Here is a 122,732-nt window from a genome sequence, read left to right on the forward strand (position 1 = left end):
TTTGGAATCATGGTATTGTATTACTATTTTGATTCCACATAAGTTCTATATAGGCCTTATTGACTTTAACATATGAAAAATGTATTTAGTTGAATAGATTCTAACTTTCAATGGTAAAACCACCTTTTATATTGAGTTATGTGCATGGGGGCATTGGGGAAAATGTCTCCATATTTGGGGTTGGGGGTGTTTCCACTTTGGTATCGGCATTGGTGATGCAGTTTTAGCCCTCATAGGGGCCGAGTGTTATATCTTAATGCAAATAGATCAGAATATATTTGAATTAGGGTACATTCAAATTCGAATCAATAGTATATATTTGAAATTCGATCCGATCTTATAAATGTTAATTTGAACCCGAATCTGTTAAGGATGCCAGAATTTTCAATTTCTGAAAATTTTAATAAATTATTAAAAAAACATAACAATTTATATAAAAAACAAAAAATATAAATATTTTTTTCAATTATTACGTGGAGAATCTGTTTGAAGCCATGTCATGGACATAAGACGGATCTGTGCAAAACCACATGGGAAAAGTACCAATCAGCCCAGATCAGAATTTACTAGGCCCAAAGTACAGGATGAATGCATCCTGACCGTGAATTGATGTCAAATTTACAGGCAGGATGTGGTTTATAAGGGGGAGAGGACTAATTATAGGAGGGCTGGAATTCAGAATTCTGCATCGTGTGTATCCATACTTTTCCGATTTTTATTTATTTTTTTTTTCTGGGATTCTAGAAATCAATTGCAAGAATTTGCAGTGTTTGGCAGGGAATGCAATAATGTTCACGTGGCCTAGCCTTGACTGATAGACGGGACGAGTTCAGTCCAGATATTATAAACAGCTTTTAACCAAAGATCCTGGTTAGGGTTGACACATCTGTTGCGGCTTCTGCGTACAGGATCGCTCATGGCTGGACCACTGGTTGACATTTTCAACCCAATTAATAAATGGGTTGAGCTTGAGTTTACCTACCCAACAACCATCTTTCCTATTATTTTATATAAAGCCAATTCATACAAAAAATGTACAAAAGTAGTTGAGTCTGCAAACTTGCAAAGTATTTTTTTAAACCCCAAATTTTACTGGCGGTGGAGGGGGATCGTTTTAAAATTAAATTAATCATTGTTAAAATTAAGAGAAAATCTATAATGTGAGAAACATATGATATAGTAAGAGTTTTGACGAATCAAAATCTACTCATGAATTTTGATAAATAATACCTAATTCACTATTATATTTATGATTCCAGTTGATTGGCCAGATGTTTTTCGGATATTATATCTTTTTCATATCATATTAATTAAAGAATGTGAAATAATACAGGAGAGGATATAACATAACCCACATTGCTACAAATCATTGAACAATAAGTTCTTCTTAAATCATGGTTTTCAAAATCGGACCAGACCAGGCGGTCGGATTGGAAAACCGGACCGGTTCCGTTTTTCCCAAAAATTGGATTTTCCCCAAAAATCATTAATTTTGGTCAGCGAACCACTGAAGCAGGCGGTTAATCATTCGAACCGTTTAAATGGTTTTGACCATTTTTTATTTTTTAAATTGTTTGTTTTTTTGTTAGAATGGGCCAACCGTTCAACCCAGTAACCGGATCCCTAATCGATTCAGTCTCCGAATCAATTTTAAAAACCATGCCCTAAAATCACTAAACCCAACCCAAAAAAACAACACTAGAATATAGACATTACATAAATCTTGGCATGGGGATACTGATGAAATTTTATTTGAGGAATTTTTCGTCTGATTTGGACACACTCTAATAACATGAAATCGAATTTGGTGCTCATCAAATTTTTGCTCACATTGTTCTCACAACCCTTTTCAGCCATGCATATGAGAACATCTCCCCCATAAATAAAAGATACTATTATGAAGATATTCCCAATGCACAATTGAGAAGAGATGTAAGAACGGTATAATTACAATTTTGTAAGCACTGAATCCACCCTCAAATAACATATTTATGTACTAATTTGGTATGTAAGAACGGTGTAATTACAATTTTGTAAGCACTGAATCCACCCTCAAATAACATATTTATGTACTAATTTGGTCACACCAGTTTTTGATAAGAACCGTTTTCTGCCTCACGACACATGACATAAGACAAATGGTTGCATTATGGCCGTCTGGGTGGTCTGGTGCCCACAAGTAGGGTATTGTTTATCCTCCCACGGGTGATGTACTTGGTTTATCAAAAATGGGAAAAGGAAACTCTAACATCTGAGGGCTCTTTATATTATGTGACTTAAGTTCATGATGGTGGTCCTCATTTTGAGGGTCTTCCATGGTAGTAGTAGTGTATGAAGAAGCAAAGCTTTGATTTTAATCTATTCTTCTTCTTCCTTTTATATATTTTTTTCTTTCTTTTGGGCAATAAAACTAAACAGTGTTCTTCTGTAAGGTCTTTTCTTCTCTTTTACTAGGGATATTGATTTCAGTCCAGAGACATTCAAAACAAACAAACAAATAGAAGAGTATCAGTTGAAAATCCCACCATATTTCTGATTGTCCTTCACAAAAGAACAGAGGGAAAATGGATCCCACACTTTGAATTCTATGTGCAAAACTGCAAAAGGAATCATGAACCGACCATAAATCCCTAGTCCCTGTCTCAGGGGCAATATGACAAAGACATTCTTCACCGTCTCCTGATATCAGGAACCCCAAAAAAATATTAATAAATGTACATCTTCTTACACATATGAGAAACTTTCAACTTAACTCAATAAATGCAATGCCTTGAATCTTGTTTCACCATTATTAAATTGTGAGCCCTCATATAACAGTTTTTACTTCCCCTGTCTCTTCATGTTAGATAAATGGGTATCTACAACACCTACTAGAAAAAGTGATTTATTACAAGTCAAAGAGTCTAGAAGAGTCGAATAGATGGAAAATGACCGAGGTGAAAATGATAAGAAATGATTTAAGTACCAATACTTCAATGGTGGATATGACACTGAATTGAATGAAAAAGAAAAATAAGATTCATGTAGGGAAAGCTTAAATGATGATGTATTTCCATGTTAGACATGGTTCTCATTTGCATAAACCACCCTTCGTAGTAACCCCATGGTTCAAAGTATCAAAATATATTGTATGACACAATTTTTTTTTAAGTCGAGCAACAAACTAAATATTAGAAATTTGGGATATTTTTGTTAGGTTTAAACAAGGGGCAATCTGATGGGTGTTCATTGAAACTAAAAACCAGAGTCTCAATGCTTTGAATTGCTTGATAGGTGATTTCTAGATATCAAGTGTATTGATTGAACCACCTATGGGGCATTTTTTTTTTCGGATTTTGAGAGGGGAAAAGTTGGTCAATGGGATTTTGATTCCTATTGACCAAGAATCCTATGTTCGTTTTTCAGATTTATGTGGGGATTAGAGAAAGTTTATTTTTCTGGGTATCACTTACCCGGCCCATCTCCTAGGTGGGTAAATAATTTTCACACCTAGGGGGAAGTTACCAACACTTGAATTGGATAAAAATGCCCCTTTTAATAATAGATTTTTATGGCTAAAATGCTCATTGCCTTATTTACATGATAAATAAAGAACATGGGTAAAAATGCACTTACGCGGGTAAGTGTTTCTCAGGAAAAACTTATCCAGGTAACTACATTTACCCGGATAAGTAACTTACCAAAAAATAAAAAGGGCCCTAGTGTAAAAGCACATACATAAAGTATTAACCATATATGATATATAATATATGAAATCCAAAGAAAATACACTCTTTATATAGTACTAGTGTAAGAGCACTAGAGCACTTTCTATTCATATGTGTAAGTAAGTATTATTATATTTGGATTTAACCTTTTATTTTATATCTTCTAAATGGCTACACAATGGGAGTAGCCCATCCCCCAATCCAGGTGTAGATGGGATTCAATCCCAAGTCTCCGCTGCAACTAATAGGAGACCTCACCAACCAGATGGTTGGCACCATACATATTTGGATTTCTCTTATGTCCTACAAGGAATCCAAGACAAGTATGGGCTTTATATAGGGATAGATAGATGAATTACCCAATGATGTCCAGCTGTCTGGACCACTATGACAATGATTCAATCAAAATACAAATTAGTTAATAAATATGGTAGCTTTAATTATATTTCTACTTTTGGTTTTGTAATTTAAGCATGGTTTTGTAGATAATCTGGTATTAAGTATCAACCCTTCAACCTCATGACTGTGATGCACCAGCTAAACTTGAGGCTTGAACCAAACGCATTCATCTCTGGCCACATAAATTTGCTACATATTCTATTTGCTAGAGCAATCCAAGCGCAAGACATCCAATCAAGAAATCAAAAGAATGGCTAGGCCAGGCAGATAATTATTTCCAGCCACACCCATCAACTGAAATGGTCCCATCATCCCATACCCATCAAACTAAACGATTCATAGACCGGCCATTGCTTGAATCTTGATCGATCGGTCACAGCCAGAAGCTGGAATCAAGTGGATAATTCATGAATAATTAAACGGAACCCCTCATAATTTAGTGGCAATAATCTACTAAAACACAATCAAGTGCATTAATTCGACATCCAGGAGACCTGATCAGTGTAAAAGAAATACGTCCCAGAAGTAGGTTTCCTTGGTGGGGTGCATGATCTGATGTTAGCTCAATCATAGTTGACATGCTAGCACCATGTGAAGTATAAATTTTTGTGAGGAAATAGCTGTCAAAATAAAGGAAAGGAACTAAGAAATTGCGACTAATATAAGTTGTTGAAGAACTAAAGACTATGTTTGAAATCCAAATTAAAGAAGAAACCCTTAACAATAATCAAGATATTATGTGATTTGAGTCACTCAAATCTGGGCCTAGCATAATCATCAAAGCTGGGCCAAAAAAGAATCCCTTGACCAAAATCAATCAAAGATGGGCCTAGCATTAGTGAGGGGCTGGTGAAAACTGAAAAGAATTCCCTTACCTGCCTTTGCCATACACAACCACAAATAGTTGTGTATGGGCTCATATATTATTTTTTTTTTCTTTTGCCCATAATTTAACTCAATGGATATGTCATTAAACAGAACAAAATGGCAAAACAGGATTCATGTAGCCAACCCCATATAGTTGGGATTAGGCTTGGATGATGATAATGATGACGAGACAACGATGACGATGATGGCTGATATTCTATTCATCTGACAAATGGACATGACACATTTTCTGTGCCTCGCATATTTCTCTAACAACCTTAAAAGATGTTATTGGGAGTAAAACTAAGATAAATCCAATCGATTTAGTTTGCCAACATCATTCCACCATTCAAGAGAAAGGCAAAGCTGTGTACATAGTTACTACCCATGCTCATCAAGTCAAATCACTCAATCAAATCCATATACATCCATTCAAAAATCTGATTGATCAGCTATTGACTAGGGTCAGCCACAGCCAAAAAAACCACATCAAGTGGATAGTCTTAACCATGTCATCAACAGTTTAGTGGTAATGGTCCACTGAACCACAATCACTTGCATTAGTTTGATGGTTAGGAGATCTGATCAACAGCAGAGAGAATGCTTACTTTTACATCACACACCAATTACAGATTCTTATAAATTTTTTCATCTTGTTCCAGAATTAACAAGTTTACCATATTCACTATTGAAATCTTCAAATTAAAGAATATTTTCTGATCATTTCCATATAAAAGGAGATAATTTCACAGCCACAGGTTGAAAGTTAAGCTGATGAAAAAGGAGCATAATCAGAGAGAACTTACAAAATCAGTGTCAAGCAGATTTGCCCCATTGAATCTGGGTCACTTGCTATCCTTTTAAGGTTTGCATAGAGGTTATTCGAAGTTGATCAATGACTTCAACACTGTGACTTGGTGCAAAAATGGTATCCAATGTTGGTGAAACTGTCCAAATCTCCCCTTTTCAGGGGGCTGTACAAAAGACTCCCTTAATTGATATAGTATGAAATGAAAAACAGAATATTTGCATCTTTAATGGACATGAAACCCTTGATCCAGTTCCCCTATGCTTGAAGTAATATTAGTTCAAGTACATAATTGATAGAGTGCAATGATAGATCAGGAATTGTGTAGCTGACCTCAATTAGTTATCTGTTGAATTTGATACATATATTTCAAGTATGTACTGTTTCTCTCTCCCGATCCTTCTTTTGCACATAGCAATCAGAAAGTAGCCCTAGAAACTGCCTCACTATTTTCAAACTTCTATTTCTAAAGTGTTGCTTTAGTGTTAATGTTATACAAAGAAAATTTATCCTAATATTAATATTATTTTTCTCATAAAAGTCATGATTTTTTTAATATTCTATACAAGGAATGGGCCCTTGCCACCCTCCTACTAGTCTTCACTTTACTAACAGGAGCTGAGCTTCCTCATTTGGTCAGAGAGGCATGATCCTTGTATAGTATAGACTCAATTCATTGTTCTACTTCAAAGTTTATCAGAAGTCCTCTCTGGGAGTTCTATTAGACAACATTGTTTCAGACCAGAAGCATCCAGAGTGTCTAGAGGAAGTCTCCCTTCTGGACCAGGCATCCTACGAGGCCAAACAGATCTTTAGAAATACGGCAGAGTGTTCTTAAGCAGTTCTTTTCAAATGTATGAAGGGTTGAAATAGATAAAATCTCTGCAGCAACTCAATTTGTTTGGCTAAATTCCAGGGATACTCTGCTAATGAGCTCAACTAAACATAAATTACCTGTGTGAACCATCTCAAAACAAATAATATCTTGAGAATTTGAAGGAAGATCTCAAGTTTTAAGGCTGAATTGAAGTTTATACTTTATACCATGACAAAGATACCAAACTAGCTCCTTACATTGAGAATCCAGCTTGCTAGCTGAACTGGAATGGAAGGACCTCCACATATCGAAACTGCTTCAGCACCACTAGAAGCAATAATGTTTGCCCAAGATTCTAATAAGGGAAAATACAGACACAGTATGCTAGCATGCCATATTTACACAGATAACACCAATTAAAGGAATAAACCCTCACCCCCATCTCTTGTAAAATAATTGTAGATTCACTGGCAACCACCTTACACTGTCAAATGAGAAATGGGAAATGTCAATTCACATAGAAAAACGTATGATCCCATACCTATACAAAGTCCAACATGAAAAATCCTGCCAAATTGGACTCTAAAAAGTAAAATACTTTGGTTGGTGCAAGAAACAATGCATCTTTCAGTTCTGAAGGTCCACTGGCCCAGCATTAGATACTGTTTTCTATAGATAGATATAGAAAACACGCTAATCTAGAAAAGGATATGCTAATTATCAGTGTAAGCCAGTAAGATGCTCTGAATCAAATTCCAATAAAATACATCTATGTTCAGCAAAAGAATTGAAACTATAGGTACAACTGAACTTTTTCCATGGTATCGGCCTCAAAAAGCATTTGTTTATTCATGAAATGGAATAAGAAATTGCAGAGTTGCCATAAGAATAAGCCCTACCCTTCTAGTGGAAGCACCAAACTCATTTTAATCTGAAATTGGAAGCACCAAAAGGATTATACAGCCAGAGAGTCAAAAGTGTAATCTTAATCTTCATTGTCTTCATGGAGAAACAAATGCAGCCATATGGACATTGTTGGCACCCACTAATTCTTCCATGGGGCATTTCCTCCATGAATTAACCATAAAGTATTATCTTGACAAATTCAAATTGTAGTTTCTCAAATTTACCAAGAATAAAAGAACTTGAACTTCACAGAAACTCAACCATAAATTATTAACTTCATAAATTATAGACTATGCTATCTAAATATGTTTTCTTTAGGAAGGAAATCACTTGGCCTTCAATTATAGATGAAATACCATTACCAAAAATTAAATTAGTTCTTTAATAATATTTGCACAGGACGAATGAAAGGTTTACGATAGGAGGATCCAATTCACCAACTATAGTTATGAGGTTGCAAACGGGGTTGCTTGATTAGAAGAATTTCAACTACATCGAGCTCAGGTTAGGGTTCAGGCCCATTGAAAATTTAACAATTCTCCAACATAATCCAACACAAGTTGCACCCCTAATAGTAATGAATACCTACCTTCTTCTTCTTCTTCTTCTTCTTATTTTTCTTTTTTTTTTTGGGCACTAAAAACTCAGGCGACATTTATATATTCTCATCTTTAGATAAATTCATTCACACAGTACAAGGTTTTTTATGTTTCTATTCATGTTTCCTTTTTACCTCTGCATTTTGGAACTGGAGTGGAATGTCAAGTCAAGGTTGACCATAAAAAAGTTAAAGCAAATAGGCTCTACAGTCACCAATTATGATACTCAGTTTGACCTTCTAATTACCTTTTTTTTCTTTTGAAAATTGAGAATTCTCAAGGAACCAAAATTTATGACTTATGGTCAACTTTTTTTTTCTCTTGTGGGGGTAGTGGTAAATGGGAACTCTGGTCTCTAGAACCTCTAACAATATTTACTCTACAGTCTTTTACCAAATAATCGGAACAAGTCTCATGAGCAAAGAATGAATTGTTGTTACAATTTCTGATTTTAATCAAACTTTACATGTAAAATGGAGGCCATCAAACAAAAGATACCCAAACAGATAATATCTTCTACGCTACCTTTCCTACCTTCACCCCCACTAGTCGTTGTTGCATTTTTTGGTCACTTAAATTCCTAACCAACAAAACAAAGCTGTAGCACGTACCTGCATTACACTTGGAAGAAATTTTCTTGAAGAAATTCTATGCCCATAATTGTCACTAAAGAAAAGGAGAGAGAGAGAGAGGAAGCTTGGTTAGTCTCACATTATCTAACCCTTGTAGCATTTTCTAGTCACTTAAATTCCTAATCAACAAAACAAAGTTGCAGTACCTGACCCTTATTGCATACCACTTGGAAGAAATTTTGTTGAAGAAATTCCATGCCCATAATTGTCACTAAATACTTGCAAAAGATCTCAAAGCTTTTTATGCGAGAACAAAGCATCTAATTGAAGCTTAAGCCATGGCTTCCACCATCATTAGCAACTTGGAGAACGTACCCTTTAGTTTATTCTCCACAATACATGTTCATATGTTTTCTTTTCTTTTCTTTTTCCTTTTTTACCCTTTTTTTTTCTGAATTGTGTAGCTCCAAGAATGTTGACTTCACTGATGACTGTTAATCACTAGTTCCCCATTATCAAGTACAGAAATGAAAACACAAATATTGTTTAATGATATATAGAATCGATTTCCCTTCATCTCCATACCTTATATATACAGTTAGTGGTTAAACCATCCAATGCCTTGCCATGCATTGTTAGTTATAGCACACAGCACAGTGCAAGTATTGTACAAAGGCTGTTGTTGAGTGGCAAGAAATGAGAGAAGAGACTGATCTAAAGGTTATCCCGGTGCACGAGGCTCCTACCAATGAGGATCCTTTCTAGAAGTTATACCATTCAAATTACGTATAGATCTTGAGTCAGCAAATGGTGAAACAGGGTTCATATAGTCGACCCCATATAGTTGGGACAAGGCTTAGATGATGATGATGATTTTGAATCCGTCCAGAGAGCATTATATATCTTTCTTAATTTTGCTCTTCTCCCCAAAAGAATGTTACTGTATGATCCACTAACTTTGCCTGGATTACATCAATTGAAAGGGATCGCCATATTTGGCAATACCAATGATATTTCATGCTAACTCTTTTATGAAAGAGTCAATGACAATTGCTTTTCCTCTTTCCCCATTGGTCCTTCTAAGCAGTTGTGATTCTACAAAAATCCACACCCACTCCCTCCTCCACTCAATCTAACTACTATTTGGATATTCGCATAGTTATAGTGTTTACCTTAATTAGGTTTCTTAAATTTTGTACCCAGCAATTGAATTTCCATCTTTAATTGCATATTTGCTTTGAGGGAGGATTCCATCTCTTCTGATAGTAGAGCAATTAGCTAATGGATTCTCTTCCTCCCTTAAGGACACTCCCATTGTTGGAGAACACTGTGGCTCTGAAAGCATTTTCACAAATTTGACTAGCATTCACCTACAAACCAATGGATAAGGATTTCAACTTATGAAGGGAGGATTTGGGATTTTGAAAGGAAGCATGGACTGAATAGTAGTTCCAATACAGACTAGGCAAGGATGAAGTCTGCAAATCATGACCAGAGGAATGCCCCCTATTATTGACCGACTTCATTAATATAATTTATCAAAAATTAAAAAAAAAAAAAACTCATTAACTTGTTCATATCGATTGTACTGGACGGCAATTAATTTCTCGAATTACCCTTTCACTTTTTCCCGGGATTTCTACTTTCAAGACCCTTCAAGTTTTACTTATTTTTAATTCATATTGATGTTTTAAAATGCGGAGACGTGACATGAGGCATTTCACCATCTTAAGGGGTGAACGCATAAGGCATAAAAGCATAAGAAATGTGAGCCTCCTAAGAATGTGTTAATAAGTTTTCACTAAAAAAAAACGAAATTAGGGATAACTGGAAAAAAGGGTTTGATTATGATGCCGGAAAGATATGATATCAGAAAAGCTTATAACCAATCAGCAAACATCATAAAAGTATGAACCAATCAGGTGGGTTTTCACCAAAATTTATGGAAGTTGTGATTGGTCAAAGCCTTTCCGGTAATGATATCTTTCCCGCATCATAGATTTTCCCCAAAAAAATTATAATTATAATTTCTAATAAAAACCATCACATTCAAATAAAATAAAACTGATATTATATTTAAGCATGACCATCATAAAGGTTGATATCAAATTGTCAAATATGAATGGTGTTGCTTTTGGAGGGGTTGTTTATAAGAGTACAACTTAGGCAGGTTCGGATTGGAATCTTGTCAAATTTTGAATGGGCTTGACCTGAAACCCGAGCCCAAATTATTGTAAAATGCTAATTCGGGCAAACCCGAGTTGCACCCCTAATTGTTTAGGCTACATTTGAAAATGATGCAAATGGAGTGTAAATCTCTATTCAGGGTAAATTTGCACTGGTTCACTTTGGCTTGTTTTTCGTAACATTACATCTATGCATTGACAAATGACAGAAAACACATTTCCAATGCATATTTACATTGATAATAAGATATAAAGGCTCAATTTGGAAGGAGTACAAATACAAATATGTAGAGTGCAAAACCTTATATTCTATATTATTTTGTATGTATTTGCACTGTACATATTTGCATTTGTACTCTTTCCAAACTGAGCCAAAAGTACATCAATAAAAAAGAAGTAAGCTTGTATTCAAGTGGGCTTTTGATTAAAAAAAAAGGGCATATGCTTTATTGGAATTCTTGTTTGCATCCATTTCAATTAAAAGTCTGTTTGGTAAGAAGATAAATTTGTCAGTACAAAAGTAACCCAACTTTACAATTTATATGGACTGTTTTACATTCTACATATTTGCATTCACACTTATTTGCATTGTTTTCAAAGGCAGCCTTAGTAACATTCGTTATGTAAGCCCTTAAGGCAATTCCATTCAACCAAAATCAGAAGATACAGGTTCTGATCTACATCAATGATAGAAGAAACACAATAAGGGGGATTGAATGCACCCCTTATTTCTATGGGATTGTTCGGTTTAATTACATTTTATGGCGCCCTTTTACCTCTTTTATTTGAGTTTTTGTGTAACCATTTTGCCCTTAACCAATGATTATTTTTATTTAATTATTTTGTTGATTGTTAATTAATTAGTATTTTTAACTAAACAATTAATTAGTTAATGCTTATTGAATGTATTAATTATTTCCTTTTTTATTTAATTATTTAATTATTTTGTTTAACTATTTAATTAAATCATTTTCTCCATTTTTAATTATCGAATCTATTTTTAATCCTTCAAGTTTATCCATAAGGGTAAAGTTATAAGACAACCATTATACTTCAACTTAGAACAACATTCTCTACATTTTAGATCAGTGAAAGAGAAGATAGGCAAAATTTTACTTTCTACTTTTCTTAGAAATTTTTTATTGTCCCAAACTCAGAATTCAATGTTACCGAATGACACTAAACCTATTCATGGGCCATGCTCGGGCTTAATTTTTGTCAAAATTTAAATGGACCCAACCCCAAGCCTGGCCGGTAAGTAGGTCTAAATGACACCCGAGACAAAAACAACCATCACATCAGAAAAAAAAATGTATTATTTTTACCGTCATGCCAATTATTTTTGTTATAAAAAACAAAACCACTCACATTGGCAGCACCCCTCCCCCCCAAATCCATTTGACAACATTGTCTTCTTGCTCAACATAAGTTAAACCATGGCTAGGTTAAGATAATTCAGATGAGCCAAAAATGGCTCCATTTAATATCCAAAAGATCTTGTTGTAGTTATGGAGAGAGAATCTTCACCAACCCAATAATAACTGGTTATTTGTTGTTTCTCAATCACAAGCACAATTATACACATCTCAACCCAACTTTACCACTCTCTCTCTCTCTCTTCTACTCTTCATTACATTCGTTACATTTCACCAGCTACTGTTCAATTGATAGATGAAGAGGTGAATCAGAATCGAGTCTGGATTTTCTATTCATGTCTATTCACATAATATCTCAGCCACACATGAAGAATATCTCATCTTCCTTCATAATATTATACAGGAGAAGATGTTCCCAATTCACGGGGGTAGTGTGTTATGGGTAAACGTGGGCAGAAAATTCGGAGTCATCAGAATCACCCGTGACAAAAACTGTTGCAGGTGTAAACGAAGGAGGAAATGCAGTGGGGAATAACGGCAGCATGGCTCCCAGGGACACGTGTTCGGCTGTGATGGTGGTTAGTTATGACCCTGATGATATGGCTTGGGTTGAAGGATTCCCCTGACACAAAAAGAAAGAGGACGAATCAAGTTCCAGAGCAAAAACTGTTCCTTTACAACACTCAACGTCGTCCACCATTCCCTCTCCTCCTCCTCCTCCTCCTTTGCTTCGCATCACACCGAAAAGACTTCTCCTTTCATTTGGCAACAATCGTACCAAAGTCTTCCTTTCTCTTTTCTAGTTCCCCAAAATGCCCTCTCCACCCACCGGTAACTACTTTTCAATTCATCATCGCCTTTTTTTTCCATGGCTTTTCAAGTTTTGACAGAGTACAATCATGGTGACCAGAGAAGAGAAGCAAAACAGCAGCCAACGGCCAAACAGATCAGAACAACCACGCCCATTGTCGTCAAGCAAGCAATGAGAAGAGCATGAGAATAAGGAGAAGCTGACAATGATGAGAAGAGGAAGCTTTGGAGTGTTTGTTTTGTTGCTCAGTAGAGACAATTCAGTAGTCGTCCCTCCTTGCACTGTTGGGTTAAAAATTAAACAAATTTGGTGACTCCAGTACTTTATGTCATGTCAGTTCTCCAACAAAGGGATGGTAGTCGATCAGTACAGATCCAATCCGACTGTGACTACTTGGGCTGCTGTACTGATCACCCAAGTGGGTCGTCACGGGTTCATTGAACTTCTCTTCAAACTTTGGCCGGTTTCCGGCCGGCAGGATCTCGTCGTACTAGGAAATCGATATGGCGCAGGTGGCCGTATGTGCATGTCTTCGACTCACCGTCCACACTCGAGACAGCAGCAGTTGGCTGAGACTGAGAAGGCCTGAAGCCTGAGTGTGTCTGGTGAGTGGTGACTGGTGCAAAGCTACTACCATCTACACGACTAGCTACGACCCTCTTTTGGGAATGATGAAGGGTATTTTGGGAACTTAAAGAAAACAAAACTACCTACTAAGCCCAACGGTCTGATTATCCGAATTTGCTTGATTTCAGAGATAGCTACGACCCATCACTCTCAAAGTCCATTTCATGTAAACTAGCTCAGGATAGTTACAGCTTGTGGGGGTGAAGTGAGAGTGAGAGTGAGAGATTCCAATGGACAATGCCAACAAGGAGTGAGCCATGCGTAGCAGTAGAATAAAGAGTACTTCTCCTCAGACCACCCAACCCACAAATGTTTGACCCCACAAGGCACAAATCTCTTTCTACAGCAGATCCATTGATTCCAATCTCCAATCCATCGATAAATCAATGACCCAATTGCCAAACCATCATTACGTGACGTTTAATCCCTCTGTGCCATTAAGGACATCTCGGGAGGCCCTCTATAAATCAGGTCAGTTCTGTTAGAAGCTCACGTCTATGAGAAATGGAAGGAGGGAAGGGTCTGGTTGTTGTAGCCGAGCCAAGAGACTCCTACAATATCGCTTATATTATTCATTTCTTTCTCGGCGCTGGGAATTTGATTCCATGGAATGCTTTGATCACAGCTGTGGATTACTTTGGCTATCTATATCCAGCCAAGCATATAGACAGGGTATTCTCCGTGGCTTACATGGGTTCATCACTGCCTGTTCTGGTCTTGATGATGAGCTGGGGGAGCTGGAATAAGAAGCCAAGCTTCAGGCTGAGGATGAACTTGGGGTTCTCTATGTTTGTTCTCTCTCTTATGACAGCTCCTGTGATGGACTGGGCACGCTGGAGCCGCAAGGCAGAGCATGGAGCTTATAGTGTGACAGTTGCAGCAGTGGCAGTCTGTGGGTTGGCCGATGGGTTGGTCGGAGGGAGCCTAATAGGATCCGCAGGGGAGCTGCCTAAGCGGTATATGCAGGCGGTTTTTGCCGGAACTGCTTCTTCAGGTACTCTCTCAGAACGATTAGTTTTTCTTACTTCTTTTCTCTTTCCTTCTCCTTGGAGTCTCAGAGTACCAATTCATAAAGCAAAAGAAACCACTCAGGGCTCACTGAGGCAATAAACGCAGAAGTGGGTTGAATTGAGCTAAGGATATAAGCAGGCTTTCTATTTCTGAGAAACCCAAGTGCTTTGCTGGACTGTTAGACGATGATGTAGTTAAGTTTAAGTTACACTATAAACGCAAAAGATATGAAAGAAAGCAATTTCTTTTTCCTTTTCCTTTTCCTTTTCCTTTTCCTTTGGATGAAAAAAGGATCAACTGATCGAAAAACTAAGGGGCACTCTTTATCAGTTCAGTTCATTCAGGGAATTGGAGATGGTTGGTCGGATCAAATGAGAAGTATGCCTTCTTCATTTGATTATTAACTGACAAAAGCTTTGGCTAAGTATGGATCTGAAGAATTTAGGATATGGAAATTGAATTGAATTCCCCTAATTCCTTGTGGCAAGTGAGTTTGGAATCTGAAATACCTCCCTGTATTCCTCTCCCCACGCTGTACTAAGGAACAAATTTCAGCCCGATGGACCTTGCTGTCCTCTGGGTAAATTTTGTATTAAAAATTATGAAACTTTGAATGGATAAGTTGCTGTATTTTTGGTTAATATTAGTTATTGCTGTGTTTGGGTGTTCATGATTTTCTTTTCATGGTTAGGAATGGTGATTTAAAATTATTCTCCTGGGAGGAATAGAAATCCATAGGGGAGGCAATCATTTTTGAAATTCTCTTTTGGGTATAAACTGGATACGCCAGATATCATTTCCATTTTACTGCTTGGTCCAAAGTACAGATAGCCTAGTTTCTGGTCAAAACATGTCTAGAAAAGAATCTTTTTTGCTTTTCTTCAGAGATATTGCAGCAGTTGGTTTTGTCCCATTAAAATTCAGAATTCTGTTCTCAGTGCCTGGACTAATACCAGTAATCTTGTACAATGGACCTGTGATGATTCAAATTCAGAAGGGTGAGCCAACCTGAGGTGTTTATCTTTTGTTGCATATTGAAACCAAGCATACCAGTAAAACTCACTTTGGGCTGGTGACATAAATTAACCAGTTAAAATTCTTTTCTATGCAAGTTTCTAGTTTAGCTCTACTGATTAAATACATCATCTTGGTACAGGTGTTCTTGTTTCCATCTTGAGAATTATAACAAAGGCATCCCTTCCCAAGACTACACAGGGTCTACAAGTGAGTGCCCATCTCTATTTTATTGTGAGCACTCTTATTGTGCTGGTTTGTATTGTCTGCAGCAACATCTTAGAGAGGTTGCCTATTGTGCAAATGTACCGGAACAAGAAAACTGTGACCCCCAGGTCCGAGGCACCCAACTTTTCAGATGATCTGCGGAGCACCATGAGCAGGCTTTGTGCTGTGAATGAACCCAATGGACAGCCAAAATTTTGGGATGTTGCCAGAAAAATTCGATGGTCGGCTTTTGGCATTCTTATAATTTACACAGTAACCCTCTCAATTTTTCCAGGTTACATATCTGAAAATGTGGAATCCAAGCTGTTTCAAGATTGGTATCCTATTTTGCTGATCACAATGTACAACATTTTAGATTTAGTGGGGAAGTCCTTGACTGCAGTATATGTTCCAAAGAGAATTGGAAAGGTCACATGGGCTTGCGTGGCCAGGCTGTTGTTCTATCCACTCTTTACAGCTTGCCTTCATGGACCCAAGTGGTTGAGAACCGAAGTCCCAGTGGTATCTTTGACTTGCATGCTTGGATTGACCAATGGTTATCTGACTAGTGTCCTAATGATACTTACTCCAAAGACAGTACCTGTTGCAGAAGCAGAAGTGGCTGGAGTTGTGATGGCTCTGTTCTTGGGAATCGGATTAGTAGGAGGTTCAGTCCTTGGGTGGTTCTGGATAATTTGAATCTAGTCACCCCATCTGGCCTATGGCCAAGTAGAAGAAAGTCAAACACCAACATGGATGAGGAGGCCCATGTGAGCCAATCGTTTATTGGTCCCTTATCTTTCCTATCTCCACATTTGAAGAGGGAAGACCAAGTAGCCCATAGATGATAAGAACAATGGGAGATCAGAAGAATGAATCCAGTCAGAGAATATATCTGTCATGTTGGCTGGGGAACTCCAAAGCTGTAATTTATTAATTGTTTATCTCCTTAATCAAATTTATCCTGGGTGGAAACTATTAATTCCTTTTGCTTACTTGGAATGAGGAACTCAATCTTTAAAACAAACGTAGAGTGCTCAAGACATGAAAAGAGCTGAAGAATGAGACTGCAATGAGTTTCAGCTTTCAACTAAAGATAATCTTTGAAGATGATGCATGCTTCCATTGCTCAATTCCAAAAAATGGAACATAAAGACACAGATCAGATAGATGTAAAAAGTGGCTAAACTGAATGAAGTATTGCTTTGTTTTTTGGCGGATAAATTATTTAATAAATATTCAGGGATATAGTAGTCAACCCAACATGTAATTCAGCCATTATCAAAAGGCTTCTAAGCTAAGGAAAAGGTCATAAACTTGACCAAACGGTATATAAATTCTTTCTTCCTATTCTTCATTTCCCTTTTCTTGTCTGAAAGACTGACACCAATTTGAAGGTTGTTAGGGGCATTTTGTTTGGGTTGAATCTGGTAAGGATATCACATGCCAGGACACATCAAATGTAAGGGTCATAAGTCCCTTGTATGTCTGTCACATATGCAACATGGGCAGGCGGAATAGTTTTATTTGCACCCTTCCATGTTCCATCCGAGCAAAAGCATTCATCAAAATTGATGAGAGCAAGAAGAAATCAGGTGATGATGAAAACAAAATTGTATTAAAAAAAATGAAATTTCTGTAATTTCCTAGTACAAAACTTGAGATTTTGAGACACTGAATCTGAACAATATACAAGTAGGGTAAATAAATAACATGTACTACAGATAATCTTGGTTCCTTTCTTGCAATCTCTGAATTTTGACTGTAGACTTGCTTTTGTAAATGGTTTCTGTTATCTTGGCCCTGATAGCCGTACAGCCGAAAGGTATGCAGAACTATTGCAATCAGATGGTCCTGATAAAGTACTTTCCTCACTTATTGACTTGAAAAAACTTGAGTAAAGGCGAAACCCCAACTGAGAGGAGGTAGGGGGTAGAGGTACAACACAGAGACCTTCAAGCATTTGGACTACCTTAGCCATGGATGGTCTTAGGTGCATATCATCCTGTATACACCACAACGCTACCTTAATTGCAGTAGGAACTCTCTCATCACCTTCCTCAACCCTTAGCTTGGAGTCTAGAATTTCTTTCAGTTTCCCTTCCTCCATCATCTTGAATGCATAGGATGGAAAATGGGATTTTTCTGAATTTTCTGCTGGATCAAAGTTTTTCCTACCCCCAATGATCTCAAGTAAGACCATTCCATAACTGTACACATCGCTCTTCTCTGATATGGCATAATTTGTGATCCACTCAGGTGCCAGGTATCCCCTGGTACCCCTCAGTGTAGTGAAAACATGACTCTGTTCCCTGGTCATCAGCTTAGCTAAACCAAAATCCGAAACCTTTGCTAAGAAGTTATCATCAAGAAGCACATTTTCAGGCTTTATATCACAATGGACAATCTTCACATCGCAATCCTCATGAAGGTAGGCCAATCCTTTTGCTGTGCCTAGAGCTATATTGAACCTTGTCTCCCAGTCCAGCATGTGTTCATCTCTGTTATTCTTAAAGATCCATCTATCCAAAGATCCCTTAGCCATGTATTCATAGGCAAGAAGCCGGTGGATCCCCTCAGCACAAAAGCCTTTGATCCTGACTAGATGGACATGGTGAATGCTTCCTATGATGCTAACTTCAGCTCGAAACTCTTTCTTCCCCTGACCAATACCCTCCAGTTTCTTCACTGCTAGCCGAGTCCCATCTGGTAGCACCCCTTGGTAGACTGAACCAAACCCACCCTGACCAAGTTTAACAGAGAAGTTATTTGTAGCCACTTGAAGATCTTTGTAACTGAAGCGGATTGGCATCCCTGATAAACCCTCCAGGAAATTATCCTCTTCTGATGATTCTTGGGGAGTTGGTTGTAATGTCTTCTTTTTCCGGATGTACCGAGACCCCAGATAAGCTAGGCCAATAATAACTAGTACTGTTGCAACAGCAATAATCACAACAATTAGAATTGTTTTTCTGCTACTGCTTCTTCCTCCCCCACTAGGGTTTTGTCCCTGGTTTCCATTTCTTGGGGCCTTGATGTAAGATATGTACCCAGTGGAGCTCTGATCAGATTGTTGCAAACTTCCTATCTGGTCAAACAAAAAGCATTTCCCTGAACTATTTTTGAAGAATAAAGCAAGACAAGAGCAATTACTAAGGCATGCATCTTTGCAGCCATTAAGATCATATCCAGAGAAGGGTGAAACAAACTGAAGTGCAAAATAATTGAGCCCTTCCCCGACTTTTATAAGCTCCACTGAATCCTCTGAGCTATTGCAAGGAGAGAAATTTCCAAGTTTGCAACCACGGGAGGAAAGAACAGCAGGGCACTGGCACCGATTACCATTGGAACATATATTATATGGATCACAGTTCCCAGGTGTGCTGCACCAACTTTGAGGTATCCTCTTTGCTGGAGTAGTTGATGATCCCTTCTGAAGAATGGAAAATAAGATTGCCCCATGGTTGTCTAGCATTGCAGCCCATGTGATGTTTGGATCAGTATTATCTGAGAAGATATATTGAGAAAGAAGGGTTCTATTTTGATCGTAGAACCTCCATGAATTGGAAATAATAGTTGCTGAGCTGACTTCACCATTTTTGTTGACAATTTTCTCCTCTGCCATAGACCAGTAAGGCTGTGGAGTCTGGAAATCCGCATAGAGAACCAAATCCCCTGAGTTGATTTCAAGATGATAACTCAAGTTATTGGAGTCTGGATTACTAATGAGTTTCATTCCTTTAGAGAAATCCTGACCCGATAAAAGTGTATCCGTTGGATGACTGAAACTCTGCCAAAGAGGATTACCATCTTTATCAAGCAAAACCAAGTTGCCCGAATCCTGCAACTCCATGGAAACAACTCCCTTGCCAGCAGTTTCTGTAGACCAAACCATGCCTCTCCCACTTTCCAAATGTGCATTGCCGTCGTCACCAAACACAAATTTATCAGAATTCCCAACCGGAGAACCTCTGTTGGCGGTCCAGACCGTTTTCAAACTAAGCGTATGTTGAATTGCTAGTAGAAACAAAGTAACATCGCTGCTAGGGATGAAACCAAAAGCAAAATTCAAGTTGTTAGACACAAGAAACAATCCGTTCTTGTCGATGAAATTCATCTGAGACCCTTGAAAGACGGGACTAATCTGGCCAACAGCCTGATTACTAGCACCAGAAGGTCTAGATAGAAGGGATAGAAGCAAAAATAGAGACACAATAGAATAAATGCAAAATCGAGTGTTCATACCCACCGCAAGAACTTGAACTTACCCAAAATCAACTCCAAAGCAATGGTCGTCAAAGAACAAAAATTGAGAGCCTCTAAAGAATATGGATTCACACTCAAAAAGGAGTAGAAGAAAACGATTTGAAGGGGAAAAAAGGAACAGAAAAGAATGAACTTTTGAACAAGTCGATTTACAAACTATAATATTCTGTAACTTAGATTAGCCTAATCCTGTTCAGAACCCAAATGGAAACCCACAATCTACGAAGAGATGCAAAAACTGACAAATTGAAATGTGGGAATTTCACACTCGAACCTATGGGTACTTACATCATTTACCTTCAAGACAACTTAGTTTCTCTTCTACCCAAGTTCTATGAAGTCCCAGAGTAAAAACGTTCCAACAGACGCTCGCCCAATTAAGCTAGAAATGAGGGAACCACGGCAGAGATCTGATGAGTTTTCAACGTCCAACCATAGAAACGGAACAAGCTTTAGAAACTCCCCGGAAAGCTCTGAAACGACTCTATACAGACAAGAATTTTTCTTCTAGACAAAGGGAAGAAGACAGCAAGAGATCTCAGGTGCATCCATCAAACCGAACATAACTCACTTCGTTTCTTGTTCTTCCACCCATAGAAACAAGTGGGTTTGAGGAGACGGGTCCTTCAGTCTCGACAGACGAAGAGAGGAACAGAGAGGATTCGATTTGTGGTGGGGTTATCCTGCTTTAGCCTCTTCTGTTGACAGGCGACGGATTTTCTGTGAATTGCGGATCCCGTTTATAATTTCTTCAGTTTTGTAATGGAAATGCACTGTTTCTGATTTGGTTTTTAAATTGTATTTGGTGATTATTTATCGAAGGTAGATGAGGTGCTGCCTCTGTGGCTCTGCCTGCAATGAATGCTTGTTCTACCTTCTACGTTGGCTGAGGGCGAGGTGCAAGAGTCAACTCAAAGCCGGTGTCACCGTGTCAGCAAGTCTGAAAAGTGCTTTTAGTGGCTCCCCTCTCACTCTCTCAGTTTTTTACCTTCTTAGTAAAATACAAAAACCTCCCTAAAGTTTCTGATAATCATAAAAATCTCTTATAGTTTTATTTTAATAAATACCTCCATGATTTTTTAAGAAATTTTACAAAAATATTCCTTCCATCACCATCTCAGACGTAAAACGTTAGATTGATGCACATTTTTTTCAAGTACCCATTCTACGTTTTTACAAATTATTTTATATACAAAACTAGTGAAATAATCCAATTTTAGTTCAACAAAAACACTAGAAAATGACTGTTAAAGGAGGTTTTTGTCAAATTAAAATAGGGTTATCCCTCTCACTCTCTCAGTTTTTTACCTTCTTGATAAAATACAAAAACCCGCCTGAAGTTTTTGATAATCATAAAAATCTCTCTTATAGTTTTATTTTAATAAATACCTCCGTGAATTTTTTAGAAATTTGACAAAATATCCCTTCCATCACCCTCTCAGACAGAAAAGTTAGATTGATGCACCATTTTTTCAAATACCCATTCTACTCTTTTATAAATTATTTTATATACAAAATTACTAAAAAAAATTCAATTTTAGTTCAACAAAAACATTAGAAAATGACTGTTAAAGGAGATTTTTGTCAAATTAAAATAGAGTTATTTCAATAATTTTGTATGTAAAATCATTTATAAAAAGGTAAAATAGGTATTTAAAAAAACTGATGCATTAGTCTGACGTTTTCCATGTGAGAATGTAACGAAATGGAGGTTTTTGTCAAATTTCTCAAAAATATAGAGGAGATATTTATTAAAATGAAGCTATAAAGAATGTTTTTATGATTGTCATAAACTTCAAGAGATGTTGTTTGTATTTTACCTTTCTTTTTTCCATCTTGCAAAGGGAGATGGAGAAAAAGATAAGATATGAAAAGAATTTTGACCACACCCTCTTGCAAAATATAACCTCGTTCTTCGGCGGGTCAACTGGTGATGCATGTTGGTCAATTATGTGACTTTTGTGTTGCTGCAAGTGGTAGGGGTGCAAATGGATCAGTTCCGATTCAATATCCGTTCCTATTTATAGGATTTAATCGAAATCATATCGGATTTAGGTCACTCTTCTATCCGATCTAAAAAGATCCTATTCGATAAATATTATATATTAATAAATATAATACACATATATATATATGTTACTTATTTATTATATAATATATATATATATTATTTATTTATTTATAAATATATATTTATATTATATATTTTTTTAAAGTTGTTATATTATTTATTTTATATATGATAAAAATAATTAAAAAATAATTGTATTTTTGTTTTTACTTTATTTAAATTAGTATATTTTATTTTTTTCTTAATAATTTATTAACCTTTAAGGACAACAAGTCATACTAGACTAGATCCGAAGATCTGACTTACCAATAGGAATCGAATTCAAATTGAGTCCTATAAGAATCGATCGAATCTTCAGATCGGATTTGATACCTTGATTCGAATCCACTGTTTGCATCCCTAGCAAGTGGTAGTATTGTTTGTGAGGTTATGGCTGAAATGGGTCGAGTAATGAGAGTATTCCGTTAAATTCTTATCCAATCCGTTTATTATATTTTGATCAATCTGAATTAGGGATGCAAATAGATTAGGTCGGATTTGAATCAAGGTATATTCAAATCCGATCTGGCACTATTCGTGTTGGATCCGATTGGAAATGATAGGACTCGATTTGAATTTGAATCCCATCAGTAAGTCGGATCTTAATCCGATTTGTTTTATTTAAAAATTAATAAATTATTAAAAGTAAAATAAAATATGCTAATTTAAATAAAGTAAAAACAAAAAAATACAAGTATTTTTTTTATTATTTCCATCATATATATACATGTTTTTATAAAAAATGAATAATATAACAAATTTATAAAAATATAATATAAAAAGCTTAATAATATATTATAATATATAATATTTCATAACTGATGGATCGGATTGATTTTTGGCATATCAGATTGGGTTATATTTGAATTCGTTCCTCCATTAATTAAACCAATCAACTTTCTGATTTGTTAAGATTAAGGCTATGTTTGGTTTGAAGGAAAAACATTTCCCTTTCTTTCCCTACACTTTCCTTCAAACCAAACACAGCGTAAGGGAGGCATTTGAATCCAGTTTTTATCGGATTGAATTGGGATTCGAATCAGATCTGATCCAATTTATTTACAGCCCTAATTAAAAATCTGAAGCTCATTCAAAATCTAAATATTCGATTCAAATGTTTATTAGATTGGATGGAGCCAAATCTAAATTCCGATCTGATTTTCTAAATGGATGTAAGCTTTAAGATTCAAATGCGAGCTTATAATTGGATATTAGATGAGTATCGAGTTTTTGTTGTCTATTGACAGCCCTAATCGGTCCATTTATTTTGGATTGGGATCCAAGCCAATATGGAACCAATAATATCCGACTTAATAATGTCTAAATATATGGGTTAATATTTACTTAAAATTAATACAACTTGTTAGTAAAACTGTTTTGAATGTGATCTGTTTATTAAAGATATTGTTGAAGTTAGGGTTGTCAATGGGTTATAAAAGTCTGAAATTCAATCCAATTAAGATATAAATTCAATTAAGACATATTATATCGTCATTTATGTCTTATCCAAATATATGGAGTTGGTTACATGAATCTTGTTTTATCAATTGATTTTATTTAAAAGCTATATTCACTGTTAAATTATTATTTGTATTAAGACTGTTTGGAATTTGTGTAAAATGTCATTGGTGTAAAAGTATATCGATTTTATTGATGTAGTATTTACATTGATAATTAATGTAAAACTTTACGTTTGATAAGAGGTTTTACATCGACTCATGACGTAAAACTCCACTCCATCGATCCAAACACCAACAAATCTAAACCAGGTGCCAAAAAACCGAACTAACGTACACTTTTACATCGCTTCCAAACACAGCCTAAATAATTTTTTATTACTTCTACCCATATCCTTTTTATTCTACTCTTAGTTCTTGTAACTCTGTTCAACTTATAATTATAATCCTACTTCTATATTTTAAATTTTGGTGGTTCCGATTCAAATCCTACTTAAAATATCATGCTAATCATTTAATTCAATATAGAATAAAAAATGAATTAAATATGTATTTATCATTTAAATTGATGGATTTGAGTTTTGGTAGATCGTATGCATTGCGTGATGCATCCTCTACACTACTTAATTATTTGGGCACCCACCCTTCAAATTAAAAACACCCAATTGAAAATACATCAGAAACATAGGTGCAGATTGAATATGATTTTTTTGTACTTTTTACGTTGGAGAAACCAAAAAACGGTCAAAGAAACCATTTGACAAAAAAGCTCAAAACGGGTTTCTTTTTCTTTTTTTTTTTTTTTTTGCATCAGAAAATCTCGTTTGAAAAAGCAGGAAAAAAAGTTCTTTTTAAAAAGCACGTTTCAAAAAGTGACTTTTTCAGAAGCCCGTTTAGACAAAAAAACACTCCCAAACATGACCTACATCTGATTGTATTTATGTTCATGTGGCGTTCAAGATGGATCGCTAGCTATCATCCTTGTCATCAATGTAATTCACGGGGCTTGTCCTTGTCATGGAAACCATCCAAGGATTGGCCGTGGAACAATGGTAGAGGAATGGGTAACTGATCTCTAAAGTTGATTATATGGGCAAGTGGTCTATGTCAATTATTTTAACAAGTTGGTACCCAATTTGAAGAATTCACACGGCATCCAGTACTTTATTCAAATTATAACAAATTCTCAATCCGAGCAAACCCAAATTAAATTGAAACTATTCCTCATGGAACGCTTCTTAAATCCATCTTAACATATAAATACAAGAGATATTTTCAATGTGAAAGTGATATATATATATCGTAAAATTGATGTAAAGAATACTTTGCAAGGAATAAGACTTAGTTTAGTTAAGCTAAATTTATTGGGACAAGGCTTAGTTTAGTTAAGCTAAATTTAATATACATTTATACAAATTCTAGGGTACCATTATGTATATTTTCATGGTACTGTATTAGAACCGTGCCAAAAGAGGTTCCCATCTTGAGACTGCGTTTGGGGGTGGGTTTTTTTCCTCTCTAAGCAGGTTTTTAATAAGCACTTTTTGAATAAGTGATTGCATTTTGAGTGTTTGATGGTAAGGGGCTTTTTCTTTAAAATGTGCTTCTCATAAATGTAAAAACTAGAAATCATTATATTTTGGCTTTTTCAACGGACATTTTGATCCAAGTGGTTATCTTCTCTTTTCTTTTCCTATTTTACACTTGGCTGAACGCAATAAGCCCAAAAAGAACTTATTAAAAGTCCCACCAAACACAACCTGATACAATATTTTAGTTCAGGCCTTCAGGGTAAGCAACATTATGAGATGAGGCAGCAAATTAGAAAATAGGCTGTTATTGTCACTCTGACACTGTCCATCGAGAAAAAGCTTTAGGTCAGGAGGCAGCCATAAGATTCATGAATCAGGCTAAGGAGCTATTAATGACTAATTACACTACACATTTATTTCAAGAGAATGGGCCCAACGTTTAATGGGTTTCAATGAACCCAAAAATGTCATTTCCACAACTTACATTTGATGGTGGAGAAGAAGCTCAAAACATCATAAATCACACATGCTGACTTTTGGTAAGTCTAGGCATATGACGGAACCTAATCAGAAGGTGACTCCAAACCCTCTAAAAATGTGACAAGTGGCAAGTTAGAGAGAGTGTGTTTGTGGGTTTTGTTAATTCATGGTTTAAATTAATGGTATTTTAATTGATTTGTTGTAATGACCTGGCCTTTATATGGGTATGTTGATAATAAATCCTATTTGATGTATGTTTCAAATTTGATATTAATTCTGATTGTTGGAATCATTTACTTGCTAGTTTCAACTTTCGACAATATTGTACAGTTCGGTCGTAGACAAACGAGCTTTTATTAATGATGTGTTGTTAGGACAAAACATGATGATAAGTAGTATGTCAAAGATAAATTATTATATAGAAAAAAAATTACGAAAGGTAAATTTTTTAATTAAAAATTTATTGAAAAAAATATTTAAAATAAAACAATAAATAAATAATCACAGCCATCTGGTAATAGATATTTCTCTGTATATTTTGCTTGGACTGACCTTAGATGTAACAGTTGCGACTCCGTCATTGAAACTTTTATCTTCACCTCTTTTAAATTTATTTAATGTAAATTTTTTCTTTAAAAAATCTGGTATTATAGAGATCTATCCTGTACTTTGCGGGTAGTAATCTTTAGGTCACCAATTTTCATTTGTGATATAGTTATTCTGTACGTTTAGATTCCAACACTGTGCGGTTGACATTTTGTTGCCCAGTTTGCCCTCTCCGTTATTATATCTCTAAAATTCAAGTTTTGAACTTCTCATTTTTTTTTTTTTTTTTTTGCAAAAGTTGAAAAAGATAGAGCATCTATCAAAGGAGAGGATAAAAAGTTTAAGACTAACAAAAATGCTAACGGAAAGAGCAAACATTGGAATCTCAATGTACAGGGCAGCTCTTTGTTGCAGATGAAAGTTTGAGGACCTAAGCGTCACCAGCCCTATGGCTGAAAGAGTTTGTGGGTAGGAAATCATGTTTTCACCATTTCCTTAATTGGAAGCAATATTATTTTATTTTATTTTTTCTTTTTCATGGCTGGTTGGTATTCTAGCATTACTTCTTAAGTTTCAATTTGCCGACTTTCTCCACCACTTGGCAAAATGGGTGCTCTCCTTCCCTCCTTTTTGTAAACTTTTCAATAAAAAGAAAAAAAAAATCAAATCTAATCACACTTACAAAGGAAAAGTCATCTACGAGACATTTTCGAGCATCCCTTCCTTAATTTGGATAGATATGTGCTGATGAAAAAATATATGATATAAAAAAGATATGGTATGGAAAGAGTTTTGACCAATCAAAACCCATTTATGAATTTTGATAAATAACACCTGATTCGCTATTAAGCTATTAAGTATGTGATTCCAGTTGATTGGTCAGGTGTTTTTTGGATGTCACATCTTTTCTATATCATAGTTGAATCCGCTGATGATATATGTCATTTGGGAGGATGAATTTTTTTTTATCACATCTTTTATATTATTAAGCTATTAACGATGTTTTCCCCTTTTTTCCCTATGTGGCACCTAATGGTGATCAAATAAGAATATGAAATATGCACATAATTTGGAGTTACTCTATCGAATTCCAAGGCATGTTGTTCTGTGATAAAATGGCAATGACACCAAACACTGCCTAAATCTGTCGGTGAACAGATTTTTGTTGATTTTGAATGGTTTCTGATGTGACCGTTTCTGGTCACATACCATTTTTTGTGATGTATAAATTTTTTGGCTAAGTACCTTGTTGTTTGACCCGGTGGTGACGTGCCTTGGTGATGAGCTACTTGGTGGCGAATTGCCCGGTGGCGAGCTCCCTGGTGGAGAGCTACTTGATGATGAACTGCCTGGTGGTGAACTCCCTGGTGGCGAACTCCCTGGTGGCGAACTGCCTGGTGGACTCGTCACTTGACTTGCTCCTAGGCAGCCTGTAACTCAGAGGATGGTGGAGCTCCCTGGTGCAGCGCAACCTGACTACCCTCCGCGTGAGGTGATTTCCTCTCCTTTGTAGGCGGCAGGAGCTGAGGGACCTGCGAGAACTGAATCAGAGGACCCGAGGGTGTTTTCCCGGCGGGGACTCTCCGATGCCTAAGTTAGCATTCTGATTACAGAGAGCTTGGAGAGAATGAGAGAGCTAGAGAGCAGGGGTTACCATCCCTCTTTCCTCCCCTTTGGCTTTGTGGGTCGGAGTCCTTATATAGTGGTGTCCTCGCGGGTTAGGTGGGTGAAAAGCCTTCAAACGGTAAGACTCGTCATATCCCGTCAGAACCGGGGTACGGCGATGAACTCCTCGAGGTTGTCAGGTTGGCGCTTGTGTCAGGCGGCCAGGTCGGCGTCTGGGCCAGGTTGTCAGGTCGGCGCCTGTGTCAATCGGCGGGTCGGTGTCCGGGCCAGGTTGCCAGGTCGGCGCCTGTGTCAGTCGGCGGGTCGGTGTCTGGGCCAGGTAGTCAGGTCGGCGCCTGTGTCCGGGTCAGGTTGCTAGGTCGGCGCCTGTGTCAGTCAGCGGGCAGTGTCTGGGCCAGGTTGTCAAGCAGGAGATCTTCCTGCGATACGCCATACTACTCTTCTGTACCGAGCTACCCTACAAGTGGCAAGAAGCCCGGGGGAGCTATGCCGAGCTGCTTGGCTCCTTGGTGGCGAGCTCCTTGGAGAGCTGCCTAGCTCCTTGGCGAGCTCTTTGGTGAGCTACCGAGCTCCTTGGCGAGCTCCTTGGTGAGCTACCGAGCTCACGGGGTATGCCGTTAATGGTTCTTGGTGGGCGTCTTATAGGTTGCCAGGTCGGCCAGGTCGGATCATGTGCCAGATTGATCCGACCAGGCCGCGCCAGGCCAGCCAGACCGGTGTGGTCAAAATCAACTAAGTGATCTAAATCGGTGTGGATAGATTTAATATTTTCCTAAATTATTTAATAATTATTTATTAAAATTATAATAATGGATTGTTATTTAAATAATAATGAAACAATTCTGATAGATTAATTTCCTAATTCAATTTTTCTAATTTTTTATTAATTATTTAGTTGAATAATAATAATAGATTATTATTTAAATAGTTTTAGAGAATATTTTTACATAGATTAATTTCTTAATTTTTTTAATTACTTATTTAAAAAGTAATTATGGATTATTAGTTAAATAGTTTTCCTAAATTATTTTATAATTGTTAACTATAATTATTGATTTGATAGAAATTAGTAAATTACGCTAATTAGTAATATCTTTTATCAATAGATTATTATTATAAAATTTTAATAAAAAATTATTAAATTACAACGATTAATGTAAATTACACTAAACGTTGAAATTTTGAACATTTATTAATAACCAAAAATTATTAAATAATGGATTGTTTATTAATTTTTGGTAGATTATTAAATTATTTAATATTTGTTAAATAATGGATTATTTCTTAAATAATTACTTCATAATTTTTGGTAGAATATTTTCCAAAATTTTTAATAATTTTCATAACTAGTGTATTATTAAACAATAGATTATTTAACAATAATGGAAGATGCCATGGATATATAGGAAACATTGAATTCCCCTTATTCCCCTCTCTTTAATTTGATTGAAATCACGTATATAGATATAAATATTGTTTGATTTGGAAAACCAAATTTTAATAAATTATTATGGCCCTATTTTTATGGGAGAGTGGAGAGAACAGAGGGAAATTAGAGATAGAAGTTTTTTCCAATTAAGAAATGTTGTGTATGTCCAACAGCCTGTGCTGTCCAAAGAATAACTTCATATTGGACACACTAGTCCATACAGCCATGCCTCCAGCACTGGTCCTACCGTTTACAAGGAGTTTTCATGGACGGAAGAGGCTATCAAAATTTCACATGTAAACACCCAAAGTTTTCATCCCTAATTAGGCTGCATTTGGCATTTCTTATTTTAAGGACTTTTTTCTTTTTTGTAGTTAAAATACCCCTATGAATATTGAGCTTTTAACTGCAAAAAGAAAATAAATCTTTAAAATAAAGATGCCAAATGCAACCTTAGTGTTCAATTACAATGTTTTCTGCAGTGTTAGAAAGTAAAACGATGGTCTTTGCAAGCACGGATCTGCTAGGCACATGATAGTTTTGTGCCACCAAACCAAAACTCAACATGCAATTCTACATGAATTTTGAAAAATTTCACGTATCTAGGATAGGGTGATACAAAACTTTGATGTGCCTAGCTACCATTGTTATTTTTTGCTTTTTAATGGTGCTAATCAAGGTTTTTAAAGCCGAATTGGAAAAAGAACCGGTCAGGGGTTCAGTTCCTGGGTCAAACGGTTTGATCATTCGAACCGAATGGATGGCCCATTCTATCACAAAAATAAAAAATAAAAATAGCCAAAACCGTTAAACGGTTTGAACGATTTGACCTCCCAAATCAAGCGGTTTATTGACTAAATCAACAGTTTTTGACGAAATAATAGTTACGGGATAAAAACGAACCTAACTAGTTCCCAGTTTTTCCAGTCTAACCATCCAATCCGGTCCAATTTTGAAAACCATGGTGCCAATACAATGGGGGTACGTAGCCCGTCCCTCAAACCCATAATCCCCAACCTTTGGCCGCGGAATTTGATCCAAGGTCTCTCTCCCATATCAACCTTTTACATGTTCCCGCCAAATATGACCCATTAATATACCCCCGTATTTTTTTTATTGGGTTTGGTTTGAGTTGAACAAAATTCATGCTCAAATCTACCCGTTAACACACAAAACATGTACAAATTAAAAGATTGAACAAATAAAACTTAAATGAAAGTTGACAGAGTAATTAGATAAAATAACTTGTCACTTTGTTAATGTTAGTTCAAGTTTCTCCTTTTTGTTTAACTTTTTGTGGTGTATTTATCTTTAACATACAAATATGAAAGATAAGAAATGTTTCTCATGTGCAGCTGCTGTAAGGTTGGTGTGGGAAGCACTCAGTGGGGAGCAGATCCGAGTTCCCCAGATGGGCACTGAGTTTTTGGGCTTATCCAACTCCATTGATGCCCTCATTGACAGCTTTATGGTAAGTACAATGTTAAGAATCAGAAACCCATATAGATATATGCTGTTAGTCTACACATTTAAAAAGAGTCGGAGCTTTCTTGGCTTCCCGTAAAAAAGAAAGGACAGCTTTTGGAACAAAGAACCACAAAATTCCAACTTTAAACACCTCAAGAAACCATAGATCACGGTAGTACTTTGTGTGACTTTTCTCAATAACATGACCAGAAGAGTCGTTGTGATGTGAACTTGTCCTCAAAGCCAATGGAAATGGTTGGCCTAGAGCTACAAGAAAAAGGAAATTCGATCTTTATTAGTTGATGAGGAATTGGGGTTGCGGGTAAAAGACTCAAAACAATCAGCTGAATCATATATGGTGACTGATCCACTAAAGAATGGATTCATGAGGAGAGAGATTTTCCTTTTAATTTACTTAGACAAAATCTTGACTCAAGAGACAAGCTGCAGGTAATAAACTAAGAAAGTATATAACAAATATTTAATACAAAGCACAGTTTCTAGATGATATGTTCTATTATTATAAGTGGAAGCAAATGAGATGTTAATGTAGAAGCATTTTTCTAAGCACTGAAAGAACTAAGAAGTGGATAAGAAAAGGAGGAGGATACTGGATACCCAGCTTTGCTTTCAAAACACTCTCTTCAAAGTGGAAATAGGAAATCACAATTACATCTAATAAATGAAAAGGAATATCTATCAACCTTTGCATAAAATAAAGATTAGGTGAGCCCAAGGGTTCCATGTTTCTACAAGGTTGGTTGAACTCCATTTTCCCCTTACAAAGTACTTTTATTATTATTTTTTATATGGGTAAGTGGTTTCTTGCTTAAGGCTACTTTGCATTTTTAATGTCTCATCTTCTATGCCTTACTGTGGTAGATAAGCTGGGATTTGAACCTCTAAAAACGATGGGTCACGGGTCAAATAGTTTGATCACTTGGTTGACCTGGTGACCCTTGATATCATATAAATTAGATATAAAATGTGCAAGTAGTGGCTAAATGGCTTGTTTATTTGCCTTCTTAATAGAAGTGCTCATGTTTTATTGAAAATATATATGTATTTAATCAATATAAATATCAAAGAGACAAAAGCAAATAATACTCATGGTCCGTTTGGTTCAAATCTTTTCATTATCTTTGCAATAGATCAATGATTCCAGTCATCGAAAACCTACAAAATTTCACTGGTTTTTGATGGATCACTCAGATTTTATGAAAATTAAAAGATTTGGGTTCTTAAAACTGAAATGGCTGTTGGTTTTTGGTTTTCATGGTCCGACCGTCCAATCTGATCCAAATATTACTGAAAATGGAGGTGCAGGATCAACCCACAGCTGAGATGGTTACTTAGCATTCTTCCCAAATGGAGGTCCAGGGTCAATCCACATCACCAAAAGCTCTTTGTGGTAAGGTCAGTGGACCTATCATCCCTTAATCCTCTGTTAATATGGGATGGAAGTCGGATGGGTAGGGTTAGGTTTATGATCAACCCAGGCCCAATCGTAAGATTTGGGCCCAAAGACCCAAGCCCGAGGTTAACCCTGATCTTTTTAACTCAAGCTCAACCTACATTATAATTTGATACACTCGGGTGGGATTTGGGCTTGGGCCAAGCTGGGGTTGATCAATGAACATACTCTAAAATTATATATGTATGTATACAAATATATATGTATATATATATATATATATATGTAAAAATACATATCTATATATATTTATTTATAGTCAGACCAGATTCGAGCTACCTAAAGCTCGACCGGGGTTTAGTCTAAAAAATAAAAAGCCCAAATTCTTGAGCTCAATCCCAATCCAAGAATTGAAAATTCAAGCCTAATCTGTATAAATTCTTGGAATGGATCAGTTCGGACTCAGGTTGGATCCGCCCAAGTTGCACCCCTATTGTGAATGTGATGTAATACCAAAAAAAGTAAAAGTTAAGTACATGTTAATAATATGCCAAAGTCTAGGTAAAAAATAATAATAATTTCTAAATAAAGACTTTGATTTTCCATGTTTCACATTTGTTGGAGAAGAGGAGGCACCTCACATGTTCTCTCAAACGCTATTTGTCTAAGAGCAAGGTTTGCATATCTCAAAAGATCTCCACAGATCACATACTTGGAATGTGAATGAGATCCATCATGGACCCTTGTAAGCATTCTTTATATAAATTCACGTGAAGTCCGAACTCGAATGAAAAAGCAAATCTTTGGAAAAGCAGTGCAGAATATCTGACCGGGGCCGGCCGGCGGGGGGACTGATGTATGGTAGGCTGGTAGCCCAGAAAACGACTCACTAGTAGTAGTTGCATTATAAGGGCTTCTTTTGAGCATGGCTGGATGGGACAACTGCACAAGCCAATGTAGGCATGCCTCTGCATGTACTTGAGTTAAGCCCAATGTATGATGATTTCATCTAGTAGTTGAGTTGGTCACTTGTCATCCTTTGGAAAAATGGAGATGTGGGATCAAATCGAAACCATACATTCTCCATGATAAGGTTGATGGACCCCACATGCACCCACCCTGCTTTGTCTCCGCCCTTGAATTTTCTTGTATTGTGTAGTATCTAATACCAAAAGTAGAAACATATGAACTCATCCCACTTGAGAATGTATGAGCAATGCATATAATGTTAGAGACTTGAGTAGTTGTGGGGCAAATGTATACAATGGCTGATATGCATAATTATTGGTCACACAGCCCCTAACACAATCATCACATTCAACTAATGTAGACTGAAACAACGAAGCCCATATTTAGTGGTGATCCAGCCGTTGAGAATGGTCATTTGGCAAGTTAGGGGTGTCAATGGACTGGTTTTGGATTGAATCTCGTCCAAACCAAAATCAATTTAGATGGATTAGAATATTGGATGGACCAATGAGACATATTGAATTGAACCAGTCCATATTTAATGATCCAAAGTATTTATTGGATTGGATTAGACATGGTCCATCTGTAATGAACTTATATTGGATTGGGTTGGATTGAGATAATATATGGTCCATTGATAGAAGATTAATTATGAATATAGGTGTCAGTGGACCAGATTTGGGTTAAAACAAATCTAAATGAAAACAAATTTGAACAGATTGGACGGTCTAGGCATTGAATTGGACCATTCTAAAATATTCATTGGATTGGATTGGACCTGGTCCATTTCTAATGGACACTCACATTGGATTGGATCGGATTGGACTGAATCCAATCCAATTGACACCCCTATTTGGCATCAATACTCCCATTATAGATAGGGATGGCAATTTTCCCCATTCCCGACAAGGACCCGACTTCCCTGACCCCAAATATATATATATATATATATATATATATATATATAATATTAAATGTTATTTATATTAAATATATATTATTTATATTATATATATATATATATATATTAAAATATATTTAAATCATTATTTAAAATTTTTATTTATTTGTCAAAAAAATATATTATTATCTAAAAAAATTTCGAAAATTCAGCTTCCCACAAAAAATTCATCCCCATCAAAGATCGGAGATGAAGAACAAATTTTATCCCCACTGAAAATCGAAAACAGGGATGAGAGTTAATATCAGAATCGAAGTCAGGAACGGGGAGTATGACCCCCACCCCGTTCCCATTCCTAATTGCAGAGGGTGCAGGATCGGCAAAGACTAACTGCAAACTTATCAATATATATATGGCCAATGGACCTTACATGCACCTTATTATTACTAACAAGTCCAGATCGCTTTGGATCCATGATCATGAGATCATAAGAGTTTAACAAGTCCAGATCACTTTGGATCCATGATCATAAGATCATAAGAACTTGTCAAAAAGTTTTAAATGCCAACTGTTAAACCTGATAATTCTCCTTTATTCAAGATTTCAGAAAGTTAGTGTATAAGACAAGCTCACACTGAGGAGTTTATGATAATGATGATGAAATAGAGTATTTTAGATGCAACCTATGACTGTGTAAATTGAGTCTCCAATCAATTCAAATGCCACGCAAAAAAGGACCAAGCTATATTGAATTATAAAGACGGCATGCTGTGCTATTTTAGGCCCAATTTAAGCTGTGCCCCTGAACCGAAAGCTTGGCCGATTATGACCAATAAATAGAAGGAGAAATGTTGCTCACTTGCGACAAACATGACCCGATGTTGATGCAGTCAGACAAATGCTTGGGCCATTTAGTGGACTTAAACTATGAGATCCCTTAGACCAAAAAAGGCCAAATCAAACTATTCAATCAGTTGCATCTTCCAACGATGAGGGTAACAAATCCAGAAATGGATTCTTTGACCCATAAGTTCACTATCTAGGTTCCTTTGGTTTATCACTAGAAAAATAACTAAATTCTTGCATGGCAACACCTACAATAATATATGAGGCTGTTACTGTTGCTCAAATTGGGCCAAGACGTTTGGCCCATGAGTTGATAATCCAGTCTGAATGGATTAACGCGGTTCCTCTCTTCTTTCATGTCTATCTTCTCCATGTTAGAGATATTAACGACTATTAGCATCTCTTCTAGAGGTTTTCCATTACCATCTCTTTCTTGTAGTACCTGTGCGAAACACTAGCATGTTCACTTGTGATAGGTTGTCCAGCCCATCCGGTACCCAAAACTAGGGCCAACATGAATACGAGTTCAGGCTTGTTACGTTGGGGCCTATATAGGTTTCTGCCTCAGAATACATTTGAGCAAACAAAAGATCGGGTCATGGGTGAATTGAGATAGGACTACAATCGAATTGAACTCTAATCAAATAGTTCGGACTCAAGTTTAATTAGGTTCAATTTGAATTCAATCTTAATTGAATTTAAATCTTGAGGTAAGCTCAATTAATTATTCGAACTCAAACTTGGCCAATAGAAATATCAACTTGAAAACTCACACGCCTGACTCATAGTCAATTAATATGAAACAAATATACATACACATATTAGAGAATATAAAATATATTTTATATTATATTATGAAAATATATTTTTGTATTCTATGATTAATTATAGGAACATCTCCCTGCGAATGACAATAAATAGTAAGAGATGTTCCCAACGTGTAGTTATTGATTCTCTGTACACACACTCTATGGTCACTAGATCCAGTTTTGGAGTTTGGGTTCCATCAGGGCAACACCCGTTCTAGCAGTTTTTACAGCCTTGCATTAGGAATATCTCCACATAGGGGTGTAAACGGATCGAATTCGAATCGGATCAGGCAATATCTAAATTCGAATCCGATCTCAAAATTTGATTCAATATCCGACGGATATTGAAAATTAATATCCGAATTTGAATTCGATTAAATATTTGAATATTTGATTTTATTCGAATTCGATTAATTAATTATTTTAGATAATTAATAAATATATAAAATAAATATTTTATTGATATAAAGTATATAAATATATAAATTATTTATATAACTTAATTATTATATATATTATATAAGAATTAAATAATCGGTCAAATTCGGATATTTATCGAATCGAATCATGTCATATTCGAATTCGAATCCGATTAACTATTCGGTAAGAATAGGATATCTGAATTTGACCGATTAGATATTCGAATTATCCAAATTCGATTCGATTATGTCGAATATCGAATTCAAAATCAGATTTTTAAATACCATTAACACCCCTATCTCCACACTCATGTGCTTTATTTCATGGGGAGATATTCCTGATGCAAGGTTGCAAGAGGCTGTTGGGACGAAGTGAGCACGGGCTTGCTCTGACCGAAGCTGATCTCCCGGTTTTGTGAAGCACTAATTTGACTCCTAGTTGGTCTGGTCATGGGCACTTCGGCCTATGTTAAACTACTCGTGCCTCCTTGTTTTATTGAACATTTTAAAAATGTTAATGACATAGCTTCCACCAGTTGACCCAAATTGGATTTCCTCCTCACAAAGCTGAAGCAAAATATTGCCCTTTGTGATAGTATATGAAAACTTTTTTTAATCAATCCAGGGCTCTATCTCTACCCTCTTTTAAGAGTCCGGATCTCCTGCCCACAGCTTCCTATCCACACCATAAATTTTGAACACATGTCCATTAACATGTGCTTCTTCTTCAGATGTGCATAATTGCATGTGAAGTCAAAAGGATGTAATGGGACGGACGTTAAGTCCATCCCGTTAGAATTCAGAATTCACCCATTACCTCAATTAACTTTTTACTTAAAAATAATTACTTTCCCCTTCCCAAAAACCCTAATAGTATTTTGTTCTCTCCATTCATTCTCTATTGTGTATTCCATCAATTAACTTTCTTCTTCTATTCTCTACAACGTCTTGTTCCAAGGGATTCCACCAACATTCGGCAACCGGCAATCGAGGACGTGCTCACCGATACACTGGTGATTAAATAACCTCAACCAAGGGAAGAGAGGATTTAATTAATTAATTAATTAATACAATTGATCAGATAGAGAGGTCAATTTATCTGCAAGGAGTTGGCATCTGGGTTCCCCAAAAGTTTGGCTGAACATTAGAACACAAGGCCAAGGGAGCCAAATCATCGGGTTTGGTGCTGTTGTATTTCAAATCGATGTCGAACAGTTGAACGTCCTCACAGGGCACCTGTTTGCTGCACATGATATTGACTGCAACCTTTGATGCCGAGGTGCCTCTGATATTCTTGAAATGAACATGCTGATATTTACACGAGATGGCTATCGGCCAGAAAATAAAACAGAACCAATCAGAGGTTCCGACTTCTGAGTGATGAGTATATATAGTAAATATTTTTTGTATTGGTTGAGGTTACTTAACCACCGGTGTATCGGTGAACACGTCCTTGATTGTCAGTTGTCGGATGTTGGTAGAATCTCTTGGAACAGGACGTTGTGGAGAAGAGAAAATTGATGGAGTACGGAGAGAATAAGATACCGGTTATCAGTTGCCTATGAAATTTTTTGGAACAGTACGTTATAAAGAATGAAACACTATTAGGGTTCTTGGGAAGGGGAAAGTAATTATTTTTAGATTAAAAATTTAATTGAGATAAAAGGTGAATTTTGAGTTCTGACGGGATAGACTTAACGTCCCTCCCATTATATCCTTTTGACTTTACATGCAATTGTTAATGAACATGTGAAGAAGAGGCATATATTAATGGACATGTGTCCAAAATTTATGACATTGGCAGGGACGTGGATAAGAAGTTGTGGACAGGAGATCCGGACTCTCCTTTTAATGCTTTTATTAGAGAAAAAAAGATGAAAAAAAAAAAAACAGCTCCGTACTGCCAATCGTGCCTTCCGTGTGCCTGTTTGCCTAATAGGTTCATGCAGCATTATTGTTAATGTATATGAACTAGATATAATAATGGATTGACGACCCTTTTCAATGTTATTTAGTATTAATTCTATTTCTAAAGAATATTCTATCAATAGCTAGTTGCATGGCATGTGCATTTACATGGCATAGAGAGAGAGAGAGTAAACAATGAGAAAAATATATGTATCAAGGTTCATACAGCATTATTGTTAATGCATATGAATGATATGTATTGGATTGACAACCCCATTTCGACCACAAAAAGATTGATAACACTTTTAAATGTTATTTAGTATTAATTCTATTCCTATTGAATGTTTTATCAATAAGTAGTTGAGTGGCATGTGCATTGATAACACTTTTAAATCTTTTTTTTTTTATGCAAGTACTAATTGGGGGGGGGGGGGGTCCTGGAATGTAAATTGATTTTTCTTATTGTTGGTTCCAGAAAACAAATTAAAACCATATTGTTTGAAAGTAGACTGTTTCTCAAGACAAAAAGGTTTGGAAATTTGTTTTTGGTTGTGTATTTGTTTATTTATTTGTTTATAGAGGGAGAATTTGTTTTTGTTTTAGAAAATATAATTTTGGTGATTTTGAGAATATGATTTGTTTTTTGGAAAGGAAATCATTGTGTTTTCACTTCTCAAAACAAAAACAAGGTTATAGCACTGAGAAGTGAGAACATGTTCTTATTTTTTTCCTGATGTGGCAACTTTGAAAACAAAAGCATTCATATTCTTGAACACCCTTTTAATGTAAAAGCTTGCCAAATTGACTATTAGAAATGACACGCCATCTATAGTTTTTCCTTTGTTTTCTCTTTACTTTTAGGCTGTGATTGTTTCACTTTTCACATAAAAGTGTGGATACAATGTGAAACTTTTTTGAAATAAAATTATCGTCTATTTCTTTGTTTGAGAAAATGTATAAAAGTCAATTATTATAGTTTTAATGCCTAATGTAATGGCTATTAAAATGTTCATATTTGTGTATTTAATCTTTATTTAATTGTAAGGGTTGAAAATGTAACTTCAATTATTACTTTCTATATCATTTAATCCCCTTTCATTAAGTCTTATACTTAATGTATTAAATCTCATTTTTCTCTTATTATAAATCCTACATTCAAGTTATTTTTCATTAATAAATGCTACTAATTAGATATATGTCAATATTTTTAACAATATAAACACATATGTTTTAAAAATGTCTTGAAAACAAAACCATTATTTATCCAAGTGGTTGTTAAGCAATTCAATCATTCAAATCAAATTGATCAATCTTTGAAGTCATACTTAGGTAATAAAATTTTTAAAATAAAAATAAATATAGAAAATTACAAAAATATAGAAAAACTAAACACATTTATGATATTTTTATTAACCAAAATAAATAAATAAATGTAATAAACAATAAATATTTTTATGGATAATGAAAATGAAATATAAAAATTAATAATAAAATAGTTCAACTTTTATGTTAAATGTGTTAACCTTTAATGTCATAAATAAATAATAAAATATAAAAATAAAACAATACATAAATTTTGCAAAAAATAAAGCATCCGGGCACATGTGTAATATCATATAGTTATCATATTAAACAAAAAGTAAGTGTGGCATATCATAGTTATTTTTATACACAAATATATGTATATATATAAAAAAAATTGAACACATCTATAATTCTATGTTTACGCTACTATTAAAAATATGAATAAGATTGCAAAACTTTATTTTAACTAAAATACTCATTTTTGAATTTAGTTCATCTATTTAAATCTTACACTTTTTTTTTCTGATAAATGAACAAAAGAAAACAAATACATACAAAAAATAAACATTGCAAAAAGAAGAGTATAACGAATTAGGTAGGCCTGTCAATAATACTTAAAAATTCACAACTCGATCTGATTATCACATATATGAATGAGATGTTTATATAATTAGATTTAGAATTTGCAATCTTCATCCAATTAATAATAAAAAACAAAAAATAAAAATACATAAAAGTTTATAAAAAATTTGGTATAATATTACTATCATTATCTTCATCTATAATTGCCACATACACACTTACTAATAAAAATGATAAGACCACTTGAACCAAAAAATAATAAGAGAAACAAGCGCAACCTAAGGAAACACCATAAAGGGTCATTTACTAAACACCCCTATAGTTTAATGAACTTACTAAAAATTATTCTATAGTTTGTATTTTACTAAAACACCCCCTATAGTTTACCATCAATTTACTTAATTGACCTTCCATCAAATCAAAGTGGAAAATAACTGTTTTAATCCTAACATCAATTCAAATAAATTTAATGAAAATAAACTAATAACAAAAATGCCATGCCCTAGTAAAACATGGACAACCACTATATTTTTCTCTATTTGGTCAATTTTGTTTTTTATTCAAAAAGTATAGGGGTACTATTAAAATAAACAACTATGGATCCATACTCTTGAAAAATTTCCCACTCAGTTTAGATATAATTTTGGAATAAACAACCATGGGTCCCGATGGAGGGTGATTTGGCCCGACCTCGCAGCACGGGTACACGTGGGTGTGACCTTGCTCAAACAATGACTCAGCATGACAGCGCAACGAGCGTGAGCACAACTCGGAGGGAAAGTCCCACCGAGTTCAGTTTGGCAACTCGGCAGGTAAACTACTCGTCGGAAGCCGCCTTGCCCACACCTCCTCCTTGGGGTTAAGGCACTTTGGGGGGTCCCGAGTTCGGGGCACCCTGACCTCTTTAAGGCCCGAGTTCCTCCCAATGGACTTCGGGCCACTCCCAGGCAAGAACGCACCGACCCTTCACTGGACGCCCCGAGGCATAGGCACCTCGGGTCAGCTAGCTCGGCATAACCAGCTACAGGCAGCCCGTCACTCAAAGGACAGCCCGGCTCGGGGTAATTCGCGGGAGGGTAGTTTGGTATACCACAGGAGGGCTTCTTGCTCGACCGCCGTACCCGACAAATCTGTGGACAGCAGACATGTCCCTCGTCAGATAGCGTCGCGCCTGCCACCTTTAGAAAGGTGTCCCGCACCTGACAGGCACGTACCCTGCAACGACGGCCCCGCGCGTGCCACCTTAGCCTTGCCTGTAACGGCTGTGGCAGACTGACAGTGGCGGTTATACCTGCCCTGTTAGAAGTCAGAGGGCCTGAAGCAACGAAATTTAGTTCTAAGAGGCTTATCCTCAAGGAACAAGGTACCTTCGAATCACCTGCGCCATCTGCACTCTTAGCCTTCATTTACCATTTGCTTATTGCACACAATACTAACTTAAGCATCGGAGCGTTCCCGCCGGGAAACTCCCCCGGGAGTTCTTCTTCTTCCTTCTTGTCTCAAGTACCTCTCAGGAGCCACGCGAGCACCAGCTAGGAGTGACCAGATCGCGCTACATCAGGTCCATTGAAGATTTTCCACTCAGTTTAGATGATCATATTACTATTTTTATATAGCAAAACAAATATTTCTTAAAGAAAGGTTGATTAAATAAATAGATTGCAAACTACAAGGAGTAGTTTAATAAAATTACATACGATAAGTTTAAATAAATCTATAAAACTAAGGGGGTATTCTAATAAATTATCCAATTATAAAAGTAGAAAAGTAGCAACTCGTCACCGGGGGAGGACCGGAGGACTCGATAAAGAAACTTTCCTCGAACTAATAAAACAAACAAACGAACAAGAAAACGATTTTCAACGTTTAAAGAGGACCGGGAAAAAGCGGAGACTAGAAAGTAGAAACGGGTTTTTGTTTTTTTTTTTCCTCTGAAAACGAAAGAGAGAAGGAGCAAAAGTTTTCTGAACAAGAAGAAAGAGACAAGAGATAAGAGAGTGTCTGTAATGGAGATTGAAGATGCACTGACGTCATTGGGGCCCAATGGGGACAACAGAGGCGCCGGCGGGAAGTTGAGGAAATCGGCACGGAAACCTCCGGCAACTCCATATGCCCGTCCCGCCAATCAAACCCAAACCGGCCGAAGCAAAGAGAGGGGTTGGTTCTCGAAGCTCCTCGACCCTGCTTCTCGCCTTGTCTCCAGTGGCGGTACCAGACTCTTCCCTTCTTTCTTCTCCAAAACAAATCAGGTGGAGACTCCCGCCGTTGAAGACCCTGGTGAGTTCTTCTCTTTCTTTTCTTCTACTTTTGATATTCTATTTTATCTTTCTTCTTTGACGTAACTATTCACCTTTCTTTCGGAATTAGGGTTTTACGATTATCGTTTTGATCAGCTAGTGTTCATATGTCGCGTAAATGTGGATTTCTCTCTGATTTACATCATACGTGGGGATTTTTTTTTAGAAGTTGGTGCATTTGGAATTGTTTCTATTAGGAATTGAAGATAATAGGAAGTTGTATAAATCAATTTTTGAACATTCAAAGTGGGATAAGTTTGTGTTTTGGTAAATAATTAGGTTGGGTTAATGAATACTGCATCCTAGGAGGATCATTTGTTTACTCATACCGGACGTAGAAGTTGCGGGCAGCAACATCATCAATGTGAACTTATTTGAAGGGTAGCTAAGAGATAATGAACCTATTACAATGAAGATGATCCTTAAAATGGTTACTCGATTTTAGCTTATAGATGCGTCACAGAAATTATATATACATTTCAATTGAATGGTTTGACATGTTGTCCGGTTGTCTATATTGACTCACTACTTAGTGAAGTAGTCTGTTGGACAACATCTATCTGTTTTTGACTTGGTTAGTGAAGTAGTCTGTTGGACAACATCTATCTGTTTTTGACTTGGTTACAGACGTGAAAGTTAGTACCTTGACAAAGTCAAGGAGAATATGGCTTCCAAGGTTTCAAGTGTTTGGAGCATTAGAGATCGCATATTTGATATTTGAATTTAAAACTTATATATAAATGTGAGTGAGTACTTCAAATGAGTTGTGATCAAGGGAGTGGGGAGTTGCTGGGTGATGTGTGATGTCTAGGAAATTAGGAACAAACCTATTGAGGAACATATATGGCAACTTGTTGCAATTCTCATCGTTGGCCACCTTAGCCATTTGGAGGTGAATAGGCAACAACTAAAGAACCTTACTATTAAAGCAATTTCCTTTATCCTGAACAAACCCCAAGATTGCCTAAGTTCAATGTGAAGTAATCTCCCATTCTTCTATTTGGGGACACAACACAGAATCTCTTCAGGGTTTTCAGGACAAAGTCAACAGAAATAGATGACATTGGAGCCTTGACCTTGGTATTGGGATGTAAGTTGGCTCTCTTCCATCTAAGCATTTTGCTTTGTCATTTGGATCAAGGTGCATCTTGAAATTCATATGAAATCTGATATTGAACACTTAGAAGATTATTCTATTGGAAAATTAGATACTCTTAAAAAGGAATGGAACTTACTTTATTCAGAACAAGGTTTGTTGTCACAATCAACTTTGAGGAGCTACAGTTGGATTTTTTTGTGTGCAAGGGTTGGTGAGATGAATTTGGATTCATTTGGTTGATTAAGAGATTACTTGCGTCACAGAAACAGTTAGTGGTTTGTGCTTGAGACATTTAAAACTTCAAATAAAGATTTATTAGGAAAGCGATTATGTAATTTTAATGAGGAGATGGGAAGCTGGTGGAAAAAATCCACTACCACCAGATATGGCACCCAAAAATTCAAATGGGCCTTTCGTGAGGAAAGAACCTGTTATGGTTTGCTGTTTGGATTGGTATTGAGAAGACTTACTTTTCTTAATTGAAAGTTATTAGATGTAAACTGGGGAATGGAGTCAAGAGTAAGGTACTAAGGTTTTGGAGGGATCTATATCTTGATGTATTTACTCTTCATGAAGATATGCCATTATTTGAGGTGGCTGAAGAAAAGGATTCCTGCTATGAATTGAATGGAGTCCAAGGCTTTTCTATGACCTAAATAATTGGGATATAGACACACTGATAAAAAAAAAAGGGATATAGACACCATAGTGTTGTTATTTGCTAAAACTACAGTAACCCAACCTCTCTTAATGAGGTTGACACTAGAGTCTCTTTATGATTCAACATGTATATTCTTAGTCCATTTGTTTTTCTAGAATGCTATTTTTTGTGGCCACTGGCTCCTATCTTTGTAAGATAGCATTCATGCCGTGCACTTCTTTCTTATGTAATTGCCTCATGAAGAATGAGTTTTTATGCAGAGGGGTAGGGGATTAGCATAGCAGCATACCGAACACCATATGCATCCTATACTTCATGATCAAGATATAGTGAACCACTTCCTACTGCATTGTTGGTTTTGCTCATTTCTTTGATTGCATTTTAGGAGTGTTTGAGGTTAAATTGCTTTCCTAGTTTAATGGTGAACACCTTTACTTTGTGGCATGTGAAGTTTTCCTAGTTTAAGCTGACCCTGTACAGTGTACAAAAAATGCATCACTCAGCCCTACCCTCTTTCTTTAAAGAACTATGTAGGCATAGAAACATCACTATACAAAGAAACCTGTTAGGGAGCCAAAGATTTTAGGCTCGGGGAGTTAAGCCCATTGTACGACAAGTATACTCCAGGTGAAGGAAGACAGTGTCACATCAACAACAACTGTCTAACAACAACCTGCCAACTTGATCAAGAGAAGTTAGAAGTTGTTATATGTTGAATTCTTGATGTATTCAGATTTCCGCCCATATAAGAGGGCAGTTGTAAGGAATAATAATCAAGGAAGAAGTCATTGATCTCTCTCTTTTTGTGTTGCTCTCTCCCCCTCATTTTTTCCTTTCAAGAGATTGCATCCTCTTGAAGTGGTGCTTGTGTTGGCCAAAGTCCAACAAAATTGGTATTAGAGCCTACGCCGGTGCCAATTCAAACAAGATAAAGAGCATGCGATCAGAATTCGTGGAAGACAGGATTGATAGTACGGCGGTCGGATTACACAAGGTCTCCAATGACACAAGAATTAAAAAGGAGGCAGTCACAGGTTAGTGTTGCATATGGGAAAGAGGCGCTATGACTAGCAATCATGATAATTAGGGAAGTCAATGGGTTAGGTTAAACGGTAAATCTGGCTTGACCCATCCCTATAGGGTTGGGATAGGGTCAGGTCTATTCAAGTGTAGGGTCGGGTTAGGGTTTTGATTATTTAACCCAAGTTGGGTTTGAGTTTTGGCTGACCCACCCCACTGGGTCATGATACCCTTATGTATATATAGGGTGTTCTTGTAATTTGCTAACTTCTAACTCCATAGCCTTAAAGCTTAGGATTTCTTTTTATATTTATTTTGGTTTTTCTTCTTTAACTAATGAAGAAAGTGACACCTTAGAACCTACAAACCAAATTCCAACTTAAATTAATGGCTTTTAGGTTTTGAAAATTGTTACAAAAATACAATTTAAGTTTGTTGGTTGGTATTGGGTTTAACCTTATAGGTTCAGGGTGTGTTTAGAAATTACATATTACTTAGTTGAGTTGATTACACTGGGTTAGGGTTGAGGTAAACTCATACTGTATCTGACTGATTGACATTCCTTTGACAATGAAATAGAAGGTATTGGGGGTGAGAATGGTTGCAATGATGGCATGGGAAGGGGCAAAACATACATCGTGAAGTTGGACTTTCCAACCTTCATTGGTGATGGCCTTGTATCATAGATCTTTAAGGCAAAAAGGTATTTTGAATTTCATGAAACCCTTAGTCACCAGAGAGTCTTGATTGCATCTTTTCACCTAGAGGGGGAAGCCATTTTATGGATTCAGTGGTTCAAGGCGAACCCACCCCCAGCTCTTGTGGGTAGACTTCACCAAAGCCCTTTGTATCCGCTTTGGACTGATGGAATTTGAAGATTTTTATGAGTTCCTCTTTAAGCTCCAATAGGTAGGTTTTGTGAGAGACTACCAAATAGAATTTGGGAAGCTGGCAATAAGGGCATAGGGGTGGCCAGAGAAGGCTCTTCTACAGTGTGCTTCATCAGAGGGATTAAAGAAGAAATTAAGGTGGAACCGAAGGTGATGCAGCCTACCACCATATTAGCCACGGTGGGCCTAACCTGTTTATAGGGGGAATGGTTAAATCAATTAAGGAGGATCAGCTGGTTATACAGAGCCAGGCTGAATAATTGATCTAGTCCCGGTTTGACTCTGCGCAGCCCAAAAGTTAAGCAAACCAAGGCCTAAACCTAGAAATCATTTGATTATGCCCCACCCCCAGGCCCTAGTGCCCTTTAAGAAGCTCTCATGGGCCGAGATACAAGCCTGTTGTTGAGCAGTTCTAAAAAGTAGGGTGGTTTGGGAATTGGTAGGATTCAAGAATAAAACATGGCTTTGTTAGGCAAGTGGTTATAGAGAGTCCCGAAGAATGAGAGGCTTTATGGCATTTGGTGATCAAAAGCATCTATGGGTTACATCCAAATAGTTGGGATTCAGGGCTTGCCAGGGGTGTGACTTTGAGAAGCCCCTGGAGGTCAATTCTGACTCCATTGCTTACTTTCATGCAAAATATATGGTATGATGTGGTTTCAGGGCAAAGTGTAAAGTTTTGGTATGATACTTGGGGTGGGGGACTCTCCTTTTTGTCAAACCTTTCCAAGACTTTATAGGCTGTCCAACTATAAAATAGTTTAATTGCGGATTTGTTTTCCTTTGGAGAGAATGGTTTAGCTTGGGATTTGGGTCTAAGAAGGCCTTTAAGGGATTTTGAAACAAATGAGCTGGTCTCTCTTGTAACCCTTCTTGAAACCTTTGTTTTGTCTTCATCAGGGAATGGTGAGAGAACTTGGACCCCTAATACAAATGTTGTTTCACGTGCGCTTCCTTTTTTCAATCTTTACTTCCCATTTCAGAAGCTCAACCTTTCCCAGTTAAAGAGGTGTGGGGGATGCCTGATTCCCCCTAAAGTAAAGGTTTTTTGTTGGGAGGTTGTTAATCAAATAAATAACACCCATGAGAGGCTCCAAAGGAAATGGAAGCACTGGGTTCTCTCTCTCCTCATGTGTGTTCTCTTTATTGGAAGAGTGGGGAAAATACAAGCCATCTACTGTTACAATGTCTGCATGCTTCTAGACTATGACAACTCTTCTTTTTGTTGTTTGGAAAAACTTGGGTGGCACAGATGTAGTAGTAGATCTTTTCAAGTCAGATGTTTTTGGTGGCTCCACTCAAAGACGAAAGGTTGTTTGGCAATTCAGTCGCGGGGCAGTGCTATGGGGTTTATGGTGTGAAAGAAATGCAAGGATTTTTGAAGAAAAGTGCAAAACTGTACAGGAAGTGTTTGAACTTACCAAAGTAAGGGTAGCACAAGGTTCAAAATATCGATACACCCCTGTGTATTGGCAGGGGCGTATCGGGACTTAAAATAACACACTTTTATATTTTTTTAGTTTTTTTTTTCAATATTTGGTTTTTGGGCCAAATTTTAACCATATTTTTCATTAAAAAGAGGCCGGTTCCCGAAACACCTGTAATAGGCATATCGTGAAGCCACCGATATGATACGATACACCCGATATGGGGCGTATCATATTGAAAATTTGAACCTTGGGGTAGCACACTGGGCTGTGATGTGTGGAGATTTTCAAGGGGTTTCTATCAATTATCTGCTTAGGGAGTGGTAGGTGGTGACTGGTGACAGAGTTTCAGCATACTTGGCAACAAAGGATGGTAGTTTGGTCCCCTCCTAATCTAGAGGTGCTCTTCCTGTTTCAAAAAAAAAAAATGACGGTTGCAGCCTTGGAAACCCAGGGCCCTCGGGGGTGGGAGGAGTAGTTAGAGACCATGAGGGCAGTATCATTCTAAGTTTCTCAGGCCCGTTGGACAGGGAAATTCCTCTATAGCTGAACTTTTGGCCTTGGTTCAGGGCTTGAAGTTGTTGGTTAGGTAGGAGCTAAGGAATGTGGAAGTTGAAGGTGGCTGTCAAATGGTTATAGGTTGGATGACAAGGCAAGACCAAACTCCTTGGAAGTTCAGACCTCTAGTCAGAATGGCTCAAGCTCTAGGTGCTGACTTGAACGCCTCATTCAAGTGGGTGCCTAGGAATGCCAATATATTGGCCGACTCTCTGGCTAAGGCTGGGATGCCCAGGACTGACTATTAATGCATATTTTGTTATCAGTGCTGTTTCTGCTTTGTTGTATTTCTTTTTCTCTGTTGCCAGATGTGGATGGCCTCTTGGGAGGCCCAGCTTTGCACGCTTCTTTGGCTGTGCTTTTTGTGTGCAGTTTGATTTTAATGAATATTCTCCATGTGTTGCTTATCAAAAATGAAAGGATCCTGTCCCTAATAGCTGTCCACACAAAGAAGATGGACTTGGATGGGGCTCTAGACTTCTAGGTCTATTACACTGATGGGGCAAGGTGAGGCACACACCTTTTCGAAGCAATGTGCAAAACTGCAAAAAATAAAAAATATTAAACATAATATTAATTAAAAATAAAACTTAAATTTTAAAATACATGTTTTAAACAAATTATTATCTCAAATTAAAATACATAAACATAACACGTAAAACATATTTAAAATGAAAACTTAAAAATAAAATCAAGCATAACATATAAAACATATTCAAGCATGTAAAACTCTCAATCTCATTATTTTTCCCCAATTGCATTACTTCAAATAGCTAATGTGATGTTAAACACAAGTTTCAAAATTTCGTCATGTATAGTCTCGTTTCGGCCAATACGTATCGTATTGGTGGGTCACCAATACGTGAAATAGAGGGAGTTTCAGGGTAAGACCTGTTTTATGGGGTAGCCAAGCCTTTTACCGACCCCCTACACACATTTGGAAAAAAAAACTATAAAAAAATATGTGTGTTAATAAAAAGTCCAATACGCTCAATTCAACGTATCAGACTGTATCAATACTTTGGACCTTGGTTAAACATTATGCATTCCTTATGGCTTATGTTACGAGCCGCCTTTGTACCAAGCCCCTTGAGGCAAGCCCAAACAAGTTCATATTAGGGTCTTAAATTCTTAATCCCTATGAAAGAAGATTATATAATTTTAATTGTCTTTTAGAATATCTTTTATTAGGATGAATGAATGAACAACACTAACAAATAGAGGGTTTTTGGAGTTCTCGACCTAGCTGTTAGGCATTAAAAAAGCGCAAATTTTCAAAAGGTGTGTGCCTAGGCTGAAGCACAATGTGCCCTAGGCACACACCTTTTGAAAGTGCTATGCTTAGGACTAGACCTCTTCATGGGCCGAGTAGCTTGACGGGCCAACCCAACTCAACCCATTCTAAGTTAGGCTTGGACATGAATTTAGGCCCATGGGCTTGGGTTCAAACATTAGGCCTGATTTTTTGTTGGGCAAGGCTCAGGCTTTCTCGAAAAAGCTTGGCCTGAGCTCGAGCTCGACATGAACATGATAATATATTATATAACAAAAAGTATATTTTACAATAAAATATATACAATATGTTTTTTTCTTTGTTCCTCTTCTCCTTTTTCAAGTCAGTCGGATCTTTCATTATTTTTGGGTTTTGAGGTCTTTTAATATAAATAAAATAGTTTTTTATTGAATAAAAAAGAAAAAAAATATTTTTCCCAAATTTCTAGCTGGGCTGTGGGCTCAAGACCTAGGCCTGATGGTTGGACTTGGCTCAGGCTCGGGCCTGAATGTGTTCTGTTAATACAGAGACAAAGCCCGGCCCGGACCCAGCCCATGAACAGGTCTGCCTTGGACCTAGGCAAGGTGCATACCCTAAAATGCACCTCACCTCTGTGCCTAGGCGTGCCTTTTAAATCACTGATTACCATGCTACTGCCAAGTTAGTAGACCCACTCAATTTAGAGAAAAAAATTTACTAAAAATGCTCTCCCTCTTTAGATGCAACTTTTCACATTTGGTCTTCAGAGTTGGGATGAACTTTAACCTGAGCGATATCATTCAGCAACCATCATCTCCTGAAGCTCCCACTCATAAGTATTTCTGTGCAAAACAGGGGCCCAGACTGCTTCTCCATCAATAGTTTCATACCAATCTTTTACTACAACATCCCTGTTCAGAGCTTTATTAAAGATGTGAGGATGGGACTGGCTGAGGGGTCTTCCTCCACCCTTCGTGTCATACAGAAAGAGATGCTTTCCACTTCCCGGCTTGGGAGCAATTAACTGAGAAAAATAATCTTTTAAGCTTCATAATGCCTCTCTAGATGCTTGCCCCAATAATAAGCCTGATGTATCAAAGGTGACCAATTGTTTACCTCACTCCCATACTTGCTTTTAATAACATCTTTCCAAAGCTTATCCTTCTCATTGGCATACCTCCATAGTCATTTCCCGAAAGTGCTCTATTCATAAGGTGAAGAGATTTAATGCCTACCATAGTTTTCAAGGTGCCAAAGCGAGGCTAGGCGACAGGGGGGGTGCCTAGTCGCCTAGGCGATGGATTTTTTTTTTTTTATGTAGAAAAAATAGATCCTAGGGTAGTTCCCTAGGTACCATAACCAGGTTTCCTTAATAATTATTCATAATTTTCATAAGAAAAGTATAGAGTTAATGTTAAAGTATAGAAAATCAACATATTAATGAGAAGAAAAAGAACATTAAAAAATAATAAGGGCTGAACCCTTATTTTTGTTATAGGAAAAGAAGAAAAAAAGTAGTAGTAGAAAATGTATTGATTAGACAAAATTTTTAAGTTCTTCCTTACATTTTGGTTCAGGTTTTAAAGTCTTTGAGGGTTCAATACAGAATTTAGCAATGTTTGTATTGATTAAGCCCTAACAAATAAGAAAATAATAAAAAAAATAGTATATAAACACACAAAATGAATATATTAGTTTAGTAGTGCCTATTTTATAATTATAATGTCAAAAGATAAAGAATAGAAGTATTTTATAGTACATAGTACAAAACTGCTTGGCGATTAGGCGAGGTGAGCCTCAAAGGGTGCCTTGTCGCCTAGGCGTTGCATTGACAACTATGATGCCTACCCCACCTTCTATCTTAGGCAGACAAACTTGAGGTCATGCTACAAGATGAAATTTCTTCTATCATTGACCCCATCCTGTAAGAAGCCCCATCTGGTTTTCTCCAAAGAATTTAGAACCGAGGCTGGTGCTTTAAATAAAGACAAGAAATATATGGGAAGATTAATCATTAGTGACTTGTGAGAGCACTCTGAATTAGTGTCCCCCTTCCCCCCTTTTAGACAAGTAGTTCTTCTTCCAACCTGCCAAATTGCAATGAAACCTTTCTAATATTTGGGTCCAATAACTTGTTGGACTTACTTTCGATGGGAGTGGACTACACTTGCTTCCTAGAATGGCAGCTATTTCTGCAATTTTTGGAACGTCATCAATAGGGAAATGTTTATTTTCAGACCACAGGTAACTTCAAAATCTGTTAGAAAACATCTTAAAAACAGAAAGTTCTTATCCTTTTTTTTGAAGATAAATAAAAATAAACTTTATTAGAGAAAAGAAAGGATAAGGAGATTATAGCAGGGTGATAAGGAATCACCCAGCAATAGCAGACCCAAAAAGCAACAGACCCACCCTAACAAAGACCCTAAAAACAGAGAAAAAACCTAAACATATCAAAGCACCTTAAGAAACAAACCTATATCCAAATACAAATATCACAACAAAATCACAAAGGTCCCTACCACCAACCCCTAAAACAACTAAAACACAATAGACTGAATATCCCAGAAACCCAAATCCTGCCAGAAGATACATATGAAAAACATCCTGAAACCAAACAATCCAACTGATGGAAAGCTGAACTTAAACTTTATCCATTTTCTCATCATGCCCACTGTCTAATATAGAAATCTCTTGTCTCATCTGGGTAACTTTCGTTATCTTTCTCCCTTTCTTTTTTAATCCCGCTCCATATACTCCTAGCTCCAATCCTTTGCTCTTGTAAAGATAATTGAGTTATCAGAAAATTGAGGAAGTGAGGTATTGTTGCTGCTTACCTTAAAGCCCTCAAGATGTCCTCCCTCAGCCTTTTTACCATCATGCTAAGAGCCTCTACTACTATTGTGAAGAGAATGGGTTATAGAGGATCGTCTTGTCTGAGACCCCTCTTTCCTTCATAATAGGTTTTAGGAGAGCCATTTATCACTAAGAAACTAGCGGAAGAGTGACAAGATTTTATCCATTGCCTTAATTTTACTTTGAAAACCATTCTCCATAAAAGATAATCCAAGAAAGCCCATTGAAAATGGTCATATACCTTTCAAATAACATAATAACGTCTCTTAAAAAACCCTTCCCCCAAAGCACCCTGAGTCAGATCAATGAGCCTCCTTTTGTTTAAGGGTGCAAAAAAATGTCAATCATCTTCCTAACTGAGGACATTCTATAGTGGGTTTGCCTTGTAATCATGATGTCTAATTAGATGACCATTGATCAAATGATCAACACCTTCATTTTTGGAATCCATCCTTCCTATAGGCTGAAAATTTCTTGGTCCAAAACAGGCATGTTGGTGGCAGGATGTGGTAAGTCTTCCTCTCCCTCCTGGCCAACCTTGCCTTCATGCATGAATATGATTTAAGATAAAGTGGTTCCATACAAGGTTCAAAATCTGACAACAAAAAGATAAGTGGAGTTTTGATCAAAGCAAAACTCTCGATACATAAATTTTGCATATTGAGAGTAGTGATACTTTGAACCATGGTTCCATATTAGAGCATTGGAAAATTTTTCATCGTTTACCTATGATGATGTTTGGAGGAATTGGGGTGAGGTGGCAAAAAGTTCTTCAAAGAAACCTGTGCATAAAGTTTGGTCACCTCCTTTAGAAGGTTTTATAAAACTAGATTTTGATGGGAGTAGCCAGGGCAATCCGGGTCCCTTTGGAGTAGGGGGAGCTTTTAGAGACAAAGATGATTTCATTGTTGCACTGTTTTTGGAACAGCTAGGGATGCAACACTCTATAAGGGTGGAGTTTCTTGCGATTATCCAAGGGATGCAGGTAGCACCATGAATATGGAAAAGTTGCTTATTGAAGGTGACTTCAATGTGGTGGTGGGTTGGTTAAGTATCTGGAAACTGTGGTATGGGCCTTTAGGGATGAAGTAAAGAAGTTCAAATGGTTATATAGTAACATGACCACAGGGATACAAAGGGTGCAAAGATCGGTAAATGGGTTGTCTGACCTTAGATAAGCAAGGGGTTAATAGGGGGCAACTATATAGGGCTCAGTTGTAACTCTGTTTGCTATGAGGTTGCAACATGCACCTCTCTAAGGGATGCTTGTATTGTATGTATATATTGCTGTTCCATATTTAATGAAATTTCAAAGTTTTAGTGGAGTGGAAACCTTCAGTAAGTCACAGTATGAAGCTGAATTTTGATGAAAGCTTGATTGGAAATCCAGGACCATCAGGGATACACGAGGCAAGGTGGTGGCTCTATTTTCAGGACTAGTTGGATTTGCTGATTCTCTAAATGCTGAAGTATTGGCACTACTGCAAGGCCTGAAGTTGACTAAGCAAATTGGACTGCAACATGCAGAGGTAGAGGGAGACTTGAAGCTGGTTATCTCTCAGATGTGTAGAAACATCTCAGGAGCTTGGATATACAACCAAACTTTGAGGGAGATTGAGAAACTAGTGAGGGACATCGGTGCCACCTTCAGATGGTTAAGAGAACTGCTAATGGGATAACAGATTCCTTAGCCAAACAAGGGATCCATAGGAAACAACATTTCTGGGCAGCACTGTAAAAGGAAATTAAAGCATTTGGGTGGTTGGGTATCCTGCCCCAGCTCTGACTGTAATTGTAATCCTTAATTCATTTATTAATAAATCTTTTCTTTGCTGACAAAAAAAAAAAAATTCAAAGTTACTTATCAAAAAAAATGATGTGAAGGAATGAGGGGAATAATTGGTTGGCACTCTCAGCACTAATTAAGCACAAGATGCAAACATGGGGAGAGGCATGCATTCCTCTACCCTTTGTGGAACATCTCCCTGTATTTGTTACTTTTAAAGCAACTTTTCAACATAAAAATGCCAAGGGTTTTCTTGAAAGCATCTTACATATGTTGATGAATGAACCACTTTTTAAAGTTATGAAGGAAGTTGTTCTTGCCTTAATTCTTAACTGATATGTATTTTTAACTTGATTTTCTCAAAGTATGCTTCACTTTGATACTTGTAATGTTTGAATTATGTGACTAATTTCTTTAAGGTCCTCTTTCCATATCAAATCTCCTTTATGTCTCATGCCATAAGTATGTTACTTTTGATGAATCTCATGCCATAAGCCTATTACTTTGATTCCTATTTTATTTGGCTAGTAAATTCTGCAATGACTTCTAACTGATTAGATTTTTTCTCTGTTTTCGTTTTTTACATACATGGTGTGCAGAGATGAAGCAAGATCCTATTGTTGAAGATCCAAAGCGCATTTGTAATGTAAGATTTTTAACTCTTTTATGTTCTTTGTATTGTATATTCATATATTTTGTGTTTTTAAATCAGTAACATTTAAGAATTTATAAATCAAAGTAAAATAATGATGTTTAATAAATCATCATCATCCATGCCTTGTCCTAACTGTACAGGGTTGACTACATGAATCCTGTTTTGCTAATCCATTCTATTTAAAACCATATCCGTTGTTAAATTATTAGTGCTTAAATCATTTCTTACTACTTCTATCCATGTCCATTTTTGGTTTACCCTGGGCTCTTCTAGGCCCCTTCAATGTGTAACAAATCACTTCTTCCAATTGGTGGTCTTCTTTTTACGTGCCTAAACCATCTTAGTCTACTCTCTCTCATCTTTGTTTGATTTTCTCATCTTTTACCAAGACTCCTTTATTTTCATCTTTAATGCACCTAACATGGTTTAACTTTCTGCCTTTCCTTTTTCTCAGCTTGCTAGTTTATACTTTACTTTTTCTCCCTCTTTAGTGCCTAATTTATGGTAACGCTCATCATAAGCCTTATATTTAATTTCATTCACTTTTTTTTTCTCTTTTTAACTTCCTTTCTTATGGTTTTGTATTTTCCTAGTTTTCTACATTTCTAGCTTTTTACCATTCTTTGTAGCATGCTTGTTTTAATCTAATTATATTTTTAACCTCTATATTCCACCACCAAGTTTCTTTAGTACTTTTTTTGATCAATAACTCAACCTTTTATTAATTAATATAATGGAAGGTACAATACATTAAATACAGTCAGACTGTGAGAGATAAAACATCTTATCTCTCCCTCTATAATCAGATCCCTTACAGTTGTGCCCAGAAAAGTGAATCTTCCTCCACCCCTTGTTTAGCTAAGGCATCTGCTACAGAATTAGCAGATCTTTTAACCCATCCAACCACTATTTCCATATTTCTGGTTAGCCACCTTATCTTCCTTTCATTGTTGAAAAGCCACAGTTCTGAGCCCTCTTTTCATAACCAGCTAATCACCAGTTTGGAGTCTCCTTCCACAAATAGCTTTTGGATGTTCATTTGTTTTGCCTTTTGAATGCCTTCCAGTACTGCCAACACTTCTGCTCTCAGGGAGTCTCCTTTTCCAACTGGCCCTGAGAACATAGCAATGAAATTACCCTCCTCATCTCTAAAAATACCTCCAATACCTGAAGGTCCAGGATTCCCCAATCTGCTACCATCAAAGTTAAGCTTGATGAAACCTCTGTTTGGAGGTGACCAAGTATGATTTATAATTGTCTTATTGCTTGTAGAATTTGCTACTTCCTTTTTTTTTGATGAATAATTTGCTACTTCCTTCCAACTTCTCATTAGATCATTTGTTGACAGTTGACACATGAGAGAAGGCTGCCAATGATTTCAGCCAATGCACCACTTTAACCTTGATTGTTTCCAAGATATCACTATTATTTCTTTCTTTATCTGTAAAGATTCTTAACTTTCTTTCTTTCCAAACAGTTCAAAGAACAATAGCTCTAATGCAGTTCCACATTAACCTCCCTCTCTTTGTTGGCCATCCAAAGGTAGTTGTGTCAAATAGGCTTTGAACATCCGCCGGAGGATTCCACCCGCACCCAAAAAGAGAAAAGCACCAATCCCAAATAGAGGTGATGAAGGAACAAGAGATAAAAAGGTGGAGGCAACTCTCACCATCAGCCTTACACAATACACACCAATGAGGGGATAAACACCAATTTGGCCGCTTTATTTGGAGTAGGTCAAGAGTCTTAATCTTTCCATGAGCCGCTTCCCAACAAAATGCAGCAACCCTTGGTGGAATAGCTTTGCACCACATCTCTTTCGTCGGAAAAGGAGGCAGGCCACTATAGGATGATTCTAGCAAAGTTTTAAAGGAGGCACATGAGAAGGACCCCGATGGGGTACAAGTCCAAACTCGGCTATCAAGTCTTGAAGGTTCAATGAAAACTCCTTCCAGCAAATGTAAGAGGCTAAGACCTAAGAAGACACTAAAGTTCTGAGTCTTGGATACCCTTTCGGAAACCCAAGTCCCAATTAACCCCATTGAGCGAAGGTGGAGATTGGACAAGAAACTTAGAAACTAGCTCATTTTTGAAGCTTGAGAGGGCAAAGAGAGAGGGAAGTTGGTCCTTTAAAGGAGAGTCTCCCAGTCAAATATGTTCCCAAAATTTAAAATTATTACCATTACAAAGGTTGTATCTAATAGAAGAAAGGAAGAGAGGTAGGATTGCACTAATGGCTTTCCAAGGTGAGGATCGATTTGCCCTAGACAGCACACCAACATCCCATCCATTACCCCAGAGCCCATGAATACTTACTATCACCTTTGTCCACAATTTGTCCCTATCTTGAGGCAGTCTCCAGGGCCACTTTCCTAACAACAACATATTCCTTTTTTGTATATTTCCTAATCCCTAGCCCCCTACATTATTATCCCTGCATACTATTTCCCAACTTATTCTATGATCTCTTTTTTCCTCCCCTGGCTCCCACAAGAAATCCCTCATTGTCACCTCCAATTTCTTGCTCACACTCACTGGAATTTTGAAGACTGACAAATAGTAGACAAGTGAGTTAGCTAGTGTTGATTTAGTCAACATTATTCTGCCACCTAGAGACAAGTATCCTTTCTTCCAACTAGCCAACTTCCTAGAGAAATTTTCTATCACGGGATTCCAGAAACCAACTTCTTTTGGATTTGCTCCAAGAGGTAAACCCAAATAGGTCAGGGGCCAGGACACGACACTGCAGCCTAGAATGCTTGCACACTCTGCCGTCTCCCCATCCTGCATGTTTGTTCCAGCTATGCTGCTTTTTTTTCAAAATTTATCCTTAAGTTTGACAATCTTTCAAACAGCTGTACCAACAGTTTCAAATTCCTTATCCAATCCAAGTTCTCTCCTTTGCAAGAGAGAAGAGTGTCATCTACAAATTGCAGATGGGTAATCGATACCTCTTCTCTTCCCACTCTCTTGCCTCTCACTAGCCCTCTCAAGTCTGACCTCAACAAAATTCTACTAAGAACATCCACTATCAGTGTGAAGAGAAAAGGGGAGAGAGGATCTCCTTAGTCCTCGTTCAGCTGGAAAGCGGTCTACAACTGTGCCATTTACTAACACTGAATGTTGGCAAGTCCTCAAACACCCCCAAATCCAATTGCAACATCTCTCTCCAAACCCACAATGTCTCATGATCTCAATCAGGAAAGGCCAATCAACTAGATCATAGGCTTTCTCTAAGTCCAGCTTGCAAAGTATGCCTTTCTTCTTGGATCTCCTCATATCCTCAACACATTCATTAGTGATTAGAATTTGATCTGTGATTTGCCTCTTTTGAACAAAAGCCTCTTGGTTGGAAGTCACCAAAGAGGGGAGAACTTCCCGAATCCTTAAAGATTAGATTTTTGTTAGAATTTTATACAAACTATTCACCAGGTTGATGGGTTTGAAATCTTTGGGATGGTTAGCTCCCACTTTTTTAGGGATCAAGGCAATGAAAGTTGAATTCAACCTTGGATTTATTATGCCCCTTTCAAAGAACTCACTAAAAACCTCAAGTAAATCTTCTTTTGGCACATCCCAACAATCCTGATAGAAAGCCATAGTAAACCCATCTAGCCCTAGAGCTTTAGCTCTATCCATGGAAAACACTGCTCTCCTAATCTCCTCCTCCTCAAAGGGTCTTTAACTGATACGATTGACCAAACCCTCAATCCACAAAGTTGCATCTAAAGGCCTCCTATAAGTTGATTTGAAATGATCCACAAAAGTCCGTGCTATCTCACATTGATCAGTAATAACTTCATCTCCTATCTCCAGTTTGGAGATGGAGTTTTTCCTTCTCCTGGCATTGGCCATTGTATGAAAGAACTTTGTGTTTCTGGCACCCTCTTGAAGCCATTTTACCCTTGATTTTTGCCTCAAGTTAATATCCTCTTTCAGTAAAATGTCTTCCAGTTGTCTCTTCAAAGCCTTTCTTAGTTGTCTATCCCTTTCCTCTAGTGTTCCTTGAGATTCTTTGGAATCCACCCCTTCAATTTGATCCACTACTTCCTGCTTTCTTGCTTCAAGTCTTCTAAACTACTCTATGTTCCAAGTCTTTATCTTAGACTTTAGGGCCTTAAGCTTCCTATGGAAAAATATTCCTTTTCAATTCCCCCTTGGCCTTTCTCCTTCCCACCATTCCTTCACTTTTTGGTGGAAACTTGGATGGGTTAACCACATGTTTTCAAATCTGAACAGGGCAGGACCTAAACCTCTTAGCTCCTCTTGAAATAGGGAAATTGGCCAATGATCCGAGGTTACCCTAGGTAAGGTTCTAGAGGATAGCCCACTCCAATGTTCCTCCCAGTCCACTGAAAAGAGAAACCGATCAAGTCTTGAGCACAACGGGGTAGTTTGGAGATTAGAGCTAGTGAAATTGTGGTGGAGAAGAGGCAGATGTTTGAGCTCAAAGGAGTTAATGAAATTGTTAAATCTCCTCATGCTTGTAGTGATTCTTTGCCTTGGATTATTTGTCTCCTTAGTGAATTGAATTATATTGAAGTCTCCACCAATACACCATGGCCCCTCCCATAATCCTCTAATGTCCCTGAGTTCTTCCCACAAATCATTCCTTTCTCTGTATCCATCAGGTTCATAAATGTTGGTTATCACCCATTCATACCCATCCTCTACCTATCGAAACTTCATAGAAACAGTGTATTTACCAAGTTGCTCTTCCACTCCTTCCACCACCTCTAATTTCTAGAGAGTGACTATTCCTCCTGAAGCCCCCACGAAGGAATCCAAGCCCAACCTATCCCTCTCACCTTCCACAAACTTTTGATTCATTTATTGTCAAATTCAGCTGACTTTGATTCTTGCAACAGAACTGTCAAGATTTTCTTTCTTAATCAATTCTTTTATCACCGCTCTCTTTCTTGCACTCCCCAAACCTCTCACATTCCAGCATAATATTTTCATTGACAATCAATAAGTTACTCCTTTTCTTTCCCCTTCTATTGCCCTCATCTTCTTCTCTCCTCTTTTCCACTAAATTCCTTGTCACCTATAATGTCCAACTTCAATCTCTCTACCTCAGTTAATTTTTTCTTTTTAGTTTTCCTTCCATCTTCAGGCTTCCTCAAAGACACCTTCAACTAATTGGGATCCTTAAACTTCCAGCCTAGTTTCCCTACAAAGGCTGCTATTGAGTCTTCCTCTTTCTCTCCTAGAACTCCTCCATCCCTCTCCCCCCTTTCTTATAAACACAAATTATCTGTGTCTCTAACCACTTCCCTTTGAACCTCTCCTGTTGTTGAATTTTGTTCTTTCTCTAACTCACTCTTTTTTAATTCCTCAAGCAACTCACTGATAAGTTACCAAATTCTCTCCCCTTCTTCCTTCTCCCCTCTCTCCTCTCTCTTTCCTCTCAAATCTGCTGTCCACCCCACCTCACCAACTCCTTCTATTACTGGCTCTTGGACTCTTGGCTTAACGGATAAGGGTGCTGGAAGACTTGCTTCAGGCAAAGGACAATTATTAGTATAAAAAACTGAAAACACCATAGTACCTGGGTTCGATTGGGAAGGCGAGAAGTTGTCTGCCATCTTTTCTTGCTCCAAATCATGAGTAGAGCCTAATACTTGGGTTGTTTCTAGGGATAAGGAAGTTGCCATGTCATTTAAGTTCTCTTGACTCACTCCAGACCTCTTTTGTTTACCCCTTTCAGGTGTGCATCTGTTCAACCTTTGGCAATCATTGTTTAGACCTTTAATTATCTCTTGCCCTTCTTGCGGACATTGAACTTGGTTTCTTCTCCCTTGACTATTAGTTTCACCCTCCATCTGTGTTCTCGGCTTCATGGTATCACCACTACCTGTGCTCGCATGTTTGGGGTTGTTAGCACTGAATTCCTCCCAGGCTTCAGATTGATTGAAGAGTAACTTAGAGTCTAAGTCTTCCAGGTCCTCCCCTTTTTTCCTTACCTCTCCCTTAATGCTCCCAAGAACAGAGTCTTCCTTTGACCAAGAATTTTCACTATTCGAATCAGCAAGGTTTATCCAGTCTTCATCGTCACCTTTAGAGTTCACTGATTTCTCCCTAGAGTATTTAGGATTAGGACGATCCACCACAGATGATTGAAAAACCTGTCGTGATTGCCATATCCAGGAGTTTTTCCTTGGAGTCTAACATGGAATAGCTGATGCAGCACTGTTCGTATTCGATTTGGAAGAAGATAAACCCAAATGATGGTCTATCACACCCTCAACCCCTTTAGAAGTCACATTTTCACTTAACAACTCACACGGCTTTAATTTTTTGTCTCTTCCCGGTCCAACCATTGTGGATCTGGTTTGATGAAGCGGCCCAACACTATTTCGGTTTAAGCCTGCCCTTTCTTCTCTGTGTGACTTGTCAATAGTATTTTCTGCCTCCAAAGTCTTGCTGTCCCTCTTGTGCTTTAAATGTTGACCACCTGTACAAGCAACTGCTTGTGCATAGCTTTTAAAATGCACCACTCGATCAACATCCTGTGGGCATAAACCTTTTATAGATTTAGCCATCCGAGCCCCTTGTTTCTTCGCTTCAGACCTCTGCATTTCCTTTTTTGTGTAACATAGGTTACGCATCTGTTCATCCTCTTGCAACATGCCACGTGAACTACCATCTTCCTGCACAGAGACAGCTTCCCCACCGGCAACTTCTTCCTTCCACCGTCGGGCTTCAACGGAGGAGGCAATCCACACTTTGAAGGCAATCCCATCAGAGAAGACTTCTACCATTCTAGGTATCAGTTCTGGCTTTGCCCCCACCAACTTTAGTCTAATTGCTCTATGGTCATTAGCATCGAATGAAGCCATTTCGCCCCCACAGTTTTGATATCTTCTTGAAGATGTTCTCTGACTAGAGATGGAACGGAAGTCCCAAAACTCTCAGGTCTACATCCTTCTTACACTACTAGTTTTTCATTACTGGTAAAGGCCTAACAATGTATTGTTATCAAGTCTAGCTCTGTCTCCACAGACGTCACAAACTCCAGAGGTTTTTAATACCCCTGTACAACGATTTAAAAGGTGCACCTGAGGCATGCCTAGGCGCACAGGTGAGGCACATTTTAGGGTATGCACCTCGCCTAGGTCCTAGGTGCAACCCTTTCAAAAGGTGCACGCCTAGTGCGCCTGATGCGCCTTGCGCCTCAGCCCAAGCATGCACCTTTTGAAAATTTGACGCTTTTTTGCTTTTTTTGAACATAGCGGCTGGGCCTTTACCAGTTATCAAGCCTAGCTGTGTCTTCAATCTTCAGGATCTTCCTCCAACTCCTTGCCGGCGTAAAAGCCATCCCTCTAATAGTTAAGTTTCTTTTGTACGTTGCCAAGTCCCTTTATATTCTCCTAAGACATCCTTTACTACTTTCTTTATATTATTTTCCATTTCAAGCCAAATATCATTGATCTTTCCATCTAAATTCCAATTCCCTTCTATTATCAATCTGTTTCTAAATTAAACTAGTTTTTCCCCTTTAGTTTTTTCCACTTAATTCTTGGACACCTATTTTTTTCCCTATTTCTTACCACCACTAGTCTATGTTGTGTTGTTAAAATTTCACTTGGAGTAACTTTGCAATCTTTTACAGATCATTTGTTCTGTTCTCCTTGTAAGGAAAAAATCTATTTGACTTATGTTTGACCCACTTTTAAATGTTATCAAGTGTTCATCCTTCTTTTGGGAAAAGGTGTTTATAATTCTCATATAAGCTACTACATAATCTAATATTGTACCTCTTGATTCATTCTTGTCCCCAAACCCAAATCTTCCATGCACTATATCATATCTTGCACTTTTCCCTATATGCCCATTTAAGTATCCTGCTAATCTTCTCTTCATTTAAAATTCCTTGGATTAGTCCTTCTAAGTTTTCCCAAAATTGTCTTTTAATGTTATCATCTAGACCCACTTGAGGTGCATAGGCACTAATTATGCTTTTTTTGATGAATGAAGATAATTTTATTAATCCAGAAAATTAAGGCAATACAGGAAACCCATGAAGAGGCACGAGCTGTTACCTCTTCTAGCAGAGTATTACATCAAGTTAAAAACAGGAATAAACAGAAATAAAATTACAGAGCAACCCAAAATAAATGTTTCCTTGAAGCCCCCCTTGCTTAGCTAACCCATCCGCTAAGGTATTTGCTGATCTTCCCACCCAAAGAGAGGTAACAGTCATGCTTCTTGCTAGCCAATTGACTTTCCTCGGTAAGTCTCTGTGTCGCCAGCTGAAGCTGGATCTGTCAGCCATCCCACAACAATTTTGGAGTCTCCTTCAACTACCAAATGCTGAACTCCTAATTGTTCTGCAATCTGAATACCTTGTACAGCCGCTAAAATCTGAGCTCTATTGGAGTCTCCTATTCCCACGGGGCCTGAAAACAAGGCTAAGATGTTGCTTTCCTTATCTCTTAGCACCCCTCCTATCCTCGATGGGCTTGGGTTTCCTTGGCTGCTACCATCAAAATTCAGCTTTGTCCATCCTTTAAGCGGAAACATCCACACTGCAGATTCCCTGTCCTTGTATGGCTATTAGCCACCGCTATCCAGTTTCTCCAAATATCATCAAAGGAAAACATATAAAAGAAGTCCATAGTTCTTAACCAATGAATGGCTCTAGTCAAGATACAACCTCAACAGCCTGAATGCTTTTTTCCTTTTCCTTGAATACCCTTGCATTCCTTTCTTTCCAGATTGTCCACAAGGCGGCTGCTCTAATACATCTCCACATCGTTTTTCCTTTTTTTGTAGGCCATACAAAAAAAGAAGGATCGAACAACTGACTTAAGTCTGTGGTCAGATTCCACCTACACCCAAACAAAGAAAAAATCCAACTCCAAATAGCACTAGAAAAGGAACAAGATACACACTAGTTAGGGGACAAACACATGAAAGGCCTTTTCTTTTGCAAGCAGCCCAAGTTATTAATCTTTCTATAAAACACCTCCCAGCAGAAAATAATAATTTTAGCTGGAACAGGTCTAGACCATATCTCCTTGGTCGGAAAACTCAACTGTCCTAGGGAAGAGCAAAGGGCCTTAAAAAAGAAGCACAAGTGAAGTAACCTTTTGGATGAGGGGACCATAAACTCACGTCCAACCTAAGAGGGTTCAAGAAGACACTGCCAAGAAGAGACAACAGATCTGAAACACTACTAAGTTTATCATCAAGCCTCTTCGGAAACCAAAGTCCCAACTTAAGGATGAGGGTGAGGTAAGAGTTGGGAGAAAATGAGAGCTTTTTCCTTGTAAAGGGAAAGAGAATAGAGAGACGGGAACCGGTCCTTAAGGGCAATGGTACCCACCCAAGTGTCTTCCCAAAATAAAACAGTTACCAGAGTTGACATCATACTTGACAAAGTTGAGAAATTGAGGGAGGATACTCTGGATTGCTTTCCAAGGAGATGCCAACGTAGCTTGACGTGATACACCCGCATCCCATCCATTTTCCAGTCTGCCATGTATACTAGCTATCACTTCATGCCACAATCTCTCCCTTTCTCTAGGCCACCTCCACAACCATTTTCCTAAGAGAGCTTTATTCTTGAGAGTTAACCTTCCTAATCCCAGTCCACCCTCCTCTTTACTCCTACAAACTATTTCCTAGTTGATTAGATGATCTTTCTTTTCCTCCCCTGGCTCCCAAAGAAAAGTTCTCTTTAATCTCTCCAACTTCTTAGCCTCCCTATTAGGAATCCCAAAGATAGAGAAAAAATCGATCGGTAGGTTCGCTAGGGTAGCTCTCAATAAAGTCACTCTACCCCCTAGAGAGATATAGTTCTTTTACCAAGAAGCTAATATTTTCTCAAACTTTTCCAGAACTGGGGTCCAAAAGCTACTCTCCTTTGGGTTAGCCCCTAGAGGGAGACCTAGGTACTGTAAGGGCCAAGAAGAAATTGGACAACCTAAACAATCCGCACAGACTGAAGAATCCTCTCATTCATATTAACACCTACCACACAACTCTTATCCAGGTTTATCTTCAGATTGGAGACATTCTCAAAGTGTTGTAGCAATGGTCTGAGATTCCTCACTTCTCGCTTGTCACCCCTTCGCAAAATATTATGATATCATCAGCAAACTGTAGGTGGGTTACTTGGACATTGTTCCTTCCTATCCTCCAACCTCTCACTTCCTCTTCCCTATTTGCCTTAGAAATTAATCTACCGAAGACATTTGCAACTAAGGTGAAAAGAAAAGGGGAGAGTGGGTCACCTTGTCTAAGGCCTCTAGAAGCTGGGAAAAAGTCTTTGACCACCCCATTAACCAAGATTGAGTAATGGCAGGAGCTAATATAACCCTTTACCCAGTTGCACCATCTATCTCCAAAACCACAACAACCAAGGACCTCTAGTAAAAATCTCCAATCCACAAGCTATATGTTTGGCATCGATGTCGCAGATTGCTGCTGATGTGTATGTTGGAAGCAACATTTTCTGAGAAAACGGTGTCTTTTTTTTGTTTGGAAACATTGCTGCCAAGTAGGATGTTTCTTGGAGCAACATCAACGTTTTCTATTTGGTACCAATGCTCCAGGAAATGTTTTCAGCACTGATACCTATTATCCAGTGCCACGTCATGTTTTGTTGGTAGCAACGAGTTGCAGCTCCAGGAAATGCCAAATTCGGCGTTGCTCCAAGCCACGTCTTCCCGATTTCCAAGGCGTGGCTTGGAGCATCGTTTTTTATGGAAAAACGGTTCCAAACAAACATGCGTTTCCTGGAGCACCGTTTTTCCGACGTGGCGCTGATGTGTTGCCATTTTCTGGAGCAACGACATCGGTGCCAAACAGACACAAGATCATAGGCCTATTCTAAATCTAGCTTACATGCAAAACTTTGATTCCCCGACTTTCTCATGTCCTCCACGCACTCATTTGCTATTAAGATCTGATTCATTCTTTGCCTTCCTTGCACGAAAGCACCTTGTGCTTGACTAATGATGGAGGGTACTACCTCGAATTCTCATAGACAACACTTTAGCCAGGGTTTTATAGATGCTTGTCACCAGACTAATCGGCCTAAAATCCTTAGAGTCCTCTGCGTCTATCTTCTTTGGGATTAGGGCTAAGAAAGTAGCATTAACTTCAGGGCGTACCTTCTTTTTATCTGCAAATTCCTGATACACCCCAACAAAGTCTTCTCTAAGCACATCCCAACAGTCCTGATAGAAAGCCATGGTGAAACCATCTGGACCAGGTGCTTTGGATCTATCCATTTAAAACACTGCATGTCTGATCTCTTTTTCACTAAAATCCCTTTTTAACCAGTTTACTTGTTCTTCAGACATCCTAGTCCAATCTAATCCTTCCAATGTTGGCCTTTTATCCAATGGTTTCCTATAGATTGATTTGGAGTGATCCACAAACAATCTGTCTATCTCATCTTGATTTGTGACTTCCTCCTTGTTCACCTCTAACTTAGCCACGAAATTTTTTCTTCTCCTCCCATTAGCCAATGCATGGAAAAATTTTGTATGTCCATCCCCTTCCTTAATCCATTTGTATCTTGACTTTTGCCTCCAAGAAATTTCCTCTTTTAGAAGAACCTCTTCCAAATCCTTCTTTAGGTTTCTTCTCAAAACCCTTTCTTGCTCACTTATAATCCTTTGGGCTTCTTTGGAATCTAGTTCCTCAATCCTAGACACCAAGTTAATTTTTTGCTCCTCTATCCTTCCAAAGTGCTCCCTATTCCACTCCTTGATTTTGGATCTCAATCTTTTAAGCTTTCTGTGGAATCTCATTCCCTTCCACTTCACCTCTCTTAAATCTTTTCTCCATCATTCCCCACTCAAGTGCACAAAATCCGGGTGAGTTAACCACATATTCTCAAATCTAAAAGGTCGTGGACTAGAGGCTAGTGTTTCAGGACTTAACTAGATAGGGCAGTGATCAGAAGTCAGAAGTAACTCTGGGTAAAGCTCTAGCCATCAGATTCTTCCAATGGTTCTCCCACTCTTCATTAAAGAGGAACCTATCTAATTTCGAACAAAGGGGGTTTTCTTGGAAATTAGACCATGTAAAATTAGCTTGTAAGAGGGGTAAATCCTTTAGACTACAAGTATTAATGAATTCATTGAACTTTCTCATGCTGGTTGTAACTGTTCTTTGGGGGTTGTTAGATTCATTACAAAACATAATTACATTGAAATCCCCCCAAGACACCAAGGACCATCCATAGACCTCGTATACCACACAATTCTTCCCACATCTCATTCCTCTCTCTGTAAGTGTTTGGCCCATAGACATTGGTTAGAACCCAGGTGAAACTATCTCCCATATTCTTGACCTTTAAAGACAGAGAAAATCTCTCTATTAGCTCCCCCACTGATTTTCTACAGCATCCTCCCTCCATAAGGTTACTAGACCTCTAGAGGCTCCCCAAGAAGGAGCTGAAGTCCAACAAACTCCTCTTGATCTCCATACACTTCTGACCCATCTTCTATCCAATTCTGCCAACTTGGTTTCCTGTATCAACATAATGTCCGGCTTCTCTCTTCTTAGTAAATCTTTAATTGCCCTTCTCTTCGAGCTGATGATTTTCATTGAACACTTCTTTCAAAAAACCCTTCCCAAAAGACTCCACCTTAGAGCAGAATCTTTCTTCTTTCCCCTCTTCCACTAAATTCAATTTCACCCTCAATATTTGAAATTAGTCTCTCCACTTCTGATCTCTTTTTCTTTTTCCTTTTATTATTACCCTCAGTATAATTCAATATCACCCTAATTATGTTAATGGTTTCTTCACCTAAAACAAGTCTAATTAAAATTTTTCTATCCCCAAATCTTTTAACATTTTCAATTTCATTTTTAAATCCTTATCTACTATTATCGCTACACCATTTCTGTTATTTATCTTTCCCGTATACCATAATTTGTAGCCTTCAATTTCTTTAACTTTTTTACTCTTCCATTTAGTTTCTTGTAGGCATGCAATATGAACCCTTCTCTTCATAGTGTCTACTAATTCCATACTTTTTGCTATTAATGTTCCTACATTCCTAGTGGCTAAATGCAGTCGTGTTTCTTGGACTAACACCCCATAGTTTTTTCTTGCTAATGATGTTCAATAAATACCAATTAAAAATGGTGTCCATTAAATATGCATAGAGGTGTGCCATGCACCCCATATAGGCTAGCAAATGCTACCCTCTCGTCAACATCTGTATTTCAAGTTTCAGGTTACACTATAATTTTCCTTTGGAAAGTTATCCCCAAAAGCAATTATGGTTCCTGTTCACTCCTTTTTCTTGCCAAAGCATCATCCATCAGTTATGCTATTGGCTGATCTGAGCATTGTTTCCAAGCTGTCGAGGTGGGGCTAGGTGATAGGGGGCGCCTTGTTGCCTAGGCGGGCAGCCGGGCACCTAGGTTTTGCCTAGGCCATGGTATTATGTTAATAAAAATCAAGAATCCTGGGGTAATTCCCTAAGTTCTATAGCAAGTAGCAACCTATTAGGTGTATATCATCTCCATGAAAAATGTATAAACTTCATTTAAAACATTGAAAATCAACATATCCATGAAAACAATGGAAGAAAGAAAAGAAATTCCAGAAAATAGAAGGGTTGACATCTATTTTTGAGTTTTTCCATGCTTATTTTTTAGTTTTTGAAGTCTTCGAGGGTTTAAGACAATATACATCTTGATTGAGCCCTAACAAATAATAAAAAGAAACTAGTATTTTAATTCAAGCTGAATAATTTAGTTTAGTAATGTCTGATTTACTATTATAATCTCAAAAAATTAAGAATATAAAAGTATCCAACAGCACAATGTAAAAAATATCTTGGCGATTTTGGCAGACCTCCATGAGCAACTTATCACCTAGGCATCACTGTACATGTTAAGCTGCCTTGGTATTACTTGATTGTCATAGTTAGGTTATATATCCTAGACGTAGTCTATTATGATATTACCTGATTGTCATACTTAGGTAATCTCTATTTTATATGATAGTGAATTGTTCTTGTATCATTTGGTGTAGCAGCGTGCTTATGTTTATTTATATGATAGTGAATTGTTCTCTAGTTTATTTATTTTTTTCGTTTGATTGATAGCAGCGTGCTTATGTTTTATTGGATGGTCGCAAGAAATTGTTGACTAAACTCATAACTAAATCACCCTGAGATGCACTCACTAGGTGATTTGGTTTATCTTTTGACTTATATTATGTTTTTTTTTTTTTTTTTTTTTTTTTATCAAAGGCCACAAGAAAGTGTTATGATTATGTGAAATCTTGCTTTACATGTTAGTCCACCTTCATATTTCCTGATATTTCTATAATGTAGTGGATCCTAGAGGTAGTCTCCATTTTATCATATGATAGCAAGTAATTCATGTATCACTTGGGGTAGCAACATGCATGATCTTGTTAGGAAATTTTTTCTTTCATTTGATTGATAGGATGTCTATTTTTTATTGGAGGGTTGCAAAAAGTGTTGTGACCATGTGGACTAATCAAAATCAAATCACTTGGGCATGCACTCACAAGGTGATTTGGTTTTAAATTTGATTATTAGCATGTTTGTGACTTATTGGAGGGTTACAAGAATGTGTTGTATTGTAACCATGTGAAATCATTAAAACCAAATCACCTAGGCATGCACTCATTGGGTGATATGGTTTTCTTTTGATTGATTGAATGTTGGTGTTTTAATGGAAGACCACAAGAAAGCATTGCGTCCATGTGAACACATCACACCACATGTTAGGCTACCTTGGCATTTTTTTATTGTCATAGTAAGGTAGTGGACCTTGGAGGTAGTCTTTACCTTTTCATTTGTTAGTTGTTTATTTTTGTATCTTTTGTGGTGGGAAAAAGGCATGGTCTCATTGGGTGATTTGATTTTTTCATTTGATTGTTAGCATGCATGTGTTTTATTGTAGGGTTGCAAGAATGTGTTTAAACCAAATCACTCAGGCATGCACTTGTTTAATGATTTGGTTTTTCCTTTGATTGATAGAATGCTTATGTTTCATTGGAGGGCCGCTTGAAAGTGTTGTTGTGTGAATTCATTGTTCATCATGTTAGGTTGCCAATGGTATTTTTACATTGTCATAGTAAGGTAGTAGACCCTAGAGGCAATCCCTATTTTTTCATATGTTAGCAGGTTGTTAATGTGTCATATGGGGTAGCAACAACAGGATGCATTCATTGGAAATTTTGATTTTTCGTTTGATTAATAGCATGTATGTCGATCACAAGTGTTGTGACCATGTGAATACTTCGAAACCAAATCACCTAGGCAAGTACACACTAGGTGATTTGGTTTTATATTTAGTTGATAGGATGTTGTGTTTTATTGGAGGGTGAAAAGAAAGTGTTGTAACCATGCTAACTCATTGGCCCACATGTTAAGCTATCTTTGTGTTCTTTGATTTCAAAGTATGGTAGTTGACCTTGGAGGCATAGTTTTCAAGGTGTCAAGGTGAGGGTAGGTGATAGTATTTTTTTTTTGAATAAAAACCATGAACCCTATGGTAATTCCTTGGGTTCCACAAAAAGCCTCAACCATCTTTTGCCATTAATTTTCTATAATCTTCACAAAAAAATGTACAAGCTTCGTTTAAAAAAATGTACCATTTTTTTAACAAAAGCGGTTATTGGGATAAGACCAAACCAGCCAAGGTCCCAGGTCACAGTTCGGCCGGTCTGGTCCGGTTTTCTAAACACTGTTTTTTTCAATGCAAAATAATATGAAATTGAAATTATAGGTCAATTTGGATTATATCCAACAAATTGTAGGTATTATTTGTCAAAAATCACTGCCTTACTGACTGGGACCCACTTGCCCATCTAAGTGCTTAAGTGACAAGGCAGTATGCTGTCGCCTAGTCCCACCTTGCTGCCTGATAACTATGTTTTTGATCTGTCAATGATTCAGAAAAAAAAGAGAAAACTAGAAAGAAAAAGAAACACAGAAATTTGTATTATGGTTTATGAGGGGGCTGATGAGTAAGCCCAAGAGTTTTTCCTTATCTTGTTTGATTTCCTTTTGGGAGCTGTATGCTGTATTTGTATTTTTTCAATTGGTGAAACTTCTTTTAATTACCAACTCAAAAGATAAAAAACACAAACAGAACCACTTTCCATGGAATAGATTCCTTACCACTTGAAAGTTGAAACTAACTGCTAACAAGGAATTGCTATGCTAACCTTCGGAGGGGAAAAATCATTTGTTAGGATGCATTATGTGCAAGACAGTCATCACTATCATCTGCACAAAGGGCTGTTCTTTCTAAAGCTTTATAATCTTGCTGATTGCTGTCATAGCCTTATAGCTGTGAGGAACTTCTGGCTGCACTCTTTCATCTTAGTGATCTTTGCCAGCCATTTTAATGCAGATTCAGGTATCTAGATCAAAGGAAGAAGGTGGTCCTAATAAAGAAGCAGGTAGGTCAAACTATGGTGGTGAAGTGGATGAACTTGCAGGAGACAAAATGGGAAGCTCATCTAATGTTGAGCTATCTAAAATTGAGCAGCTGGTGAAAGAGAAAACTTTTTCAAGGCAAGTTATTTTCTTCTGTTATTTCCTCCCATCAAAAGTCAGCTATAGTATTTTGAACTTTGGGTGCAAAATAGGGTCAATGTTTACACGTACACAAATCGATAGTTTTTCTGGAGATGTATTAGGGGCATATTTCTCATTTGTAAATTTTTTCCTTTATACTGGAGTAGTCTCAATTTTTTCCCTATAAGCTAGTAATTATTATTATCATACTTTCTTGCCAACTCTTAAATAAAACCTTTTCTTAATGCATATAACATTGTTCAAATTGTCTTATCTGGAAGCTTTAATATCTGTACAGAGATGAACTAAACCGCTTAACAGAGATATTACGCTCAAGGATTGTTGATATCTCTGATGTTGATGGGCAGAGGAAGGAAAACCAAGACATAACCTCAGGACCAGAAGCTGCAGGGGGCATATTGGTCCAGAATAATCTTAGAACTCCAGTGAGAGAAACAGCAGCAGTGAATTTGCATATAGGGGGAGCACCAAACTCTGTTTTCCGCTCAACTGTGAGTTAATATTTGATATTCAATATGGTACCTTGAATCATGAAATGTTTTTCTTCACACTTTTTTCACTTCTTTCTTCATATTTAGTTATGCTGTTCATTAACACGATGTAATATGTAAATGGCAATGCTTTTTTTTTTTTTTTAATTTTTCTAGATACATGATGATGTTGGATCTTCGCCAGTAGACATTGCAAAAGCTTACATGGAAACCCTAACATCAGACTCAGGCCTTCATTTGCAGAGCAGAATATCAAAGGATGAAAAAGATCCAGTACATATTGATGATTTTTCATCAAAAAGGCTGTTATTTTCATCCCCGTCACCTAAGTCACCCATGTGTTGGCCTGGTGCCATGGTACAAGACCAGCTTGGTTATCTAACACCACAAATTCAAAGAAACAGGATTGGGCTTCACAATTTGCCACGAACCCCATATTCTAGAACTGTTTATTCAAGGTCCAGTTCCAAGGTATATCATGTTTTAATAATATTATGTGGAATTTTATCCAGGTTTATTTCTTTTTGATATCATTTTCTTATCTTGTCAGTTGACTGCATTAGAGGGTGGTTTTGATAGATCTATCAGAATTTCACCAACAGAAGGCAATAAAAAAAATTCCTGTTTATGGTGGTAGACAGGCAATATTTCATTGTTGTGATGCTTATAAATATACCTTTAGAGCTGTCAATGGGTTGGGTCTACCCGACAGAACTGAATCAATTATGTTGGTTCTGGTTCTGATTTTTGTGTCCCAATTATAATTGGGTCAAGACCAGTTTATTATAGTTTATGTCTAAAGGGTAAATTTCATAGACAGTATATAAGATATTTTTGGTTAAAAATACTTGTGTTATCAACATATAAACAATTTGCTATTTATTTATTTTTGAAAGGTAAAAAAATTGTGTTAAAAATACTTCTCAGTATTGTACTCTTGTCTTGTTCCTTTATTGAGCCTTTTAGTCGAAGGAGGCGCAGGATCAGCTGGTGGTTTGCAAAGACAACAAATTGTAGAGTGACAATCTTCTTCCCCAGTGAACTCAGAGAGAAGTAACAGCTCCTTCAGTGAAGGGAGGTTGGATTGTCACTCGCAAGAGGTGGAGACAATGAATACAATGTAGAAGCCACTTGGGGAAGGACAAGGCCAGGGGTGTTCACATGTTAGTTTGGTTCAGTTCTAGGATATTTGGTCAACCGAATCGACCTGGTCGCGTTGGGAATTAGTCACTTGAAACTGACTGACCAATGATGAAAACCAGCAAACAAACTTGGGTTGTATCGGTTTAATTTTTTTTAAAATTAAAAATTACAATATAAAATATTTTAAAATAGGAAATATGGGAATTTTCTCATTTTCCCATATTAAAAAATATAAATTTAAAATATAAAATATTAATATGTATATCTATGATTGGGTCAGTTCGGTTTTGGTCGGTTTACAAATGATCAAATCGAAACCAACCCGACCTCTCGGGTTAGCATGAAAACTAAATTGACCAACTTGGATCGGATTGGGTCGGGCTGTTTGGTTTGGTTGGTTTCATCTGTTTGATGAACATCCCTAGACAAGGTGAAGAACATAGGGTGGTTAGAGCTGGCATCTGAGGCAACTGTAGTTGTTGGATAAACTGCCACCTCTAATAGCAAAGGACCACGACACTCTTTTTCTCAGGTATCAAATTTTAATGATGTATGGGGCCTTAACTGTGTGGTTCTAAAGATAAAATGAAAATTATTTTAATTTTATTTGGGTTACATGATCTTCAGCGACAGAGGGAGAAGATACTATCTTCATTCACTTAGTCTTCATTTCTCGACAATTTGTTGGCGATGAATGGAGAGAGAGAGAGGGATCATCTTCACCATAGTTGTCAAGGCGATGCCTAGGTGGGCGCCTAGGCGACAAGGCCCCCTTGGAGTCTCGCTTCGCCTAATCGCCAAGCAGTTTTCTATAGCGTGTTATAACAAACTTTTATATTCTTAATTTTTTGAGGTTATAATCATAGAAGACATTTTTAAATTATAATATTCATTTTGTGTGTTTATATACTAATTTCTTTTTCTTATTTTCTTATTTGTTAGGGTTTAATCAACACAAACATTGCTAAGTGCTGTATTGAACCCTCAATGACTTCAAAACCTGAACCAATAAGTAAGAAAGAACATAAAATGTTGTCCAATCAACACGTTTTCTTCTTTTTCTTTATTAATTTTGTGTTTTTATATACTGATTTCTTCTTCTTCTTCTTCTTCTTCCACCTTTTATTTTCTTCTTTTCCTATAACAGAAATAGGGGTTCAGCCCCTATATTTTTTGAATTTTCTTTTCTTTCTTCTTTTTCTTTTCATTCTTCTCATGAATATGTTAGAATATTTTGATTTTCTATACTTTAACATGAAGTTTATACTTTTCTTTTGAAAATTATGGATATTTATTAAGGAAATATGATTATGGAACCTAGGTAACTACCCTAGGATACATGTTTTTACTTAAAAAAAATCCATTGCCTAGGCGACTAGGTGCCCCCCTGTCGCCTAGCTTCGCCTTGGCGCTTTGAAAACTATGATCTTCACTTGCCTGATAATACTAAGAGAGATTTCATCTTCATTGATATTAGAGCAAAACATTCTACAAAATTAGGAAAGAAAAAAATATATACAATCGTAAACATCATCTCACATACCAAAACACATTTGCTGGATGGCTTTAACATCTCCTAGAATCTCCCATGCTTTCTTATGTAAACAAAACAATTTTTCCTTTATATTAGAATCTCTCACTCCCTCCCCTGACCCCCTTTCTATCTCTCTTTTCCCGTTTTCATTAGAAACTAAAAGATGTTGAAATTGTTAGAACAAAATCACCCATGAAAGGCATTGGATGGGCAGTAAGATACTCCTCTTGAGTGTTATCTCTTTTTAAGTTCTCTAAAAGGTATTTTCTGTTTGCGCTGCCCTTGTGCATGTGGATTCAATATGGAGGACATCCTCCTTTTTAAGTCCTTCAATTCCAAACACCCTTTGATAGAACTGTTCCTCTTCAACTACCTTTAGGAAGTTGGAGCTTTTTGTTGTAGATGAAACAGTTGTTACCGCTGTCTGTTGTCACCACCTTTCAAATTGCCGGAATCAATGTTTGGGGCATTTGAAATCTTTTCATGTATGAGAGGCGTGGACAATGGCCTTAGACAGATGTCTTTCCAGATCTAATCTAGAGAGGCGTGACATCCAAATTTCAGACTCCTCTTGTGAGCTGTGCGGTTCCTTCCCAGAAACTACAAACCACCTCTGTATTCACTGTTCGGTTTCCTCCCTAGTGTGGGAGCATTTCTTGAAAGCTCTGGACATCATCTGGGTTATGCCAAGGTCGGTCAAGGAACTGCTGTGCTGTTGGAAAATTAAAGGCCTAAACAAGAAGGGATAATTAGTGTGGAAGACCATTCCTGCAGCTGTTTTGTGGTCCATTTGGGCTGAAAGGAATAATAGAATTTTTTTCTAATAGAGCTAATAGTCCAGAAGAGTTAGTGCAGAGAGCTGTGGGCAAGCTAATCTCTTGGGTGTTTGTTACTGAGGATTTTAAGCATCTGAATTTGTCTCACTTGTTCCGAGAACCCCCTATTTACTAATGTTGTTCATTTATTCATTCCAAATTTCCAATAAAATATCTTCTTAAAAGGGAATTAAAGTTATAAAATCTTTATTTTTGATGTGAGAAATAAGAATTTAAAACCCTAACATGGACTTGTTCGGGCTTGCATCGAGGGGCATGGTACAAAGGCGACTCATAGAATTAAAAATGCAATATGTTTTACATCACATTAGATACTTGAAATAATGCAATTGAGGAAAAAAAGTGATTGTGGGTTTTACATGCTTGAAAATGCTTTATATGTTTGCTTTTATTTTTAAATTTTCATTTGAATACGCTTTACATGTTATGTTTTTGTATTTTAACTTTAGATAATAGGTTTTTTAAAACATTTATTTTAAAATTTAAGTTTAGATTTGTTATTAACATTATGTTTCTAATTATTTATTTATTTATTTATTATTTTTTTTTGGCATTTTTGAATTTTCTGACTTTTTTTTTTGATTTTTTAGCATTTTTTGTAATTTTGCGCCTTGATTCAAAAAGGCATGTGCCTTGCGCCTCAGGTGCAAATTGGACCTTGTGCCTTTTTTTTGCGCCTTGGGCTTTTAAAACACTGAGTTAGGCTCTGTCCCCAAGAACAAATTAATTGATTTTGAAATTTGTTTGGAGTCCAGCCTTTTAAATGCAACGTTAACGTTAAGTTTAAACGTATTAATTTTGAATGACATGTTATTCTATTTGTATTGGAGGTGGCCAATTTATGTGGCAACCACAATTGCCACAAATGTGAGTGGTAGGAGGAGGTGGCTCGGAAGTTGGGTTTCAACTTGTATGTGTTGGAGGTATGCCCTTTTGCTTTGATCCCTACAGAATGGTTGACAGTTGGGGAGGTGTCCGCGAACTGTACTAGTAACAAGACACAAGATGGAAGCTTGGAAGTGGCACTTGCAGGTGGGGGATCTATCACAATTGCCACAAATGTGAGTGGTAGGAGGAGGTGGCTCAGAAGAGTTGGGTTTCAACTTGTATGTGTTGGAGGTAAGCCCTTTTGCTTTGATCCCTACAGAATGGTTGACAGTTGGGGAGGTGTCAGCGAACTGTACTAGTAACAAGACACAAGATGGAAGCTTGGAAGTGGCACTCGCAGGTGGGGGATCTATCACACATCCTTCAACATGGGTGCTATCAAACTTCCTCAAATTCAATGCTTCCCTGGGAGTATCACTGAAAGGAATGGAGGAAATGTTAAATTTTCTGATGGGGTGGAGAAGAAAACTTAGGAGGAGAAAGGGAAAAAGACTCAGAGGGAACTCTTCAGACTAGCGTGGGGCTTGAATGAAAATGCAGGGTCAGTGGCAAAGGATGGTAAGGGTGGAAGGAGGGGAAGACACTCGCCATGAGTAGGGGCGGAGGTCCTTGGGGTTTCTTGACCAGAGGAATCTGCCATTAAGATAGTCTTGTGGAATATGCGGATGTTGAATTCAGGCCGTAGGAGATAGGTAGCAGGTTTTTATGTGAAGACTTGGAGGGTAGACAATTTGTGCTTGCCAGAAACAAAAATAGAGTTGGTGGAAGCTTGAGTTATCAGATGCATTTGGAGAGATCATAGTTGTAATTGGGTCATATTGCTGGCTGAAGGTACTGCTGGGGGTTTGGTAGTGATTTGGGAGACGGACACAGTGGAAGTTAAGGGGACAGAAGTGGGACAATTTTCAATTTCTATTTGGTGCAACTCTTTGGAGGATGACTGGGAATTTGTACTCATCTCAATGTATGGTCCAAATGACAATAGGCCGACAGAAGATTTCTGGGCGGAACTTGATGGTGTGAAAGAAAGATAGGACTTACCTTGGGTGGTAGGTGTATGAGAGGTTTTGCTTCATGGAAAGATGGGAGTTGGTGGATTTGCCTTTGCTAGGTGCTAAAAATACTTAGATAAACAATCAAGATGAAGCAATATTAGTGAATTAGTGAAACTGAATTGCTTTGTGGTCTCTACAGAAATGAAAAAGTTCCCAAATCTTTGTGTTGATGCCTTGCTTAGACCTGTTTCAGATCATGCACCAATTTGTTTTAACTGTAATGGTGTTCAAAATAGAACCCCTCCTTTTAGGTTTGAAAACCTTTGGCTCCAAGAAGAAGGTTTTGTGGAGAAATTATGGGGCTGGTGGGAAGAAGTGCATGTGGTTGGGACAACGAGCCACATATTCAGCAAAAAGCAAGGGGTTTCGAGTGATCATCTGCTTTGGGCTGCTATGTAATTTTATTTCTGTTTATTTCTGCTTCTCCGGTTCTTAAATGATGTAATACTTTTGTTAGAAGAGGTAACAGCTCGTGCCTCTTCATGGGTTTCCTGTATTGCCTTGTATTCTGAATTCATAAATTATTTTCATTCATAAAAAAAAGAGAAAATAAAGATTTGGAGAAAAGAAGTGTTTAAGGGGTTGGAGCAGAAGAAAAAGAAATGCCTGGAGGTAATACAAGTAGACAGAGCTGAAGAGGAGGGTCAAATCTCTCAAGGACATAAGTGAAGAAGATTAAATGCTAAGGCGGAGTTTGGCAAGTTGGCGTATCAAGATGAGGTGAAAGTGGAGACAAAGAGCTAAGTGGAAGAAGGAAGAGAGAATCAAAGCTTGTATAGTTGAATTTTATAAGAACCTATACAACGAGAATTGGATACAGGCCCAAAATCGATGGGCTAAATTGTGATGGGTTGACAAATGAGCAAGAAAGGGAGCTGGAGAGGGATTTCCAAGAAGAGGAGGTGAGAAAGGCAATTTTGTATATGGAAGGGGACAAAGCCCCGGGACTGGGTGGCTTCATCATGGCTTTTATAAGTGTTGTTGGGATTTTTTGAAAACAAATATTATGAAGGTCTTTGAGGAATTCCATACAACAACACCTTTGGAAAGGAGTCTAAACTTAACTTTCATCCCCCTTGTTCCGAAGAAGAAAGGGGCTGAAGACATAAAAGATTGTAGGCCTATTGGTCTGATAGGCAACATGAATAAAATCATTGCAAAGGTGTTAGCAAAAAGGATGAAGCTAGTAATGGGGAGCATCATGTCGGAGTGCCAAGGGGCTTTTGTAGAAGGAAGGTTGATGGTGGATGGGGTCCTAGTAGCAAATGAATTAATTGACTCGAGGATGAGAAGTGGAAGGGGTAGTTTGCTTTGCAAAATAGATTTGGAGGAACATATTATCATGTCAATTGGAGTTTCCTGGACTATGTACTTTGAAGTAGTGTTTTAAAAGCGAAAGGCTCAAGGGCCATTTTGCACCTGAGGCGCAAGGTGCAAGGTGAGGCGCACGCCTTTTTGAGGCAAGGGGCACAATTTTTTGAAAAATCAGAAACAAATGAAAAAATTAAGGGTATAATTAAAAGACATATTCCTATACTTCAAATTAAATTAAATGATTAACACAACCTATTAATATGTCAAGTAACAACAAAAATCTGAAATAATCAAGTTCTCAAGTACTCACCAATGACCAATCAACATTAAGTTCAAGACTTCAAGCAAGCTACAAGCCATTAATGCAATACAATGAACAATCACATAGAGTTAGAGTCATGTCATAATCATACTAACATAGGCAATTTTCATTCAAAAAAAGAGACAGACAATTTTCTTTCAAAAAAAGACAGAGATTATAGACATATAGTCATAGACAGTTTTCTTGCCAAAAAATGAGTCAGACAATTTTCTACAAAACAAAATTCATAGACAATTTTCTATATATAGAAAAATAGAGTCTAAGGTTTCAATTCAGCCATTCTTTTTTTTGATGAATGATAATAAATTTATTAATTCAGAAGCAGATTTAGAGTGAGTTCATACAACATCCCAAGGAGAGGTGCGAGCTGCAGCCCCTCCTTGAATCTTACAAGTAAACTAGGAAAGAAAAGCAAGAATCACAACTGAGCCCAAAACAATTCTTCCCTATTTACCCCTTGCTTAGCTAACACATCTGACAAAGTATTTGCTGATCTCCCCACCCACTGTACAGTGACCAACATATTCCTTGTCAACCAACTAAATTTCTTCATTTCATTCTTGTAACGCCACATAGCCTCTTTAGGATTTTTCAACCAATCCACCACCACTTTGGAATCCCCCTTGATTGTTAGGTGTTGTACCCCCAACTGGTTTGCAAATTGCACCCCTTGTATAGCAGCTAAAAGTTCTGCCCTGATGGAGTCCCTAGTTCCCGAGGGACCTGAGTAGAGCAACAAAATCTCTCCCTTCTCATTTCTCAAAGCACCCCCCATTCCGGATAATCCTGGATTACTCATGCTACTTCCATCAAAATTCAACTTCAGTAAGCCTTCGGATGGAGGAGACCAGCTTGTAATTGATTTGTCCTTTAGGGATGAACACCTTGCTACTGCTGACCAATTTCTCCAAAGATCATTAAAGGAGAATTGATGAAAGATTTCCAAGGTCTTCAGCCAAGGTATTGCCTTATTTAACACAGTCTTTCAATTCCTGACTGCTCCTTTCCTTTTCTTGAAAAATTCTAACATTCCTTTCTTCCCAAAGAGTCCAAATCAAGGCAGCACGAGCACACCTCCACATAATTCTCCTTATTTTTGTAGGCCAATAAAAGGTAGAATGGTTGAAGAGCATGTGAACTTCTGCTGGTAGACTCCAACTACTCCCAAACAACGAAAGTAGCCAAGCCCAAAGGTCTGTAGAAAAGGGACAAGATATTAATAGGTGGTAACAATCCTCACCGTGAGCTCTATAGAGGATACACCAATTAGGAGAAATACAGAGGAAAGGTCTTCTCTTTTGTAGGTTATCTAGAGTGTTTACTTTCCCATGGAATACTTCCCAACAAAATGCCATAATTTTTTGGGGAACTGGCCTGCACCAAATTTCTTTTGACGGCAAGAGTTGGTGAGTAGAAAGTTGAGAGATGAACTTGAAGAAAGAAGCACAAGTGAAGGTTCCATTGGGTCTAGGAGTCCATACCCTCTTATCTGGCTTGGAGGGATCCAAACAAACCTGATTAAGACAACCAAGCAAGACAGAAAGAGATTCAATTTCATCATCCCTAAGTCCTCTACGTAACCCAAAATCCCAAGTAGGATCTAAGGGTGTTCCCAAAGGTGAGACAAGTTTTGAGACCACCTCTTTTTTGTACGAAGAAACAGAAAATAGCAAAGGGAACAGATCCTTTAAAGGTTTGTCTCCTATGGCATAATTGGTCTGACAGTACTTGGCTGTTTATTTGGTATCAGTGCTGTAGAGTGTACTGCAGAGTGCAGACTTAGCTGGAGCCCTGGGGTGTGCTGTTGGGAGGCTGCCATCTACCTACTTGTTCTCCCTTTGGGGGAAAAATTTATAGCAAATGTGATTTGGGGTCCTATCATTGAGAGGTTCTGTAGGAAATTGAGCTACCTTTTTCTTTGTAATTAGTATGTCTTTTTGTGAAACCCTCTGAGATGTACAGTCAGTTACCCTATAGGGTTTTGTTCCCTTTTATACTTTGGTAATACACTTATACTTTATCATTTTACCTTCTCTCTCTCTCTCTCAAAAAAAAAGGAGGAATGATTAAATAGGAAATCTGTTGGTTGGTAGCATGGAAAACCACCCAAGGAAGGGAAGGCAACTCTTTTTTTTTTTGAAAAATGAAGGGGAGGCGACTTATTAAAAGCACTTTATCCAATCTTACAGTGTACTGTATGCCTGCTTTGCTGGTTTATATATTGGAAAAGGAGAGGGACTTTCTTTAGGATGGACCAAATGAGAAGATGAATTATTGTTTGGTGGAGTAGGGGAGAATTAAGTACCCCTAGAGATGTGAGGTGCTTGGAGATTAAATCTTTCTGGCTGGTGAACAAGGTGTTACTGGGGGTAGCTTTGGAGATTTGGGAATGAATCTAATACTCTTTGGAGACATGTCATCTTGAGTCAATATGTGGGTAGACATTTGGTTGGGAGTCCTAATCTTTGAGAATAGAACCACTACAATCCCTTTCTCATCCCTAAAGATGCCTTCTATCCCTGAGGGCCCTGGTTTTCCCTTTCTGCTTCCATCAAAGTTGAGCTTGATGAACCCTTCTTCTAGACGAGTCCAGCTTCTGTAAATCAGTGTCTGTTTTGTAGAAGTCCCTTCCACCTCTTTCCACTTCCGTATGAAGTCATCAACTGAGTATGTTGAGAAGCTCTCCAAAGATCTAATCCAGTGGCCGCTCTTATAGTGATGCATTTTAGTATTGCTTCTGTGGTTCTTTCCTTCTATTTGGGGATTTGAGCATTGCTTTCCTCCCATATTGTCCAAACAATTGCAGCCCTGGTGTATTTCCATAAATCCTTCCCCTCTTTTTTGGCCAATTGAAGGTTGTAGGTGCAAAGCGGTTTGACACACTAGGAGGAATTACTCACCTGCATCTAAAAAGAATAAAATGCCAATTCCAAATACAAGTAACAAAAGGACAGGAGATTAGCAAGTGATAGCATGTCTCACCATTAGCTTTGCAAAGTATACACCACAAGGGAGAAAAGCAACACTTAGGTTTCCTTTTCTGTAATAGGTCACAAGTGTTAATTTTCTTATGGAAGACCTCCAAGCGAAAGGCACCAACCTTAGGTGGAATCAATCTACACTAAACTTCTTTCACTGGGAAAAGCTGCAAGAAAGGCTAGGGATTTTAACTATCAGGTGCTTCTAGGACAAGGCTGGTGGTTATCAAATGAATAGGAGCATGAGAATGTTTGCTGAGTTTATCCAGAACTGGGAGTTGTTGGACCTGTCTTTATTGGGGGCAAAGGATACTTGGACCAACAACCAAGATTTTCTATCCTTTGTGAGGTTTGATTGCTTTCTGATTTCAAGAGAACGGGAGGTTCTTTTTCCAAGTACTCCTTCGCCCTCTCCACCCTCTTTTTGAATCACATCCCTTTGCTTTTAGAGTGTGGGGCAGTAAATAGAAAAGTTTCTCCCTTCAGATTAGATCACAGTTGGTTGGAGATAGAAGATTTTGGCAACAACACCAAGAAGTGATGAGCTGAGTTTCAGGTGGAAGGATCTGCTAGCTTTGTAATAAGCAAGAAATTGCAATACCAGAAGAAGCAATTAAAAGACTGGGGAGCCAAGCAAGTCACTTGTGAAAGGATTCGAAAATTAGAATGCCTAATCTTATAGCAGAGGTGATTCATCAAAAAAAAAAATCTTATAGCAGAGATGGACAAAGAAGAGGAAAATGAGTTTGTTGTTGAGGGGTTAAATCTAAAACGACCACAAGCTGAGAAGGAATTTGACTCGCTAGCATATAGAGAGGAAGTCAGTTGGAGGAAAAGATCCAAGGTTAGATGGATGAAAGGGTGATAACACAAACTTTCTCTTGCTTGGGTACTTGTAAACTAGATCCCCATGTTTTCTGTATTGCTAACTTCTCACCCTCACCTTGCCTCCCTTCCTGAGCTTGAACTTGATCATCCCCTTTCCCAGAAAATACTATCATCTCTTAGGAGCACACCCCCAATACCAGCTTTACCAGGATTACCGATGGAAGTCCCATAAAATTTCAGCCTCATCTCTGGCTCTGCCTCCTGGAAGTTCAAAGTATGGGTTAGTTTTTTTTCCTTTTTCTTTTTTGGATAGTTTCTGTCCCCCATTGGAACAAGGGAGGTATTGGGAATAGTTTTTGAACATTGGCAAATCTATACTGCAGTATTAATTGCTTAAACTAAAAAAATATCTTTTTTAAATGCAAAAATATATTGTAAGATGTATGTAAAACCTATATGGTATTTTATGTTTTGGACTGACAACTTGGCTCTTCATGTTGCCCTCTGCATTGACCGCAGATGATCAAAACAGGGAACACTGTTGTGGATGATCACACAGGAACAATAGGACCCATTCGTAGAATACGTCAGAAGTTCATTTCAACAGGTTCTTCCAGAGAACATGGTTCATCTCGTCCTTCCAGCTCTGCTCCTTTATGGTCAGAAGGTTCTGATGCTTTTAAGGGCTTTTCACCCACAGTTAAGAGGACTCTTGATCCTGGAGCATCTACCAGTGGTAATTTACAATTCCATCCTGCAGATGATAAAGCACCCACTTCTAGTACTGTTGTACCAACCGTCCACCCACAGTCTAGTAAGATGGCTAGAAAAATATTGGAGCACCTTGACAGGACTATTCCAACCCTGAAGGAGAAATCAGATGAAATAAAGCTGGCGACTGCATGGAAAAAGCCTCCTTGTGGGTTCACCAAAGACATGGTAAATGGTCAATTTATTGGCTCTAATCTTGAGGCTTTTGATACTCAGAAGAGTGACTGTTTACTTACCTCTACCAACCAAGGAGGTGAAGATGGGGGTAGCTCTTTCCTTAAAGTTCATGAACAGAAAAAATCTAATGAAACTGCTACTTCAGAAAGCAGAACTTCAGCTTCTGGCACAGTACCTGCTCTGGTTGGTTTTGGGTCTGATGGTACACGTTTAAAAAAGCCTTCCATGGATTCACAAGTCTGTACAGATGGGGTAAGCCATTCCTCTCTTCTCTATTTTGTTCTGATGCACTTGCATTGTCAATTTCCTATGGCCAGGGCTCAGATGAGTGAATGGTTGTTATCCTGCCATGAATGTATCTTGCTGAGAAACTTACCAAAAAAAAATGTATCATGCTGAGAAAGAGGTTGCATGCAGCATTGCACCCACATACTTTCACTTGTTTCATTTTTGGGGATGTCCACATATTTATGCATAACGTTGAAACATGTTGATGTGCATTTTACATCTTGCTTGTTATTAATAAAAACTAGACTTAAGCATAATATGTTTTCAAAGTATTTGGACCTGAGTTCCATAATACTCAATGAGCCCCCCTTGCCTATTTATGCATTACCATTAGATTGCTGGCTCATTACTCTGGATTTTACCACTACTTGCCAACTCTTGTATTCTGTAGGGTAAGGCGGAAAGCTGTATACTAAATGCTTAACATCAAATTGGAGTTGAACTTTAGTTCCAAAGGAAATGAAATGAATTCTTGGACATTTATGGAAGCCGATAATATTAAAAACACTAAAACATTGAGAAAATATTAAAAACAGTGGAATAGGATAAGAATTCAGAAAACAGTAGAATAAGCAACAAGATACATAACACTCAATAAATAACCTGATCAGATGCATATATACAGATGTGTTCAACCATGATACCAGAAAGATATGATACTGGAATAACTTGTAACCAATTAACTTATATCATAAAAGTGGTAACCAATCAGATGGTTATTTATCAAATTCAAGTTGGGCGGGGGGGGGGGGGGGGGGTTGATTGGTCAAAGCCCTTCTGGTATTATGTCTTTCCAGCAGCATGATATATTCTTGAATGTAAAATTCTGGTTGAGAAAATAATGCCTACTGGAATTTGATCTAGAACTGTGTTGTTTGTATTCCAGAGTGTTTTTTAGTTTCATGTGCCACTGAAATGGAAACATCTCAATGAAAAATAATTAGGTTTCACTGAAAGTTCCAAGTCATGCCTCTACATAGAAGCTCTTCTAATAGAAACTTTAATTTTTAGCCATTTCATTTTAAGTTTAAGTTCTTGCTTTAGCATGCCTTTGATCAGTAGCACTTCAATTTATGAAATTTATAAGAAAGAATGTTGTGAATATATATGAGAATGTGCCAAGCACCTCATATAGGATAGCATTTTCTACCCACTCCAAACGTAAGTATTTAATTTTTTTTTTTGAAAATGGTGAATTACTAAAAGGGAGGGGGAGGAACCCTCCAATAAGAGAGAGAGATTACAAAGAAAACATGGAGAGCATTACACATTCCCACTGCACAAGGTTGACATGCACAAATAACGAAATCAATATTTTCATTTTGGAATTATAGACTTCCCCACTTGGAAATTACTCCCAATACAATAGGTTCCTGTTCACTCCTTGTCTTGCCAATGCATCAGCTATATTATTTGGTTGATCTCAGTGTCCCTTTAATGGTTACTCCCAATTCTCCTCCCAACTTTTTTTTACCTTATTGCATGCCTGTTTTGTATGAACTAGCCCGTCATGACTTTAAGATATCTCTTGGTGCATGTCTATAGTTCTTCTACCTGACTACCTCATGCTCTTGATCTTACCATGTTGAGAACTTGAGACATGTATTTGATGTGATTTGTGCAATAGCTCATCAAGTGGTGGAGCATTGATATTGTAACTATTTGGTCAGCCATTGATTGATTTGGTGGGAGGATTAATTAATGATGAAGTGGCCTAGAACATATGCTTGTGTATGTTTTCCATGTTTTATGTCATGAATCATTCTTCCAAAAAAAAAAAAAAACTTGTTTAATGGGTGTGTCAATGAATGAGTTGGATTTCATTGGAGGCATCCACTAACAGTGAGAAACCATGAAATCTATAGCAATGGGTATTACCTTATTTTGAAAAACTTGTCATGCTAATTTTATTATCCTGAAGGTCTTTGTGGGGCTGGGCGACGGTGGAAAGAATGAGAAGAGTCAACCATTTCCTCTCCACAATTGTATATCTGGGCAAGAGATTCATCGTGCTGCTACTTTCGAGAGTCTAAATGTACCAAGGAAGACTGCAGCTCAATCGTCTGGAAGTAAACTGGGTTTGACATCAACCTCTCTTGGTAAAGTGGACCAAAAGTGCACAATTTCACCCGACAATGGTTCTGGGTTTTCTTTTCCTGTGCCTGTGTCATCTGGTGTACTTTCTGAACCGCCAACACCTACCATAGCACCATCATTGTCAGCTAGGGCTATGCCTGAATTCGAAGGAACCACAGTCCCGTCTTATAGTTTTGGCTCCAAGAAGTCTGGCCAGGTCCTTGTTTTCAAATTTCCATCTACAAGTACCTCCGCTCAGGGTAATGCTTCGACTCCAAAGTTCAAATTTGGATCAGATAAGGTGGCCAGAGTATCCTTCCGATCAGTTGGCAAAGATGCCGTATGTTATTAACAGTGATGGTGTTGATATATTTTTTTTCTTCATTTTCATGAAAACAGTAACATTTGATGTGTAGCCATCCCAGTCTTCACATGATTTTATCCCTTTGGCCGTGTAGTTGGGCACTTCGGCTATGTAGTAGCCCTGCAGTTGAGGCTTATGAAACAATGCTTTATCAATGCTATGTAAATTACATTTCTGCTTTCACCAAAAGACTAGGCGAGAAGATAGACCTTAAGGTGCACGGACAACTTGATAATTAGTTTTAGAAGCACTGAGAGAATCGGGTTCAGACATTGATAGGTATAGGTTTCCGTGCTTGGTGAGCCTCCAATTTTGGTGTACGTACTACCAGTAATATTGTTCCACTTTATTCCCTTGTGGCCTTGTGCATTTTAAGGAATTGAACAGAGTCGGGTCCAAAATTCATATATGCACCACCTAGGCTTTGGCCCAAACAAGGATCTATGGTATCGGTGGGTACATATGGGTGGTCGTGGAGACACGTGGAAACACCGATTCAGAAAGGGTTTGGGGTTTTTCAAATTTGGGATGATCAATGATGGAAGACATCCCTAAAAGAGTATGTCTGTATTCATACGCCAATAACCGAGGTCTCGGTATCCTCCGTATGGATGATATTTTGATCCTTGTCTCCAAGCCTCCAATGATTGTGCCAAACATGAAAAATTCTTTGATATTCTTTTTTTTAAACATTTTAATTTAAATAATAATAACACAGAAGTGTGATATATATACATACAATCTCATCATTTACATATGGTATTCAATGCATGAATCCAGAGGATCCCAAATCTGATGAACTTTCCAATTGGACACAAAATTCTTCCACATGGCTAAAATATAGTAAGCTCTGTAGGATTTTGTCCTCGCAAGATTGGTACTCACACTGTCCTCACAACACTTGCAGCCATGCATTGAGAATCTCTCTGTACTTGTGTATTTTCATTGATGGGAAGGTGTTCTCATTTCTCAATGCATGGATGGAAAGGATGTGAGGACGAAATCTGCATTTAGTACCTGAATTGTTTAGCAAATGTATGGCAATATGATTTAGGCCCAAAGGTTCTCGGTCTCTTTGGGGACAGATTCCAGGTTAAGAGATCTAGAAACATAAGAAAACACAAAATCATCAAACCTACAAATAATTTCTCTAAAATTTGTCCAAAATACAGCAAATAGCGCACACAATACTAGAGAGTTCCGACCATTACACGCCAAAATAGAATTCAATGAGTTAGAACACACAACTACAAGTCCACAACTCTCCATCCTTGATTCTTAGCAAAATATAAAGCTTTCAAAACAGACCAGACTTCAGCTTCATGCTTGTTCTTTTGTTTTGTGTGTGTGTAGGCAGCTTTGGATACTTGTACGATGTCGAAATTATAATAAATTGTCAAATTTCTAAGGGAAGCCTGAAGGCTGAAGCATTTAGAGAGACACACACCTAAGCCCATATTTTCGTGGTGAGTTTCGTTCAATCATCTTTCAGTGACAGCTTTGGCACATGGAAGAAAAGTCTTTGTTCTTATCTTGATTCATGACAGTGAGTGAGTGGTTCTGGTCTCCTTTCCAGTTGGGTTAAAAAAATCCCAGTCATAACCCGGATGAAAAGCCAGAGTTGTTGGTGGATCGGATTCTACATTGAAAATTTAAGACATTGGGCTGAAGGAATACCAACCTAGACCCAACCAGTTTGCTGATGGAGTCAGAACTCAGAATCTGCCAACCCAAATGGTCACGCTGGATGTCACCCCATCCACCAGCAATTAAACTCTCTCTGAGATGAGCCATCAGTGTCTAGGGCCCATTTACCTTCCACAGAAAGGATCCATTTCCAAGGACCATGGTTTTTGTACGAACCCCCCCCCCCCCCCCCCCCCCCCCCCCCCCCCCCCCTTGTTTTCCAGCTGCTGAAAATCTACGCAGTTCCTGACAATCGTTTGGCTTGATCACAAGCAGAGTATCACTTAAAAGAAAAGAAAAGAAAAAAAAAACTCCCAAGGTTGATATTAGTGGTTAAATGTGCCATTTGGAATTCTTGTATTTTGAACTATGCATCAAGAATTTTCTTGTGCCAATGGAATAGACTTTGTCCAAGAAAGATTATCTTGAATTAGTTGAGCTTTATCATTGAGGTATTTTCAATTAGAGAAGAAAGTTAAAAAAAAAACCTTTATCTTTAGGGTTGATATGGATGGGCCTGGTTGGTGGGCTGTTGTCCTGAATTTTGTTTACTAAACTTAGTTGTGTTAATAATGACCCAGTAGCTGAGTTGGTCATTTGTGAATTCGGATTCAATCCTTACAAAATTGTTCTCACACCATGCTCACAGCCTTTTGCAGTCATGCATTGGGAACACTTCCCTATAAATGAAAAAAATAAGTAAAGAGATGTTTCAAACGCAGGGCTGTTAAGTGTTGTGAGGACAAATTTTGTGAGGGATGAATCCGGTCTCATCCTTTGTCATCCCTCTAAATATGGAGGCATGAGATCAAAATCTGTGTAACTGCAGGCTCTCCGTGGTAAGATAAGTGCTAAAGTGGTTTTACATTTATTATGTTTTAATTTATTTTCTTTTTTAAAAGAATCACATAATTGGAAGACCTAAATCTCTAAGGGTATAATCCCATAACTCAGTGTTGATCTTGGTTATCCAGGGTTTTGAAAGTAATTAAAAGGAAATGGATATACGGACATAACCTTCAGTATGTTCTTGTGTAAAGTGATCGTTCTTAGACTCAAAACCCACTTTCTCATGCTTGTCAGCCCGCGATTTTACTGTTGCACCTAGTAATGGCCCATTGCAGACCTTAATATCTCAACTTAATTAAGGGGTGTTTATGATTTGGTTAATCGAACCATGGACAATTTTTGAACCATTCTCACTAGTTTTTGCAATATACTGAATTGAAACTGATCGGTTCAATTCTGTGGCTTTTTGATTTTTAAAATTATTGAACTGATTGAATCAATTAACTAGATTTTTCGGTTCAATTTTCTCAAATCGGTTCTGTTTTTCAGTTTTCTAGTTTTTATGAGCACCCCTAACATGAATCATGTCTTGCCATTCCATCATATTCAATGTCATATCTATGGGACAAAAGAAAAATTAAACTTGTTTCCTTGGATGCGTAGCTCTAATCATCAAGTAAATAGATTATTGCCGCAAAGAATAGAATTCCTGCATTTAGACATTTCAAAAGTGATTCAGTGTTCAATTCCATTTAATTTTTGGTGTTAAAAATTTTCAAGATTTGGTCTTTTCTTTCTTTTCTTTTTTTTTTGGAAAAGAAAAATGGGTATATGAACTGAAGATTCCTTATCATTAAAACAATCTGGGATTGTTTTATATTTTTACTTTGGTGAACTGATTAATTTAGATCATTGTCCATAAGTACAACAATAAAAATCGAAGAATTATTGGTTCCTACCTGTTTCGGAGGAATTGTATACAACCAAATGCATTTTTAGTTAAAATTTAGCCCCAATATGATTGAAACCCACCCCACAAGTTTTAACTTCATCATACACTCACAGCAATTTAAAGTTTCCAACACCCCACTTATGATTCTATACCCCCTTTGTATTGGCATCAATTCATGCACTGTTGTTTAGAATTTGTTAGGTGGGGATAAGTGAAGTATTCCCCTTTAAAATTAGGTTTTTAATATAAAAATCAAGAGTTGGTTAGACGAAATCATCCAACCATATGTGCTCATAACAATGGTACCTAAACCTAATGTGTTCACGGTGCTGTCTAATTACCAATCAAGATCATAGATTTGCGGATGAGGATCCCATCTATGAGACAGAGGTTCACGCGTCAACCAGCCTGCTGCTTGATTTGCTTCCCTACGTCACACCGCGCTCCATAACGCTGACAAGTCTCGAACATTCCTCCATGATGATTTTCAATCTCCACGGGATCTGACATTGATTTTTTAGACATGAAATCATCATGAGAGAGTCACCTTACATTCCTCCGCGATGGTTTTCGATTTCCACGGGATCTGACATTGATTTTTGAAACATGAAATCACCATGAGAGAGCACCTTCATCAATGCATATTGGATAATTCTCATAATTGAAGAACAACATTATGAGCTTCCCAAAATAGGCTTTTGCATCAAACACTTGCCCAAAATGATTTCTAGCTATGCATGCAATCCAGTTAATTATTTCACCTTTTATAGTTATACAAACCATGTCAAAAGAGTACACTGGTTTCACTGTTAACTCATTAAATATATTGTTTGGGATTGTTCAATTCACAGCCGTAGATGGTTTCATTTGGAGGTTAGAGCTCAAGAGCTTGTGATAACCAATGTCGGGTGGAATGGGTAGTTGTTGAATTGAATTTTTGAAGTGGGGCTGTCCAGTGTCCACTCCACGTTTCGAGTACATAGAGAAAGAGAGAGAGATCCAATAAGCAACCTGAGCGTAGCTGACTGGCTGGCAAGCTGCCAAATGAGATGGCATTTAATGTGAAGCAGACATGAATTGACGTTTCAGATTCTCCGTTGTCTTCTGAGCATTCATCCGTTTTAATCATGCTATTTATAGCATTAACTTTTTCGAATTCTACACTACAGAGTTGGGGATCCCAAGGCAACCCCAAATACAATAATTCTAACACCTGTTGCAGAGAGAGGACAGATATTTATTTATTATTTTCTTTATGTTTATTTAAAGAAAAGGGTCCCTTTGTCTACTTTTTTCTGTGAAGAAAATTAATAAAGGCATCTCAAGAATCAAGGATGAAGTTGAGGGAACGTTTGCTGTGCGTTTGACAAGAGTAAGGAGGTCCAGTCTTCCAGAGGGTTTCAGTGTTTGCCACGTGGAAAATTTATCAAAATCTTTGCTCATATTTCATTAATTTTTTTTTTTTATGGCCAAGGAAGGGACTAACTTCGGAAAAAAAAAACTTGCAGTAGCTTATATGGATGATAAGCTCTGTTCAACAGCAGTCCTTGTCGTGTATTGGAGTCAGTAGCTGTTTGAGTTTTCAATCTTTACTTTTTAAAGTATTATAAGAAAAAAGCCAAAAAAAGTCATAAAGTTGTTAATTGTTACTTGTTAGAGAACAAAAGCATATTTAGGCACTTTACCAAACACCTTCAGCTTTTTAGGTTGAACAATCAACCCCCTATAGGCGAGAATTATTAGTATCCATTTGGGCAATACCTAGCTTCATATATAAAATTATTTCCTCATTTGGCAAACGCTTCTTCCCTTTTTAATATTTTTCAAGATTTCCATCTGTATTGAAGTATGTAAGTCTATTAATGAGTAGGAATGGTAATGGGGTGGGATGGGGCTGGGCTGGGCTGGGTACTGCATAGCTCAATAGCTTTTGATCAATTTTACTTGTATATTTGCAAATTTATTATTATTTTTTTATTTTTTGTTTTTATAATAATATTATATTATATAATATATAATATATAATATATAATATATAATATTATATATATTATATAATATAATATAGTCTGGGCAGGTTTGGGGCCGGTATCAGGAAGGGGTGGACAAATACCATCCCTGCCCTGTCTTCGATCCTTAACGCTGTGTTTGGTTTGAAAGAAAAAGTAGGAAAAGGAAAGGAAAAGTAAGAAAATCTATACAAGCTTTGTAAAGGTTTCTTTACCTTTCCCTTCCTTTCCCTACCTTTTCCTTCAAACCAAATATAACCTAAAACCTGCCTTGAACCCCAATCAGTGGTCAAATAACCCATCCCAGCAGAGCTCTGTGGTCAAATTACCATCTCTAAGAGAGAAAGAGAGAGAGATGGGTGTTCTGATATAGCTGGGATTTTGGAATGAACAAGCATTTCCAACACCCATTGAACACAAAGTTGTAGAGGTTTATGGTAAGGTGCATCCCCTTACAAAGTTTTAAAGTGATCCCCTCCACTTTATGTAAATTACCATCTATCACCATCAAGTTTTAAAATATCAATACGACTGTATTGCCATCGGTGTATCCAAATACACTTGAATATTGGTCCAAAAGTTTTTAAAAATTTTAGAACTTTAAAGTAATAAGTGGGACCCTCTAATATCTTTAAAGTTGAAAAAAGTCAAAAAAAAAAATCATATTACATCCACTTGAGGTTATCAAACATATGGATATTTTAATACTTGATCACCATTAATGGTTTTTTTTTTTTGTTTCAATGGAACCATTAATGAAAATTATGCCATAATATGTTGTGCCAGAAAGATGATTGCAATACTTGTAAGCTTATATCTGCATAGGATTTGAAGAGTAACTTCTATTTTATGGTAATTAATATTTAACAATTAAATTGTTTCAGTCCTTCTGCCAAGGAAACTTGAGAACTCAGTCCTGATCACTCAACCTATTTACAGGAGAGGAGATCATAACTTGAGAACTCAGTTCTAAGAGAAATGAACCATAGTTTCGGTTTTTTGTGTGTATGAAAAACCAGCTCTAAATAAGTGGTCCTTTCATTTAATGTGAATGAAGATCTTTTCAATTTGGAAAAGGAAAAATGTAGTAGAAGTCAACCTTTTTAAGCTATAACCTCATTTTACTCAAACAAAGTTGTGTTATCCAGTGAATGTTCTCTTTCTCTTTTTAATTAACTTGACTTGGCACTTAACATGGATGGGATATTGCCCTGGTCAAAGTTTCCCAACAATTTTAAATTAAAATTGTAGAAAAAATTCATTATTATATTCCCTTTTAAGTCTTTTCACTCTTAGCCTTTTTGTTTTGAGATAAAAGAATAAAAGTACAATGTAAATGAAATTATATCATGTTCTTTGGAAAATCAAAATATCTATAAAGGATACTTGCCTTTGTTTTGGTGTTAGTCATAAAAATTAAATCCAATTGCCATATAAAGTAAACATTTTCTTTGAATTCCATGCAGATTACAAAAGTTAAATCCAAATATCATGTATCATATATGATTAATACTTTTTATATATAAACATATTCTTACATTAATTTCTTTAAAAAAACAATATTTAATTCTGTTTCAGTGCCGGAAGCTTCATATTCCTTTTAACCTCTTTATGTTTTATCATTTATTCCTTATCTAAATTAAGGTAGCACCATCTTCATCTTCAAAATTCTATCTTTTAACTAACTGACACCCTTTCCCTAGTGAAGTGCACCAACATATTTATGTGGACACCCTTTCTTTTCTGTAAGCATGCAATACATCAATCTGAATTATTCAGAAGGTGACAAAGGCTTTTATTGATATATTTTATAACTCCATCTAGCTAGTTTATATCAATAAGGAACCTTGCATTAAAAGTGGCAATATGTACAGAAGATACTTTTATGAATAGAATGTAAGAGAAAAGAAAATAGTCTTTAGTTAAACTTAGATATGGCTGGCTTCAGGTAATTGGAGACGCAAAACATATCTTTGATACTATCATGGAAAAATTTACCTCTTAAAGGATATTTTAGAAAAATGGTAACATATGCACTTCAGTTAATTATTTCATGAGCAATGAGAATTAAAATGAACAATATATAGATCAAATAGATAATGAAATTTTGTCATTATGCATGGATATTTGATTGAATGAAAGTGTAGAATAACCAAAAAAGAAAAAAAAAAAGCCAGTGCACGAGGGTCCCGCCAATGTAGGGTATAGGGAGGGAAAGATATACATAGCCTTACCCCTGCACATACAGGTTTCCAAGATTTGAACCCTGGTCACCTTCACCAGGTCGCAATGAAAATGTAGAATAAGTATAGTAAAAATGCAGCACATCCAGACTTGTTGCCGGAACTAATTACTTAAAGTTTAGAGGATAATTGTGTCATGTATCATGCATGCATTACTCGGTCATAGACCAGTTCAGATCTCCTCTCCTGCACTTAACACGGGTCCATGTACTAATTAAGTGTACTAATGGAAATTCATCAAAATTCATGAGATGGTTTTGATTGGTCAAACTCTTAAGTTGACATTTTACGACCGCCGTGAATTTCGATGAATTTCCATTGGTTAGTATATACTAATTAAGTTCAGGGGATCGGACCTTCAAGTTTTGGCTGTGAGAAGTAAAATATCTACATCTCAAATAAAAGAAAATGAAGTTGAGGCAAGTCACAGCCTTGCATTTTACTAAATATTGAAGTATCTAGAGAGGAAATGTAGAATCCCAAAGAAAACCAAGGTACATATGAATTGCGCCAAATAATAAAATAATTATACTTGGCAAAAAGTTGACCCAATTCCAATCCAACCCAACCCAAAAAAACAGGGTTAGGGTCTCATATTTGCTACCCAAATGGGAATGACCCGACCCGAAAAAACTGGATTGGGTTGGGTCATGGGTTAATCCGCTGATCCGATTGTCAAGTCTAATTGGAATTATTTATGCATTGTTAGAAGTTTTGACTCCTTAATTTTTTTTTTATTTAGTCTTTAATTTTTATTGTTTACTCTTTAAATTGTTAAGTGTTCAAGTTTTTTTATTTTATATTTAAAAATTTAAGGTTAATTATTTTAATTTTGACATTTTTCATGTAAAATTTCTTTATTTTTTTAAATTTCAAATATTTTTTGGGATGACCCGAATTGACCCATAGGTCAACTCTAAACCGAACATTTAGGGTTAGGGTCTAATATTTGGCAACCCAACCCAAAATTCAACTCGAAGTACCTTGACCCAATCTGAACCCGACCCACCCAACCCAATTGCCATCTAAAAATAATACAAAGCAAAATAGAAGGGAGAAAACTCTGTCCCAGGTTCACAAAGATTAGTAAGACAAGGCAGCTGGGTCACAAACGAAATAAAGTGGGTCTTTGGATGTCAAGGAGCACTCTGCTCTTCCAACTCCAAAAATTAAAAAAAAAAAAAAAAACTATAGTAGACCCAAATCTTTTTGCCCCATTTCTCTCCAAAAGTTACCTCTTCTATAATAGCCCCATTTCATGGGGCTACACAACGGGAGTAGTCCATCCCCGATCCCAAGTCTCCACTACAGCCAGCCAGAAACTGTATGATAACTTTAATTAATAACTATGCTGATTGCCGATTTGAAAGAGTAAAGGAAGTAGATGTGGTACTCAGCTTAACTTTCTTAGTTATTCTTGAAGGAGTCAAGCCGATTTAATAGATGATTCAATCAAATCCCCTATGATTTCTATAGATCAATAAATTCTATCTGAAGGCTTTTCCTTTCTTCTCGAAATTTCTTTAACAATATAATTTTCTAAATCAAAATTAAGAAAGGATTTGCGGCCGATCTAATCTACCCTTATCCAACATAAACCCTTTTATTTCTTTCTTAACTTCAAACCTTGAATAATGAATATCACTTGAGAAATGGCAACCAAAGGTTTGCTATCTATGTGTATTGTCTCTTTAATTGCGGATTGCAGGAGTTTAGTTCCTTCATTTGCTATGTGTTCCTTTACATCATATAAATGGTCGTATTAACAAGGTGGTACATTGCATTGCAGTTGCAGTTAAGGTTCGCTACTTCTATACAAAGCATCGTTACTTGGTCGGTTGAACCTGATTTTATTCATAGCGCGCCTTGTTGACATAATGGATCCATCCTTTGTTAAAAAAAGAACAGTGTAGTGTTGTTTTATATAGGGCTATTCATGGGTTGGTTCGGTTCATTTTTACATAATTCTATCAATCAGGCCGAAACTGTTGGGTTCATTTTTATGCAAATCGAAACTCTTGGTTTCACATAATTGTTGGTTGGTTTATTAGGTTTGAATTAAACCGAATGGCTAGCGGCTGGCAACCTGACTCAACTAACAATTGGAAAAAGCATAAAGAGAGGCCAGGGCTTTTAATTTATACATTGGTTCAATCAGGTTAGAAATACATAACCAGAAATGAACCGAGCGGAAGCCAACCAAGTTCCTGACCATCTTGGGTTGAGTTGGTCTGGTTTGGTCAGTTTGATCGTTTTTAACATTATGTGAACAGCCCTAGTCCTATCACACATCAACATGATAGTTGTCAAGACTATCGATGATTTCACATCTTTGTACGATCTTTCTATTCTTTGACCTTCATGATAAACAAATTTAAGAACACAAATTTTTGTTGAAAAGTATAAAGAAAATACGAACATAATTGCACGCACAATAACATTGTTAACAGTTATATAGACAAAAGGAAAAATAATGCAACTTGACTATATTTTCTAGGTAAACTATTGGGTAAAATGCTTTAGCGCTCAATTCTTTGGAATGAATACATGGAAGGAGCTGGGATCTGCTATAAACAAATTCTGTAAGCCAATGTTGTGTTAGTTATCAGCGTTGGACAACTGTTTGTGCTTTTGGGAACTTCGGGCCTCATGCTTAATATTAAAGGAACAGCTATCCAACGCTGATAGGCAACACAACGTTGGTTTTAAAGCATTTGTTCACAGGAGGTAGGAGTCGCAAGGAAATATACACTTCACCACTCATGACATGCAAAAAAAAAATAATAATAATAAAGGGAGAAGTACGGACAAGCTCAATGCAGATTTTTTATTTTCACTGCAGAGCTATAAACATTCAAAATGGCAATAACCCACACTCTATGCCTCAACGGTAACCTGTGCTTATATATTCTGACTCTGGGCTGATCCGTCTTTCTCCCAAAAAAAAAAAAAAACACCTTTTCTGCCATGCTTGACATTTACAAAGTAATTATAAGGGCTTGATTGTTGAGAGGGGGGAAAATTGGTCAACGGGATATGGTATTCATTGACCAAGATTGTACCCATGTTTTTTTCTTTTTTTTTTAAGATTTATGTGGGATACATGGAAAATTTATTTTCCCCGGGTATCACTTCCTAGGTGGATAAGTAACTTTCCCACTTGGGAGAAAGTTGCCAACACTTGAAGAGTATAAAATTGGCCATTTTAATAATAGTTTTTTATGTCAAAAATGATTTTTTTCTTATTTATGTGGGAAATAAAAGAACATGAGTAAATGCACTTTTCCTGACAAGTAACTTATTGAAAAGCAAACGGGCCTAAAGAAATTACTACTTAAGTAAATTGACATTAGTATTTTCTATATTGAAAAAATCAAGACAACCTAATCAATGAACAAGAACTTAAGCAAGCACAAATGCAGTTTATTTTAGTCATCTCCTTCATTTGGAAGGTTCATGAGGGACGGAAATTTAAGATGAGCTAGTTTGCTTTCAACATAAGTAGCATCTCATGATCAACTTACAACAAATGCATCAAAAGGAAATTATGTTTCATCCCCTTATACAAACACATAAGATACTTAAATGACATAGATGCAATAACAAGAATCTCTCTTATTTGTTGAACATCGCCTCCTTTGTCATTAGATGCCTATCTGATCCCTGCAACCACAAAGTTGGACAGCTTTACACCGCATTCAGTGGAGAGATTTAATATCCCATGCAGTAGGAGATCAACTAGGCTTATAGTCTTCTAGGTAATAACTAGGGATGGATATTAATGAATAAAACCAATAAGTTGCTAATATTGCTAGCTAAAAAGACAAATAATAGAGCTCATCTAACTTTGCATTATTTATTTAGATGCAAAATGATAAAAGCGTTTCAGAAAATTTGGGTGAAGTTTATATAATCAGGCCAATCTTGATGACTGTATTACTTTCCTTTCACTAGTACTCATTTTGTAATGCTCATATAAAAGACCCAAGAAACATATCTTACATCTAACGAGGAACAAAGAGAAAAATTATAATCATAATAGGAAATATTGTAAAAATACATAAAGAAGTCTTTCCTTTTTTTTTTTTTTCTAAAACGTCCAAACCAAGTAGGAAACCGAAGCAATAATATGCTTAAAAGAACTGAAGGACATAACAAGGCTCAAAGAGAATTCAGAGAGAGGATTCTTCTTTCCTATTAAAAGTTAGCCACATCTCCCCTCGGGAAAATAAAAGAAAGAGATACTGAAGGGAAAAGAAAGAAAACTAAGTTCTTATTACCTCGTCAAGCTTAGCTTGGTTGCTGTTCTCCAACATCAACCCGAAATGAATATGAGGGAAATGTGCCCACTGGAAAAAAAAAACGAGATTATGAGTTGTGAGTCCACCCAGAATGTTCAATATTTCAATTTAAGTTGTAAAGAAAAGGAGCTTCTTGGTTTGGGTTAGGAATACACAGTGAATAATGTAATATCTAATAAGGTTGTAGCTCAAATTGGACTCTTTGCATTATTCACATTGAATCCCTAATAACCATATATTATGTTGAATACTCACATTTTTGGCTGCTGTGCTGAAAGCTTCTCTATGGCTGATTTCTGGATTATTGGCCTTGATCCTCTGGATCTCTTCTCTGTGAACCATATTCCATAAACAACAATTCAGTTACTATAACTAAAAGTGGTTAGGAAAGTTTGAAGAGAGTGAAAATAGTTTCATTCATTACTTTATGAACTGGTTGTATGCAGAAGGTACTCGCTGCCTCTTCTCTGGTGCTGCATAGGGAGATAAAATAATAATAAAAGGGAGCTTAGTTAAGAGTATCCCAAATTAGAACTGCTAATAATATCAAAAGAGCACTTGGGCAAGAGCTGTCAACTGTTAGATCTGCCTGGTTTTTACAGTACAGAGGTGGATAATTAGGGTTGAAAACAGTGGATGGTCTTGGGTTAGTAATGGGGCCTTTGTATGATTTAATAATCCTGATGACGCAGTTACTCTGTAGTATTGCTTCTCATGACTTCATCCTTCATCGCTTCTCACTCATAACCCACAGTAATGAGCTCTTGTGCAAAGCATATCCAAGTGCTCTTTGCAACAGTGCACACTGTCAAACGGACATCAGATAAAAGACAACTTACGGCGATTTACGATCCTTTCCTCGTTAATGGCAGGTGGTGGTCGCATTGCAATCTTGTTGCATTTTGATGAAGAGGAGCCCAACTCGATCCTGTACTCTGGAGAAGTAAAGTTTGGTGCCTGCAAATGAACCACGAGACAATAAGGTCACGGTTTTGTATAGTGACAGTGAAAAACACAGCGACCAAGAGAGAGAGAGATGGCTTATGATAATTATGGTCGAGTAGTCTACGTTCGAGTACACATTTTCTCTTGGGTAGTCCTGTCGCTAAGCCTTCTCCAATCCCAAGTCTAACGCCGTGCGGCCTCCGAACCAACAATCCCAAAGTCTAACAGCTCATCTGAGCAGTAGGCTGAAAATGAAATAAATACGAGAGAGAGAGAGAGAGAGAGAGAGAGAGAGAGAGGTGCAAGCAGCGGGAAACCTTTCATGATCTTACGAGAAGAGAGCATGAAAAGACAAACTAAGAACACTAGAACAGGTTGAGGTGAGGTGACTCAATCAGTTAGAAATTAGAATGATGTCTTATCCAGGGGAGAAAACCCTGATCGACAGTTGGATTTAAGAGATTTGAAGATTTCTTAAAAAATGCGGTTTCTTTTTCCAGAAGTGTTTCCGCCGTAGAAGACAAAGCTGATATATGGGAAGCCGCATGATCTCTGAGAACCTTATGGATTAAATCAAATCAAGGGTTAAATAAAAGTGGGTCGAAAGAAAACCAAACCCTGAAAATTGCTTTTTCCTGGGCCGGTCAAGTCATCAGAACCTGACTAAAATCCAACTGCGGCCGAAAATTCACTCTACAAAAAGCAAAAATAGGTATAGTAATGGCGGCTGCTAGGGTTACAGTCTCGCGCAGAAGCACAAGAATAGCTTCGAAAGACTCGATCCACAGATGCAATAGGTTCCCTTTCATCAAAAGAACAAATCCCAGAAACCCTAGTTTTCAGAAGCTAAAGTCATAGATGATAGATACTGATCACCGCCCTTAAAACAAGCCGAGAAGAGAGCGAGTATATTTCACCTGGAGATCTTGCCACGACAGCGACTGAAGCGCTGCTGCCATGTTCACGGACCATAGGTTAGTGCAGTGACCGCATCGGACGGTCACGATATCGAACAAGCTGCTGCATGGAACGCTGACCTGCAAAAGCGAAAGCAAACCCAGAATTTAAACAAAGACAAACCCAGATCATAAAAAATGCTTTTAAACCTTCCAATCTTTTCAGCTGAAAAGCACTCCGGAAGGTGGAAAACATTGATCCTGGTTTTCCAAGTTATCAAATTAAAAGAAGATAAGAAAAAGAACACACTTGAATTACTAGAAATCTACTGTTTTATAAGAAACCCCAGTTCTTAGCTTTCATTCTAACATGAGAATTACAAAGAATTATCTCTCTTCCTACTTCGATGAATTGTAACTGTATTTTATTGTAAAAATAATAAAGACATAAGCTAAAAAAATAAAATGAAGATCGTGGAAAAGAAATCCAATTGAGTCATCTTCTCTTTGTCTGTTGTTTCCGTGGTCTTATTCTCTTCAGCTAAAGCTAAAGCTAAAGAACACAGGATGAAGAAATCGATGAACGCAGGAGTTGTCATCGTCACTTATCATCAAATTGTTGTTTTTTCATAGTTAAAGGGAACCCTATTTTGATATCAAGTATCATAACGTAGTCATTCACGCTCTCTCTCTCTCTCTCACTCTCTCTTGTTTCGTCTCGTCTTTAGCACAACAGGTATGACTTTCGCGTTTGACAGCAAAAGAAGAAGAAAAAAAATAAAGTCCTGACGATTGAGACCTGACTGTTAAGAACCCATGAAAGAATTAATAAAATAAGTGAAAATGATGAAAACCCAGATCTCAGAAGAAATGACTTGAGCCTTTTCTTCGGGATTCAAATTAGGTCTTTTCATGCTGTTAACAGAAAAAGAAAAAGAATACTTAAAGTTGATACCGCTAGAATGATGTTGCAAAAGTTGCAAGGGATGTAGCAGACTTGCTCAGACGGAACATCGATGCAGGTCGACATATCCTCTTCAACAGAATTTTTGGCTCCCAAAGACAAAGATGGAGAAAATATTGAAAGAGATGGACCAAAAAGGAAGATGAAGATGGTGTTGATGATGAAGCTTCCTGCAGCAAGCCAGAGTATGAGAAAGAGCTTTTCCGTCAGCTCCCCCTCTGGTTTTGAAGCCTGAGTGATCGGTTTCAATTGTTAAATTGGTATATAAATAGACAGAGAAAGGGAGAGCGATTGAAGAAAAAAGTGGGTGAGAGTTTAAAGAGAAGAGAGAGAGAGAGAGGGGATCCAAAGCGGGAACACCGATGATCTGAGTCTGAGCTGTGTGGATGCCTGGAGGGAATGAAAACCATAATATATTAACGAATTAAAAATAAAAATAAAAAGTGGGGTTTTAGGGTACAAATGGTCCGTTCCTATAGTGCCCACCAGTTTACAGAGCAGGCAGAAGTGTGGGACCGGGAATAGGATTATTAGAAAGCTTTAACCGGTTTTACGGGCGGGAAGAAAAGTGGTTTTGGGGGGGAAGAAAAGCGGTTTTCCGTGACAGCTTTTCACTAGGTTTAGGGTTTCAGGAGGAGGGAAGGTTTTGGCTGTATTAATCCCATACAAGAGACCAGATGAAGGCTATTATGAAGAAATGAGTGCGACCACTCCCCCCCCGCCAGAACCGCCCTACTCCCACTGCGGACGAGGGGGGCGAAATGGTCTCTCTCTGTGTCATTGTGTCTGAATTACATTTATCCTCTTGGAAGAAAAACAAATAATTCCAGTGAAGAGTTGATCAAGTTGCAGACTGAAGCATCGAAGATGACAAACACAATAAAAGGCCGATCGATCAGATTCATTAAAGAAAAGAAGCAAAGATGAAAATGAGAAAAACAAAACATTATCAGGAACTTAGGATCTCTTCTTTGTCGACTAAGCCGACCTGATGAATGGGCTGAGAGTGCAGGTCTGGCTTCTGTCCTTTTCCATGTCTGAGAAATAATAAATTTACATGAGATACAGCCACATGACAGTGGCAGGAAAACCACGGTGGGTTTATCCAGGAATCGCCCCGAGTGAATCCTGCACTTTTCAACAGAAGTGGCCCTAGGTATATGTATATATGCATGCTTGATTTTTGATTTTGAATGCCCATTATTTAGCAGTTCCAAAGTACTTGCATTTCAGCTTTCAATCCAATCTTACCTCATTTAGCTCCTATTAATCTTTCTAAACTATTACTTGAATGTTGGCTAGGCTAGGCTAGGCTAGGCTAGGCTACTTTATATACCTTCTAAATTTAACAAATAACTAATAAAATCTGTAATAACTGTGAGCACAACCTATGACCCCAAAAGAGTATATGAAATTACAACATTACTCTACTTTTTTTCCTACTTTCCTAGCTTTATAGTTTTATGTAATATGGGTATATATCCTACAATGCTTTAATACCCATTGTCACTCATCTTCGTTAATTCTTTCTCTTTTATTTCCTTTATGATGCCCTTTTGAGCAGTGCTAATTACTCCTTTATCACACAATATTAGAAATAAGCACCTGATCAGACTGTTGAGATTATTTGATACTTGGTCTCTAATAAGAGATTAAAAGCATCATCCTGCATCCATAACCATTAAACAGGAACTGGATATATGTTTTGAAGAAAATGTGGGTATGTGTATTATATAATGTAGGCCCAGTCACCAATATTTCGTAAATAAATATTTCTTATTAACTTAATATATGTTTTGAAGAACCAAATTGGTTTCATGGATTATAATTAATATTCTCTAATACTAATAATTGTAGCTGACCCCATATATATAGTTGGGGTAAGGCTTACATGATGATGATTTGCTAATTAATAATTTCTCAAGGAATTTTGGTAATATATATAATTATTATTTACTAGATGATTTAGTTTTAATTGACTATAGAATATATTTGCAAATATATTTAGGTACGTAGGTAGATCACTGTTTTGGAGGAAGATAATTTGGCAACCCCATTTTGAAGAATATAAAAGAGTTAAGGATAGAGAAACCATTTCCCTTTTCCTTATCCATTAACCACTCGGAAATCTCATTTCTTCCCACCCTTAACCTTTCCTGTCATCAACAATAATGGCTCTTACTCGTGTTTTCAACCATCAAAGTTTTGTTTTGTTTTGTTTTTTTTTTTTGTCTTAAGTAACAATCAAGTTGGAGGTTTTTTTTTATATTTATTGTATTTTTCTCTTTGAATATAAATAAGTCCTTCAATAATTATACATACATACATGCATACATGCATACATGCACACACGTGAATTGCCCATGTTGTAGGGCATTAAAGGAGGCATGCTTTAAAGTTTTGACAGCTACCAGATAATCACTAGTAATGTGGACTGCCCACCTCTTTTGTTCAAATATGCATGTATTTTAGATTAGGGGCTTTTCGATAATGGCTTGAAGTTGCTGAACAAGTTATTGCTTTTTTTTAGTGGATAAAATAATGAAATATATTCAAGGGTATATTTATAATCTATCCAACTTCAGCTTCAGTCATTAAGGAACTCACAGTCTACTTAAAAATTTATTTATTAAAAGACAAAGCAATAAGCTTTTCAATTCAAGCACTTCATCTGTTATCAAATATACCCTTAGTCTGTCTTGTTAGTAAAATATACATGATACATGTTGCGCACATGAAACAATTTCACCAATCTTTACCAAGTAGTTTTTTGATTGAATTGAACTTTTTTAGTCTGTAGGTTAGGCACCCTTCATGGTAAAAATATCAGTTATTGGAATTATGAAAGCAAGATTCCATATGGTTTCTAACTTGCCCAAACTTCAGTGAGTCAGAATTAGATTCTAATTTTTAATTTCAATAGAAGCTTTAACAAATTGCAGAAAAAAGAGAAAAAAAAGAGGCAACTTTGACAAAACTATGATGGAAATGAAAATTGAGATGATGCCACAATTCAACCCTAGGGTAGTTCCTTTTCTCTACCATTCTTTTTTTTTTTTTTATTCTTTATAGAGGTAAGTCTCTATGCAAGGTTTTAGCATAGCCACTCCCCTACCCTAGGTGGGTCCCAATAAGTTTTTTGGAAACAGGAGCCCCAACTTAGATCCAATCACTGAATTATCAAGCTAACAAAAAATACAGAAGTCCTTCCTTCCATATTTCCTAGGTTACAAACATAGTATATAATGCAGACAATATATCTGAATTCTGAAGCTTTACATTCGTGAGCAATTGATTGTTGGGGTATGTAACAAATGTTCAAATGTCTAGAGAAGAAGCCTCAGGCCTTTATCTAACTAGCTGAAATCAGCTTCAGTGCTCGCAAGGCAGTACTCACACCGTTTGCACAGCTTTTTACAGCTTTGTATTTGAAATATCTCCTAATGAAAAAAAGCATATAAATATGGAGATATTAAGGCTGTATAAATGATGTGAGCACTGAAGCCAATCTCCCACACAGAAAATAGCTGAAGTCTTCCATATATATTTGTTCCCTTTCAAGATGAACATTTGGATACTAGTGGAATTTGTTTGCTGGCAGCAACATTTAGTCAAATGGGACCGTTCCCATTGAAAATTCTCTACGCAAAATGAGATATTTCCAATGAAACTCTGTTAAGCCATGGCCATTTGTGACTTTTAATTAACCATTCTCTGCAATATTCGTATAATGGAATACCATGCTGGTATGAATGAGAAAACGCCCTTAAAATCCAGATTTTATATTAAATTTGACAGTTTGATCTACAACATTCTGCTCTAATAATTTTGTTTTTCATTTCCAATCTCCATATAAAACTAATGTGATCATAATTAAAGGATTCAAAATGTTATGAGTTTCATTAATGCACTTTCCTCCACCATTTTCAGCAAGCCTTTGGAACAATTAAGCTAATAGTACAATCGATTTCAATCCTCTTTAGTAATTAAAGAGAATATCATTTAGCTAGCATCTTTTGTCTACCCAAATATTAAATCCATCTGTTTGGCCTCTCCCCTAGTTCCCTATCATCTCATAGCAAAGATATCAACCTACATGTATTTAATCTCCTAACATCATCAATCACAAGATACTGCATATTCCAACAAATATACAATTCATTTGGCGCAAGACTATAAGAGTACAAGACATGGTTTTCAAAATCGGACCGGACTAGACGGTCAGACTGGAAAAACTGGGAATCGATCCGTTTTATTCTAGAACCATTATTTTGCTAAAAACCATTGACCTGGGTAGTTTAATGTTCAAACTGTTCAAATAGCTCAATGGGTTTGGCCGTTTTTTATTTTTTGTCAAAATAGACCATCTGTTCGGTTCGAATAATTAGACCGTTCAACATGAAAACCGGACCCTGACCGATTCACTGCCTGATTCGATTTTAAAAACCTTGGTACAAGATAATGCCAAAAACAAAATGTTTCAGATGTGAGAAGATTTGACAACTCATATTTTTAGCTAAATACATGACCCTAAAGCAGAAGAGAGGAAAGATCCATTTTTTCTTATTTTAATTTTCAATGAGGACCTTATATGTTGAGGGGTTAGAGCTCCATTTTCTATGTCAAGGTAAACTGTACATTTTCCCTTGTTGGTGCTAGATAATTAAGCTCCATGAGTGTAGTTTGCATTTTATGTCTTATTTGAGCTTCCCTATATTCTTGGCTTCTAGCTAGCTAGTTTCTTCCTCAGAATTCTGTGGCCACTTGGGTGTCAGATGAGCATATATAATGTCTTCACTTAAGCATTATGTTACCATATGCTAGGAAAAAGGTTGTACTAATCAATAGAATGTTAACAAAAATAAACAAGAATTAATTAATAAAAAATGGATTTAAGCAATGATATACCCTCTCTCTCTCTCTCTCTGCTCTTCTATTTGTTTGTTCTTGACTTCTTTCCATGTGGACGCATATGGGTTGGTGGTTTAACCGATTGATGATTTTACCTATGCTTGTAAGTTAACTAGACATAGATGATGAAGAGAGAGAGAGAGAGAGAGAGAGCGCTATAACTCTTTAAGTCCTTTGCAGTTGGACTGGAGAGAAAAGCCGTGCAGTTCAATGCATTGGCAACCATACTCTTGATGGTCTGAAGTATCTTTATCATCTCCAGGCTCCCCAGCTGAATTTATCCGTTCAAGTTTGACTACTGCAAATTAAAGCCTTCCCAGGCTGCTTGTAGCCAGCATTTCACTGAACCCCATAGAAAGGCTTTCTTGGAATCCGTGTAAAATTTCAACTTCTTTTACAATATTGTATGTACCTACGAAACTCTGAGGGTACCCTTAGATTATAATATTTAGGTAGAGGGGATATATGTGTCATTTAATATAAGCTCTGGGGACCGTGGGTGGGCCTTGCCATGTCTCCCAATATTTCTCTTTATTCTACAAATGTCAGAAGTAGCATCTTGACATTAAAACATTACATTCTCTCGCATCTTCGAGGAATAACTGCCGGGGGCATCGCCTCTCCTACTCATTGTGCTGCGCCTTTTTTTTTTTCTTATTTAAAGTTAATTAATAATTAATATTTAATGATGTTATTGATTTGGGCACGTCTATTCTTGATAAATGGAAGGGGGAGTGCCTAAAAATATGTATTTATTCCGATAAACACTTATTTTGGGTCAGGGCTACACCAATAAGCATTTATTTGATTTTATTATTATAAATAAATTTTTATTGGCAGTTGGCCAGGAAATAAGCCCAAGATAAAATAAGTGTTTATAAAAACCCAAAATTCTGACTTATTTTTAACTGCTTATTCAAAGTTTGAAAGTATTTATTTGAAAAATAAGTAGTTACAAATAAGCGTTCATTCTAATAAAAGCACTTGTTTTAAACAGAAATAATATAGATATTTTTAAAATGATATGGTGGGTCAAGATAAGATCAGAAAGGAAATAATCATTTATTGAATAAGTAGTTAAAAATAAGCCCAAAATTTGGGCTTCTCAGAGTAAGTAGTAATTTGGAATTTATTTCATAAAGGCAAAGAAGTGCTAAATCAAATAATCATTTTATTTTTCACCTCAAATAATCACACTCCCAAACATCGCCTAATATCTTGTTTTTATGAGCCTACATTAGCCTAGCAGCCTTTATCTGAACTTCTGATGTACGTGGAACAGATGCTGCCGCATACCTAGCAAATGTGATTAGATCTCTACCCAAGTCTCCTCCATTAGTTCGTCCACTTTCCTGGTCGAGACGACGAGACCCGTCGTGAGTCGTGACAGAAGAGGGCCTCCGCACTGAGACAGATATATAAGTTCTTTGTTGCACTTGCAACATCACGGGCGGAGAGAAAGAAAGAGAGAGAGAGAGAGAGCACGGGTTTGTTAAGGTCACCGTCTCTCAATTCATCAAATACAATTAATAAGAGACCAGATTTGCGCCTCACAAGTTACAACGATCTCACAGGTGCATCCCACCGTATTCCCAATGCAGAGTGGGGTGTCTGTGAGGCGCCCTGTGTGAGCAGCAGATCTCATTCGACTAATAATAAGGAGAGTCAAAACTAAAAGAAAGTGTCACTGGGGGGAGGTGGGGATCGTTTTAGGAGATTGCCCACCTAATGGCAAATTATTCCACCCACATGGAGCTATAGCGTTGATGTGGGCAACTCAATCCATTACCCTCGGGATTGGCCTGTCTCTACTCCTCACCACATTTATTTATTTATTGCAACTTTTCCCGAGGCTGTTGATGGCTTTAACTTCTTTTTCTTTTGATTACCTAAAAATGTTTAGATATATAAATAATTACAGATAAATTACCTGACATTAACATCCCTGAACCTGAATTCTATTTTATTGTAATTCCAAAGCCCAAATTTTGAATTTCTCTATTTTTCTTATTTCCATTTGTTTACGAGTGAGATGAAGAATTGAAAGAGATAGATCATATATAGCTCTCTATTGGAATCTGAAAGTTTTCAAAAGGATATAAGGAAAATTGGTCCCATAAAAAATGGGAGCAAAGTATTGGAATCTGAAAGTACAGTGTGTAGTTCTTTGTTGCAAATGAAATGAAATTCAGGGACCTAATTAAGTGTCACTACCCCCATCGACCTGGTGCTTTTTTTTTATTGAAAATGAACCCAGTCTAGAGTCTAGATATAACCATATAAACCAAGTAATAGTGTAAAATTCAGCAAATATACAAATGGTTTTGACTTGACCATCTTAAAATGAGCTAGACTATTCGTGCAGCTATGAGATTAAAATGTTCATTAACTCAACAAGGAACTTTAGTTTCTCCTTTTTAGCTCACATATGGATCCAAGTGTTGAAGCTAAATCCACATGAATGTTTTGATGTTTGGCACAATTGGAATAATATATGTGATTGGTATAAATTAAGGCTATGTTTGGTTTGAAGGAAAAGATAGGAAAAAGAAGGGAAATACAGGGAAATCAATACAAAGATTGTAAAGATTTCCCTTCCTTTCCTTGCATTTTCCTTCAAACCAAACATAGCCTAAATGTCTAGTCACATGATTGTCTCACAGAGATTTAGCCACATCATAGGTTGACCTAATAGAGATTAATGAACCATTCTTCTCAATTTTCCAGCATAGCTAGCTAGCTAGCCTGCTTCACATGCATGAGTGATCGAGAAAATAAAGATTCCAAATTGCGTGAATTGGCTCATTAGTTCAAGAGGACTTGACAATATTCATCATCCCATCTTCTACACAATCAAATAATGAACTTCATGTAATGAACAATTCACAAGCTGAGTAGTGATATGATATGATATGATGATTTAGGAGATCAAGGGGCCACTCGTGGATCTTCCCAAATATCAGCAGCATTGGGACCAATACCACTTCGCCATAATCTCCATTACCTAGAGGCCTCATTCACTTTTTGGTAAGTTATTTATCCGAGTAAATAGATTTATCCAGGTAAGCGTTTCTCAAAAAAGACTTATCCAGGTAAGTGTACTTACCCATGTTCTTTTATTTTCCATGTAAATATGGCAATGAACATTTTAACCATAAAAACCCATTATTAAAAGGGCATTTTTGTTCCATTCAATTATTGATAACTTTCCCCCAAGTGGAAAAGTTATTTATCCACCTAGGAATACACAAGAAAATAAACTTTTCATAGTCTCCACATAAATCTGAAAAAAGAACATGATTTGTTTTTGTCAGTGGGAATCAAAATCCCATTGACCAACTTTCCCTCTTTCAAAATCCAAAAAAAAAAAGCCCCCAAAATGTCATATCCAAATGGTAAAATTTTCCGACCCCATGAAGACCTATGAGGAATACGGGTAGCAAAGAAGGAAGGAGAAGGAAAGTACTTAGCTTTCATCACACTTGTCCATAGAGAGTTGGGGTTGTCGATAAGTCTCCATGCTTGTTTGACAAGAAGATCTAAATTGAAGCATTTAATTAGGATCTCTTAGACCAAGACCACCATCAATCTTTTTTTACCATATATATCCCGCTAACTCACTAAATCTAGTGTACAATCCCATCAAAATGGTATCTATGCCTTGGCCACCTCATTAATTGCAAACACTGTTAGGAAGAAGAAAATAGTACATTGTATAAACAGGAAGAGCAGAAATTGAAAATTTAATAAGTACTTCCTTTGTAGTAGGAGTTAAAAGTTTTTTCCTTCTAACCTTCTGTTTTCCTATTAGCCCTCCATAATATATTCAATGGTTCTTTTTCTTAATTCGAGTCACTTCATATGGCAGACAAAGAGAAATGTCTGGGCAACAGACCAATTTAACTTTGAGAGATTTGCCTATGTCCTTTGAAACCCAAGAGGAAAGTATTAGTATTGAAAAAGATTTTCGATTTTTTGAAGGTTCACTTTTTGCCCATAAACATGCTCATAGACTTTGAGTATTCAGAATTTCTTCATCCTCTTTCAGATTAGCTCTGAAAAATATGTAGCTATCATCAAACAAAAAACAAATAAGAGATAATAGGAGCATTATTGCTCAGTTTAACCCCCAATGATGCAATTATTTCTTTCCTTGGCAAGGAGAATATTATGTAAGACCTTACATATGATGAAAAAGAGAAAATGGGAGAGTGGTTCTTCCTACCTTATCCTTCTCAATTGTGTTATAACATTAATTAGGGAACCATTGATGAGAATTCTATAAGACAGTTTCCCTAAGTTAGACCGAAGTTTATTTTCTCTACCATCACTTCTATTTGGGTTATGGTTGAGCTGGCCAAGGATGCTGTGTGGCAGCCTCCACAATCATCCTTTCTCTCTAGCCATGTCGGCACCATGCATGATGGATAACCATGACTCAAAAGGAGTGTTCTGCATGGACGAAGAAGTTAACTCCGTTGGGGAAAATGAGACATCCCAAAGGCCTTGGCGGATAACTTCATCCCGATAGCCCCAAAAATCTCATCCGATTAAAACACAGATGTCCAGCTATAAATAGGTAATCTCTGCTCAAGGTAAGGGACTTTTGGACTTTGAATACATCTGCTCTACCTCTTCTGTTCAGACAAGCACTGTTCTTACCTGCTCAGCCCGACCACCTACCCTTCCATTCAACTGACTTGAGCGTCAGAGTACCTACCTGGGGAATAACTCCTCGAGCCTCTGACCTTCCCACTTGGTTGTAGATTGCAATGTACGGCTTCGTCCTTTCACCTCGGCTTTGTCCAATTGGCAGGATTATCTGACGGATCGGATAGCATCAACTTCGATAAAAAAAGACCATTCAAACCTATCAAAAGCATTTATCATATCAAAATATTAGGACAATTTGTTTCTTTGTATCTTGGGGTAGATCTACCCTCCCCCTCCCTAGGTCGTGTGTATCTCCTCAATGGTTCTATCAAAAAAAAAAAAAAAGCATTCATCATATCAAACTTGAGAGACATTAGCTTGATCTTAGATTTAAAGCTTCTCATTTGATTAATGATCTTGGAATGTGGCTAGGAGTTATATTAATATAGCGACTATTCCATTCAAAACCTTGTATTCTTGCATTTTTCTACAATCCAAACTTGCCTTGCCAATGTTCAGATCCTATGAAATTTTGTTGAAGGGTGTCCAACTAAAATTTCATAGATATAACAATTCTTAGTGGACAATTTTTCTACAATATCACAACACCTATGATGATGGAAATAAGGTGTCATAATCTTTGCCATTATCATGGGTCCCCACCATAAATAAATAACATGTGTAAAAAGTAAGAAATATTTGAATAATCTATATATAGTCATTAATCTTTAAATTATTTTTGGATCTTTGTTGGCATCCTTTTGGACCATCCACTAGAATTTGAAGTTTTTAATTAGAAATAGAAAAAGTTGGAAAAAGGGTCAACCTTAGCTGAGGGTTTTCGTGTAATTTATATATCAACACCTTTGGTCCCCCCCCCCCCTAAAAAAATTAGCTTAGCTAAAGAAAATTGATCTTCAATTGTACAATCTTTACCATTCTACGTGAGGGGACATTGCCAAATCTTTTTCTGTCCACACAAAAAGTTGATTATTTCTTTTTCATTCTTTTAATTTGATTGGTATGATCATGATCATTAATTTGTTTGGTGGCCATCTCCTATGTGGAATCCATTGGATGGCCAAAAGGCCCAAGCTTGGATTGTTTGATGAAGACAGAAATTAGAGGAGATCCACTCAATTGTGGGCTTTATCCTTTAAAGGTTATACAAAGGAACATGTAGAAATTCAAGCTAGAACTTCATGCCCACTTATATGAGTTGTGAGTTGTGACCAAGAGCACCCTCACCTCATTGTACTACTGTTCTAGTAATGGCCAACTGATCAGAGCCCCTTGTATTAATGCATTTACACCACATAAATCTGATACATTTCATTGTTTCAGATGGGTTTGGCATAATTGTTCAATTCAGTGGTCCCATTCACAAAATTCCAGATATATGGTATAAGATGCACTTAGAGAATGTAATGTGTAAAATGTTCATCTAAAAAGAAGGGGGGAATAAATAGGAACAGTGATGGTTGGTCCCGACAGAGAGAGAGAGAACCCAATAATAAAAAGAAAAATTCACAGTTTGACACTACTATTCTTCCTGGACTGTACTATTATAGATATTCCTAGCAGCTATTTCTATCCTAATAAATTTGCATTTTCAATTAAAACCAAATAATATTTCTTCCTTTATACCAGTCAACTATTCCTCTATTATTTTCTAGCTAGTTTTGCTCATCCTTTAGATTCCATTTTCCTAATTTATCCCATGATCAGCATAATCTGTACGTGCCTCTGCTCAAGTCCTGATTAAATAGAAATTTCATTAAGGTTGGTATGAACTTAGGCTGTGTTTGGTTTGAAAGAAAAGAAGGAAAGGGAAAGGGAAAAGAAAGGAAGAGGAGTAGAAAGCTTTCTCTTCCCTTCTTTTCTTTCAAACCAGAAACAGCCTTCATGCTCAATTTGGGAAAAGTGTAAGTGCAAAACCTTGAATACAGTATATCTAAACCTTGTATTTGCACTGTTCATATTTCTATTTGCATTCTTCCATGGGGCAGTTACTTTTTTTTGTATACTTTCTGTCTCTTTTGTGATTTTCTTTCTTTTTTTTTTTCAGATCTTCTTTGTCTCTTGACCTGTATCTCACACGTCTATTTCCCAAGGAAAAGAAATTTCTTTAGGAAAAAAAAATCTCTGGTATTAGACTTTATATAATAGATGGATTTTGACAGAAACAGAATGCATATATTTCTATCTTGAGCCCTGATTAAAGCTTGTGATGACTGGTCCAATCTGTATATTAGAATCTATTATCCACCTTCTTGATGGGCATTTCAAATCTGATCTTTTTCTTAACCTATGAGGGGAATCAACATATATAGAGAATCAAGATCATGGTGATTATCCTCAATATAATTTTGGGTTCTTTGCAATTAATTTTAATGTTGGATGAATTCTGATAAGAACAACATTTAACAGATGACTAATGGAAAGGGGAGTCCTATTAATGCCAAATCAGTTGATGAGAGAGATTCAATAAATATTCAAAAACTAGGGAAAGTTTTATAGCAATAGCAACATCGTTATTGAGTAGAAATTTAAATAAAGTTTCTCTATTTTAATCTTTATTTATACCACGCTGAGGATTCAAGGTATGCAGAAAAATAATATAAATGGAATGGTCCTCTCTCTCTCTCTCCTATTAATAATGTGCATTGAATACTTGTCCCATTTAAGTGAAATATACATTTGATATGGACTCTTGTATTAAACCAGTTTGTCTTTAATTTAGCCATTCTAGATAAGACAATGGAAGCCTTGGTGGAAGAAAGAAATCATTGATTCATTGGATCCCTTGATTGATGCATGCAAATCCCAAATTTCTTTCTACTGTTTCATTCATTTGTTGCTGTCATGTCACGGAAATTGTGGCAAATAAATTTCTTCATGGAATCGCTGGATCTCAAATAAGTAGTTCCATTATTTAATAAGGTAAAATACTTTAACATGAATTGGGATCTGTTCCTCATAGAGCGCTCCTCATAACAACTTCACGGCCACATCCCACCTTGTATTAGGAATATCTCCCATGAATAATAATAAATAAAAGTTTGGGAGATGTTCTCGATATGCGGCCAAGACATGCTGTGAGGTCGGTGTGAAGAGCAGATCCATACTCTTTTAACATACCCTGAGTTTCATAAATTGACTTAAACATACCTTGATTTTTTAAAAAATACTTACCCTGTTGGGGGAATGCCATTCCACCAGGATTGGGAATGGGATTCTGATTCTAATTCTGGACCCTTAATCCTGCAAACCAAACAGACCCTTAATGGCATGCTTGGCTCGAGGATCAGGATTCACATTCTGATCCATCATCCCTCCTCCCAATTAAATCCATGGAGTTAGATTATAAGTTAAAAAAAAGAGCCACTAAGTTCCTTTCAATTGGAATTCCACTTGATTGCTCCAAACGTTTGACCCATGGTTTAAAGTATTGATACACCTCTGTATACACCTTTGTATATTGGTAGAGGTGTATCATAGTCTCAGTACTTTAATCATATATCTTTTATTTTTTTAGTTTTCTCTTTTTGAAATTTCAGTTTTAAGTATATTTACATATTTATTATTTAATAAAAAAAGGAGTTTGTAAAAACACCTATAAACAGATGTATCGGGGCATGGTGTTGATGCTACAAACCTTAGTTTGACCCTAGAATTGGTAGTGATTTCAATTTTAAAACCACTTCATTTTCAAGAAGCAAATGTAGCCTAATTAGGATTATTATTTTCTGTATTTACAGAACTTCTCTCATTATTTTTTATTTAATTTCTCTAAAGTATATTACGCCTCATTTTTATTTAATAAAATGATAATAATAATAACAATAATAATAATAATAATAATAATAATAATAATAATAATAATAATAATAATAATAATAATAATTAGTAGTAGTAGTAGTATTACTATTATTATGTTTTTTTTTTTTATTTGCAGAACCTTCTCATTCTATATACTTGTAAAAAATGGGGAAAGCCACTGCTAGCCTTTCTTCGTTGATGTTAACACTCCACAGGCTCAAAATCCTTTGGAAATCACTTTGCAATCACTTTGGAAATCATCTGGTAAGATATTCCCTGTAGAACGAATTTAATTAATTTTTATATATTTTTGCAGGGGAAATGAAAAGTTGAAAAGATAAGAAATATTTGAAGACATTTGGATCGTTTACCTGACAGGAATTTAAAAGAAGGTAGTTGGAAGTCGTTTTCCAAATTTCTAAGGTGATTTTAACTCTCCTTGGAAACGAGAGTACAAGACAAGTTATGGTGAATTTGATGCTGACCTTCACATACACAACAAGTGAGGATACATCACTTTCTACATTTGGGGCCAACCATGCTCTTCTTTTTCCCTTGTCACAATACTTTGATAGTGCTATTTATATAAAAGATTATCTATCTACACTTATTTTCATTGGAATCCAAGTGAATCAACTTTACTCTTTTACTTGCAAATGAATATAATATACTTATACTACTTCAAATTATTAATTAAATAAAACTGAAAAATAAAAGTATTAAACTAAAAATTACTTTAAGGGGGCGTTATTATTTTAGATTCGAGAGTGGGGAAAGTTGGTCAGTGGGATTTTAATTTTTATTGACCAAGAAATCTATGTTCATTTCTCAGATTTATATAGGGACTAGTGAAAGTTTATTTTCCTGGGTATCACTTACCCGGTTAAGTGATACACATCTCCTACGTGGATAAATTAACTTTCTTATTTAGGGGAAAGTTGCCAATACTTAGATTGGACAAAAATACCCCTTTTAATAATAGAATTTTTATGGCTAAGATGGTCATTGCCTTATTTACATGGGAAATAAAAGAACATGGGTAGATACACTAACCCGGATAAATTTTTCTTAAAAAACACTTATCCAGGTAAGTGACTTACCGAAAAGTGAACAGGGTATAAAAGCTTGGAGTTTGTATTTTCTAGATAATATAACTCGAGTAAGACAAATAATTAATATACTTTGTGATTACATAGAGAAAAGAAAAAGAAGTTAATTATTTTCACCTATCAGAAATTTCTAAAAATCAGAATTTATGAAAATCTTCCCAAATAAAGTAGAATATAGCCCATAAACTCATATAGGGTTTGTAATAATTAAATTATAATTCAAAGGGTCTAATGCCTGCAAAAAAGGAACAGTGTTTATATATGCATATGTGTGTACTTATTAGCTATGATAAAAGAGAGTTCTTACTTCATTTCATCAATTGTCTATCCCCAGTATCGTCAGAACCAGATCTGCTTCTCACAGAGCGTTTTTCACACTAATTCCAAAGCACTTGTAACTGTATATTGGAAATGTTTTCTATACTTTTAAGTTGCATGTCATTCATGAAAAGGAGAGATGCTTTCAATGCATGGCTGCAACCTGCTCTGAGGTTGGTGTGCGGAATGCTTTGTGAGTAGATCTGATTTTAATATTGTCATCATCATCTAAGCTTTATCCCAACTATATATATGAATTCTGCTTCGTCATTACATTCTGTTCAATATCATATTTATTGTTAAATTATGAACATTTAAATCATTTGATTCATTTCTTATTACTTTCACCCAAATTCTTTTCAGTCTACCCCAGTATATCCTTATTAATTTTTGAATTTCTAGTTAAATAAAGCTAAAACCATTAAAGGATGATGCATCAAGTGGATTTCATGTTTGACTTGTACAAACCAGCTGACTCAAATCATATTGTATATACATGGCATGCACCACAGTGATGGGTGCAAAATGCACTTTTACGTGTATTTCTTGTCAACAAAAATCTCATTGCCTTCTAACAATCTGGCGTAGGTTTGGAGAAGTAGTAAATAAGATACTTTCAAACACAAACCTTTTTTGCCAATTTTGAAAAATTTATCGATAAATTCACTAGACTTCGTTTGGACACAGTGCTGGGTGCAAAATTTGTCCCCGATTCAGTTTTGCTTTTGCTTGTTTGTAATTATCTTTGGCATTCTTACCTGATACAAAATGTGTAGTTTTCTTTTTTACACCTAGTGGAAGTGCAAAATTTGCAAAAAATTGCACCACCTTCTTCCTACTTCAATTTTTTCACATGACAAAGTGGGGAATACATCATCTTTGCATTCTACCTCACTCCTAGACAGATATAACACAACTTGGGCATCGGACTAATGAGTTCAGCAAGCCTAGCTACAAAAGAATAGTCCGAGTACTTGGGGTGGGTACTCCGATGCTTAAGTTAGCGATGGATGTAAAGAATGCAAGAGAGCTAGAGAGTTTGAATACACGATCGCACATACCTTTTATGGTTGAAGAAGGTGCCTTTATATAGGCATGGGTAGCTGTGGGTCTCATGTAGTGCATCCGAGATCTCCAGAAGGGCGTGGCTTATTGGCCCACCACGCTCAGAGGTGGTTTCCGCGGATAGTGACAAGGCTTGTCCGATTATCCGAAGCAAGCAGCGTGGAAATCAGTTCTATTGGTCAGGCGATGTGATCACAGAGGATTTGGAAACGATAAGTCACTTGCAACGGAAGCCAATTGCCACATCATGTAGGTTGCCACCTCAAACCTCAATCAGGTCAGTGAGTCCTTGGTGGGTGGTCGGCCCTCCTGCCGAGATGCATCTGAAGTGGCTCCAAGGTGAATTCAATTGACTTGATAAAGGCATATGGGTCATTATCTACGTGACACCGAGGTATTATACAATGGTTCAAAAGTGTGATGTGGCATGATGTCATTGAAGGGCCAAATTACCCCTCATCATATATGGTTTGCTACAGGTTGAAATCACACTAAAGTCCACCTTTGTTGAACCTAATTGTCTACCTAGGATGTTATATTGATGTAAGGGGGAAATAATTGTCATCATTTCTCATTCTTAAAGTTGAGGTCTATCCACTGTCTATCCACTGGTTCAATACTTCAATCCGTCCAACATTTTAATACTAATTATGAATGAATGTTAAAGAGATGGAGAAAATAGTGGAGAATACTAACGCTTTACTACCAGTAAAGACAATGCTTAAAAAATCTGTTAAGAGGATCTTGAGTGGGCTAAGGTCAGTTTTAATTTGCTTGAGATACTTAAAATGCTATGTATGAATATAGTAAAGAATACAATATAAACACTTAATAGAAGATTAATAAAACAAAACTAGGTCTTTTTCACATTATTATCGAAGGAGATGTGCAGAAGATAGCTTCGATCTTTCCTTGGTGTATCAACACAGTGATAGCCGATTGTAGGAGTCTTTTGCAGACATCAAAGTTTTATCTCGCCTCCTTCACTCCTCAGACAGGACATGTACAGGAAGAAAAAGCAAAAATTCTTCAAGATAAATGACCGGCCAACTATATTGAACCAAACATTAACGGTGTATATCTGGATGCCATGTGTGAAATAAAACAGTTCCATTGTAGCTTTCTTTTACGCTTCCAAGCACAAATCACCATCTGAAATAGTTCTAAGTTAATGGAAGTAATTTCACTAGTTCCACTTCGGATTTCCTACCCACAATAACACTACTTATGCTTCACTACAGCTGTAGATTGAGAATATATCCCTTATTTATGTATTATTATTCATCAGGAGATATTCCTAATGCACAGCTGTAGTGTCATGTGGGTAGGATTCTAGTGGACAGAAATCTCAATTATTTTGCACTATTTCAAGAAATGAGATAATCATCCCCCCTCCCCATCCTAAGTTCAGATCTTCTCCCAACAAGCCTCTATAGCTACAACCGCAGGGGACATCTCTTGTTGGAAGCATTTGTTGGGAGCAGATCAGCCGGCTTCCTTCCCCCTTCTCTCTTTTATCTTTTGCTTAACAAAATCCATTTCAAGCAATTTCGTTATAGGTTTACATGATTTCTTTCCCATGGCATCTGAACATGCTATAAACTACTTGATTTCTTCTTCATTTAATTTATTTTATATCCAAACCCAATGGAAGAATTGATCCAATCTGAATATTAACCGACCAAATTTAGATTGATCCAAATCAGATCCACCTGCAGCCCTTTGTAAATTTATAGAGACTAGTAATTAAGTACATGCGTTGCACGTAAGAAATTTTTCTTCATATTAATTATTTAAATTTTAGATATATCATAGTTAAGATAGTATTTGAAAATTAACAAAAGAAACAATATGATTAAAAATAAACTTAAATATTTAGTATTCAATTATGACTCGTTGAAAAGTTGGATCATTGACCCACCATTTAGATAAGAAAATAGCTTTGCTTTTGAATTACTTTTTAATTAGGGAAAATTATAGTTGGAGTCGGCTGTACATTTAAAATTAGGCTACATGTTGGTCCATAAACCAACAAAACTCTGATAATCGGCTATACATTTCAAATTATAAAAACCCACGCCATGCCATCAGAGGCTTATGTGGCTATTGCCAACATGGGAATCTTAATTAGACCTGTTCATGGGCCGGGTAGCCTAACGGGCTGACCCAGCCCGGCCCGATCTAAGTTGGGCTTGGACAGGATTTCAAGCTTGTGAGCTTGGGCCTAAAATATTGGGCTCAATTTTTTTTTCGGGCCAGGCTCGGGCTTTTTCAAAAAAGCCCATCTTGAGCTCGAACCTGACTTGATAATGTATTGTATAATAAAAATATATTTTATATAATAAAAAACATATATAATACATTTTTTCTTTATTTTTCTTCTCTTTTTTCAAGTAATAATGAGATCTTTTATTATTTTTTTAGGTTTTGAGGTTTTTTAATATAAATTAATTAATTTTTAATTGAATTAAAAAGGAAAAATTATTTTTTCCAAATTTCTGGCTAGGCTCGGGCTCAGATCCAGGCTTCAGTCTTTATATGAGGGTTGGGCTTGGGCTCGAGCCTAAGTATATTTTGTTAATGTAGAGGCAAAGCATGGCTTGGCTCGGCCCATGAACATGTCTACTCTTAATCCATGTTGGACACAACAAAAAGCTTATGCTGAAATTGTCGTATAATGTTGGGCGATTGGAAAATAAAAAAAAATGTTTTTAGTCTCTCTCTCTCTCTCTCTCTCTCTCTAAGTCTCCCTCACACTCTCACTCATAGTCATCTTTATCTACTCAACGACTATGTGATTTGAAAATAAATAAAAATGTCTTTTTGTTTTTATATTTACATTCTCTATATCAATTTCTCTCATTCTCTCTCTACCTATCGTTCTCCCTTAATCTCTCTCATTCTTTTTCTCGATCAATCTCTCATTCTCCTTTAATTTCTATTGTTCTCCCTCAGTTTCTCTCCCGCTCCTTCTCTCATTTTTTTATTTTCTTACACACTTATATGGTATTAATCAGATCGTATAAATGAACATGAGACGAACTTGGTATGGTTAAAAAATTATTACACCAGTTTGATAAAATATCACAAGAAGCTATTGGTTATGAAATTTACACCAACTGGAGAACGATAGAGATTGAGGGAGAATGAGATATTGACCGAGAGAGAGAGTGAAGGAGAAGAATGAGAAAGATTGAGGGAGAACAATAGAGAGAGAGAGAGAGAGAGAGATTTTGATTTAGTTACAAACCGAAGCTGAGAGAGTGGGAGAGATAGAGTGAGCGGGAGATTGAGAGATAACTGCGAGAGTGGGAGAGAAACTGAAAACCTATTTTTGGTAAAGTTTTTTTTGTTGTGTCCAATATGGACTAAGAGTCCCATGTTGACAACAACTATATAAGCATCCGGTGACATGGTAGGGATTTTTATAATTTGAAATGTAGAGCTGGTTGTCAGAGTTTTGTTGGTTTCTGAACCAACTTGCAACTTAATTTTAAATGTACAACTGAACTTGACTATAATTTTCCTTTTAAGCTATATATTTCATTTACACTATATAAAACATTTTTTATTTATCACACTTAATTTTTGTTTGTTTATGGTATCATTTGATTCAAACCACTAATCCACCATCTAAAAATAAAAATTGTTTGATCTCTACGTTGATATTAAATTTTATATTACATTTTCCTCATTGATAAAATTATTTCTTATGTATAAAACTTATTTTTTTTCAATATAATGAATGCACAATTTTAGAGATGTACCCAATATTTTATTTTTTATAAATATATAACATTAGATATATGCCCAAAATTTTCTCTATTTTTTTCTTATTTTTGTGATTCTTTGTATTTTCTATTATTAAAAATTTTATTAATTGACCATGGCATCATTTCATTTCTAGGTAGATTTTGAATTTGGCATTCCATTTTCATCATTAATAAAAATACGTCTTACATTTCATAGTTATTTATTTTAATTTTTTATTATTTAATTATGGCATTATTTATTAATCCATTTGACCCCAAATGGTCGAACTGCTTACCCACCACCGGGAGGGAAGAAAATGGTTTTGTTTTCAAATTACTTTTTAAAATATTTATTTTTATACTATTAAAATTAATATTGTGGATTTAATTACAAGAATTTAATGATAAAAATAATATATCTTAAATATAGGATTTATTAAGAGAGAATAGGAAAATATTTGTATTTCCAATTGGTTTTAAATTTTACATTCCATTTCCATCATTAATAAAAATATTTCTTATTTATCATCCTTATTATTGTTTAATATGTATGTTAAAAATGTTCTCATTTTTTTAATTTCTATTTTTTCACTTTATCTATTTTTTAATTTTATTATTTAATTGTGGCAACATGGATTAACCCATTTGACCCAAAATGATTTAATTTCTTACCACTACCTAGTTGAAAACACTATTTTTTGCTATGTAGATTTTAAAAGTATAAACTTTTATGTTATTAGAATTATTAATTTATTAAGTATGGATTTAATTAATAGAACTTAATGATAGGAAGAAACAAAAATGACTTAAATATATGATTCAATGAACATAAGTGCAAGTTAATAACTTAGATGTTGGATTTAATGAGAGAGAATTGAATGCATTGAATATCTTTAAATTACCTCTTTTCAACTTATTTAATATCAATAACCGATTACCCTTTTTGCCCTCATTTTTTTATCAATAAATTTAAATATAGAGGGATAAATTTTGTCCATAGAAAATTCCAAAAATATTCTTAGGTCATTCTTTTTTTTTAAAGTAGTATAGATATAGATAGATATATTTAAACGGTTTATACATTTGGGATTGCCAGCATCTCATCTACGACCAAGCCAAGCCTAAACCACGAATTCGGATTAACTGAACCCGGTCTATGAAATCAATGGTAATGCCCCACAGCAGTGAAAAAGTATATGGAACCCCCACAGTAAGAAATCAAATGGTTGTGGGTCTCATGTATTTTTTTACCAGTGTGGAAAGATATAATCGATTTCCACGGTCCACTTGGTACTTTTAATCTCAAGGCCAACTTGTTGGAAATAAATAAAATTAAAGAAAATTCAGTTTAAACAATGAAAATATAAATTCCAATGTTCTGAATAATTCAAATTTAAGTCAAAACATAAGGCTTACACATGCTAATCAAAATCCAATAGTCAAAGGTAGCATAATGATACAATAAAAGAGAAGCAGCACTTCTATATAACAAGAATAAGTTAAACTTATCAAGCTGTAGATTGAAGCACAATATAATGAGATCAATTGGGTCAAATGGTTCAGTGGTTCAATCATATGGGTCATCGGGTTGTTGACCAAATTAACGATAAGCCGTTCATCGGTGAAACTGAAACAGACCTGGAATTCTGGTCAGGTGTCAGGTCAACCAGTTCAACTGTGGCTTGAAAACATTGGTTAGAGGGAGTAAAACGAGAAAATGGACTTTTAAGGCCCATTACCATGAAATGGCTAGTTCTTTCAATGGGTTATAACTGCTAACAGTTAGCTTAGTTAATCCAAATGACTCAAAAGGAATAAATGTTAAGTGGTCTATACAATACAACAATTATATTGGACCTTATTGGGCTATTGGCTCAACCTAGCACAACCAGCCAAAGTTAAACCCTATCCCACATCTACTTATTTCATGCAATGTGAGATCCCAATCTTCTCTTCTCTGTTCTCATCACAAGAGAAGCAAGAGTAGAAAGCATCAAATAACATTTTTTTAACAGCTGAAATTAAATGACTTATTATTACTTTGTCTTATAAAACAAGCAATTAAGAAGGTTTTGAGTTCCTTAATGGTTAAAACTGAAGTTGGTTGATTACTATACCCCTCAAATATCTTATTATTTAATTATGTTATCCATTAAAAGACAAAACAATAAAGGGGTGTTTGACAACATGACTGGTCTTATTTTTATTTTCAAAAAACC

The 122,732-nt window shown here is 36.7% G+C and overlaps 4 protein-coding genes across 7 annotated transcripts; 2 read left to right on the forward strand and 2 right to left on the reverse strand.

Annotated features, from left to right (window-relative positions):
* The first annotated feature begins 13,325 nt into the window (after positions 1-13,325).
* On the forward strand, positions 13,326-16,889 carry LOC104595403 (Nucleoside transporter family protein). Its single transcript, XM_010256127.3, has 2 exons — positions 13,326-14,669; positions 15,843-16,889. Exons 1-2 carry the CDS (start codon positions 14,180-14,182, stop codon positions 16,604-16,606), a joined length of 1,254 nt encoding a protein of 417 aa, XP_010254429.1. The 5' UTR covers positions 13,326-14,179; the 3' UTR covers positions 16,607-16,889.
* A 614-nt stretch (positions 16,890-17,503) lies between these two features.
* On the reverse strand, positions 17,504-21,088 carry LOC104595404 (G-type lectin S-receptor-like serine/threonine-protein kinase SD2-5). Of its 4 annotated transcripts, none has more exons than XM_010256129.3 (2): positions 20,462-21,088; positions 17,504-19,947 (listed from the first exon to the last, which is right to left on the reverse strand). In XM_010256129.3, the coding sequence occupies exons 1-2, from the start codon at positions 20,464-20,466 to the stop codon at positions 17,700-17,702; spliced, it is 2,253 nt and encodes a 750-aa protein (XP_010254431.1). In that variant the 5' UTR covers positions 20,467-21,088; the 3' UTR covers positions 17,504-17,699. The 4 variants fall into 4 exon arrangements, with proteins under 4 accessions (XP_010254431.1, XP_010254432.1, XP_088755000.1 ...); XM_010256130.3 differs by having other exon boundaries at positions 20,471-21,087; XM_088898874.1 differs by having other exon boundaries at positions 20,176-21,087.
* A 20,773-nt stretch (positions 21,089-41,861) lies between these two features.
* Positions 41,862-86,287, forward strand: LOC104595405 (nucleoporin-like protein). Its single transcript, XM_010256131.3, has 7 exons — positions 41,862-42,250; positions 54,419-54,465; positions 70,846-71,009; positions 71,311-71,524; positions 71,681-71,995; positions 82,942-83,622; positions 85,580-86,287. Exons 1-7 carry the CDS (start codon positions 41,980-41,982, stop codon positions 86,084-86,086), a joined length of 2,199 nt encoding a protein of 732 aa, XP_010254433.1. The 5' UTR covers positions 41,862-41,979; the 3' UTR covers positions 86,087-86,287.
* A 10,892-nt stretch (positions 86,288-97,179) lies between these two features.
* On the reverse strand, positions 97,180-101,671 carry LOC104595406 (axial regulator YABBY 5-like). The gene is made up of 7 exons (XM_010256132.3): positions 100,875-101,671; positions 99,941-100,060; positions 98,918-99,035; positions 98,503-98,551; positions 98,334-98,409; positions 98,058-98,126; positions 97,180-97,440 (listed from the first exon to the last, which is right to left on the reverse strand). The coding sequence occupies exons 1-7, from the start codon at positions 100,947-100,949 to the stop codon at positions 97,393-97,395; spliced, it is 555 nt and encodes a 184-aa protein (XP_010254434.1). The 5' UTR covers positions 100,950-101,671; the 3' UTR covers positions 97,180-97,392.
* Between the last annotated feature and the right edge of the window lie 21,061 nt (positions 101,672-122,732).

This window comes from Nelumbo nucifera, chromosome 2 (genome assembly GCF_055504915.1).
Source record: "Nelumbo nucifera cultivar China Antique chromosome 2, China Antique-T2T, whole genome shotgun sequence".
Taxonomy (NCBI): Eukaryota; Viridiplantae; Streptophyta; class Magnoliopsida; order Proteales; family Nelumbonaceae; genus Nelumbo; species Nelumbo nucifera.

What these genes read in the sequence shown, in the direction of transcription:
- LOC104595403 (XM_010256127.3), top strand. Translation starts at nt 14,180, where the DNA reads ATGGAAGGAGGGAAGGGTCTGGTTGTTGTAGCCGAGCCAAGAGACTCC. An exon ending in TGCCGGAACTGCTTCTTCAG is followed by an intron (nt 14,670 to 15,842) that starts GTACTCTCTCAG and finishes ATCTTGGTACAG; the next exon opens with GTGTTCTTGTTTCCATCTTG.
- LOC104595404 (XM_010256128.3), bottom strand. Translation starts at nt 20,150, where the DNA reads ATGAACACTCGATTTTGCATTTATTCTATTGTGTCTCTATTTTTGCTT.
- LOC104595405 (XM_010256131.3), top strand. Translation starts at nt 41,980, where the DNA reads ATGGAGATTGAAGATGCACTGACGTCATTGGGGCCCAATGGGGACAAC. An exon ending in ATCCAAAGCGCATTTGTAAT is followed by an intron (nt 54,466 to 70,845) that starts GTAAGATTTTTA and finishes ATTTTAATGCAG; the next exon opens with ATTCAGGTATCTAGATCAAA. An exon ending in ACTCTGTTTTCCGCTCAACT is followed by an intron (nt 71,525 to 71,680) that starts GTGAGTTAATAT and finishes TAATTTTTCTAG; the next exon opens with ATACATGATGATGTTGGATC.
- LOC104595406 (XM_010256132.3), bottom strand. Translation starts at nt 100,949, where the DNA reads ATGTCGACCTGCATCGATGTTCCGTCTGAGCAAGTCTGCTACATCCCT. An exon ending in TTTGCAACATCATTCTAGCG is followed by an intron (nt 100,061 to 100,874) that starts GTATCAACTTTA and finishes TCGCTTTTGCAG; the next exon opens with GTCAGCGTTCCATGCAGCAG. An exon ending in GGAAAGGATCGTAAATCGCC is followed by an intron (nt 98,552 to 98,917) that starts GTAAGTTGTCTT and finishes CTCCCTATGCAG; the next exon opens with CACCAGAGAAGAGGCAGCGA.